Source organism: Apteryx mantelli, chromosome 10 (assembly GCF_036417845.1).
Source record: "Apteryx mantelli isolate bAptMan1 chromosome 10, bAptMan1.hap1, whole genome shotgun sequence".
NCBI lineage: Eukaryota > Metazoa > Chordata > Aves > Apterygiformes > Apterygidae > Apteryx > Apteryx mantelli.
The window spans coordinates 22,166,747-22,290,000 of NC_089987.1; the positions used below are offsets into that span (position 1 = coordinate 22,166,747).

At 46.6% G+C, this 123,254-nt stretch overlaps 3 protein-coding genes across 4 annotated transcripts; all 3 read left to right on the forward strand.

The window, feature by feature from the left end:
- The first annotated feature begins 619 nt into the window (after window positions 1-619).
- LOC136992889 (metallothionein-like) lies at window positions 620-1,496 on the forward strand. Its single transcript, XM_067302914.1, has 3 exons — window positions 620-707; window positions 998-1,063; window positions 1,262-1,496. The coding sequence occupies exons 1-3, from the start codon at window positions 677-679 to the stop codon at window positions 1,354-1,356; spliced, it is 192 nt and encodes a 63-aa protein (XP_067159015.1). The 5' UTR covers window positions 620-676; the 3' UTR covers window positions 1,357-1,496.
- Window positions 1,497-5,521: 4,025 nt separating this feature from the next.
- On the forward strand, window positions 5,522-93,886 carry NUP93 (nucleoporin 93). Of its 2 annotated transcripts, XM_067302675.1 has the most exons (22): window positions 5,522-5,542; window positions 13,192-13,405; window positions 14,027-14,144; window positions 58,957-59,019; window positions 61,354-61,482; window positions 68,569-68,643; window positions 70,786-70,875; window positions 72,228-72,367; window positions 74,137-74,269; window positions 76,331-76,488; window positions 78,323-78,488; window positions 79,250-79,343; window positions 80,421-80,612; window positions 80,855-80,981; window positions 81,096-81,168; window positions 81,525-81,569; window positions 83,272-83,388; window positions 83,963-84,081; window positions 86,164-86,281; window positions 86,663-86,746; window positions 88,480-88,608; window positions 93,653-93,886. In XM_067302675.1, exons 2-22 carry the CDS (start codon window positions 13,227-13,229, stop codon window positions 93,761-93,763), a joined length of 2,460 nt encoding a protein of 819 aa, XP_067158776.1. In that variant the 5' UTR covers window positions 5,522-5,542; window positions 13,192-13,226; the 3' UTR covers window positions 93,764-93,886. The 2 variants fall into 2 exon arrangements, with proteins under 2 accessions (XP_067158776.1, XP_013804862.1); XM_013949408.2 differs by lacking the exons at window positions 5,522-5,542; window positions 13,192-13,405; window positions 14,027-14,144 and adding an exon at window positions 45,035-45,053.
- An 8,279-nt stretch (window positions 93,887-102,165) lies between these two features.
- On the forward strand, window positions 102,166-121,184 carry SLC12A3 (solute carrier family 12 member 3). The gene is made up of 26 exons (XM_067302916.1): window positions 102,166-102,465; window positions 103,735-103,881; window positions 104,283-104,358; window positions 104,640-104,735; window positions 105,511-105,650; window positions 106,477-106,587; window positions 107,109-107,220; window positions 107,967-108,097; window positions 108,634-108,718; window positions 109,460-109,614; window positions 110,157-110,264; window positions 111,157-111,280; window positions 111,422-111,523; window positions 111,653-111,808; window positions 112,127-112,226; window positions 112,576-112,687; window positions 114,474-114,614; window positions 115,033-115,139; window positions 115,777-115,859; window positions 116,742-116,819; window positions 117,914-118,015; window positions 118,541-118,652; window positions 119,050-119,136; window positions 119,774-119,909; window positions 120,240-120,307; window positions 121,043-121,184. Exons 1-26 carry the CDS (start codon window positions 102,166-102,168, stop codon window positions 121,182-121,184), a joined length of 3,111 nt encoding a protein of 1,036 aa, XP_067159017.1.
- The last annotated feature ends 2,070 nt before the right edge of the window (window positions 121,185-123,254 follow it).

Below are 123,254 nucleotides of genomic sequence, written 5' to 3' on the forward strand. Positions count from 1 at the left end.
AACGCTGGCGGAGCGCCCCCGGGGAGGTTTGCACGCGGCGTGCTGCTCTGCTCCGCCACTCCTCGCTGCGCGCCCGCCCGGGGGGGTTGCGCACCGTACCCTGCTCCGGCAGTGCCGCCAGGCCAGCGCAAGGCACCCGCAGCAGTTCAAGCAAAACACCCCGCTCCGTGCTGTCCGGCCACGTGCGAGCTTCAGCCCCGTGTACTGCAGCAGGAACGGCTTGCACGCAGCGCTCTGCTCCTTGCTGCCAGAGCAGGGTAGTGCACCCAAAGTTTGCACGCAGCACCCTGCTCCGTGCCGGTAACTCGGTGTCACGCTCCCAGGGCGGTTTGCACGCAGCGCCCTGGCCCCATGCAAATGCGCCCGGGTGTTTGCTCCCAGCACCCTGCTCCGAGCCGCTCGGCCCAGCCCCGGGCGCCCGCGGTGCTTTGCACACATCGCCGCGGCCGGGGGCGATGCGCTCCGGGCAGCTTGCACCCGGCGCGCTCCCGGCCGATGCGCCCAGCCCTGCTTTGCGCCGGGCTCGCCCCTCGCCCGAACATCGGCGACCGTGTGCAGGGCGTTTGCACCCGCTCCCTGCCCCCGCCGCAGCGTACATAGGAGGCAGAGGCCACTCGGTGGCAAACCCGCTGCCTGACGGCTGAGGAGCTCCATGCCGCGGCGCCGTCCGTGAGCCATGGACCCCCCGGACTGCGTCTGCGAGGCCGGTGAGCGAGCCCTGCTCCGAGCGGCCCGGGCCGAGCACCCGGCACGAGCCCGGGCGCGTCCGCCAAGGATGCCAGACCCGGGCTGGGGATGGGATGTCCCCTCTTTCACCGGATGAGAGCCGCCCGCTTGGGGGAATATCCCGTGCGCTAGTTCGGCAACGTGGCCTGTGTCCGCAGGCTGGCCCTCCGCAGCCTCTCCGGACGGGAGCTGGGGTGGGAAAAGGCAGAAGACGTGGGGCGGCTGCAGGTGCCCGCGGGAGCCGGGGCTGAGCCGCTCTCTCCGTCCCCAGGTGACTCCTGCGCCTGCGCGCCCAGCTGCGCGTGCAAGGCCTGCAAGTGCGCGCCGTGCCGGAGAAGTGAGTGCGCGCCGCTCGCGGGGGCCCCTGCGAGGGGGTTATTTATAAAGCACAAGCGGGCAACGCTTTAACGTGGCAGCTGCGAGCTGGCCGTGCTCCCCGGCAGCTCATCGAGGGGACGCCGGCACGGCACGGCGCAGCGCGGGGACGGTGCACCCCAGCTCTCCCCAGCAGCCTCCTCTCCCGCTTTCGTTCCAGGCTGCTGCTCCTGCTGCCCGGCCGGCTGCAAGGAGTGTGTCGCGGGCTGCATCTGCAAAGAACCGGCGTCTCCAAAATGTAGCTGCTGCCAGTGACGTGCCTGGGGGCTTTCTGGTCCCTCGGGAATATTTTCTACGTGAAAACTCTATTTTTTGTAATTTTTTTAGCGCTGCGGTAGCTGCTCTCGGTCTCGGTGCACCTGTGCGTGGCGGGAAGGCGATGGCAATAAAGGCTTGAGGCAAGAAGGGGGCTGTGGGCCTTATTCAGCATCCCAAAGAAAAGCACCCTGCAGCTTGCAGCTTCCCGAGTGGATGGAGCAGACGCCGGGCACCGGGGGCCCCGCAGCAGGGTGCAGCACCCCGTGGTGCAGCGATCAGCACGGCCTTGCGCCGCGTTAGCCCTGCGCGGCTGCGCCTTCCCTGCAGCGCGGGAGCCGGCTGCCTTCGGCCTCGGCAGTGCCGATGCACGCCTAGTGCGGGGGGGGACGTGCACCCCAGGACGCACACCCCATACGGGCGGGATGCACACCTAGTGCGGGGGGGGACGCGCACCCCAGGACGCACACCCCATACGGGCGGGATGCACGCCTAGTGCGGGGGGGGACGTGCACCCCAGGACGCACACCCCATACGGGAGGGATGCACACCCGGCATGGGGGGGACGCGCACCCCAGGACACACACCCCGTACGGGCGGGATGCACACCCGGCGCGGGGGGGACGCGCACCCCAGGACGCACACCCCGTACGGGCGGGATGCACAGCCGGCGCGGGGGGGACGCGCACCCCAGGACGCACACCCCGTATGGACGGGATGCACACCCGGCACGGGGGGATGCACACCCCAGGACACACACCCCATACGGGCGGGATGCACACCCGGCGCGGGGGGGACGCGCACCCCAGGACGCACACCCCGTATGGATGGGATGCACACCCGGCGCAGGGGGGGATGCGCACCCCAGGACGCACACCCCGTATGGATGGGATGCACACCCGGCACGGGGGGGACACGCACCCCAGGACGCACACCCCGTATGGGCAGGACACACACCCGGCACGGGGGGGACGCGCACCCCGCATGGGCAGGACACACACCCGGCGCGGGGGGGACGCGCACCCCAGGACGCACACCCTGCATGGGCGGGATGCACACCCGGCACGGGGGGGACACGCACCCCGCATGGGCAGGACACACACCCGGCGCGGGGGGGACGCGCACCCCCGCGGGTAGCACCTACCCCCGTGTAGCGGGCCGCCCCCCCGCCCCCCCGCGCCCCCGCACCCGGCGGGGAGCGGAACGAGCCGCTCGGACGCCCACTTCCACGAGCATTTGCTGCCCCCTGGCTGCTTCGGCCTCCAGCTCCGCCACGGGCGCGGGGGCCTCTCGCTGCCCCCCCTGCGGCTCCTGTCCCGCTCGCCCCGGGGGCGCTTGGCAAAGCGGGAAGGCAAAGGAGCCGTTCCCGCGGCGCGGGGCGCATGGGGCTCGGCGGCACGGCCGGGCGCGGGGAAAATCCCGCGGGACCGGGCTGGTCCTGGCGCTCAGCGCCCCCCTGCCCGTCCGTGGCAGCTCCCCGGAGGATGCCCTGAGCGCACAGACCCCCGGGTAGCTTTAGGACCCGTCTGCAAAAATCCCAAGGATTCCCGTGTTGCTCGGAAAACTGGACCTTCGGTTCCCGAGTTTTCGAGGCCCTTGGGAAAATTTCGCTTGGGAGAATCGGAGGCCGTTGCTCCAGCAGCCCGGCCGGTGCGGTGGCGTGCAGTGGAGCTGCGCGCCCGCCAGGCAGCGGTTCGATGCAGATCAGCAAGGCTGTCTGGAAAGCAGGGGATATTTAAGAAGCCACCGAGCGCTGTGCTGCTGCAGCTACCGCTTACCAAGCCAGCTGCGTTTTAGAGCTGCCTTGGGTATTTTTAAATGCCCTAAGCGAGGCTTGCGACAGGGAAGAAATAAAGCGGCAGGAGGTGATGTACGATGGTTGGAAAGACTTGTATGCAGGGAGCCCAAAAAAAAGAAAAAAGGAAAGCAAGCCCACAGGGGACATGGAGAAAAGCCATGTTTTGGTCTCCCTGACGTTTATTGTCCTGAGTGTGGGAGACATCCTTGGGAAAGCTGGGATTTCACCGGTGTGCGGAGGCGCGGGCAGCCTGACGCTTGGGGTTTGCAGCACCACAGGGCACCTGCTAAGGGAGGTGCTCAAGGACACGCACGGAGTCGGTGGCGGAGCAGGGGACCTGAGCGGTTTCCCAAACCCTTGGGGCTGCCCAAACCTCCCTTAGGTGCCTGACAGCCCACTGCGCCTCCCTACGAGCTATTCTTGCAGCCGCCTACCGTAGGCAAGTTTAAATACCTGCTCCAGAGTTTCCTTCCCGCTCTAGCAGAATTTCCCCAGTTGGGAAAACTCCTTCCGACCCTTTCCTCCGGGGGAAGCCCGGGACCCGGTCTGCCCAAGCGCGTCGCAGCGAAGCAGCCGATTTCCGCGCGGAGGCAGCGGGCAGGGCCGGTGAGCGCGCGGGGACGCCCCGAGCCGCCTGCCCGCGCTCGGAGCGTTACCGGGCTCCGCACCCGCCGTGCCGCCGGGCTCAGCGAGCCGCCTCGCGCGTGGCCACGGCAGGCCGGCGCGAGGAGCCTCCGTAAATAGGTGCTGCACTAACGGGGCCGTTCGTTCAGCTCTGCAGGACGCCGGGATATCCCCGTGCCACATGAGTTTCCCTTGCTGGCCGTCGCCGGGTGGGATGAGACTGGGCACCGTGGCGGAAGTGCGGCACTGTCGAGGCCCTTGCCAGGAATAATGGTCCGAGGGGAAGATGGCACGGTACGGAGGGATTGGGGCGAACGGGAGGAGGCGGAGGTTCCTGCAGCCGCTCCGAAGGAGGCAGACGTCACGGTTGCGGTCGTGCCTTCAGTAAGGCAGCCAGAAAGCCGCCGTAAGCCCAGCTCCTCGGGGCCGGCGATTTGCTTGGGAGCCCTTTCTCCGATTTGCTCCTTGCTGAAAACTGATGACGGCTTCTGGGGACCTGCCCCACCTAGGGGCATCGCAAGCTAACCCCCACGGCTTGGAAATCGCTGTAAAACACGTGATTTGGAAAGTATGCCTGGTGGCCTAGGCGTCACCTCCTCCGTCCGCTCTTCTCCAGGCTCTCGCGTGGCCACCAAGCGTCCTTGCCTCGTGTTGGCGCTGCTGGGAGGAAGGACAGCTTTTCTGCCCGCCCAGCCCGGCAGCGCCCCGCTTTATGCCTAAGGAAGGACTCATAAAAATAAGCCGAGCAGCTGTATGTGTTTGGATGAATAGGGGCTGCCGGCAGTGCGCGCGGTGGGCGCAGAGGCACGCGGCACAGCGCGTCCTCGCAGGCCAGCGTGGGGCCGGCGGTGCGGCGGGCAGCCGGTCGCGCTGTGCCGTGCCGTGCCATGCCGTGCCGCGGCAGGACAGGCAGCGCGACGCCAGACCAGAGGGCGAGGTGGGACCCGGGAGCAGGGGGAGCTGCTCGCCGGCTGCCTTCTCGGCCTGACTGCCGGCCTTCCCACAAAACCGTTTAAAAGCCTTCGAGGGAGCAGCATCTTTGCCGCCCCGGCTGCCGGCCCTGGCCAAAAGCGCTAGGACGGGGCTGGAAGAGGCAGCTTGGGGCCCGGTTTGTCACACGAGCCAGCAGGAAACACATCGAATATAAAGGGGGGAGGACAGCGAGGCAAAGAAAAAAATGCACTTTATTCCTGTACTCCATGTCTAGTTTGAGCAAGCATCAGGAATCTGTGCTATTAAATCAGGCTAATTAACAACCCTGCACACCATCAATCTTTTCCTCTTGATATTTTCAGACGTCTGAGGCCTTGCCCGTCTCCCTGCTCTTGGTGACTTCCCTGCAGCGACGCGGGCTCCTGGGGTCCCGTGCGGGCGCGCTCGGGGGTGCGCAGCGCCGTGCACACGGCGGCAGCACCGGGGGAGGCGGAGGGCAGCCTCGAACTCGCGGTCCCAGGACTCCCTGCCCCGCCCCGCCCCGCCCCGCCCCGCCCCGCCCCGCTCCGCCCCGCTGTCCGTGTCCGCCCTCGGAGAGCCCGCATAAAGTTGTTCCCGCGAGGGGGCGGGAGCCGGAGCGCGGCGCGAGAGGGAAGTGGGCCGGTTCGGCCAATGGGCGCACGCGGCGCGCGGGGAAGTGGGCGGCTCGGCCAATGGGCGCGCGCGGCGCGCGGGGAAGTGGGCCGGCTCGGCCAATGGGCGCGCGCGGCGCGGCGCAGGGGCGGCCGGAGCGGCGGCGGCGGCGGCGGCGGCGGCCGGAGCGGCGGGCAGGTGAGAGCGCGCGGGGCCGCGCCGGGTGCTGGGGGCGGCGGCTGCGGGGCCGGGCCGGGCCTCGCCTCGCCTCGCCTCGCCTCGCCTCGCGGTGCTGCCGGCGTCCCCGGGGGCTCCCGGCGCCCCCTCCTCGCACCGCGCGGGCTCGGCGGCGCCGCCCGCGGAGCGCCGCTCCGGGCCGCGGCGCCTGGGGCGGGGCGGGGCTGCCCCGGGCTCCGGGGCTCGCGGCGGCCCCTGCCGCGGGGGGCAGCGGGCGGCGGGGCCGGCGGCTGCTGCGGGGGCGGCGGGTGCCCGCCGCGCCGTGTCGGGGCCCCGTCCGGCGGCGTGGCCGTGGCCTGCCCGCGGGCGGGCGGCTGTCGCCGCGGGGCGGCCCCGGCCCGCCGGGGCTCCGGCTGGGGAGCACGTGCCGCTGGCGGCGGGAGGCAGGAGAGGCTCCGCTCCGCTCCGCTCCTGCGCTGCCGCTGCCCCCGCTTGCCTTGGCAGCGGGTTTTGGCGAGGTCGCGTGGCCTCCTCGTTGCCAAGCGGCGCTTTCAAATAAGCCGGGCGGGATACAGGGCGCTTCTGAACGGTGAAGGTGACCGAGTGCGGTGCCCGGGACTGCTGCGTTCTTCAGGTCGGTAATCTTGATGCGGGGTGGAGAGCTGCCTTTGAATGCCTCGCGTGGCCCCTTCAGCGTATACAGGAATGAGAGTGACCGGCCCTGTCCCCTACCCCAACTTACAAGTCTTCTGTGCCAGCAGCAGGGCTGGCTTTATGTGCAAAACAGGTGAACCAGGCAATAAGGAGTTTTTACGGAGCATCTTGGATGTGAGAGTCTCTTTCTAACCCAAAAGAACACTATTTACTAGTCTCCCCTAGGTAAGGTTTGCTCCGTGTCACGGATTTGATCTTCGCAGAGCTGTCATATAGCGTATACAGTAACTTGCTAGCTGTTTGGTTCCAACTCTAGGCAACAGCCGAACTTCTGTAGCGTGATGTTGAATTGCACCTGTGTTAAAGCTTGACCCTTGGGCACACCGAGGGTCGGTATATACTTGGCCACTGTTGTGGAGTGCTGGGTGCTGCCTGTGTGCAACGTTATCCTAAACCAGTGTGTTAACAGTGGGTAGAAGGAGTTGAACTCTTGAAGTCTAAGTGCAAGTAAGGGCTATTTCCCTCCTCCATGGTTTCAGTTGTGCTGTCATATGGGACAGCGGTTAAGTCAGGGAGAGCTAAGTCTACTGAGGGTGATAAATAAGAGCCAGTTCACATGTGCCTTATTGGAGTCCATTTCTGTTACATCTCTAAAGGGGTTTGCACTTCCTTTGGAAGACTTTTAGGAGCTTACAAATAGGAAAACTTTAAAAATGACTTGGAGGATATATGTGATTATGTGATCTAATTCCTAATGTTCCCATAGGGCTAATATCACAAGAAATTCAGAGGGGAGGGGAGGATCTGGGTTTTCGTCTAAGGAGTTTCAGAAATAAAATTAAATGTTTGGCAAATTGGCCACCCATTAAATCATACTGCAGGAGTTAGTGGCTTACTGAGTTGGGTGGTCAGCCAAGTGCCTAAAGTAAGTGCCAAGTGCTCAGAAAAGACAGTGAATGATGAGATGGCAAAACTGCCAGCTGAGTCAATTATTAAGGATAGTGGAGACTTGAGACCTCTGGGAGGAACTTCAAAGTCAGATGGCAGCTGAAAGTCAGTGTTGACAAATGCATGGTAGTATATATTGGAAGAAATCATTTAAAGTGCTTACTGTTTGCTTCCACATTAAATAATGAACAGGATAGAGAAGAGCGGCAAGCCCTTGTTTGCCCTCTCAGAGAGTGCAAGAACAAACGACTGTGAATGTCAGTGCCTTTAAAACTTTGAAAAAAACATCTTTGTGCTGTACTTATTTTACACATGTACTGTGCTGTCACAAGAGATCTTTGAGACCAGGCACTTAATAGCAATCATTTAAAAAAAACCCAAAAAACAAAACAGAAAAAAACCCACATTCACTTACATGAATACATGTGAGCCTACAGATAAGATTAAGAGCAAAACACACAGGATTGAATCTTGCAGGGGGCAGGGAGGATTAATTGGTGGGTGCTAGAAGAAACAATATGTTTAGAAGATTGTTACCTTGTGGCCTATTGAGGATTTTCCTGCATCTGCCTTTTGTTGCTAGGGGGAACAGGGTGTTGTACCAGATGGAGTACCAAGTCTAGCTTGGAGCAGTTAGGATAGGACAGAGTAAAAACATACCTAATTTCTTTGCTAGATATACATTATACATTTGTTTCACAGTGGAGGGTACGATTTGTTGAAAATTTGTAGCAGACATTCAGAAATAAGGCTGGAAGAGACCTCAAGATTTGAACTAGAAGACCAATCTCTGCTCCTGGTAAGGGGTCAGTCACTAGTCTGCGCTGTTTCTGACAGACTCTTGTCCTGCTCTTACAAAGCTCCAGTGACACAGGGGCTGTGGTCTGCATCCTTACAAGCAACTTGATTGTTTAGCTTGTATCCTGTAAATGTTCTTGTGCTTTGCTTTAAAAATTTTTTGACATGCTCTTTGGTTTCAGACTCTGCAGTTCTTGATCCATTTTCCTGTCTATAAAATGGGGGATATGATGCTAACTTCCTCCGTGAAATGTTCTGATGTCTACTTATGCAAAGTGCTGCACAAGAGCTAGGTATTATTACTGCTATTCGTACAAGACTCTTGAGGCCTGCAGAACGGGCCTTTTATTTATTCATGTTTAGCTTCTCTTCCAGCTTCAGAATAAATTGTAGGCTCTGGGGAAAAAGTTCTCAAAGTTAAAACAAAAGGAAACATTTAAGAAAAAAAAATAGTTTATACAGAAATCCTTGGTTTAACAGAATGTGCAAAGCATAAAAACAGACCAACAGACCGAAACACCAAAAATCTATGTTCATAACATCGATAGGAATGACTTGCAGTATTCGGGTTATAGTCGTCTGTTGTCCTAGAAAAGTAATGACAGCTTTTTTGGTAGAAGTTGAAGTACTTGCTGCTGATCTGGACTGGCAGAAAGTTCATGTAAGAGAGGAGAGGGGGGAGGCACTAGAGGAAGATGGGGAAAGCTCAGCTTCTTCTCATCTGCTTAGCAGACAGAAGTTGTAAGGCCCATTTTCAGATCCTGCTGAAAAAGCACATCCTTGCTCTCACCTCAGATTTTGGCTGCAGTGAGGAAGGGAGAGTTATCTGCTTTCTCTCACCGATGTGCTTTTGTGTCTTTACTTCCAAAAGATGAAGGCAGTCCCTATTTCTGGTGCTGGTACTGTGCTGGGCAAGCAGGATAGTGAAGCGCGCCTGAACCTGGTTCATGGTTGGTTGGGGCTTCTCAGGGGGTTCAGGGTGGGAGAGACAAGACTGGGCCCAGCTCGTCAGGTTGGCTCTCCCAAGTGCCTCCTCTGCGAGAGGAACGCTGGACTCCTCCATCTTTGTTTCCCATTTGAAAGAACCTCTTCGTAACCTGTGGAATTGTGTTGGTTTATCGGCTATTCTGAACGTCGTGGGTGCGGCTTTCCTTCTCTCCAATGAAATCTTCCTTCTTTTTTGTAAGAGCTCGAAAAACTTTAGTTTGTTTCTTAGTTAATTAGATGGCATAAAGGCTGTCAGTATGTGAAGTACAACAGGCGCTTACTCACACATTGGAATATTTCAGCTTTAAGTCTTTCTGAAGCTAGTACAGTAAAGTGTTCAACAGGGCCATATTTGGAGTATAATAATTACAACATTCTTCATTAGACAGCATTGTAATCCTCTTGAGGAATTTTTAGGTATTTTTCAGGTAATAAATCATCATTTAAAATCAGCCTGAATAGAATTAAGAAACCTGTCATCATTGTTTGCCATTCCTTTTTGGCTTAAATTCAGTCAATTTGTACGATATATAGCATTTCTTCATGGTTTTGAATGTTGGAGAAACATTAAACTGGTGTTTTAGTGGACATGGAATAGCAGTTTAATGCAGCAGCTTCTATTGATAAGTCATCAAAGTTGTTTTACAGAAGAGCCTTTCTAGTCCTGGCTTTTAGCCCAGGGTCGATCTGGTTTCAGAAGTTAGTTTAATTTCTTCTGTATTTTTTTTTTCCCTTAGGTGTCAGTTGTTGCTCTTTCCCCAGCCACACATGGAAATCTGGCATCGTTCTGCTCGTTACTGTGGTAGCAGTTTCCATCTTGAACAGCAGCATTAAGAGTCAGACTGCAGTCTCTTGAATGCAGTAAATTCTGTCAGTATATAGACTAAGTCGTTCGTGCTGTTGCTCAATCTAAATATTTGAATTCTGTCATTTAGAAAAAGCCATTTAGTGTTTGCTCTCTAGATCAGTGTTGAGCTGTCACTCCCAGTGCTTGGGTATAATCACAGGTTGTTTAACTTGGTCAAAAATAACTAGTTTATGCTATATTTGCCAAATTCAATCTGTTTTCCAGAGTTATTGCAGCTGTCCTACATCAGCAAATTTATGGGACAGACCTTATATGGTATTGACTCTGTGGCTAAAAAGTGCACGTTTGGGAGCTGTTTTATAGTGCACTGATTCTTCATGCTTTTGGTTTCAGTGCTCGCTGAGAAGATGGTGCCTTCTAATGCTCCCGATTTTTTTAATCTTGTTCTTAATGAAAAGAGGAAGTGGACCGGATCGAATCAGATCGAACTGAAGTCTGTGCTCTTCTTGCAGTCACTGCTCCATACATAGCTCCCCGAGGATCCAGTAGTTGCAGTCATAACTGTAGGGAAGCGTGGCTGTTCTGGTCAGCGTCTGCCAACAGAGGCTGCTTCTGGCAGTGGTGCACCTGAGTTATCGCAAGTAAGCACTGGAGCGATGTTGTACTGCATTGCAGGGCATGAAACTGCTTATTTCTACCCTGCTCCCCAGTCTCCTCCAGCTCCCTGGCATTGTAATTGCTGCAAACAAATCCGGTCTCACCTATCTCACCTGATTAACAAGTCAGTGTAAATATGATTATTGCCTCCCCCAAAAGCTCCTGGTTTTCCCAAAGCAGGTGGGGGATGCTTGTGAAATTCTCCACGTCTGGACGCAGGCTGTTCAGGTTTGTCTTGGCACCCCGGCAGAGCAGTCATGTGCGGTGCTCATGGGTTGGTTTCTCTGTCTAATTGCGTGTCTGAATGAAGCATGACACACTGCTTTTCAATCGGCGCTTACCCAGATAAGCTAAGAGTGCCCTTGCCACTGGTAGCTGTGCTTAGGAGTGGTGGTGGAGCATGAGGAATATAAAATGGTTCCATTAAATTGCTTCAGTATGGTTGAGGGGTACCAAGAAATACTTAAATTGCAGGGTATTTTTAGTTTACAGAAATGTCCTGTTTTCTTCTTGGTGTGCTCTCTTGCTTTGTTCAAATAACCAGACAGTTTCTATTGATTGCATTTTTGAATAAATGATAAAGGGCTAGAGTTAATGCCCAAGATCTGAGTTGTCTTATTTAATCCCAGGCCCTTAGGATAGGGTGAAATGGATGTATGTGAGCGAGGTTTTACCAGAGACTCCCATGTCTGTAGCACTGTGCAGTGAGACTGGCTTTCCATGATCTTCTCTTTCCAGGCCTGGAGAAGGCAGCTTTCATAAGAGCTCATTTTTTAAGAAACCAGTAACTTCTGATTAATGAAACTTAAGAAGAAGCCGGCTTTCTTTTTGACATCAAAAGACAATACCCAGGCTTTGAGAACTGTATGGCTACCAAAGAGTAGATGTTCATGCTGCTGCAATGTTTTTTTTAATCCTCTCACCACCACCTGGGGGTGGGGGGGAACGACACAGAAATTTTGGTTACTTATGGCATTAATTTCTCTGCCATGCGCCGAATGCTCCAAAATAATTTTCAAGTATGGGCATGGCGCTTGGATGCCTTTGAGAAGGGACTAAATGAAATGAATCACTATCATTATTCACGTTGTTCTGAAAGCATGCCTGAAGTGTTTTGATTGCTCCAATTTTTCTGGGTAGTGGGGCTGTTTTAAAAACAAGATAGAAGATAATTGATGAGTTCCCACAATGGTGTTTTGATGCTGAAGCTCCGTTTGTGGGACAGTTTTGTGTGTGCGTGCTACCTAGGCTGAGGTACATATAGAAAGGACACCCACAACCTAAGAAGTGGTTTTTTTTAACTAGCTGGTGTCACTTGAGTCAGTTTTGTTCATGGTATGTTTCTGTTAGATTCGTATGGGTGCCCTGTGCCTTGGGAACAGGGCTGAAGAACTTGAAAACAGTTATAACTTGTCCTTCCTCTTCTGGCAGGGCAGCCTCACGAGCTTCATCTCCTGTTCTCTGCTAGGAGAAAGTCAATTAATTATTCTTACAAGATTATGTTGTTGTTTTTATTGGTTTCATGGGAAAGTTAAGGTGATACGGTCCTCTGCCATGTGAATCCTGTTGTGTTAGAAGGGAAACAAGCCCCATTTTGGCTGCCAGCTGCAGAGCTAAATTATGTTAAACCTTAACTGTGCTTCCCCCAATCCTTTCCTTGAAAGTAGCTGTTTTGACCTTTTATTCTTGTCAGGCACTGGGATTCAGAAACCTACAGCAGCTGCAGTGGTTAGTAGTCTGAAAACTTTGTAATAACCTTTCTTTTCCATTTGATCTTGGATATGCATTGATACTTCTGTGAAGAAGAGAAAGCTTCAGACTTGTGGCTTGCTTTCCACTAACCTGAGCCAACTTTTTCCAGTCCTAGCAAGAGTAGAGGTCAGTGCTTTCAAGTTTGAATATTTTAAGTTACGCAGACTGTGAGACTTGGCTTTACAGAGGTGCCAGGTGCTTGTAGTACTTCACTGATTTGGCAGCAAATCTGATGGGTTTGGTGCCCTGGTGCCTCAGGTTGAGCTTTTGGTTCTCATTTTCCATTAACATGGACACCATGGCAACTACATGACCCCCGATGTGTCCATTTTTGTCCCTCTCTAAAAATGACAGGATCTGTTACAGCCTTTACCTTCTGCTGTGTAGTTTCTTTGAGTTATGAATTCTCTCATTTGATATATGCAAGCAGTTCTTGCCAGCACTAGTAAGGCTTCCTGTGTACATTGAGGGGAGCCATACATCTTTTTCATTGGAATAGTATGTACGTATTTCTTTTGAACTTTGGAGTTAGTGACAAAACCCAAAAATGGATTTAAACATTTTCCTAGATGGTTAGTTATGTCTATGTATATATATATATGCTCATCTCTTTGCTGTTAATTTAGCCTCATGTTCAAGCTACATGTGTTTCAGCCTTTATATAAATATATATGTAGCCTCCATATATATGTATAATATATATTAAAAAAGTATTTAAACACAAGTAGTTTATGAATTAACACCAAATCCTTCACATGGATTTCTCGGCTTTCTGTTCATTCCCCTTTGTATCAGGGCAATATATGAACTGTCACATGGCATCTCTGTCTCCCTTCTAACATGACCATAGGTCTGCCTTGAGAACTTAGTCCTGCAAGGCAAATCTCTCTCTGCAACCACTTGAAAGTGTTTGCTTGATGTGTAGTGCTTGTGGAGGATGGGGGAGGAGAATAGGATCCTGTTCTAGATGAGCAGCTATTGCTGGTCTCTTTGTTAGCCTGTAGGTACAGAAACTGCTTATTTATAGCTGACAAGAATTTTCTCAAGGTTTTCTTTTTCTCTCAAGGTTTCTGTGCATCTTGTGTAAAACCTGCAACAGAAATGGACACTGAGGGCTTTGGAGAGCTTCTCCAGCAGGCAGAACAGCTTGCAGCTGAGACAGAAGGTATCTCTGAGCTCCCTCATGTAGAACGCAACCTCCAGGAGATTCAGCAGGCTGGGGAGCGCCTGCGTTCCCGCACTCTGACCCGCACATCCCAGGAGACTGCAGATGTTAAGGCGTAAGTACTAGTGAAGCTGAGCGCCTGCACTGGAAACTGTGAACACAGGGGTAGAAGTTGTTTGCAGATTTGGGTTTTAATGTCTGGGGACGTTAGAAACGAAACCTCCGTGCTGGGAGGAAATGCGCAGGAGAAAGAGAATGACTGCAGAGCTGTTTTTCCCCTACCTTTCTGTTACCTCCCCCCTCCCCCCCCCCCCAAAAAAAAACAAAAAAAACAAAAAACCCCCCAAACACCAAAAACATAACTGACAGGTTCATCTGAGGAGCTACTGTTCCTGATCTCAGGTAATAAAGCCAAAAAGTACAGTACCTTGTTCTGGACACTGCTGAAGACATTTAGCAACATGCTGTCAAATTTTTCTGTCTGGAAGGACTTGGCAGGTGTGTAGTACTGCAGTGGAACAGCAGAAAGAGTTCAGCAGGGCTGAGGCTGTTAGATGTACACATACAGCCGTTCAAGTTTGCTTTTTATGCAGTTCCTGTAACATAGCTGGAAATATCGTCTGTACATGGCTAGCTGCTGACCTAAATATAGGCAATGAATTTGGGTTCAGAGTTCTTAACAGCAGCCTTGTCTGTTCAGTACTGATTTCATAGCTGTACCATTTCTTCCTTATAGGTCTGTTCTTCTTGGGTCCAGAGGGCTTGACATATCCCATATCTCTCAGCGACTAGAGAGTCTTAGTGCAGCCACTACATTTGAGCCTCTTGAACCCGTGAAGGATACTGACATCCAGGTAGGGGTGATCTGGACATATGAATTAATTACACTGTCTTAGTAGCTACCATTCCTGTGTTGTGGTTTAAGCTCTGTTAAGGCCATTGTGGAAGTAATCTTGCTCTGTGCTTAATTCCCTGGCTAGAGGAAACACAGAGGAAGGATGTTTCATTCAACGATGACAGACATTTGAGTTAGTCGTTAGAGGCAACAGTAAGGTACAAGGTCCTCAGAAGTATTTAAGTTCCTAACTCATGCTGGCGTCATGAGGAACTAGGTACTTACCATTTATATGGAGCTCTCTGTCTGCTTTGCAAGACTAAATTTCGCTGGGATGCCTCTTCCCATAGTTTTGAGGCCTCTTTTATGTCTGGTTGGAAGAACACGTAATGAACTACATGGGAATTTTGAGTTGTTGGAGTAGGGAGCATTTAAATCAATGTGCATGATGCAGAATAAAGGAGGTGGGTAGAGCTGCTTTCACTCTGTATCGCAGATGTCATAACCTTGTCGTGTTGGTAGACTTACTTGCCATGTTTGCTGTATTATGCCAGTGTGACTTAATTTCATAAATTTTCCTGCAGATCTCTTCTTGAACATCCCGTCTTAGACGTTAACATGACCCATCTATTTTCACTTTACAAAAGTTGCCTATCTTTGTAGACTATCTCTCGGCATACTGCTCTTTTCTATCAAGAAGAAATCTGCTGTATTCGTTGCTCAGTTAAGAGCTAGCTATGGGATTGATGTTGTGGGTTGCTTTGAAGAAGACAGTCTTAATTATTGGTTAATCAGTTTGAGGCTTCTGTTCTCTCTCCTTACTGATAGATGGCTAAATTAGGATGCTCAAAAGGGTTTTAAGTTCTTATTTTTCACAGCCTAAGTATGCCCTAAACTACTTACCTTCAGAAGGAAATTCCCTTGAGGGGGAGGGAGGAGTGGGAAGAGTTATCTCCTTTTGCCTACTATATGTTTCATCTGAGCAACTTGTGCTGCCCATTTTGAGTAGACAGGCCCTTAGTCTAGTCTTCTAGTGTTAGGAGTCCTGTTCTTCTGTCTTCAGGTAGATTGATTCAACTCTCTATACCCTACGGACTACAGCCATTCCAGGAGTGCGAGTGTGCACTCTGGGTCTCGTGGCAGGGAGATGTTGCCTTGCTGTACAAGCAAGATACTCTTGATGATACTACTTGAAGATACTCTTCAGTATCTTCAGTCCCGTTTTCTTCAGAAAGCAGGGGGTGAGTGTGTGTGTGTATATAGGAGAACTGAATAACTTGGAGGATTTCACGTGTTTGTTGAAGATGGGATTTCTTGTTGTGACTTTGCTCCTCTTCACCTTCTGGCAATTCCTAGTGTTGTTTTGGTTGCCTTGTCTCACCATTCCCAGATGACTTTACACACTTTTTCAGCAAAAATTAATATACTCTGTAGACTTTCTGTTGTGTGATTGTAGGGTGAGAGCTTTAAAACTGCTGGCATTATTTGCTTTGTCTTTTCTCATTTTAATCCTTTGTTCCAGTTTCTGATATTGTTGTATCTCTTATTAGTGATGTTAAACTTAGTACATATCTTCCTTGACCCCATTCTGTCTAAATTTTTTTCAGGAAGTCTTCTTTTCTTTTTTAGGTTTACTACTGCTATTAATTCTTCTTTGATTTCTGGTGCTTTTTCTTTGTCCTTTAGGAGAAATTTTATAGTAGATGCTCAAGCCCAGAAGTGGTGGAGCTTTTGACTCTTTGGTTTGAGTTGTGTAGACATATGGGCAAAAAGCAGTGCTTCTTGATAGGACTGTGTAATATTCATATCTTTCTTGATTTTTCTGGTTACTTGACCAAAATGTGAGGCTTCCTTTCTATTTGTACCAGATCTTGAGGCCTGATCATTGTATGGGCATTTGATACTATTGATCAAATTTTTCTTCTCATCATCTTCATTAGAATATTGACATCAGTCAGAAATATAATGTTTTTCAGTAAAATGCATTTATTTCTTTAAAAGCGAAACCTTAAGTTTGGAATTGTGACAGTTTGTATTATGGATTAAGCTTGCTATAATCTATTAAAATGATTTAAATGAAAACAAGCATTTTTGTCTTGGTGAAGCCTTCTCGAATTTTAATGAGTTAAATGCTGCTTTAAAAAAAAGGTGTAGGGGATCAAAGTAATTTTACCTTTGAGATCAGCATAAGCTTTATAAATGTCAGTGTTACATGTTGTATGAAATTACCATGAGTATTTATTTCATCCTTTTCAATGTAAAGAATGCTATTTACATTTTTCTAAATGTCAGGCAATTCATTTTCTGTGTCACTTCAATTCATTTTTGTTTCAGTTTAGGTAGCAGATGCAGAGACAGTTTTCTTGATGTTACCTTGTTCAACTCATGTTAAGAAACTGGCATTAAAATACATTTTTACTGCTTTCATCTTATAATTTCTGAATTAAAAAATAAAGACAGGTGTTGAGCTTTCTTAATTATAAAAGCTAGAAGGATATGGGACCAGATCTTTCAAAGTATTTTGCCACCTGAAACTGATAATCCCTCAAGAGATTTTTCAGCCATGCTTAAACATTTTGGGTACCTGAATCCCATTGATTTCAACTCCAGGTGGTTTGTGTGGGAGCTGGGTACCTAACTGCACTGGCACTCTTGAAAATTCCTTTAGAGTTGGCCCACTTGCATCCGCGGGTGCCAAAATGCCTCTGTTTTTAGCTGTCACTTTCAATCTGTCTGTTCACTACTAAAGTTAGTTATTTCTTTTGGGGATAAGACAGTTTGAAATGCAAACATTTTGAAATACAAGCTGGATACTTTTTTCTTTATAGAAAGCAGTTAAATTGATTAAACATTTTAAAATGGTCTAATTTAATTTTTATTTTCCATCCTAGTGGAGTTTGACACAGAGCACGTGTGTATGTGTGTAAATGTAATCTAGTAAACTTCTCATTCATCGTTTTCTAACTTAAAAATGATTCAGGTTGTGTGTGTGTGTATAATATATATAGTGCTTGTTAAATGAGTTAAATAGTGTGACTGTAGATACAGTTGCATCCTGCTTAAAAAAGTGAGTTTCAGGATTAGCGTAGCATTAATTGCAAATTAACCTGTTTAAATGGCCTTATCAGCCAATGAGAGCCAGCCCTTCCTTTAGGAAAACAGCTAAAAAGTACAAATGAGAAACAGGATTAAAATCAATAATTTAAATCAAAGTTCCCTGTTTGCTGTTTTGAATCATGATTTAACATTGGTGATTTAATCAGTGATCACTTTGATTTAAATCAAACTACTCATGTCTGAGGCCTAATATACGTGTGCTTTGAATCTTAATTTTTTTTTGCAAGATGTGCAGCAAGTGTTCACAGTAAATTAGCTAAAACTGATCTGCAGTGGGAAGCATGACACTCCATTTTAGGTGATTTTCCAGGCTTACGAGTAACATGCAGGAGTTCTAAATGTTTTGTCCCTGTTTAGCTGGTGGTTAACAGGTGCCAGTATTTTTGTGCTGTTTTGCAGAACATCATCCTCTGCTTTGTCTGAGGACATTTGCAGTCAAATCTCAAGCTGTCTGGCTGATGTCGGCAACGGTCTGTTGTCTGAAAATCCTTGCTTTAGAATATGGACGACTCTGCATTCATCTATAGGTTTTGATACACAAGCGGCAACAACAGGATCTTGTCCTTTAAAAGGAATTTTTATTAAGGTTTTGGCGGTGGCTGCGTAAGAGCACCTTTGTGTTATACAATACTGATTGTCCTTCAGTTAGATCTGTTAACTGAGTAGGTCTGAATTTATGTAATGCTTTAGAGGAAAAATGCACTACAAAAGCTTCCTATGTTATTTTTTCTCATGCCTTTTCTGATGATGATTATGTTGGGACTTGTTTTCTTTTGCCCTAGTGAATTGGTTTCCTAAAGCTCCTTTAGTTTCATGGTTTATTTTGGTCAGATTTAGCTATCCCTTCACGCTGTGTCCTGGAGGGCAATGTGCAGAGTGATATAAGGAAGGAATCTGGCTCATCATTTTGCAGGGTTCTACTGTTCCTCTGCTATTACTCAATATTTACACAATCATAGTAGTTACTCTTAACACTGGTAGGCTTTAATTTTGTGGATGGAGAAGAGCTATTCTGTTCTGCATCAGGCCTGCAGCCAGCGCTTTCTGATGTTACCGTTACTCTCTCTTTTTTTTTTTAACCAACAAAAACTTTTTCCCAAATAATTAATTGGACTTGGGTCACAATTTATTGTCAGTCTTGTAGACTCAGCAGTCCTTTCCCAGTCCTGTTTTACTTTGTTTTTTTCTGATGCTCAACTTTTGTATTCAGAAGCCTCTATGGTTTGCAACACATCTGTTTAGCCTTAAATCCTGTCTGAACTTTGTTCATATTACTTGTAGTAGCACTTTCGTTGTTCCTGCAGGTGTGGTGTTCCTCAAGCTTCAGTCCGTCCGGTTAGTGTTATCAGCTCGTAAATATTTTAGGGCGTTATTTTATTAAGAAGCTGAAGCACTTTTCAGGCAAGCACCTGAATCTGCATGTCTGCATGCTCTTCCTCCTGGAGAAGCTGCGGTGGGACACTGCACTGGTACAGCCTGTGCATGGCCATGTTGCAGGAGTAGGTGGTGTCTCCAGAGGGCACTTGCACGAGCGGTGCAAAGCTGATGCTTAGGCTTTGCTGACTGTTGCGCTTCTATGAGGATCACAAATACAGTTAAATGTTCATTGTATAAATTCTAGGTTTCTGCTGAATTTTAAAAGCTATCAAAGCTTGTCGAACATGGAAATGCTCCTTGGACTTCCTGCCGTGTGTTCCCGCATTACTCCTTTGCATCCATGACTATTGCCAAAAAAGAAGAAATCAGCTGTGATTTCCCTGACAGTTTGCTTGAGCTTCTCCAGCTCTGTTGCCTAAATTATTTACTTATTGTCTTCATCCCTTCTTATGTTGCAGTCTATTCTAGCAGCCTGTATGTGGGCAGCATAGAGAGATTTGCTAGGATCTAATCTCTCAAACAAGGGCAGTCGGCACTGCAGAGGGAGAATTCCGAGAAATGTCCTCTATCTTGTAGATAGAGTAAAACGCAACAAGAAAAGTCAAAGAAGGGAGCATCCTAGGGCATGAGGCCCCAGGACACCCGTGTGAGACGTTCAGACGGTGTAAGAGAATCCAGGAATTCACCTTAGTAGAAGCCTCACCTTGTGTTAACAAGTGAGAGGGACTTTCTGTACAGAAGCTCTTTTAAACTATACTCCATAGTGCTGACTAAAAAGTGCACCAGATTGCAGCTCAATTAATTATCTGAATTATTTATCAGTTGTAGATTGCTTGTACATAAAAGGGGTGAGTCCAGGAACTATCTCCCATTAGAGCAGTAGACTGGGAAGATTATGAAGATGATTTTAGGCTTACCACTAAATTACAGGAATTTGTATTTTTCCCTTCTCATTTCAGAGTTTGCGTTCTTAAATTGTACGCAGCACAACAAGCATTTCTTAGAACAAATCCAGTTCACAGCAATTTCAATGTAAAGAATGAGGTTTTTAAATTGTCAATGAGCCCTATTTTGGCAAAATCTTATCAAAGTTGAATATGGTGTATGATGCTGTATTTAGCACATAAATGCATATTTTTCCATTTTTCATGTCTTCATAGCTTTTAAAAATGTTGATCATGCAGAACAATCTCTGCAAAGTTGGGAGGGGTGTGTGTGTGTAAACATACACTGAGGTTGTGTTCAGAAATAGGATTTTCTCACTATTCCAAAGAGGCAAACTGTGACATCCTCTTATAACGAGCACTTGTTGTAGCAGACCTCTCTCAGGTCACAATAATGGCAGCAAAAGGATATTACAAATATCGGAAAAGGTTGCGCAATTGCGATATGTAAGCTAGGACCTGGATGTTGCCCTCATGCTGTTTTGTGTGTGGGTTTTATAGAGAGGGTCAGTGCTGCTGCGGTAAACCTGTTTGGAGTACCTGCTAGGAGCTGGCTGCAGGATCAAGGATCAGCCTAATTGATACCCATTAAGAGATTCTGATTCTAGTATGCATCAAGCTCTGTGTGCTTTGTTTTAACTTGTAGTGATAGTTTGATACTAGATCTAGCCCTTGTGTGCTTGTTTTAAAACGTCTCAAGGTCAAAGTGATAATTTCAAGCAATGGTGGTGGTCAAACTTTTAAGTCTTGGTCCAACTCTGCAGATCTTTTCAAGACTCCTAGAAATGGATGCAAGCTCTCCTTCCCTGCGTTGTTTTATCTACTTAGAAAATCTGAGGTCAAGTCCTGCTTCCAATACACTGAATGAGAATTTTATTTGCCTTCAGTGGGATTAAAATTTCCTCATTTCTATGACAATTTCATCTTGCACTTCTGGTCTAGGCAAAGCTGAAATTAAAGGTTGCAGACTGGAGTTTATTTTGTTTTCCATTTCTGGGCATGGATGTTCAGAGTATTGACTGAATAGCTCTTTAAAGATCCAGATACAGAAATAAGAGCTTTTATCTAAATGAGGGCAGAAGGTTAGACTCAAATCTGTCTAAGTGGCAACTGAGGCAGACTGAAATGAAATATCTGGGATATTTGCAGGTTTTTCAGAATACCATAAGCAGGCTTTGTATCAAAGGCAGCTTTGACTTTCATTTCAATGTTACAGTTTTTAGGTGGAATTGCCTCCCGAGACGCCTGTCCCCGCGCTGTATGTTTTCTGTGTGTTTGTGCAACTCACAATTTAAAAATGTTTCTCCTGACTTTAGGTACTGAAAGGGTGCATCATTCAACCAGTGTGAGCTTTTATTGTTATTTTGTATTATTATTTGTGATATTCTTTGTGGTATATACTGGAATAATAACAAAGCCTGTGGTAATGTACTAGAGTGTAACTAAAATCAGAGTTTATAAATGGAAATGCTGACACAACCTTAAAGGGGCAACCTCAAGTGCTGTTCACCATCCATTGTTTGCATTAGCTTAGCCTGAAAATGCATTTTTCCTTTTGCAGATTTTGTCCTTTCCCATTTGCCAAACATTGATTTCTCCCCCCCCAAGTCCTTCAATTCTAATGGAGCTTGAAATTAAGGTGGCTTTATTTTTCTGTCGCTTCCTTGTTCACCCTAATCGATGATGCCAGCACAGCTGTGGGGACCTTTTAACCGTTGCAGAGCCAGCACAGTGAAGGCAAATGGGTAACCTTCTACTTGGTTTTCTTAGGGTTGGTTTGTTAGCTGTTTTCTTTGCATTGCTGCAGTCCTAAGAAGAAATTATTTGCAGTCGTAGTTGTGGAATTTTACAAAAGCTGTAGAAATCTTGTGCTCTAAAAATACCTCTCACTATGAAGGTTCTCAGAAGTGATTTCTTTTTTTTTTTCTTTTTTTTTTTCCCCCTCCCATTAGAATTGCAGGCTACAATCGAGTGCTGCTCTCTCCTTTGCTTAGGTTGTCTCTTGGCTTTGTTCAGGATTTGACCCCTAATGTATATATTCATGCATGTAAATCAAGAAGAATATAGATATCCTGGCAACTAAACGTAGCCAGAGGCAGCTTTAACACAATTAAATAAAAAGTGGAGATGTGGAATGAACCTGGTTTTTTTGGCATGCAGCAAGTGGAGTACCTGGTTAAGGGGTGTGAGCCTTAGAAATATAAATCACCTAAAAGAAGGGAGAAGGATGAGCCCATCGGAGATAAGATGAGGAAGTTCTTGTAATGTGTAGCGAGTTTATGCAAACCTCTGCAGGATGTGAGGCTTCCGCCGCGCGGCGTTGGCGAGGCAGCAGGGGTTACTAGCCCCTCTGCCCCCTTCCTCACCATCGCTCTCGCGGCTCCTCTCTGCACGAACAGGTTGGCCCCGATCCGCTGAGGGCCCGTGTGGATCCAGGGTGGCACTGGGAAATACTAGCGCGTGCGTAGGCTGCAGTGTGAGTGAAGAGCGGGGCTTTTAACAGTGCAGGGTTTTCTATTTCAAAGCTGGCATGTAAAATAAATAAAAAAAATACAATAAATCATAATTATCATAATAGGCAGCTCTTCTGGCATTGGTAGGTGAGTCAGTATCATTGTATAAAAGAATAACATCGGGAATGTGTTGGGCTGGGTTTTTTTGCTTGGTCATTTGCTGCCTCACCCCCTTAAAGTTTACGCGTAAGCAGCAGTTTCCTCTATTTGTCATCAGTGATTTAATTGCATGAATCGGTAGTCCAGTTTTAAATTACCCTGGCCTTATTACCTCAAAAAAAGACCGTGGTATACTTAATGTAGAATATTCTATAATGTTTCATCAGTAGTTCACATTACACTCATCTCTGAAATGTGTGATATCAAATTATTTTTAATTTTCTTGTTTGCATGGTCATAAGCTAACTTGAGTAATTGTCTAGTGATCTTCCAGTTCATCATGGTTCTGGATTGTGGGTTCCTAAATGTCAGGGGTTAGAAACGGGGAGAAGAGGGACATGGTCTGCCTCCCCTTCTTTCTTTATCAGGAGAGTGAGAGCCTGGAAGGGATGTCTCAAAACCTTATGCTAATGCAAGGTCATGAGATGGAAAAATCAAGAACTGTTGTTCTAGTGGATATGTTTATTGATCTATCTGAATTCTGCACTGTCTGGGACATTTTGTATTGCCTGTCTGCTTGATCCAGATCTGTTCTTCGCATCTCAAATAGGTATGACTGTAGGCTGCTTAAACAACTTGGAAACATCTGTACTGCATAAACATCTTAAAACTAAGACCAGATTTTGAGTCAGAACACTTGGCTTTACCCCCATCCACCACCACCACTTTTTTTTTCCTCCTTACGCTGAACTTGCTGCACTGCTTTGCTCTTCCCTATGAAAATTGCTTCCATGTCATGCTTCCACGGAGGGAGAAAGATCCCTTTTGGTACAAAATGCAGTTTGGGGATCACATCTCCTACCTTTGAGATGCAGCCTCTCCTGTAGTAAGGTGAAGACCTCTCTACTCCTCACTAGCTCTGCAGGACGTTTTAAAATGCCACAGGTAGCTGGAACTCGAGAGCAAACCTAGGCCGGTGAAGTGTGAGTATTGGAGTTAATTTTGCCGAGACCCTACATGGAGAAATGTTACTATTGCAAAAAGTACTGTGGGATCATTAATGATTTTCAGGATCCCTGTTGCATCTTATCAGGAGGGCAACACAGTACCTCTTAAAGTCATGCCATCTCAATATTTAGTGTTCACCGAGGTCTTGTATTGACTATGGACTTAGATAGCTTGTGCTCGGCGTGTGCAAATGAACTATTGGAATTAGTGTTTACATGGTGCTGCAGAAATTCAGTAGAGCTGTTTAATCTCTGTGATTATGCAACTTGAATACTGGCGAGAAGAAACAATGCTGAGATACAAATTCTTGCAACCTGGCAATTTGCCGCCTCCATGTATCATGTGATAGAGCAATTACTTGGGCTAAAGAGATGGCTTTATTTATTTATTTGAGGCTCAAATGTAGCTTTTGCAGAGCACCACTCCATTTTGCTTTGTAAAATATTGATATTCCCATCAATTCTGAAACCATTACAGAGAAAGCTTTACGGGAGAAGATTTGGGGATTTCCAGTACCTTGATTATAGCTCTGAAATAACAGATCTGCAGGGCTGTGCTGGAATTTGACAGTGGAACTGATTATGAACAGAAGTGAACCCAATTCCTCTCCATTGCATTTAAGGGAAAAAAAAAGGGGGGGGGAATTAACATGTGAGTAAATTAGGTTTCTAAAATATTAACAGCATGTTGGATAGTAGCAACACAAAGATCAGTTTGGAGTGGGGTTTTTTTGTGTGTTTTTTCTTTCTCTTTCTGAGGCAGTCAGTCCTGTTCTTTCCTGAATGCTCCCTGGTTTGGCATTCCTGTACCTCTGTGGAAAACAGAGACCGAGACTTTGGGCTTGTTCATAGCCATGCGTAGGTTTTGGCATGGGGACTTCTCAAGGGTGGCAGAAGCTTTCAGCCCCAGTATTGCACTTGGGACAGCTGAAATGCAGTAGTGGGTTAATGGATTTAAGCTATAGTTTCAGAGGTTTGGGACTGAAAACTGAACATTTACCTACTTAAGTCAGGTACAGTTCTTCAGCTCTTCCGAAAAGGACACTTGAAGAAAGTTTCCAAACCACTATGGAAAAGAAAAGAATTCTGACCACCTGCAAACTTCTCTGAAGTGGGACCCAGTGCCTTGGAGCTGACCTGTAAGAGGACCGGTGGGTTTGGTCACCTTTCTCCTGAACTGTGTGGCTTTTTAGTTAGTATCTTTGTTTCCTCAGCATTGTCTTAAGCTTCTTTCTCGCTAATGCCTCATGGTGCTACAAGCTGTACAAAACAAATCAGTCTTTCACGGGGAAAGCCTGTAATGTAGCAGGCCAGACCACCTCGCTGAACTCCTGTGGTCACAAACAGTATTAAAACTCTGGACACTGTTTCCAACAAGTCTGTTCATCAGATCTGCTAGAAAAAAACAGGGGCTGCAGCAGCTTCCCCCCTGCTTTAGCCTCCCTAATTTACTCGGCCTCTCAGAAGCATTACTCCACTGATGAAGTCCACTGCGCTTTATCACTGAACCATTTGTGTAATTTAGCAGCCTGGGAAAGGCTGCAGGTACGTTGTTGTGCATGCTGCCCTCTTCTCCACTGGGTAGTAATTAATCGGTTTGAATCCACATCCAAAATCTTAATCCTAGGCATTACCAACCCTTGATTTGAAAAGCTCTTTAACTCAAAAATGTGTAAACTGCTTACCAGTGCCTGGATTTCAAACTGGTGATGTATTCAAGCTTCCCCCCCTGCAAAACAGCAGCCTGAAAATATGGCAACTTGCAGTTGAAATGTTTGGCTTGTGTGCATGGATGTTTTCTAACTTTTCTTTTTGAAGTCAGAATGAGTTCTTGTTCTTGCCAAGATATGCTTCTGAAGGAAAGTTGCAGCCTTTTGAGGTGGAACTAAGGACACGTGCGTTTAGTTCGCTCATTCAGATTTTTGGCACCAGTTCTGTTCTCACTGCCTCCTTTCTGTTTTTTCCTGTCTTTTATTTCTTATCTGCTTCCATTCTTTCTTTTTTCTTCCTACTCCAACTGTAGCTATTCCTTTTGCTTTCCTTCTCTGGATTCATTTCTTTCCTGCAGTCCATTCTTTATTCTTTCTTTCTTTTTTGGGGGGGGGGGGGACAAATTTTGGTTGCAAGAGGGTTATTTGCTTATATTGAGCTAAATCATTAAAATCCTGCTTAAACAAAGTTTCCCTCAGGTGTTGTGAAATGTCTCTTGTGTTGGCTTTCCATGCACATGGAAATGGCCTAAAGAAATATAGGGAGACAAGTTGGAAATTATCTATGCCGTTTCATTCTTTGCATCTCGGGAAGCATGCACGTTGTACTTGAACCAAAAAGGATCTGCTTATGCGGCATTTTGAGCCACAGCTAATGTTTCTTTTTAACTTAATTGGAACAACATATTTAATTGTTGCTCAGTAAAAATGGCTTAGGAAGCTTGGAGAGACTTAAGGTTTTAAAATAACTTTATGGAGAATAAATTAGCGTGTTGTCAGCTTTTGTGACTTCAGTGCAAGTCTGTAGTGTCCTTTTAAAGCAGTGACTTTTGGGAACGAGTCGTTATGTGAGATATTCAGTGTTCGTTGCAGTGTGGAGGTGGGAAGGGGAGAGAGGATTTCTAACCCGGGTTGTTTTGAGGGAGCAAGGGGAAAGCTTGACAGTGTGAGCCGAGTGCCATTTAAAGGCTTGTGAATGAGGAGAGACTGAAGTGTGGTAAACAAATGTGTTTAATTTCACAGTTTTTTAGTAGCTCTATTGAAGATTTGTGAATGGTTCAGTTGGCTATGCTAGACTTGGAGCAGAGACGTGGGATTAGCTGAATCTGCATTTGCAGATCAGACTTGGATCTAGGCACCTATTCTGTTGCCTTTGTGCTTGTGATGACCAGCGCCAGATAATTCGCAGGAGAAACACTGACAAAGATGTTTGTGGGAGTATCTGCTTGCTTTATTAGGCTTCACCCTGTTCTCTAGTGGTTCGAGACTGGCTGAAGCCTGAAGCGTGAGGTGTAATACTCATTCCACAATTTCACCGTTAAACACAGCTCTATATATTGTCAAAATCCATATACATATTGAGTCAGTTTTTTAATCCCATTACATTTTTGGCCTTGCCATCTTCCTGTGGTAGTAAGTTCCACAATTCAATTACAGATTGTGTTAAAGTTTATTTCCTTTTATTAGTTTGGAGCTTGGTATTGCGTAAATTTAAACAGACATCCTCTCCTTTTTGTTCAGAGCTGTATGAACTCAATGTCTGGATTTGCCCTTTCTAGATCACTTATTTCAGACTTTTAATGCATCTGCTCTTATTTGGTTCCTTTCTAATGCTATCCATCCCCAGACTGGTCGAGTCTCATGTCATATAAGGGGGTACACATACTTTTGCTAATTCCCCGAATCTGTATATGTTCTGCAGCTTTTTCTTTTAAGATTGACTGTCCAGCTTACACGGTATTCTCGATAAGGCTTCATCACTGTTTGGTTTCTGTGATAATAAAGTTCAGTGTAGCCAAACTTGGTATGAAAGGTAGAAGCAGCAAACTGTGAAGGATTTGATTCTAATCTTAGATAAGAGGGAGTGTACAGGTGGGAATATCATACAGTATCATGACAAATCCTCATCTCTAAATGTGTTTGCAACCCAGTAGGATTCTCCAGGACAGATTCTAATATATGGGAAAAGAATCAGAAGAGAAATTTCTGAAGAGAAGTGGGGGAGGGAATGGAGGAAAAGAACATTGCAAATAGATGAGTGGGAACCTACATGTTATCTCCAGATCCTCTCAGCAGTAATTGATTTTGCCTGCTATGGTTACCATATAGTAACTACGATGAAACATTCATTATTTCTTTCCTCTTCTGCCTCAAGGCTGGTAACAGAAAATGGCATGTTTGAATCCTCTTACTCTGCCTGTTAAGTAGGTGCAAAAAGCTAAAGACTCTAATGAATCTGAAATCAGCACTAATTCAGCAGTAGAAAGACCCACCGTTCCCTTGACTTACAACAAGCATCACCATCCTGAGGTGCTAGTGGAAGCTGGTTGCAAAGAGGACCTCACAGGAATTACACACCTGGACATCATGCTCTTGTTTTGCATAGAGCTAGCCCTGCTATATTTCTCCTTAGAGTCCCTGTCTAGCTTGATTTTTAATTTGTCCAAAGTTAAAGATGGCATGTCCATAAAACTTGCAGTGCATTTCTAATGGTAAAAAGCTTGACAGCTCAACAGATACTGTGAATCAATATCACTTCTCATTTTTGTTTTGCTGTTTGACTTGAGGTTAATGTTCAGCTTCATATTTGCTGGTAGGATGAAGTACATGATAGTACTGTATAAAATTAGTAAATGTGCTATGCTAAATGTCTTGTTGTTTCTCTGTGGTTTTGTACCCTTGAAAGACACCTCATTCTCTGTCTTTTCTAATGCCCTCTTCTCTCCCCCCCCTTTTCTGGGGAATAATGTTGTGTCTTCTCAATGCTTTTAGTTTTTAATAACCTTGTGTTTTAGTGAAATATGGAAATAAGCACTCAAAATGGATGCTTCTTCTTGCTTGCTGTTGCTGGACCTGGGGAGAGCTGATGTAGGAAGGGGTTACCATCAATTACCATGGCTAAGGATTGATTCTGTAACTTTTCTGCTCAGCTGTGTTCCTCTAAAGGGAAGTCACAATAGCAGAATCACAATCTCCTTTCCCTCTTTCCTCTAGGTTACTGTGTTTGCTTGTTTCTCCTTGTGTTATCTGAGCCTTACACATTTCATTTCAGAAGCTTCGGAGGAATATGTCCAGCATAGGAGGGGTTTTATGCTGTGTCATTTGAAAGCTGTCAGGAGAAGGCTAGGAACTTCTAGATCTTCTCTTGCCCCTTTCCGTAGGGTAGATCCACCAAGTCAGTGGGCTAGTGCTGGGCGAAAAAAGAATCAGGGACTTTCTTTCAAGGTTGGATAGCTCTTGCTTCCAGGTAGGGGCTCAGGGTTTGGCAAGAAAATATAGGCAGGTCCATCCATCCCCACAAACAGCAGAAACGGCATCAGCAGGAGAAACCTGAATCTTATTTTTCAGTCAGAAGTTATCGCTGCAATAAATACCGGAAGCTAAGGTTTGTGGAGAAGAGTGTCCTTTTGCAGCAGAATAGCAGAACAGATCTCTTTCCAGCAGTAAAACCAGCTTCAGTCTGTCTTAAAGGGCAGGATTTAGTTCTTTGTCTCAATAGATCAGTCTTCCCTTGGATATAGGTCTGCTCTGTTTATCTCACAGGACTTTTTCCTCAAACTCTTCTGCTTTGCCTCTTAAGACGAGTCCATAACACTTTCTGTTCCTGAGGCATGGTATCAGTTCCCAGCCAATATATTATGCATTAGCTATACATCCTGGCAGCAAAAAGTCCCTTGAAACCACATATTCTAAGGGGAAGGTGGGAAGCAAAATTCAAAGACTCATGTTGTTGTAGAGACACAGGTCAACAGACCATGTTGCACATTGAAATGTCTCTTTGGATCTGTGGGTCTAGAGAAGGTTCATCTTGCCACCCCAAAGGAGTTTCTAAATCCATTGATTTTATGCAGACCTCTGAGGTGGGTGCTTTTGGTCTTAGCACCTCTTACCATTGCCTATCCAGAGGAAATAGTATTCCTTGCTACTGTGATGTGTCAGTCCAGTGTTTCGTCTTGTTTCAGGTATTCTAGCTGGTATTTGCCATCTCATGACAAAGAAGGTGGTGTAAACTGCTTTTTCCTGTTTCTCCAAAGCCAGTGTCCTTTGCTTTCATATACTGTGCAGAAGAAGTTCTCTGCCTGCTCCTGGGACATGTGTATCTCCATTTGTAGGAACAAGTGCTTAAGGGGTTTCTTGAAACAGAATTTTTCTCTGATACTTTATATGAATCTTACCTTTGAAACTTTGAAATTAGAGTCATATGCTGAAGCAGAAGAACAGGCACCATTTATAAGGGAAATGTTTTTTGCTGAGGCTATTTTCTGTGCTGATTAACTGACTTTTAGCAAGTTACATTACAAAAATGATCCTTTGCCTGTATCTGGTGCAAAAGTTATAATCTAGTTGTACATGGCACTGAAGAGTGTAGGTAGCCGGGTAGCTGTGCCTTCCTATTAGTGAGGCCTCTTTCACTGGTGTCAAAGGCAATTGCTTGCTTGATTTCATCCTTTTCTGACTAAAGTTCCAAAATGATAAATTGAAAACTATCATGGCCAGTATCCTGTACCTATCTCCCTTATATAAAATGCATGCAGTAGACAGTGAAATTGAATCAGTCACGTGTGACTAAAGAAAAGGGCTTTTTGTTTTTTTCACTATTTATTTTTCAGCAAGTATTGCTGCTTATTTTTGTGAGCTGAATATGAGTTAATGCACTTCCTTGAGGCTGAGGAGCTTTATTAAAGGCACGTTCTTGAAGCCATTTGTTCCTGGGCAGGAGGGGTAGGACCTCAGAGTTGCAATACAACTCACAGGCTTATTGATCTATTTTAATCCATCTTGTCTTAAAATAACCATTTGCCACAGTTGCAGCACCAGATCTTTGGCCTTGCTTTGTAGCATCAACTAATTAGCTTAAATGAGCTTACAACTTTCAGAGCAAGTCAGGTGTGACACTGTATTACCATCAATAGTGGTAATCTCTTCCTCTGATTGAGAGGCTGCCATGTGTCAGATCTTCCTTTCATATTAGTAGCTAAGATTTTATTACTTGTTACTTTTATAGCCCAGCAAAATTAAAACAGTTAAGGAAGAGCTGGTTTCTGTTCCCTGTTTCTTTTTGTTTTTCTTTTCTTTTTTACCATTAGTCTCTTGGAAGATTTATTTAGATGCTACTGGAGGCATCCGCTGAACACAATCTATTGTTACTGGTAGGACAAGCAAAACTGCAGATGTCAGATGCTATATCAAGCTTCTGGGGTCAGTAATTAAATGGGATTATTACAATAAATTTAGAGTGATCCTTATAATATAAATTTTCACTGAATTATCTTTTCATGTAGATTTCGACTTTCTTATAAGAGAACTTCAGCCGTATTGGTATGATGGCAGTGATGAGCCTAGGATGTAGAAACTCAGGAAGATGAAGCCTGAAATAGGAGCAGGTTCTGCGAGTCAGTATTGAATGTAACTGTGTGGAGATTGCAGGACTGGAATATCCAGCAGAGCTGCAATTCAATAGATTGAATTGTTAGAGTGTGGAGACAGATGGGTATTGGCAGTGGAAGAGATCTGCATGGCTTCTATCTCCATTTAGAGCAACTTTTGTTTCATTAAATGTTGCATAGTTTAAAGGGGAGGCACAGGTAACTGCTAAAAATAGGAAAATGTCGTCCTGAAAGCTTTTATTAAATGACTGGTACTATATCCCCCCCTCTCCCCCACCCAAGCTAAAGTAATTAAGAGATTCAATTGCATGTGGAAAATCAAAATGTATTGCTGTTTTGACTCCTTGAGATTTATATTTAGATCTAACCAAGTATTTTGTGTTCTCCATACTTTGGAAAGGACTAACAAGTAGTTTATTTTATAGCACATAGTGTGTTGTGAGAACAGCTAAAATGGAGCCCAAGCATTTAGCTTCTGAAACCAGAGATTGTAAATTAGCCATAGAAATGAAAGTGTGCTGGAGGTACTTTTTTGTGGGAGGGAGTTTAGAGCAAGGCCATCATGCAGAGCCAAGGATATAGGATTTCAGCACTTTAGATTTATCCATTTGTATGTGCTGACTGAAAGCAGCGTGTTCAAAACAAACAAGCAAATGGTTGTCAGATGTGCCCTGGACAAGCAGGAAGTGGTGGGCTCTCTGGGCTCTTTCAGAGGCTCCACAGGGTAGAAGAAAGAAGGGAATATCAGTTATAAACTTTGTAAGCAAGCAGCTGAAATATGTTCCAAGAGTATTTTGGAGCAGAAATGCCAGTTTAAATATTTGTGCAGTGTTTTATTGCACCGATTCAAATATTGAATAGCGCCTGACCCTTGAATAGTTGGATCCTTGCCTGACTGGCACCCCATGATGGGTATATTTACTTAGAAAACAGCCTTCTGTGGCAGCTGTTTTTCAGCACAGGAAATCAGGAAAGCTGGATTTTGATCCAATTTTTGTCAGAATTTTCATGCTTGACTTTGAGTTCAAGCAATGTCTTCCCATGCATCAATGTCTTCCCATGCATCAGTGTCTTGACCTGAGGAACAAAGGCTATATTTACTGTTGGCTCTCACAAGATTGTAAGAGTCCGTAACGGAAGTTCATACTGATGTTGTCTTTTTACTGTTTCCTCAGACCTATTTATTGTTCACACACCTGATCAGTATTCAACAGCATTTAACTGGCCCCCACCTTCCCTCCCTCAGATAGCAGACCTTGTGAAAATGAGGCTGTTCATCAGTAGTGTGCTGGTCTGGCAGGGTGGAGAGGCTTGGCTCTTGGCTGCCCGTGTATCATGCTGACAGTTAGGAGCGGGAGTTTCTTTCCCCACCTGAAACAAGAAATTGAAACCGGGCTGCAGCCACCCATCCACTAGCTGCTCTGCTGAAACCATCATTTTATTGTGAAGACATCTGCAGTGGCTATCAACCAATTTGAACTGGAGATCTGCAGCTTCTCTGAGCTGAACTTGTGCTGTCCCAGGCTGCTACTTCAGTGCTGCCCTGAGCTGAAATTGTGGCTGTGCAGAAACCCTTCACTTAAATTGGTGGCTGATTGGAATCATAGGCTAGAGCTTGAGTCAATACAGCTACTGCCCACTACCCAATACAATCATTTTATGCAGCAGCATTTTGTAGCATGATGACCCTCACTTGAGATGGATTATTTTGGATGTACCTGACCGTAGAGACGGAGGTGAAGCAGAAAAACCTAATGATTGGAGCTGTGGATTAGCTTATGGCTGGACACTTACCCAGCTGCTGAGCTTGGATCACGTACCCCTGAACTGCTGTGGGCTATGAAGACTTGCGTATTGCTGTTCTTCAGCTGCTAGGCTTGCTGTGTTCAGTACTTTTTCAGAAGTAAACCTCAAGGTCCAAGTGCCCAGACTTCAAAGCATCAGCAGAAAGTCTTTCCAAATGTCTAGCCTTGCTACGTTCTTGTTTATAGCTGAAACCCCAGGGGCACAGGATGGTTTAAGCAAATAAACTTATGGGATGTGTGGAAGGATTTCCGAAACAATCATTCTTTGTTTCCCTCTGTGTATTTGCAGACTCGGGGAAGAGAATGGAGAATTCAGCTGGCTTGTTTACCCAAGCTATTACGCTGGCTTAACCGTTCCATGATGAAGTTCCATTTCAGCACGGAGCTTACTAGGCTGTGGAGATAAAAAATGATCAATTTGATTGTTTATGTCCTCCTGCCTTTTCATTCAGGTTTCACAGCATTGGATCAACAGCTGTCACCATTTCTTCTAGGAAAAACAGGCATACGCTGGACACAGGCAGCTGCTCCAAGCTTCCATAAACTGTGGGGTTTTTCCACTGTGTGGAAATATAGCAATGGCTCAGCATTGTGACTGTGGCTCAGAACAGGAGGCCAGAGTTAACTAGATTTAAAGCATTTGTTCTGTTGCAAAGCAACACTGCCTGATACTCTCACTTTCCAGAGGATGTCCAAGTCTTTTGCTCTGAAGAGCTTGCCTTTGGCTTCATTTGATCAAACTGATAGAATATGTTGAGAGGGGACATACAGGAATGAGGCTGTGCAGGCAATTAAAATATATGAATTGGATTAAATCCTGAATGTTAGTATGCTTTGATGCAATTTTTTTGCTCCTCTTTTGAGATGTTTTTGGAGATACAGTTAGAACCAGGCTCCTAATCTGCAATTGCTTGGGCCTTGGTTGTTTGAGGTTTCTTTGTTTTGCTCCTCTTACCTGTCGACATGCCTGATTCATTTTGTGTCTGAATTTGTCCTTTTTGTTCCTCTGACTTTTCTGCCCTATTGGTACACAAAAAAAAAAAATGCAATCCAGAGTAACATTTTGGTCTGGAATTTAAGAAAAATGCTTGGCTGTAAAAATAATTTGTACATCAGTTGTTGTTTCAAGACGCTCTTATTTTTATTTAGAGCAGAGTTTGACAAGGATGAAGCCAGAAGCAGTTATAAAGGGTGCATTGTGTTTTTACTGTAATACTGAAGTATTGATTGTTGACTTATTGGTAGGCTTAATGCACAATCATTTCCTTAGTTAGTGTTTGAATGTCCATTAAAATGTTGGCTTGGTGCCAGGATGTTGAAATCCTGCATTTTGTAATATAATTTGGCTATCCAAAAGTACTAATGTGGTTTGGATTTTTTTTTTTAAAAAAAGTCTTGATTTTTCCTGGTTTTGGTGTGTGTTAACATTTACCTACTAAAATGAATCTCTGAAGTAGGAGACAGTGAAAATTGGATATTACAGGGAGGGAGGCAAGAATCCTGATGTTTTAAGGTTTGTGCCTCTGAAATATTTTGTCTTGTTATCTTTGAGCTGCCCAGTACTTGCAGAGCTGTTGCTGGACAGTCAGGGATGCAGAGTAATACTGCTGCCTCTTTAATTTATTAGTTTAAAACTAGTCATTGTTTTTTATGGAAGAAAGTTTTGTTTGTATTGGTTCATAAGTGTGCTGCAAGTGAGTAGTATTGCCTACAGAAACATGTGTGGCATCTTCTTGTAATTCTTCTCAGCTGTGAGATAGGGCCCTCCCTATCTCTCTTCCCTGCAGAACTATCTTTGCTTGCTTCCCTGTGTTGTTTAATGGTATGTGCTCCACATGGTCACCTCTGCTCAAGTCCCAGGGCCATACTACTAACCAGACAGACGTTCTAGCTTGTAGAAGAGACTGAATCAGGTTTTAAAGAGTGGTGTTATCTAAGGCCCAGTGCTACTGCTCTTGTACATGAACAGTCTTTGTGCAACACAACTCTCCTGATTGCAGTGGTATTTTTTTTATACTGGTAAGGTAGACGGGGATTGGTATTTCAATTATGTTATTACCTCTTTGACCCAAGTGGTCTGGGGATTCAGTTAGTTTTCAGAAACCCACTTGCCACTGCAGTCAGCCAGCAGTTGCCCCAAACCCTTCATTTCTACTTACTCTCTGGAGCGGATTCCCAGGGCTCATTCAGGTTCTGTGTCAAGTTTTCTTTCTGCCATCTGTCCTGGCTTTGCAGAAACGCAGACCTTCATGAAACAAAAGAGCCTAAACTCCCTTCACCCATGCATGCTTTGCGCGTGTCTTTGGTATCGGGGTGGTGATGTGAACGTGCTTTTGGGGAAGGAAGCCATTTTTTTAGCTGTGCAGTTCCATAAAGTGATATTGCTGTTTGCTACAACCCTCCTAGATAAAGAACAGTAACTACACCAAACCTTAATGCTGTGTATTACAGTTTAAAAACAAGTACTGGAAATTAAGGGAGACTAAGACACGGCTTTGTACTGTACCAAATGTGAAGGAAAACTGTGCAGGATACTCTTAACAAAAGATCGGGAGCCAAGTATTTGCCTTCTGGCTACTGTCCTGAGCGTTATTGAATCTTTCTCGCTCAGACTTGTAGCCGAGACTTATTGCAGTCCACTTCCTGTCATTTCAGCTTTCCATTAAATTATAAGATTTTATAAGGTAGGGTTATTACCTGTTAGATGTTACCTTTTTAAAGGAAATGAGCATGGTACTCTTGCCAAAAAGTGTACGGTTTTCTCTCACCGGGAGCTAGTGGTGGTTGCTCTGTCTCTGAAGCAAATGCTGATGGGAGCTGGTGCTGCTGCAAGAAACTTGTGCTGGCATCTGTCTTGAAGCTGACTTTCTTTTTTTTTTCTTTTTCTTTTTTTTTTTTTTTTTAATGCTATGGAAGATTTTGGGCTTAGTGTTGCCTTCATCTGACTGTCTCCATCTCCCTGTTTTAGTAGTCTGCCAAATCTGATGGTTCTGTGCAAAGGCAGCCTTTGTCTTTCCAAAAGATGCAAAGATACTTAGAGAAAATCCTTTGGGATTTTCTTTTCTAGAGCAGTTCATATCCTTTTAATTACTGTGGTTGGGCTGGATTTTTATGATGACTTTTTAATATTTTGAGTTGGGGTGAAACAGTTTGGTAATGATGAGTGTCCTCTCATTTTTCTACTGAGTGAGAAAGAACCTAAAAAAATACTCTTTATTTTCAGCCCATCTTTGTGTGGAGTTCAACATAGTTTTTAAGCACTCTTATTCTCTTTCCATTGACTCTTGTATGGCACAGTCCCTGCATACCTGACTTAATCACAGTTTAGCTTTAGAAGGTAGAAAAGAGAGGACATTACTGTATAGCAATTTAACTTACACAGGGGCAACAACTATTTATAGACTTTAAATAATTGCAATGCCGATTTAAGTTGCCCTGTTCCACTTTTTTAGATACTAGCAATTGCAAGAGATGATAAACTCTCCCTCTCTCTATAGGAGGATGAATTAATAGGTGTCCCAGTAGGCCTGGAAGGGGCAGGATTTGATTGCATTCCTTGAACACTTAACACCTCAGGCTCTCAAATTAGATAGTAAAGAGAATCTGTGAAAGAACACATGCACTTGCAAGAAAGGCCCTTGCTGATAATGAAGGACTCCAGGGAAAATGCATTTTGGGGGGTGTTAAAGTTCTTCAGTAGCTGGAGGATCTTGTTTGGAGCAAATATTAATAAAGTTTTTTAAAAAGGAAATCAAGTGTTCTTCTTCTCTGCCTCTCAGCATGTTCTTACTTCCAGTAAATATACACAGCAGTTAGTACTACTAGCAAGAACCTGGTTCAGTGATGGTACATGGATACCATGTTACATTGTAATTGACTAGCTACTAATATTTTTATCTAAAAATATGTCCTGATGTGCTTTATCACAATGTAGCTGAATCTGCCAGTCCACAAGGATGTTTGCTTTGTGAATAGTATATGGAGAGTGGTTTGATCCAAACTCCAAGTAACTGTATCAACAGGCTTGTATTATCGAGTCCAGTAGTATCGAGACGGAAATAGCTTCATTGGACATCTCTAAATTATACAGCATAGTGCAGTAGTAGAGCTACCAATTTCCTGTGAAGACAGATAGGAGACACCTAAGTGCTGCTTGATGACCGGAGTTAAAGCAGCTGCACTACTGCATGTACCTCCTGAGTGTTAAAAGGTTGAATGTTTACTACCTTTCATTAGTGAAATATATACCTCTTGGAATCCTGTCTGCCCTCTTCGGACTTCTTCTGGAAGGATCTTTTGCAGTAAAGTATCTCATGATGTGCATGTCTGAGCCTGCAATGTAGGAAGACCTCTAATGATAATCAGAGCCTCTTCTGATCAGTGTTGGGGAAAAGGATAAGGTGATGTTTAGTGGGTCTGTTTTTCTTGAATTTTTCAGTTATATAAAGCTAATGAATTAGCAAGATTTTTTTATGAAGATGCATTAACAAAGTAATCCACCCAAAACCCACAATGTGATCTTGATGCTTTTTTTATTGATCCTAAGTGAATGTCTTTGTGTACAGTAGTTTGGTACTTGCACATATTCAGCAATAAACAGGTGAGCACACAGAGGTAGAGAGTCACAACTGAAAGAAATAATCAATTTATGCACTTCAAGAAAATGGCTATATACGTTGCATTAAATGAAAGCTGTGTGTATTCCCTTCATTCATTTTGAATGAGTCCTTCTCCTCTTCTACTCTGACAGTTTGTAGCTCAGTTTTCAGCAGACTTTTCTTACCTTCAGTTTGGGAGGGTTGGGATGGACAAACGGGGAGATGGTGGTATGGGTGCAACAATGAAGGTTCCCTCCCTCCACCAGTTGTTTCCAAGTCTCTATGCCAAGTTTATGTTCATGAGATTGACACCTTTCTCCATATATTTGCTGCTACTAGAAGTGCCTGGCTAATGACAAGTTGTCCTTAAGACGCATAGCTCTGTAGAGCTCTGTCAAGAGGATGAAAGATTTGATCCCTCCCAAGTTTCTTCCTTTGAGCTCTTCCCATTTTCTAGCCATCCCCCATACTTGACCAAATCCTTGCAAAAAACCACTGGGTGATAACTAGGAAGCAATGATATGTAAGTACTTTTCAACATTAGAAGGGAAGAGATGAACAAATGGAGGAGCATTGGGAAACGGGGAGGCTCATGAGTGCAAAAGAAATAATATTGCTAATTATGATCTTCTAGTTTTGAAACTCCAGATAAACCCGCTTCCTCTTTAAGATGAAGTATCCTTGTTGTTTTGGAAAGGATTCAAGAGCAAGATAAACCATTCATCCCTTTGTCTTCCTTTTTGGTCAGACTGGAGAGATGAACACTACTTTCTTCTGTTGGAGGTCGTATCCTCAAAGTTCTCTGATTTAAGGTGACAAGGTAAGGAGAACCAGGCAAGGCAACAAAGGTTTCTTCCAAATGGTAAAGCCTCCAAATAACTTGATTTGATCTACAAAGGACAAATTTTGGGGGTCTTCCAATTCTGTCAGTCCTGTGTAGAAACGTGACTAGGAAGAGAACTGGTGCTAAACTATTTTTAATACGTGCAACTTCTTAGTTACTGTGGTGATAATAATCTTAAAACATTAGCCAGGCAGGCATGGCCGTAATGCGTTCTGTGTGAGGCGGCTTAGCCAGAACTGAAGGAAAATGCCTTCTCGGTGGTTACTTTTACTCCATGATCCCCGTGAACACTGTGTTTCGATTCCCCCAGGAAAGGAAGAAGAGAACAAACAACATGTGACAGGTGTTAGTCATTCACTTAATGCAGAACTGGAAGGCACTTAGATATTAATGTAATAAGCATGGTATAAGGACCCGAATGGAGTAGACCTGACTTCTAATTAAGCTCTCAGATGCCGGTACTGATTTCAGTTATACTTCCACTATGAAAAATATAAGAATGGTTTGATGAATCAGGCATGCAACTGCTATAGTTGACTTTAGCATCATGCTTGTAGGTGTTTCATTTCTCATGCAGGCCAGTAGTTCTAGTGCTACTTTTTTTAGAGCTGACAACCGTAATTAAAGGATAAGTACAGATTTCACTTCCTTGCTAAGGAAAAACTAAACTCTCTCACCCTACTTCTCACTTGTTAATTCTGAAACTGCGTGGTGGGTTGTCTTCCCTATCCTAAACACGAACATCTGTGCACATCCTGGAACAGTGAAGACCTGCTGAATCCTATCGCTGCTTTTTGTTGCCTCTTGGTGCCTTTTGCTTTAATACTAGGAACTGCTTTTGGATGAACCTTTGGCAAAAACGGAGGGAGTTGTTCGTATATCGTGATATTGCTGGAGGCCCACAGGTTAAATCCAGCTTGCAGGGTGCCCCCCGTGTGTCTATCCCAGCCGTTCTTTCAGAGGGAGGTTGGGGACACCCTTTTGGGCAGCACGTGTTGTCTTTAGAGCTGATTGCTTCTTTCTTCATCTGTCTGCTGGTTGTGAAGGGGACTGCGGGGGGCACGTGTTCTTAAATGTAGGTGCCTGGCCAGCTTCAGGGCTGGAAACAGCTTCTGCTATACAGTGTAACCTGGGAAAGGATGGCTCTAAAACTGCTGTCAGGTTTCTGTGGTTGCATGCGTTGAATTGCTGTGGAAATGAAGAATCTGGGCTTCATTCTGCATGTGTCACTTTTTTTTTTTCAGTGCTGTAAGTCCAAAGTATAATTGCTATAATGAATGGGGGAAGTAGAGCTTTCTTTTCTCAAACCGTTCACAACTGACAATACAGTTTCTGAGGAAACAATGGTAAAAGCACAGATTTGTTTCTGTTCTCATACATGTAAGTGTGTGTGTCTGTGGTGCCTTCTGGGCTTTGCGTGATGGAAGAATTCAGAGGCATTTTGTGAGAAGCAGGAGCATTAATAATTGCATTCTGGTTAATCATCATAGAAGGATCGTGACTGCTAGGAGCTGATGCTTTGCGGCTTCCGCTGGAGTTAATAATTCATTGCCGGACTGTGTCAAAAGGTGCTCTTAAATCAGGTCCCTTCGTGGATTCAGGACCTCCATGAGCCATCAGCAGGAATCACAAGAAATGAAAGATGGACTTGCTGTTTGACAGTCATTAACTTGATTCGGGCTTCTGGAAGATACTAGGTTAACTTGCTTGTCCCTGCACTTACCTGTGCATTATAATGTAAGGAGCTTCTTGGGAAATTGTGTTAACAAATTCAGTGGCTAAAGAAAATGCACTGAAATGAAGGTGTGAATGTCGGTGACGATACAATTCTGGTTTCATAGATTGCAGAGTTGAGAGGACTTTGCCTGCCATGGTGCTGAGGCGGCAGTTTTATAAAAGAGCTCTTTTACTACGGGGTTCAGTTGATTTCCAAAGTGCAGTGCCTAACCTCCCAGGGAGAGTGCGCTTTCATGAGCGATTTGAATTTGGTCATGTCAGTGCTTGCAGTCATCCGCAAGAGGGATTGACATTCAGGGCTTGTATATAAAAAGGGGTTAGCATTCTGAATTAAAAATTAACACGTTCTCTGCATAATTACAGACTTAAAACATGTGCTAATGCTGTACAAAAGAGGGCTTTCCAGGCAGAGTTTAATGGCCCAAAAGCCGGAGCCATCGCTTCTTTTCCCCCCTCCTTTTAAATTAGCATTGGCATGTTTAAAACACTCCTTGAATTCTGCAGCAAAATAGCTGTTTGGCTTACAGTTTTTTTGTTTTTTTTTTTAAGGTGATTATTCTTTTTAATGCTAAAGATGGAAAGTGGTTTGAATATTCATGGCACATTATAATTTTGAAAATAATCTCCTGGTAGGTATTTAACAATGGCTTTGGGTAAATGGACACTTGTTGCGCTTTGTTTAAACGATTACATCTCAATTATCGCTTGATGGTGAGAGCATGGGTAATACCCTCGGCCCTTTGTTAAAAGGGCTCTAATTAAAACTGGTTCCTGCTCTCGCCTCTTGGATAAATATGGACGTGAGGCAGTTCAGTGACATTCTGTCAAATTGCCGAATTGAGTGCAAGTTCCCCATTCAGCCTGACAAATGATACCGTTAATTGGGGTGTGGGGTGTGCGCGGCAGGAACGGCGCTGCCAGCGTTGGTGCTTAATCCTCGCCGTTTGGCCAGGAGGGGAGGCTTCCCCCTCCTCTCCGCTGCTTGGGGCTGTCAGGCTTCTAACTTTGCAGGGTTTACGTTCCTCCTCTCCCCCCATCTGCTTGGTCATGCAAAGCAGGGCGCCTCGGTTGGCGCTGTTAGGGGTCTCTCCCACTGCTCCCTGCGTTTCCATCCTGCCTCTCGTTTAGTGCAAGTCGAGCCCTGGAAAGCTGTTTTGAAACTTGGGCTGCCGTTGAGCTCTGCAATAAGCTAGTGACTCCCAGTCCGATGGAGTTTGGGGGCTCTTCCTCAGAGAGCAGGGGGCATTTTGTGATGGCACCCAGCATTAATCACCAAGCGTCACACTGTAACACTGAGTGTTATGGGGAGCCGGTCACATCCCAATTCTAGTTTTTGCTTTAACTTTGGATAGATCTCTTGCGTTCTCTTCGTCCATGAAGCTTAGCCCTTTTCCACTAAGCCCAGATTTCCTGCTGGATAGGCCAGGAGCATAATATGTTCAGCCCAGCTGACTTCTTGCTCTGCACCATTTCCGCACGAGTATAACTGTATTGTTGTGAAAGGAAGCGTTAGCTTGGATTTTCTTTCTCTCCTCTTCACCCCTAATCCGCTTGAGGCGGTTTCCTGAACCCTCTGCCTCCTCTTCCTGGATGCCTCCAAATGGAGAGGATGAGTGTGCAGAGCTGAGGACGCAGGCAGTGAGCCGGCTATGACGGCCCTCATTCGGAAGAGACCTAGCGTGTCATTAATACCGGATAATCAGGCGGCCGGCCTTGCGGGAAGAGGAAGGAGGGCGATGCTTTAAGGCGAGCTCTCCAGACCCGGTATGACAGTGCAGTATTTGGCGCTGCTGCTGCTGCTGCTGCTACAGCGCTGGGTTTGCAGAGGAGGAGGATTTTCAGGAAAGAGCTACCTCTTGCTGTTTTAGCTCGCTGCCAGCAATGTCTTTTATTTTTGCTGGCTAATGCTTGTCGATGATAGCAGGCGTAGCGGCTGTAAAACTTCAAAAAGGAGCCAACGCAAGACCAGGTCTAGGGCTGCTTTTCATATTCCTCCCCACTGCTGCCCCATGCAAGATTCTCCAAAATGGAAGAGAGGGACAAGAGATCACAGGGATTGCATGTTAGGGTGTTTTAAGGGATTTCCTTGAATTTTTAGATAGGAGGTGATAGCATCTTTGATTTTGTATTCATAGTGAAGGAAAACCTCCTTCACCCCGGAGATGCAACGGGGCACCTGAGAGGGACAGAGGTCTTTGTGGGGAATGTGGAGAGAAAAGGGATACCCAGAAATGGAGCTGGGGAGCGACTCTGACGCAAAGCAGAAAGGCTGCGTATGCTGCCAGGAACTGAAAAGTCTGCTTGACTTCTGTGAGATCTCTAGCCTCGGGTTAAGATGGCTTTGTGTAAGAATGAAAAAAAATCCTAAACCCAACATCTTCCATGACTGAATAACTAAAGCTAACTGTTACCTGTTGTCAGTTTAAAAAGCCTAGCTAGAGATGTAGATTATCCAAACTACTCTGGCGCATGTATCGCAATTAAAAAGCAATCGTAAAAAAACAAATCCCAAGGGTTCTGTGCTCTGCTTCATCTTTCTCTTAGGCGTATAATGCATTCTACTAAGAAGTAAAATTTTTATAGTTTTCATTCCCCAGTAACCCTGAACGGTAGTTTTCTCCCTTCTCCCAAAGCCACGTTTGAACGCAGAAGTAATTGATTAGTGCACTGACTGCACACTTTACTAAACTGATTGCCAATGCAGTAGATAATTCTGAGATTTTTAGCTTGGTCCCCATTCAGTGCCGTTAATGTTAACAGCTATTTGGGGTGAATAGTTTCTGGCCGTATCCCTCAAAGCTTTTGCTTTAAGATATCCACAGACAAGGGACGGCGATGCTGTACTGAGCCACATGACGAAAGCTTTCCCTGCAATGTTGTGAGCAGGAAATGAAATACTCAAAAACAAAAAAATATATAAACTGTGCTGATCTGTAGCACTTGGCTCTGCAGTTGGGAGTAGCGTCTGCAATCGATTACCTGGCCAGGAAGGAACAGAGAACGAATCGCTGTCTGTAAACATGGCATCTCTAAAGGTTGCGGCCGGCAGCTCCAGAGAGCTCCACTATAGCAGCTGCCCCCGAAATCCCGATGAAGGCTGTAGCCTGTCCCAAAGACCTTCCTATCCAGATAATGCCCTTTATCTGGTTTTAAGTTCGGTTAGAAAGCAAAGCTCTATGTAGCCCCTGTACTCCTGGCTCCATACCATTAATGATGGGTGATGCACGGTAGAGGTATGTAGGTGGGGAAACTGTCCAAAACCACAAAATGAGAGCGCTTTGCGCGAGGCGAGAGTGGCAGGGCTTTACGCTGCGATCCTTCTCCTGACATCCGAGGTGAGGAAGGGTGAGTTACGGAGGTGAGCGCAGCTGCACGGACACCACTGGGCACTGGCCCTCAAACGTAGGAGGGATGCCTGAGTTGGATTATTCCTGCAAATATATACCCTTCCCCTCCTAAAATGGACTTCACTTGCGTTCTTGGGTGTAGCTGGTGGCAATCAGTGTTTTTCCCTGAAATGCAGCCGGCTGAGATGTTTTCCTTTAATGCCGGTGTTTTGGGACCTGTTTTCACTTTTGAGACTCCTGGTACAGGAGTCAGGATTCAGGTTCTCAGTATGATGTTCGGTTGATCAGAAATGCCGAACGGTTGCTCCTTGCAGTGGCTGAAGAAAATCTCCCCTAGGCTCATTCCTAGTCCCAGTAGTCTGAGGCAATGCTCAAGTTTGCTGCTTTCAAAGCCCAAAAGACCCCTCTGCCTTGTGAAACAAACTGTAAAAGGTGCCCAATGTCACCTTTGAAATAGATAAGCCCAGGTCATAAAATACATCCTACAAATGTAACCCTGGTAAAAGGAATCGCTCCCAAACCAGAAAGTACAACGTTAATTCAGACACCCAAGTTTTTTTCTCTATGTAAAATATTCTGCACTGTTTTACTGGTCCTTCATGTCCAACTGATGCTCCTGCAGTGTTTTAATTAAAACAAAAAAGGAAATAATGAATTGCGTGGGTATCGGTGGTGATGCTGCAGATACGTCAGTGTTAATACACAGTAAAATGCTGTTTGGGTGGCTTTTTGTGGTGCCGTGAAAAAAGCCCGGGCACCCCAAACCTGGCCCTTTTCTGTATGTGTGTGTGCAAATACAGACCCTCCATTCAGGAAGCAGAATTTCTGAATCGGGAAACGCGGTGCTGTTACAGCAGGGCTCTCGTTCCCAGTTTGAGAAAGAACCAGTTCTACATTTGGGAGTGTCACCAGCAGTTTGAGAATGGAGGGAGCTGGGCTGGCACGGTGGGTTAAACGTGCCGTTTGCACCGGTGGAAGTAACCATCTGATAACGTTACGCTCGCATTTTGTGAAACACTGCTGCGTGGCTGTGTGTTTTGCGTATTAGCAAATGCATTGCTTATTTCTTTGCTTCTAATTTTTTTTTTCTTTAAGATGGGGGTGGTCCGTTTCTCGATTTTTCTCTAGCTTTCTGCACTGTAATGATGGCACCATCACCTGACTGCTGGAATATACTGGCCTGACTTTAATCATCGGGTGACTGGCTCTTAGCATGGTTTCATCTCGGCTGTTTTACATCCCTTCCTGTAATTGCACGACTGCTTGCAGCATTGTTTTTCTATTGGTGACAATGGAAGGCACATGTTAGTATTTTATGTAACCTTATACTTTTCGTTTGCTGTTTAAAGTGTATGTGAAAAGGTGATACTTTACAAATAAGACCCTCTCTATCTTGAAGCAGCAGATTTTTATCCCTCATGTGCAACCATTTGTAATGAGTCTGTTTTTATATATAATGTTGTTTAAGTGTCATGTGGAGCAAGGGGTAGTTGGGCTACTAAGCATATATTAATAAAAGGTCTGCATTTCTGTAGTGCTGACAGTTTCATTGAGCTATATATGCCTACAATTAAATAACCTGTTCAAAGCTACAAAAAAGACCAATGCTTAATGTAAATAGTATCTGAATCTTTTAACCACTAAATAACCAAACCCAATGAAGCAATAATCAAACCTCCTTTTAAAGAACATTGACACCAATTGCTCTGCAGGAGAATTATGTGACTGTACAAGTTGTTGCAACAGCTCTGCAGGTCTAAAATGGCAGAAGCTTTCTGTTGATGTATAAAATCAAACTACCATTTATTTCAGCCTCATGGTATGTGCAAATTCATGCAGCTCGGTTCAGGGAATAGCTTCACAACCGGTGCTACAGTCGGTGGCTACAGTGCTGCATCACAATGCAGCACCTGCATTTCCCACATTAACCAAACATGACAGCTGAAGCGATTATTAACCATGCAATATGTCGGAAGTCATCAAAAATTCACATCAGAGTAATTGCAGTGGCTTGGGGAGAGAGAAAAAAAATAGTAGTATCTTTCCTCTCGCCGGCACGCCGCCCTCTCCCCCTCCTAAGCCTTACATGGTACAGTCCGTTAACAATAAAATATCCTTCTGTAACCTATAAACTGTTACTCCCATCAGTTACTGGTTTCAGACTGATGCTTTCCCTAGAATTTGAATAAAGCACCACTGGAAAAAAAAACAGAGATGCTTTAGAGGCAGTGGTGTTCAGCCGTGGAAAGCAGCTGCTTTCTTATTGTCTTGCTGGACTCTTCACTGTCTCAGCCATTTCAGGACTTGCAGGGTTGTTTTTTTTTTTTTTTTCTTGTTTTTGTTTTTTAAGATGAAAAAACTTGAGCGTTAACGCAGAAAGACACAGCTGTGTAAGCCTGAATGCCAGGCAATTGAAGGGTGGCAGTTACAGCCAGCATTAACAGGTTTGTAACTCCTCAATACTGTGATCTACAGGTAGGAATGTCTATATTTAAAAATGTCTAAAATGAAGGTAAAAAGCTTGCTTTGGACGGGAGTGAGTTTTCCGTCAGGTGTCTCTTATCTTGGTTTTTCTTTGTGCTGTCGCCGCAGGTTGCTTAAATCGGTGGGCGAGCAATTAAGGAGCGCAGGTGGGCAGGTTTGGAGAAATGTTCCTTTGCTGGCGGAGCAAGTAAAGGCAGGGACGGGAGCCGGAGGTGGCTCCGCCGCTGCTCCGGAGCGGCTGCTGGGTGGGGCGGTCGGCGCCCGCTCCCCGGCTGCGCGGCTCTCCGCGCTGAAGCCCCTCGGTGGCACTGCCGGCTCTGCTTTTAATTGCGGCAGCGATATGGGAGCCGAACTTTCTGAATGCGTCTATCCCGGTGTTTCTTCCCTGGGCTGCGAAACGTCTGTGCAAGTATGTTAAATAAAAAATAAGGATGCTGCTTTATAATATGATTTTCATGCTTTTTTTTTCTTTGTGGTGTGTGTAAAGATAAGGGTCCGCTCAGTGCTTCCTCTGTTCCTGCAGATGCACTTGTGATTTATTTAGAAGACACCTTAAACTTTCTTTCATTTTATTTGGAAGTAAGGATTTCAAATGTGGGATTAAAAATGAAAATAAGACAGTAGTTGCTAATAGAAAATATTTCCACTTTCCCAAATTAAACTAAGAGACTTAGAAAAATTGCTTTTTTTTCTTTGATTAGTTTCTTAAGATGAAGTATATTTGCTTAGTCAACTTGACTTTCCAGCCTGCCCCCCACCTCTCTTTCAAGTGAATCGGATATGTTATGAAAGGGGCTAAGCCAGTAAAATCATAGTAATGGGAAGCAGTCGGGGAATTGCTATTTATATGAATTCAGTGGCCTTGACTAGCTGGGTGGGTGGCAGCTGGTTTAATGGTCTCGGATCTACGGCCTCGGAGGCTGCGTGCCGTCCGGGAGCTCTGCCTGCCTTTGGTGCGGGGATACGAGCGTGGCGTGGGTTGCTTTTTCCATCCTTTCCTTCCGACTGTCTCGCTCCGTAGGAAGAAAAGCGGGTTAATGAAACGTGCCGTGCTGGGGATTGCTGGTCTCCTCGGGGGCTGCCTCGCCTGAGATGAAGGTGCACATATGCCATCTTCTGCGCCCTTGCTATTGTTAACCGAGAAATGTCTCACCCCTTCGGAAAGGGAATACGGGAACGGTGGCAGCGCCTGGCCAAAAAAGTTCCCCGTTTTGAGCGAGATCACCTGCGCTGGAGGGGGGCTCGCCCCGAAAGCGGCGCGGGGAGAAATCACTTGGGAAAATAAGACAATGAAATGTGCTTTGCATGTGTGAAAAGATGGAGAAAGCCGCCAGCGCTGACCCTGCATGGGAGATGGCTCAATTATCCTCGCCGTCGGTACCGTGTTGCAAATTATTTTCCTTTGTCTGAAGTGGGTGGGAGCCAGAGTTCAAGCAAGCACCATAAATTAATGTATGGAAAATGTCTGAGGCACCGTTTTTAATAATTAGCTGGAGGTCTCTTGTAGCAGGGCTTTCTCTGCTATCTGTTGGCAGCATCTGGAGTTGGCATTTCATTTGCATTAAAGTCCGAACGCTTGCGTGCCTTGTGAATGAAACGCCCAAGTAAGACATGTATTACTAGAGAGTTCCTTAGCAAGGGTGGAGTACAGTCAGAGGAGAAAAATGGAAACCTTTTGTCTCCGGTGTATCCTTAGCACACTAGAGTAATGCTCCAAAAAAGTTTAAACCATAGCTTTGTAACACAATAAGGAAAGTAAGCTGAAAAGGGGTAAGGTGTTTATTATAATGTGGCATTTGGTGCAGCAGAGAATTTTAATAATGCTTTTCTCTCCAAGCTTGATAACAGCTAACCATTTTCAATATAAACTATATAATTGTAGCAGACATATTCCAGACTTCTACTTTTTTATTTTAATGATCAGTAATTAGTAATTCATATGCAATTTAATTTTAAATTAACTCTGTGAAACATATCAGTAATGTAGTAAGAAAACACCATTGTAAAGATCACGGCATGTTTAAATTGAGGATTTAAAGGTATCATGACATATATGAACTTCTCTGAATTGCTTGCTTTCACTGTCAATAAAATATAAATATTTTTTCCAAGAGACATGCTGCCATGTTGAAAATACTTATTAGATGAACAAAGTAGCTGTGATTTACTTAAAAAAAATATATATATTTAGGAAGAATGGGCTAACTGATCTGGGCTTATATTTCTAACTTGTGTGGATGATTTTGTCAGTTCATCTCATGTTATTTAAGAGAGCAGAACTTTAAAGTTGCTAATTTTCTTGAAATACCAGGGTGTATAGAAAAAAAAATAATAATAATGCTTGTAGTTCTCCACCTTGCAACGTATTTAATCTTGCCTCTTCCTTCGTAGCGTTAGCCCGCAGCTCAATGCGACAGCAAAATGAAGCAGCTTTTACTTTTGCAAGGTTTTCTTCCTTTGGGGGGGGTTTTCTGAGAGACTTCAAATTGCCGTAAAATGTTACGGGAAACCCCACGGTGGAAGCGCTGCGCTAACGCAAGCCGCCGACGCTCCGCTTCAGCGCTTGCATCCCGGTTTAACGCGGTTATCGTGTTTGCAGCGCTGGCAGGATCTTGATGCCTCTGAAGCAGGCGTTGTCCCTTGGAGGCGGTGAGCGTTTGCCGCGCGCGTCGCTCGGCGTTTGAAGCGCGGATGGAGGGTGGAAGGTCTCTGCGGAAGCAGAAGGAGAACGAGCGCTCCCGAGGAAGGCGCAGGGAAGCGGGGCGCAGGCATTCCTTGCTGTGGGATGGGAGCGCGACGGCTGAAATCCTTCAGCTCAGGTCTGCCTTGAAAATAAGGGTGAGTGGCAGGCTCGCAGCGTTAATCCACTTGCATCCGAAAGGGGAAAGTGGTAAAGAGAGAACAGATTTTTTCATTACTCTTTTTTAACCTAATTTTTAGGCTAACTCGAAGGTATTGAACTTTTTTTTTTATATACATCTGAAATTGTGTTAGAGGAGAGATGCAAATACCAATCAATATTGTGTTTGGTTTCCAAAGCAGCGTGAAAATCCCCGTTTGCCGGAGAAACGGCGAGGTTGCGCGTGCCCAACGAGGCAGGCAGACCCTCGCGGGAGCAGCGAGCGCCGCCGGGCCGCCAAGGGGCACTGAAGGACTGCGCCAAAATTTGGGGAAGGGGCTAGGGGGAGGCTGGGTGAGAGGTAACTTTTGGAAGGTTTGTTTAATTTTTCCTTCTCGATGGCGTTCCCTGAGAAACGTGCCCCGATTTAAGGCTGGGAAATACTTTCTCGACGGAGAGGGGAAGGCAGTTTGGCTTTCAAATGTCAACTGTGTGCACAGAGAAATGAATTTCCTACCGCCGGGTTAAGCGGGTTGCTGCATCTGCCTGTACCCTGACGACACTGTTGCACAGTTAGTCCAAGGACGGACGCTGCAAGCCGGTCAGTACGTCTCCTTTATGCCTGCTCCTCTTTTCAGTCCGCTCCCTTATTAGCGAAGGGTTTTACGGCGCTCGGAGAGGAGCCTGCCCCCCTCCAGCAGGGCCGCATGCTCCTCGCCTCGGCGTCGCCGGCTCGCCGGGCGGCTGCTGCCGGTTCCCAGCGATGGGCTGCTCGGCTTGCCCGTCTCGGGAGCCTCCGCAGCGGCCCCGGGCGCAGGGCCCTGCCGCGGGGCGGCCGCCGGGGCCCCCGGGCTCCCTGCCCCGCCGAGGAGGCGCCGCCGGCAGGAATCCAGCCTGCAGGCTCTATTTTGTCGCTCGGTTATGCGAGCAGGGTCTCCCTCGTAGAGGGGAAAGGAGGCACAGCTGCTTCCCGAGGAAACGTAGAGTAACGGCGACACTAAAATGGCAGCGAAAGAAATGAGAAAATGGCGTCATCGGTGACATGAGTTTTGATGGCTTGATTTGAGGGGTTCCTCCGCTTGGCGGGCGGAAGAGATGTTTTCAGGGAGAGGTATTCTGTTACGGGCTTAGTTCTGACTACGCGAGGAAGCTTTTAAATGATATGAATCTGCATTTATTTTCTCAGTACTCCCTTCGAAAGCATGATATCGGAGAGGCGGAAATAAGAGTTTCCTTCAGCAGATGATGTGAAATTGTCTTTCTCTTTCCATACTGTAAATACCCTTTTTAATCTAAGGTTGCCCTGTGGATGCAGTCCCTTTGGAATTACTTGTAATCCAATTTATTTCAAATAAAATTCAAAGAGCAGCTGAAGTCCTGAGTGTTGTTTTGATTGCAAATCCCATGGTGCATTTATGGCTTTTGTAGAGTTGCAGAAAAGCATCATTATTTCTGTTTGTATTTTTTTAATCAGGATGCTAATATGAGTATATTTATAGCACCAAGGAGAGACCGTGGCTGCTCCCCATGGGATCTTCCCTGAGCAAAGCCCCAGACCAAGGTCACTCTCTGCATTCAAAATTTTTGCGAAAAACAGGCATTTGCGTATTTGGAAACTTGAAGGAGCTCGGACTCCAGACTGACAGCAGGAGCCAGCCCCACGCGTTGGGGTGCGCGCGGGCCCCTCGGTCGGGGCGTGAGCTGCATCGCCTGGTGCCGAACCCCGGGAGCTTCCTGCAGCGCTGCCGCTGCGGCAGAGGCAGGGCTGGCCCAGCTGATCCGGGCAGAGATCTCCGCTCGCTCAACAAGTCCTGTGGCAAGCGTGGGCGATGTTGCGTTTAATTGCTACTGTAACATTTTGGTTTCTTTGCTTTTATTAAGACAAATGGGAACATAGGTGCCAGCGGCGTTAGCCAGCAGCGCAGACTCCTTCCGGCGGCTCTTGCGTAGCGTTTCCAACTGCTGCAGTCGGTGAGCAAGAGTCCGTCCACCTTATTTCTCCTGTTCAGATATTTTCTTTTACACTGTTTTTTCTCACTTCTGTTCTTTGCACGGCATCCGAGCAGATTAGAGCCATTCAAGACTTTCTCTTTTATTATTATTGTTCAGTATTTTGGGGGTTTGCTTGGTAGGACTCGGTATTCTTGCTGAACAGCTCCTGGTTGTGTTGCAGGGGGGCAGAAAACGAACGACTGCCTGGGGAGGGAGAGAGCATCGCCAGAGCAAGGGACTCGGTTGCTTACGCTAGGTTTGAGCGTTGCATTAGCAATTGCTGCAGAAGATGGCCCGTGCAGTGGGGGTCAGTAATTTTACGTGGAAGGGAACTTCATTCTGAGCAACTTTGTTGTAAAATTTCATGTTTAAAAAAAATATGTATATATAAAAATATATATGCCATTAAGGACTTGCGACTTTGAAAAATTCCTGTCAAAGTCATTTCTAACAAAGCATTTCCATGTGCTAAGTGCAGTTCAAACACAGATATGACAAAGATGAAATGAATTACTAATATGTGTGACTGAAATTATTTTACTTGCTATTTTTCACTGTGATGAAGGCTAAAAAGACAAATAATTACTAAAATTGTAATAATTAAATACACTTTATAAGTAATATACCAAGCAGTGTGGTGATGGACATATTCTGGTGTTTTTTAGAACTGAGTGTCCCTCTTAAAAGCAACCCACATATTTATCATTACACTTGGGCTTATTAAATCTAGCAAATTTCTCTGACATGTTTTGTAAAATCTTTTTAAAAAAAAAAATGTATAGGAACACTGCAGTGAATTTCCCTGTTATGTTAGGAGTTAAACCATTTGTAAGTACAATTTTAAGTAACATATTGAGATTCTGTAGAGCATGAAAGCCTGAACTTGCTTAACATAATATGTTGAATTAGAAAAAACAAAAAATCAAGCAGACTCTCGCATTTAGTGCCAGCAGCGATGATCTCTGCTTATAGCAGAGTGAGAGTTTTATTTTGTGGCTGCTGTATAAGTGCCTGGCGCAGTATACCGGCAGGGAATATGGACAGGAGCATTTCCCAAACGTTTCCTGCGAGGTAGAGCTGTGCTCCCCATGCATTTCATGATAAATCTTGTTTATATTCACTGTACACCTTGCGTTCTCCTTGATGGCTACGCGCTGCAAAGGCGCTTCGGAAAACTGAGGTTGGGTGTGTGATCTGATGGTGCCACTTGATGCTGGGGGAAGGTTTGATAGTAACTGATGGTTCAACATTAGCTCTTCTGTGCTTAACGGATGATTTTGTGGCTGAAGCAGCAGTCGGGGATGTAGGTGTTAGCGGTTCTTGTCCCCTCTCTGCCTTCTTGAGAAGGGTCGCACCAAGATGTGTGTGACTCTGAGACCCTTCTGCAGCTGAGAGGTGCTCAAGAAGTGTGAAGAGACTATTCTCAGTACCGGTGGGGCCAGGAAGGACATTTTTCTGATCTCCACCGGTCCCATCAAGGTAATGTGAACTTGTATTTTGTCCCTTGAAGACTGTATGCCTATCTAAGGAGCACATTTCCAGTCTACGTTTGCCAGATTCAAATGATCTCAGCAAGAGCCGAAGAGCGTGCACCATCTGCCCCTGCTTCGGTTACAAGCTGATCTGTGATTTCATGAGGAACGGTTCTTTCAGCACTTTGAGAGCTTTTCCTGTCATGGCTAGAAGGAATAATGATATTTATCCAACACAACAAAATCCAGTGTTCCTGGATACAGTGTGAAGATTGCTGTGAAAACTGCATGAGTGTCACGGCTCAAACAGTCTAAAACAGTAAAGGAATACAGAAAAAGAGTGCTAGGTTTTGCATTGCTAGCACTAATCTGTGGCAGAGCAATTTGCTTGTAAATATTTGCCTAAGGCTTGCTGTGCCACACAGATTAAAGGCTCCATTTAAAACTGAGCATTGCATCAGTGACAGGCTGATGGCAGGGCAAGGAGGTCCTGTCGCTGCCTGACGACTTGTCTCAAGGCAAAGGTCTGCTGCTTTGCAGCTTCCACCCTACGCGCAAGGTGCCAAAGACACCTTGCAGGCAGCTCAGGGCTGCCCCCGGTTTCATTTGCAAGGCGCGCTGCCGCCGGCCAAGGCCGCGCAGGGCGTTCTGCGCGTGGCTGCCAAGGACGGAGTCGCCGGCTGCGCTGGAGCTATAGCGCCGCATGCATCGACTTTATCGCTGTCGCAGGAATGAGGCCCAGGTTGCTCCTCCTCAGTTGCAGAAGAATACAGATTATTGTAGCTTTGCAAAATTTGATTTTTCCAGAACAATCAGCTGCTTTAAAAAGAAAGAAGAAGAAGAAGAAGGAAAAAAAAAAAAAGTTACATGATCTTTAGATTCACTGCTACAGTTGCATAATGGAGCAGAGCTTGGGCCAGGGTTGCTTTCTTTTCCCGACTTCCTACCGTTGCAATGCTGCCTGCTTGCAGGGTGGGGAAGAGCTCTCCTACCTTTGCTGTCAAATGAATTGAACGTGAGCGCTGGCTGCGACCGTGGAGTGCAGTCGCTGTGTGCGGGGAGATGTGGTTCGTGACCTCTCTGAAGGCAGGTAGCAGAGCAGCAGATCTCTCCTAAGTGGAGTATTTGGCTGTATTAGCACAGTATTTTGTGTTGCAAGTATTAGTTGTGGTGTTTTACCATGTTAAACTTCAACATGGCTGCCCCTTTGAAGGTCTCTGATGCAATAACTGACTCTTGAGCCTTAGCAAAGTGTAACGCCTTCCATTTTTCTACCTTTTTTGTCTTTAAGTGAATAGTGATTTATTGTATTTATTTATTTTTAACTGATTTATTTATTTAGAAAAATGTTGCAGGATTTCTCATTCTGAACATGGTGGTAAGGAACTTGAGGAATATATTCATTATAGTGTGACAAGCTCAGCTATTTTAGGCCAGGAAAACTTTTCATACTGCTAAATCCTTGAACTGCACCCTCAGTGGGAGGCCAGAGATGGTGTTTTACCATTTGCCCTCCCTACATTAGATAGGGAAAAGGGCACATCTCCCCACTGCTTTCTGTTGAAAACTTGCTGTTTTGTTCCTTACCTTAATTTGTTCCTTAACTTTTGTACAGCTTTGAACTGATGCGGACTAGGAAATCACCCTTCCTTGGGTTCTTTTTGTGACTGAGGACCTCTGCGCTTGGGCTCTGTCTGCTTTGGCCCCATAGCGGTTTTGCCACCTGAAGTCCTCTAAGGAGAAAGCCACTTACATAAATGCTGTTGGATCATTTTATGGAGTAGCTCATCTTTGGGCAGCTGCTTTGCTACTCTGAAGGAGGTTGTATAATCCTAATACAGGCCAAGATATGTAGCAAAGCTGCTTATCCACAGTTTTTTTTTTTGGCTCGCCTCCGTGAGCAGGCTCACGTGTGTACATTTGAGGTAGGATTGTATTTAACAATCATTTCTATTAGCATTTTTTTAATCTTAAAATAAATCAGGTGCTTCATTTGGAGCTTCTGTTCCAAGCCATTACTGAACGATTTTTTTGTTAATCATATAATCATGATCCCTGCTGGTTCTTTGAAGGATTCACTGGATCTGCTGGAAATCCAACACTTGGAGATATTTTAATCAAAGAGCAATTGACTTGAAATAGCCCCAGAATGTTCATTTCATTTTCTCCTTTCTTCTCCTGCCAATGAAAAAGTAAGCATTGCTGTCAACATCCAGGGCCTCCGTACGCTGTTTGGCAACATTTGCCTTCTCTTGACAGCTTGAATACTAAGATCAAGTATTAAAAGTATGGCCTGGCTGATGGAAGTAATTAAGAGACTTCTACCAGCCAGGAGAGAGTTTACTAACCTCATTTACTGCAGTAAATGGAAGTGACTTTCAATCTCCTGTCAAAAAGAGACCATCAGTGCACGCATGCCCTTTCGTACGGATAATGAATTAGTTACTGGAACACTTCCGTGCTGGAATCCAAACTGGAGCAAGGCAAGTGCCGATTTCTGTCACATCAGCCTTTGTCAGATGGTGAATGCCGGAGATGAGAGATGACAGTTGAGCAAGGAGCACTGTGAACGGTGAAATGGCACAGCCTCCCAGGTGTCCTTCCCCTTTCAGTCGGGGGGCGCTTCTAAAAAGCATCCTCTTAGGTAAAATTCTTGACACTTATGGCCTTTATGCTAAGAAAAACATTGCCTTTCTGGTGGTTCTCCCACTAGGGTGGGGAGAACTTATCTGACCGAGCAACATGGTCATTGCGCCTTACCCAAATCTGCTCCACTGCTCAAGTTACCTTTCAAATTAGGTTTTAAGGTAAGAAATTCTTGCAGATGAAAATCTGAAAATGCCATCGCCCCGTGCGGTTGGTCCTGTAGCTCCTTTTGTAGTAAACAGTGCCTGCTAATACCCTGTGAAGGCTTGCCATGTTGCCGTGTTTACCTCGTGGCTGCAGCATAGGGTTGCTGTGGGTTGGCCAGGAACCAAAGTCGGTTGTCTGAAGGCTTTCTCCTCTGCTTGCCACATTTGTAGCCTCTCCAGTCCCAGGTTACCTCACTTACCTGGTGAAGCTCGTCAGTAGGTAGTCATCTTTTCTGAATGTAGAAAGGGTACGAAGCCAGAGCTGAAAGTGGGAGGAAGTAGACTGGAGAAAGGACTGGGGGGAGAAGGGGTTAGGCCTGGGAATTAAGCTCCCTGGATGACTGGGACTGGCTGGGCAAGGGAGGTAGGACAGTGTCGCAGAAGAGGGGGACTTTGATCTGACACTTAGCAAGGCAGAGTGGCTGGATTTCAATAGGGAAGGAGAATGGGAGAAGATGATATCTGGCTAAAATCCAGGGGAGAAGAGAGAGGTCAGAGAGAAGAACTGGAACTTGTCAGGGAAAAATGCTGAGGGCCTGCAGATGTGGAGGAAAAAGTTGGGACTAGCTGGGCCGGGAAATGGGAACCTGAGGGTGGAAGTGTGGGTGTGCTTATATGCCTGTGTCCCTATTTTGCAAAAATCTTATCGGATACTGTGCAAATCATGTCTGGGAAACACCCAGATCCTGCAGTAAATGTTGCCAAGAAACCATGGGAAAAAATGTACCTGTTCCCCTCCGAACAAGGTGTGATAAGAAAGTATGGGAGTCGCACATTAACAGAGAGAAAAGTCAAATGCCGAGTAGTCACTTGCTGAAGCAGGATAGTGTGATGTGACATGAGGAGGTCTTTCAGCTTTTTGCAAAAATCTGACTGTTGCAGGGAAATGAGATAGAAGTCCATCCCTTGAAGGGACCCTCAGGCACATCCTGGCTATGCCCAAATCCCTCTAATGGCAGAACTTGAGCACGGATTTCACCTCATTTTTTTTTGTGGTGCTCCCATCTTTACCATCTGCCATGGCTAAATAGCCCTTTGTCTTCTAACGATATCTCTGTTCTCCTTCCGCTTCTCTTTGGCTAGCGAATGTGAGGCAACGTGTCGTTGCTCATTGTACAGTCAGTGTCTCTGCGAGAGGGCGGTTCGTGCGATGGGGGTCACGCGCTCCCTCGGACCCGTATGCCTTGCACGCCGGACCTCCGCATCCTTGTTGCAGTGCGCAAGCCTCGTGGCAAGGTCAAATCTTGCCTCTGGGATTGGAGAAAGCTTTTAGGACAGGAGCACAACCCAGTGCGGCTCAAGACCCGCACTGAGTGGATATTGCAAACCCTTAAAGCTGTGATGTGGCCTGGGATTTTTTTGGCCCAAATTCTCTAGTTTCAAGTGCAAGTCTTCCATCCTTCTACGCTGCTTGTTTCAGAGAGCTCTGCTTTTCCTTAAAGCAGATGGATATATGTGTGCGTTTATATCCATGAGTGAAATCTAAATGTTCAGTGACCAAAACATAGTGCACCACTAGGTGGCAATGCAACAAACCCAAGGAAAAATACTGTTGCAGTAGCTGGTCATTCTTTACTTTAGGGTCTGAAATTTTGCCTCCCAAACTTAGAATGACAACTGTGGGAGCTGCCGTTTGACCAAGCAAAGCAGAAGCAGTCTTGTGAACTGAGGAGCGGGAACCGCAGCATCAGTTACTGAAACTCCCTCTTCTGAGATTTAATAATTAGCCTGTAATTAACTGAAGCAGCAATTGTCATGCCGCAGTCATAATGTTTAGCATGAGGCACAGGGCAACCTTTTTAAAATGCACCTTTTTGTCAGTGAAGCATTACAGATATTACTTGGGATGTGTGAGGCTTTTCATTTGCTAAAGGAATAGTTTCTGAGATTGCAAAAAAAGATAATCGTCCCCTAATTGACATGCTGTGTAGTATAATACCTTGAATAGACCTTGTGAACTCTCCAGGAGCTAGGATGTTTCATTAAGGAAGATGCTTAGCCTGGATTTACTGACTTCAAGTGCATTTCAAGCACATCTTAAATTACTTTGTTGATCACCAGCATTGCTGTGTACCTTGCTTTTAGGCAGGTACCCAAGCTGTCTCCGCTTCTTCCTAGTCACCTTTCCCAGGGTATTACCCAAAGCAAATAGCAATGTTTCACCCAGTTTACAGCAAGATTACCATGTGGGGTTTGTTGTGAAATTGTTGACTTCTCCTTTCTGCTGTCCTAGGGAGTTTTCCCTTGAGTTAGAGACTCTCAGGAGGCCCTCGTCAGCGCAGGGCTCGCCCAGCTCCGAGGAGAGAGGAGCCCAAGGTGAGCAGGGGGCTGCATCTCCAGGCTTTCTGGAGTCCAGGCTCAGGAGCAAGCAAGTGGCCAGGCCACCAAGCACACTTGCAGGCTGCAGTGACTGCCACCATATGCTTAGCACCTTCCATCCTATCCAGCCATGTGCAGGCCTGGATCTTGGAGAACGTGCTTTTTTGCATGTAAAATCAACAGTGTTATTGCAGGATACAGCAAACACGTAATGCTGTTTTCTGCAGCATCGGAGTCCTGCTGTCAGATGTGTGACTGTATCTTCTGCTCATACATTGATGTGTGTGCTTTGAAGGCCTGTTAGAAATAGGTATAAATGCTCTGGATATCTTTCCTTCAGCCAAAAATTTTGTTGCCTTCCCAAGCAAAAACTCTCCACCTATGCAGCCATGGCCAGACCTTGCAAAGCCATGTCTCCATCCCCATCTTTCCCGTAGGGAGCCAAGATCCATCTTGGCTCTGTCTTTAGGTGACTGCCACAGCCCTTGCCTTTGACACCTGCTCTAGTATTCGGTCCCCAGACATGTGCAAGGATCTTCATTTAGCTTCCCTTTTTGAGACTGCGACTGCACTTTCTCTGTGGGCATTGCCTAAAAAGAAAGTGGGACGTGGCAGACGATGAAATGAAGACGAGGCTGTGTGGCAGAAGTCGCCCCTCTTTCCTGCACGTAATTCTAGGGCTATTTCTGGGGGGACCGCATCACGTGCCAGTCTCGAAGGATGGCAAGTCTTTCTGTATCTGGTATACAGAAAGGGGTCATGTTACTATTTCCAGCTGAGGGGAGTCAGACAATGTCCTATACCGAAATATTGCTTGTTCTACATACTCCAGAAGGAAAGGGTGCAATGGCCTTTATTTAACACAAAGATCTGGTGCTAGCTAACAGGAAGGCAAACGGCTCGCCTACGTGGCAGAGTTTAATGCCAGGTTTCTTCAATTCAGAGGAATTTCAATCCCTCCTCACCTCTCAGAGCTGAGTAAGTATCAGTCTATGATAGCTGATGTTGCATGTAATACAGCTGCATATTGTTTTTAAGACTTAGCATAAATACGCTTTCCCAAAGGTCCAAATCCCTGTGATGGTGGAGTGTTCTCCTGCTCCAGATTCAGTGCTCCTCCAGAAATCGCTAGCTCTATCTAGGGTATAAGGATCAATACTGATATTGTCAGATCTTTGGGGCAGGAACCATTTATTTGGGGGAAGGAGTTGGGTATGAAGGGCATGAAAGGCTGCTGGTTCATGATTGGGTTCAGTGGGCACTACTAGTGCTGCGTATCCTCATTGGAAAGGTATGGGGTACCTTGAATTCCCACTCCACCGGATTTGCCAGTGGCCCCTTAATTTTAGAGCTATGTTTAATGAGCATACAGACTTTTAAAATATGAGCGCTTATTACAGTTGATAATGCTATAGTTCATCGCTTCAGAGGGAAACAAAGGCTTTTTGCTTTTTCTTTATAGTTTGATTAATGATTAAATTGAAGTCTGGGACTACAGATCAGCCTGGTGTGTCTAATTGGCATTTTCACTGTGTTATATTACCAAACAAAGATATTCAAGCTAGTGTTAACAAAAGCCTTGTGTGTGTTGTCTGCGTGTGTTGGTGCAGTTTACCCCACAACTATTTGCTTTAAATCCAAAATAGCCTGTGTGTTTGCCTGTACAGGTCACTTGAAGTAATGCTTGGGTTAAGGAGTTAACAGCTCATCTAAGTCACTCTGTTCGCATACAGCTGGCTTGTTTGAGGTTTAGGGATATACTAAAAACTGAAAGTTTTAAATTCAATTCTAATTATTCAGAATTTATTCTAATTTACTCTAAATCATGTTTTTTTTTAACCACTTCTTGTTGTATTCAGGGAAAGAGAGGCGGTGCAGTAAACTCTTCCTGTATGCTTTCCAACTGTTCAGTTATTTCATCCTTTTTCAACTGATTTTTAAAGATTTTTTTTCCACAGTTCCTAGCTGGCCTCTGAGAGCTCCACTCTTTCCTGAAGCTGCCAAGTAAAAACCTTTTTACTTACGTCCAACAATCTTATCTTGGCTTATCGCTCTTACCAGCTTTCATCCCAACTCCTTCAAATGGAGAGCAAGAGGAAGCAGTCGCTGGGACACAGAGATAAAAGAGAATAGAAGCAGGACATTTCACTAGGCTTTAATGCATATTAAAACAGGGGATTAATGTATTTTCATTTTCACGTTGTGCTTTATGGGCATCTTACTGTACCTCTGGTGAAGTAAAGTGACCTTTAAACCTCTCCGAAGTGGATTGAGGAGAGAGCTGCTAGCACTTCTCCAACTTGAAAGAGCTGAGTAGTACAATATGTATCTGATGCAAGTGCAAGGCTGATTTTTTTTTGACTGAAGCTCTGTTTCTCCTTTTCCACAGGGATTCCTGAAGAATGAGAAAGATAATGCATTGCTGTCAGCCATTGAAGAGTCCAGGAAGAGGGTAAGTTGGAAGCAAGCACCTGGAAAAAAAAGGGGAGGGGGAGAAGTGTGGGGGAGAGAAAAATCCCAAGGAATGGTTTTATAAATCAGATGTTTAACAAACTGGTGGAATTTAAAAGGACTGTATCTTTCACAGAATATAGCCTAATTAGAAGTTATGAAATACACGCTTAGATTTTGCAGAAGAAATAATTTTGTCAGTTATATTTCAGCAGCAGTATTCAGTAGGGTCAGGAAGTTCGTAGAGTTAAACCTGAGTTTGTACAAGCAGCTGTTGTATGTTAGGCACAGCACACTTGCTCCGACCCCCTCTGCACGAGAGCCTTTTTTTTTCTAGAGATGATAATGCCAGGATACTGGGTTCATTCCCTTTCTAACGCCGAGAACTGCCTTGTGCAATGACTTTGCATTCGGGGATGATGCTCGGTGAATTGTAGCTGTCTCTTCAGGTTACAGAGTTGAAGTGTGTCGCTTCCTGCATATGACAATATTCAGGTCTATGCAGCAGCAGTGCTGTAAGATTTAACTCTGTCTGTAGAAGAGCCGGAAAAATCATACGGCATCATGCTGTCCAAAGCAAGTCTCTTGTACAGGCAAACCAGTCCTCAAAGCGATGCGAAAGAAATTCTTACAGTAAGAATGTAAGAGTTCTCGCTTCGGGTCAGTAAAAGGGTTCGCTGAGCTCAGGTTTCTGTCCTCAAGGGGACCGATTCCTTGAGAGTCGGTAAGAAAAAAGGCCAGGTACAAAGTGAGCCTTCCCTAGCTAAACTCTTGTCTCTTCACCCCCAGCAAGCAGTTGTTTTGAGGATTTCCTGAGCTAGAGGTTGTCTGACATGAAATTTTTCTGGTCCTGTTCCTGAATCTGTTTATGCTTTTGGTATCTGTCATGTTCTGGGGTGATGAGTCCCACAATCGAATTATGCAGAATCCTTCCTGCTGTTTGTCTTGAACCTGCTGCCTGCAAATGTCATTGCGTGTTTCCTACTGCTTATGTTATGATTATGTTTCCCTACGTGTACACTTGGGACATCACATCAGGGTTAAAACTGATCCTGGGCTTCTTTCAAATGATGAAAAATAGTACTTAAGCATTATTAAATTATTTTAATTATATACAATTTACTGCAATTATTGATGAATACTTAAACCCTTGTTGAAATGATTATAGTGAAGGTAAGAAGACGACCACCTGTATTCTATATGAAAGTATAAAATGATTTGTTTCTTGTTTTCTTAATATATAAAATTTTACGCGCTCATTGCATGCGTGCACCAGAACTAAATGTTTGCCAAATGTCAGCATCTCTTATCAACTCAGTTATACTGCTGAACATTTTGCCCCTTAATTGATACTATCCTAACAGTGGGCCATAGTGAGATGAAAAATTTATTCAGCCGGCCAAAGCATGTAGGTATGTACGCTGTGGCAAACCATTGTGCGAAAGAGGGAGAGGAGGAGTTGGGAAAGGGAAAAGTGGAAGATCCAGTATAGCTTATTCTGGTGGCAATAGAAGAATATCTCCTGTCCCTGTATACTTGAGGCTGTCAGTTAGCATTGCACTAATGATAAAAGGAGCAGCTGTGAAGCATCATCTCTGTCCCAGTGCTATTGCCAAAATAAGGAGTATTAAGCAAACTTCTTTCCTTCCATAAGTTCTCCAGTCAGATCTGAAGATATTGTAGCACATCAGCCATTTTAAAGGTAAAAGTATGTTTGTTCTCAGGATAGGATTACCCTGTTTACTTTCCTGACTTTGAGGCTGAGAAAGACTTTCTGGTTCTTTGGCATTGACTGATTTTTTTTCCTTAATAATTTCGTTTTTAGTTTAAGATTCTTTTGGAAGCTTCATTCCTAACCTATTTCCCTTTTAAAAGAAAAACTTACTAGTAAAAACCTCAAAATAAAATATGGGAAATAAACATGCATCTCTCTTGAATGTAATAACAGTGAAACCTCTGTAGTCTCCAGGGAGGTTAAAAGCTAGCTGTTGGTAGAGAAATTAGCCTCAGCAAGCTGAGTGGATCAGTGATGACCTGGAAATTGTGCATGCGCTCTTTGGTGGTCGACAGCTAAATTAAAGGACAGTTGTCGGTTGAGAGGTGGGCAGAAGGCAAAGGCGGCACCTGCTTTCTGAATCCCCCTATACTTGAACAGGAGGCCTGTTAAAATAATATGCAGCATGTCCATGAGCTCTTGAGGGCTGACCAAGTTGACTGAACTAGTTAATATTTTCTGTTTTATATTTAAGATGGTCTATTAATAGCAGAGCTAGTTAGTGACTGCACATTGTATGGTGTTTCTGTATATTCCTTAACTCTTGTTGTTCGCGAACAGACCTTCGCTATGGCTGAGGAGTATCACCGAGAATCAATGCTGGTTGAATGGGAACAGGTGAAACAACGGATTCTTCATACCCTGCTTGCATCAGGGGAAGACGCTCTTGATTTTACCCAGGAAAATGAGGTAACTCTCGATCTTTCCAAGCACTATGCGTAGTCAGGCACAGCACTCACACAGCTAGCGTTCCAGCACTGCTGATACCACATTTGGATTATTGTGTAGATGCAACTGTGTGAAAAGAGCAATATCAAATCTCTAGTTAATTCTGAAATGGCTGTGACGGGCAGAATGCTTTGCCTGGCAAAATTTCAAACCTTTACCCTTGCGTTTCAAACTGCTGACCCTGCTTGAGCAGAGGGGTTGGACCAGATGATCGCCGGAGGTGCCTTCCAACCCCAACTATTCTGTGATTCTGTGAAATGATTATTTTTATTGACTGATTGGTACAGGCAATGGAGTCCTATTGCTGAAACTATGTATTATGCCACATATGTGCAATTTGGAACCTTAGTCACTAGATCAATACTCCCACGGGACAGAAAACACACTGGGGTAAATATTATCTTTGGGAAACTTTTGCAAGTCTAATGAGATCAGATAGCTTCTCAGCTCTTCTATAGGCCTTACAGTATCCCTTTCCAATATCCCTCTCTACTTGCCAGAATTTATGGCTTTTCTTAGGAGGGAGCTGAAGTTTCTCAGGTTTCTTGGCAAACTCAAATGAATATTAAAGTAAGGAGTATGTTTTTGTTACCTTGATTTCTCACAGAAGATGCCATTTCATGCAGGTTAAAGTTTTGTGCCTCTAAGACCTCTAGTGTTGAGCAATTCAAGGTTAAAATAACCAGTAGTGACCAAAGATGGTGAAAAGGTCTTGACTAGCAACTTGTAACATAGCATGAGGAATGTTTTAACTTAAAAGCTGCAGCTTACTCCCTTAAAAGAAAACGTTTCAGTTTTCTGAGTGGAATAAGGCATAGTCACATGCAGAGTTGTGGGAACTGCACCCCTCTGAGCTAGAGGCATTGGACATCAGCTGCGATCCCCAGAGCACAAAGTTGCATCACAGCCTATCATGCAATGTGCCAGACAAAACCGTAACCTTCAGAGGATGGGGTAGGAGGTGGGGAAAGCACGCTGCTGCGTTTTAAGGCCAGAAAACAGACCCATTCTTTTATAGCCTTGTTATTCCCCCCTTTTATTTATATATTTATATATTTAACATGCATATATATAAATATATGCTTATATATTTATTTAAATATATAAATGTGTGTTAAATATATATTTTTATATGTGTGTGTGTGTGTTAAATATATATATATAAAGCTGCTGTTCATTGGAGCGACTTATGGAGCTGCAAACTGCATTAAAGAAAAGCCCTTGGTGTTAATGGGCTATGACCTGTATAGGGATTTGGAAATAATTAAAGTTGTTAATGAAATGTCCCTTTCTGATTGCTGTTCTTTTAAATATAGGTTAATCCCAGTTAGCACACGTCTTTTTATAGAAGCTATCTTCTTGAGAAAGTATTTTACTGATACTTTACTGTGACTTTTCAGCAGGCTGTCCAGCTTTCCAATATTAGAAATGCTAAATAATGCAGGGTGAATTCATTTAAAACTAAAAGCAGCTACCCCATTATCTTGAGAGATGAGTCTGAAGACTTGACAGCTATACTGATAGCTTCTAACATCTTCGATTTGTGAGTTATTGGTTTGGGGTTTTCCTTTTGAAGCATAGATATTGGCTGCTAGGAGAAGCAATGTAATCTACTCTGAAATGGCAAAACGTCTTTTCCGATGTTGCAATATCAAAACAGGCACTAGCTCCAGTCCAAGGCACTTGAGATGCCAAGCATCAAATTGGTGGGAGGAAAAAAATCCATTGAATAGTTTTCATGAATTAGTTTAAAGACTGGATATATGCTATCACTCGGTAATAGTCCACTCTCCCTTTCAAAGCGCTCGTCGTATCAGTGTGTCATTTCAAGAGCATTTAAAATCCTTGATATATTCCAGTCTTAGCTTCAAGAAGTCAAAGGTCTGAGAGGTTTGAAGTGCATCTACTGTGTTAAAAGCCTGTTATCTAACCTCCCCACAGCAGGTTGTTCTTCTAAAGCCTTGTTCCAGTCAAATAAGTTTTTTTTGTGCATGTGACACAAACAGACACAGCCTGTAGAATATAGTAGAGGTTTAATTGATATCCTCTGGAGATGGAGAATCAACTGAAAAGGCACAGATCCAAACGCAACAGGGGGCCAGTCTGCCTGCGAGCCAATTCTCAAGCTTTGGGCAAGCTAATTTGGGCAGAATGAAATACCAACACATTATTCGTGGAAATAAGACCAATTAACAGGCAAACCTCGTGTTTCAAGGAAGCTAGCACAGGACTTGCCGCTCAGGTTTTCTGTTCCCCCTTGGCCGCCAGCCTGGCCCTTCTCCCTCAAGAAAAAAGAGAACTAATAAAAGGATGCTTCTTGGGGAAAGGGAGGAAAGCCTGGATTTATCTTCAAGATACCAAACGCCTGTGTTCTCAAGATGTTTGTTCTGTGTCTTGTTCCACTAGGTTCTGAGGCATGTCGCATGTCCTTTTCTTCCAGGTTTTTCTCTCCCCCCACCCCAGCTTTTCCACTCCTGCTGTCAGGCAACCCGCTCCCAGAGTGACTGAGACAGTCGCTCGCGGTTTTTACCCTGCCCGCTGTATTGTGCCTCTGTATCCCCTAAAATCCCAAGCGTTGCAAGATGCTTTTCCGCTCTCCCGCCGCACCAGCACGTATTTCGATAGCGTCTCTCCAGCCCAGTCTCCTGCGAAGTTTTACTGCATCTGCTGGCCAAGCCATTTGGAGCGCTGACAAAATGTCTGCCCAGGCTTCTGCTAAGGAATGTGCCTGTGCATATGCATGCGCGGGCGATGAATAATGCATCTTTATGCGCGTGCGGTTCGGTGCATGAGTGACGCTGCATGCTTGGCTGAGTACAAATAAAGGAGGACTCCTTTGAAAAGCGGCATCGCTAGGCAAAATGAATTTAAAGATACAAATGGTTTTCAGGAACAGATAGTATCCAAAATAAATATTACAGCTCTGAAGAGTCTTTTGGAATAGACCTAAATTCAGGATGGGGAGAAGCAAGTGTGGTTCATAAAAACAGCACAAGCCATTTAAGCAACAGCAGACTGCATACAGAGAAGGACGTGTGTGTGCACGTAAACTTCTTCGGTGCTTCGTGCACTACCCGCTTTTCCTTTTTTGCTTTTGCTGCTTCAGTTGTGCTTAAAAATGTGACCTAATACATGATTTGTCTAAGATGTGCCTAGCTGCTGTTCTCATCACATCTTTCATAATAACCTTTTCCCTGCTTGGTAAGCTCTGACCTGCTGCCAAAGGATGTCCCCAATCTCCTCCTTAACAGCAAAGATGCTGCTTTAAAATTGGTTCCTAGCTATGAAAGGACTGACTCCACAAATAGCCCTTTTGCAATTCCAGGTGGAGGGTGGAAACGGCCTTCCCCGTGCTGACTCACTGATTTAGTTTTCCTTTTGAAATTTGCTTTTAGCTCAGCCATGAGACGCTTCAATGAGTTCAGGTTTTTAAGTTTAATAACTCAAAAGCCAGAAGGCAAGTATAAGATGGAAAAAATAGGAAATAAAGTTGCTCCCATGGCTCTTGAAGTAGGAAATTAAAGCACAGGAAAAGCAAGAAAAATATTTCTGGAGTTTCTGGTGGTGTGTTCCCCTCCCCCCCCCCCCCCAAAGGACCACAGTGGTAGTCGGCACTGGAAGAATTTGCTTTCAGTATGGCAGTTTTCAGCTGTGCCAGCTTGTTAATAAAAGTGATCCTTGAAGTGTACTGGTTAGGGTAAAATTAAAACTGGAGAAGGGAGAGGGGGAAAAAAAACAGCAGAACCCTGGAACAGTTGTTTGTTAGTTTTAGGCATGTACTTTTGAGTTCGGATCCTACTCTGTGGGTTTTAACCTGTCAGTCATGCTCCATCCTCCGGAACGACAGCCACATGGATGCTCTTCGGCGCTGCAAAACAGCAGAAGAAAAAGGAACGAGACTCGCAAAATAAAGCCGCGGTCCTTATGTTTCTGGTGTTTGGGCACTGATTGAAAAGTGACACCGAGTCACAATGTACCCTTCTGCTCTTGCGTTAGACGATGAAACCTCATCAGTAATTAATGACACTGTCCATGATTTAGCGTTGCTTTAAATAACTCTTCAATTTCTCTAGCACAGCGTAGGGGAAGGCTGCAAAGTGCTATTTCTGCCACCCCGTCTGTTTCCCGGGAAACCTGCTTTAACGGCGTCTTTGTTCTTTAGAACAAAGAATTTGTCGGGTTTTTAGGTGGGTTTAAAGGAATTTGTGTCAGATGATTTGGCACTGAAAGAAAAATGCAAATAGTTTCAAATATCGGTGTCCATTAGGATTGACTGTGAGGAATGTGTTTAGTGTAAGTTTAGCTGCAGAAAGAATGGGACTTCTCTGGGTTTTTTTGGTAAGGTATTTTGTTTATACTACCTAAGATCTAAATGTATCTGTCTAATTTTATGATGAGGTTGGCATAATTTGAATTGCACTGTTACTGAGAAATTAATGCAGGGATAAATTCCAGAAACTTCCTTGATAGTTTAGATTAAAAAGATATGGTCCAAGTTCATCTTTGGTACCTTCATTCATTTATATCTCATTATATCAGGGACAAACAAAACTGGGTGGTATTCTTTTCTGTAGTCAGCTGTTGTATGCTATGCAAAAAGCGTAAATCACAAATATCACAAATTTCTCATATTTTCTGAATAAATATCAATGCCCTTAGCCTCACCTGTCAAGTTCTAGCAAACTCAAAACAGCTTCTTTCCCATTGCAATCCTGTGATTGTGTATGTCTTTAAATTTTAAATTGCTTAAAATTTTCCTATTCAAAGCTCCCGGACTTGGACAAATACAGCCATCGTCTTAGCAAGAGCGTATACTCAGGGGTGCAATGGAGCTACTACACAGTAGAAGATAAACTAGGTTAAACTGGTATCAAATTAAAATTAAAACAGTCTCTCAGGCCTTCCCAAATGCTTGAGGGCATAGACTGATCGGCACCATGCCTGCAAGTTCATCGATGTAGTATTTTAATTCCAAGTTGGGAGGGATACAGCTCTCCAATGGGAGATGCTTGTGAAAACCCACCAGCATTTCTTCCTCCTGTGAAAGGAGGAACTGCTACAGTGTCGCTCCCGGGAGAAAACAGGTCCATTTCTCAGATCTTCCCCCGAAATCTGTGCAAGCCAGCTCATTTAGGAACATGGGTCCTGCCCTACTGCAGCATGGCGGGTGTCTGCAAAACTGAATTTTTAAGTAGGTTAAACAAAAGTGGAAATAGCAATTTTCCGTTGCGTTTGAGCTTTGTTTAGGTTGTTTGCTTGCAAAGGCAGCAAGTCAGTCGCGTTTAATTGAGCTCTTCCAGGAAAGGCTATAACGTGCCCTTAAGCAATACTTGAAGGTGATCCTGTCTGCACATTAAAGTGCTAAAACTCTGGATAAATGGCGCAAGGGAAAGTAAAGCTATTTGACAGTATCTATAAGGTGCAGGATAATAGCTAACGAGGATGTGCAGCTAGCCGTAACCAACTTTAGCGGTTAAAAAGCTTTGTTTTAAAACTCTGCAAATGTACCTGCTCCTTCTCAGAATAAGTTATCGATTCCAATTTAAGGGAATATAGATGAACCTGAGTTATATGGTAATAAACCATGGCCGTTCCCAGTGCTTGCTTACAGCTACTTCCAGTATTTAGCTTATGTGCTTTGCATCCTCTCTCCTGGGGGAAGTAAACAGCCAGCTTAGATCCTCCTAATTGCACCTGAGCTAGACACCTAAAGTAAGTTAAGCGAGGTTTGTGGGGAGAGGTGTCATCTCTTACCAGGCCAACTACGCCTGAGACAGTCAAATGAGCTTTTGGGCTTGAAGTCTGAAAATCAAAGGCTGTTGCTTCGGTTTCAGCCTTGAAAACATGCTTGCTTTGCTAGAAGCCTGTCTGCTCCTCCTCCCCTGTCCCAGCTCTGTCAGAGGGCTTAATAACAGGTATTATGCTTCCATACTAAGCTTGTCTTGCTTTTATCTTCAGACCATCGTGGCTATAGCACTGCTGTTGGAGCAGGCGATATTAAAGGACTGCTTACCTCAAAGGGATCTGTCTTTAAAATTATAGTACTTTTTTTTTTAATTTTCAAACACAAGACTTGTAATGCTGATGCTGAAACAAAGAATTACATTTTTAGGAAGCTGGAAAAACTGGAGAGTATTGCCTACTTAGTTGAGATTGTTTTTTCCACTGGGGTGGTGGATATCTGTGTTTAGGGGAGGTTACACCAAAGACATACCTATGATTGTGGCTTTATACAGTATAAGAAAATTATGGTGGTATTTTATTTCAGTTTTCCGCAGAGAGCACAAACTTTGCACGCTATGACTCTGTGAGCTGTGCCCCACTATACAGTGAGAACGCCTCAAGCCTGGCATAGGCTCTGTGGGTGGGAAGATGATTCATTCAGGCCAGAGTATTGCTAGCTTCCTTCCTCCCCTGCAGCAGACCAGCCAAGGGGCACTTCTGGGGAGATAATCGAATATTGCAGGCCCATTTTGAGTGTCTGAATACACGGCACTGGAGCAGAATTGGAACGTCAGACTTGCTAGACTGGATCCATTGAGCTGGTCAGTCAAGTTCGGCGTCCTTGCTGTGATGGAGGCGCAGACCAGATGCTTTGTGGGGAGGTACTGAACTTTATAATAGGCACCTTTCAGGAAACAAAAGCAAATTGCTATTAAAAGATACTATTTAGAGCAGCTGATGTCCTAAATCTAGAGAGCTGGTGGTTGGTTTGTGTGCTGAGTAGGGAGAATTTCTTTCACTTTATACATAAACTTGGTGTTGTGTTTAAGCTATATTAGGAGGCTAATAGGATATCGCATTGAAACTGTGCATTTTACTCTGTGAAGAGTTCAAGAACTTGGTAAGCTCTGTCAAGCATGCAGTTTTGCATTTGTACTTTGGGAATAGATACACTGGCAAAATGCATTGCAGTGGTTTTATACCTTCTGTATAGTGAACTGTCAGAAGACTAAAACTGAATACGAAGACTGAAGAGTTTGACTGTATTTGGGGAGAAGAAACATACCCAAACCTTTAATAACTGTTGTGCTTCTCTTTAAACAGCCTAGCTACGTCGGTGAGTTGGGCCCTCCAGGTCGCAGCTCTTTGGACAATGTGGAGATGGCGTATGCTCGGCAGGTGAGTGTATTGGAAAGGAATGCAAAAGCACAGTTAATAACATTTTCTGCAGAGATAGATACGTGCATAGAAAAATATGGCATGTTAAGCACAAAAGCATCTGTCTGGGTTTAAAATGCAGTTGGAAAATATAAGAAATTTAGCCTGACTTTTCTTGGAAATGTACTTGTCTATCTGCTGCATAATTTGCATCGAAAGGAGATCCTGAACGCCATGTGTGTTTATAGAAATAATTTGTGTTTATATAGTAAACTGAAATTCTTTTATGCTTTAAAAAAATTTTTTTAGAACTCTTGTCAAAGTATAAAACTATGTAAATGAAGACTTTAAATTCCCTTCATTCTTACAAAAAAAGATGCTGAAGTCTTAATCCTGATGTTTGCCAAACTATATGCTCTTTTAATGGGATCACTTATGTGGAGCTCTAGCACACCAGCTATGCATTAATATGTCTGGCAGCATTAGAATGCCTCTGAAATTTTGCAGAGAAAACTGATAAATCTTTACATAACCAATTTGTTACTTTTGTTATTTGAGAAGTTCTGTTTACCAGCACTGTTAGAAGCAAAATGAAAGATAAGGACTTGATTTCTCAAAATGGAATATGTAAAACTACATAGACAAAGCGTTGCCTAATTCGCACACAATTACGCTTATTGTGTGCGTTGGCTCAGTCTTTGCTCAGCCAGATAGCAGCTTGTACATCTGTTTTGCCATGTCTGCATTCAGTTATGGTAACCGTGTGCGGAAGTGAATCACAAAATAGGGTGCATGGTTGTGCTGACAGTGTATATTTGATTTAGTGAGTGTTATTAGTACATTATTCTGTCTTATCTCCACTGTAATATTCCTGCATTAAGGGCCTTCCTCGTGGTATGATTGCATCCAGCTACCATCATCGTTCCCCAGTATTTTGTGAACACAGAAAGCTCAACTTTTCTAGCAATGCTAGTGACAGGGAAAGCCTCTGAGTCACAGTTTCTTCCCGCGACGGGAGCAGGTGGACTTCCGTCAGATTTACGGCCTGCGTGCAGACTGGTTGTGCCGTGCCTTGGAAGCATGGCATTCGCCTACCGGCTTCTGCTACCGGAGCAGTTCATGCAGCCGTCGTGTGCTGCTGGCAAGCCCACAGCGAAACCTGCCGCAGCTCAGCTCTTCTTAACCGTACCCTGCTTGAGCGCGAAAGAGCCTGCGTTTTAAGGCTGCTATCATATAAGGCTCCTATGGATTTCAGTGGGTAGTTAGGGCAGCCCTGAAGATCAGGCAGTCCGTGCTGTTCCCGTTCATCATTGGCTACAAAATGTGTTTTAATTATTCTAAAATAATTGTTCTTCATGCATTGTTCAGACTCTTTCACAGAAACACAGTGAAGTCCACAAACGTGATTGCACTCATGCTAGGTTCTGGCTGGGATCCCAAACTCAGCATCTTGTTTGTGCTGGGATGTTGGTGAAGCAGTGTATGTGAGAAGGGAGGATTTAGGGTAATCCAGCACCTCCTTTGCAGCACTGCAAATGATTATTTTTGGAGGGAGCTGGAAGGTGGAAGGTGTTTGGGCTGGGAGTAGAATAAACAATAATAGAAGTAGTAGTAGTAGTAGTAGTAAAGTAAGACCAAGATTTAAAACAAAACCAAAGTGGGGGCATACATTTAAGAGGAGGTTTTGGAGGGCCAGGTTCCCATGTTCTTTTCTCCTGTGTCAGGGTTCCTGAATGCTTCTGCCATAAAACAGCAAAATTCTGTTTCACCCATGTCAGCAGGTAGGAGGCTGCCACGCAAGGGAATATCACTGCCGTTCAGTTGTCGGGTCTCTTCTGGATCTTTTTCCTCCAACAGTTAGGTGCAATTAGCCTAACGTGGCATTTGGTGCAATGCTTTGCCCTGCAGAACCCCTGAGCAGCTGCATTTCTGTCCTCCTCCAGGCAGGCCTGGGGCTTTGGGTACTGTGGACATGCAGTTCATGCTGTTATCCATTCCTCTCTTGTGTCCAGATTAGGAGCAACTAATGTGGGAGGGAAGGAGAAGGGATTTGTTGGGGATACTCCATTCTTGAAGCCTGGTTCAGGTTTTGCTGCCATGGCTGGGGAGGGAGAAGGGGAGAAATATATATCGTTAAACTTGCTTACTTTTGATATGTTTCAGATTTATATTTATAATGAGAAGATAGTGAATGGACATCTGCAGCCTAACCTGGTGGACCTTTGCGCTGCTGTTGCAGAACTGGATGATAAGGTGCTGCCAATAAGTTAACCTAAGGAGATGTATTTAATCTGTTTTCAGCTGTGATTAACAGCTTGCTGACATTGGTGGAAAAATACTGATATTGCCAAAAAAGAATTGCAGGGCTCCACAGAAAACACAGAGCCAATACTGGAATCTTCTTGAATACAGTGGGGCTCACCTGTGATAAACCTGGTAATGATGAAAATCTCTTAGCAAAATGAGAAAGAAAAGAACCTGGTTTCACAGCAATGTCCCATCATGAACAGTGAGCTGTTAGGAGAAAAAGTTGCTTTTCATTTGAAATGACTTTTGTTGTGTTTTGTTTTCAAAATTGACCTCCCAATATCCTTGTATACCATATTCTTTGAGCAGCATTAGCAGTAGATGAAAGGTGTGCTATAAGGCCAGGCAAAACCCCTAGGAGTGACTTTAAACCAATGTTCTGTCTGCTTTTCCTTTTTTCCACTCCTTCAGTTGTGTTGTTTTGATCCACCCCCAAAAAACAAATACATAAACTTGATGACCTTTGAGAAATGCACAGAGAAAATATTGCAGGAGGTCAAGTCATCAGAAATCTCTGCAAATGGGGAGAGCAAAAAGCTGTTTGGAAGCTGAGGCAAATGCCTTGGTCAGATCTGAGTTACAGATGTGCATCTTTGCTTTTTGAACAACTCTTCATTTTGTTTAGGGATGGTGTGGTGAGTTTCAATATTCTTGCTGCTTTGAAGCACTTGAGATCAAACACCTGCCCTTGCTGAAGCTAACGGTGCTGTTACTTCTCCTCAGTATTTTGCCCTTTCAGCAAAGATGCTCTGGTCCTGTAGACACTGCTATAGCTTCTTCTTTGTGAATGTGCAGACCTGGATGGTTTTCAGACTTTTTTCCTAACTGAGTCTTTGTCCAAGTGATCATTGTGATATAAATGTTTCTCATCATGGCTGTGATCGTACAGCTTTCCAAGGGCAACCAGAGCAATTGCTTAGTTGGAAAGCTGATGTAGTGACAGTATTTACTGAGTGGGATGTATGAGCTGGAAATGGAGAAGGATGCTTAGCATCAAATACCCAGCCTAGTTTTGGAAACCATTGTCAATCCTGCATGACAGTTGCAGGTAAAATCTTTATAGCCATCTTCTCCTTATACAAGAAGAATGCAGAGAATCCTGTAGACTCTGAATTCTGCTGGGCAGAAGTGGCTTACCTTCATGGTTGCTTTCAGTGTCTCCATTACAAATCTAACCTGACTGAAATTGTTCCCATGCTTCTGTGCTTTTTTTCCAGCATAAAAATACTGTATAGCTCAAAACGGTTCCTTGCTCATCTCTGTGCTAATCATTGTTGTGTGCAACGGCTCGTTTATAGAACATCTCTGAGATGTGGGCCATGGTGAAACAAATGACCGACGTTACCCTGGTTCCTGCTAGCGATGCCTTGAAAGTCCGGACCAACATGGAGGTGCGTATGGAGTTCGTGAGGCAGGCTCTGCACTACCTGGAACAAAGGTAAGGAGAATACTATGGATGGTTTGATGGTTCCTTAACAACAAGCCAGAATGACTTTGTAATACGGACAAGCACATCACTAAGTCAACTACATAGTGCTGCTTTCAGGAATGTCTGCCTGTCTTTTTTGTTCTGTGGGACTTAGAGGAGTCCCTTGGAGGATAGAACTGTTCTAGTTAAAAAGGCCTTGAGTCCACTGGGAAGTCCTTTAGAAGACACAAAGACCTTTTATTCTTCCTTCCATGTTGCTCTTAAAGATTTTGTATCTGTCATAGTGATAAGATTTTTCACTTGTAGAAAGAGATTTATATCCCCTCCACAAAAATATTCTCCTTTTTCAGTGCTTCCTTTCTCCTGCCGATCACCTGGAGCTAGTGCAGGGTGGAAGTGAGGATAGCACTGTGGAGAAATCTGCTGCAATGAGTCAGTCTGATCATGCAATTTCTACACTGAAAGGTGTATGTAAAATTTCAAGGGACTGGAATTGAAACATCTACAAATCATTTCCAGACTGTGGAAAAGTGGCCTGCTTTCTGTCTCAGCAAATATCACAGGGGCCTAAGCTCCTTGACAGAGAAGATATTTGCACAGTTGCAGGCCATGGAGCTGACAGAATGGCTGTAGAGAGGAAGCCCAAAGCTGAATCCTCTGGATGGCAGTGTTACCTATTCACTGCACACGTGCTCACAGACCTCGATATCGCAGTGTCTCTTATCTAATAGCTGCCGACACCATGCTAGCAGGATAGTTCAACAGTGGAAAGCAAACAAGAGACACAGCATAGCGAGTAGGTGTTTGTCGCAGATACTGGTCTGTCATCTGAGCACTGGAGGTGCTGCACTTTGGTACAGTACCCTGGGAGGAGATGTTTTCATCTCCTGGCACAGCTTCCTCTTTGCCCCTAATGGTTGTTGAAATCTAGCACTGCCCACAGCTGTTCTTGCAGCAGTTGCTTTGGAGCAGGTGTTAGTGATTTTAAGCCCCGAGGAGCATGTGCTTAACTCGTCTGTAAAGTCAGAGTTGTTATCAAGATACACTGATGCTTGCCAAGGTTTGGCATAGCTTTTCACGGTCTTGTAGCCTGGTGGTCTGTAGCTAGGAAGGAAAGTAGGAAGTAGTATATATGCGCTAGTCCATGGTGTGCTGCAGAGAAAAACAGGACCTCAGCTAATCTATTCCTGCTGCTATAGAAGTATTGCTACGGTGTACTAACTTTTGAGACTGCTGCCTCTAAACATGAATAGTTGTTATATTGACCTGCCATGATAAACGGCTTTCACAGGTTCTTTTAGAAGGTGTTCTCAAAGCTGCCTTTACCAGTTTGTTTTTCTCTAAATTCTCTTTATGTCTGCAATTTCCCTGTGATAAGTCCATGGCTCTAAGGTTTACGTTTGTCTGTAGTGGAGGGGAGAGGAGAGGCAAATGCATGTGTAGTATTTAAATGTTCTTTTGTAACAGCACTGAGAGTTAATGCAGTAGGATGGAAAGGATTTGTGGCAGTTGCATAGTTGAGCTGAACGTAATACTAAGAGCCCAATGAGAAGAACCTGCACTAGTGCACCACAGACTTCAAAGTGTGGTTTCTCACAAGGTTTCCAAATATCAGTATCTTCCTAAAGCAACATAACTCTTTGGCTAATTTTGTTGCCATGATAATGTTTCAACATCTGAGTAATTTGCTTAAAGATTGCTGATTCCACTGAATCTGGAAGGCAATGGATGTTTTTTGCAGCAAGTATATTTTAGCCTGTTCACGTGGTTTCTTTCAGTTACAAGAATTACACCTTTGTGACGGTGTTTGGAAACTTGCACCAGGCTCAGCTGGGTGGAGTTCCTGGGACCTACCAACTAGTCCGCAGTTTCTTGAACATCAAACTCCCTGCACCCGTCCCTGGTCTCCAGGTATGTCCATCTCCTTCAGTGACCGAGCTAAAATAATAACAAATCTGTTTGCTCCAGTACAGCCAGGAAAATAGAAAAGCTTCCAGTGGCTTTGTGTTGTTTAAATTGTTTTAGGCAGTGGGTTCTTATTTCTTCTCCAGAATTTTTTTTTAGTAAAATGGAAGGTAGTAGACAAAATCCCTTTGACTGAATTCAGAGCTAGTCCCAGAAGTATGGTGGTGGTCAGTAGTTCTAGAAATTATAGTCTCTTCTGATCATTTTTAAAGAGGTATTAAAGTGTTAAAATATGTTAAGATAGTTCAAAACAGCAAAAACATATTGAGATTTAATAGTCCATGTTATCACTTTTTTCTTTTTTTCTTTTTTCTTTTTTTCTTTTTTCTTTTTTTTCTTTTTTCTTTTTTTTCTTTTTTCTTTTTTTTCTTTTTTCTTTTTTCTCTCTTTTCTCTTTTCTCTTTTCTCTTTTCTCTTTTCTCTTTTCTCTTTTCTCTTTTCTCTTTTCTCTTTTCTCTTTTCTCTTTTCTCTTTTCTCTTTTCTCTTTTTTTCTTTTTTTCTTTTTTTCTTTTTTCTTTTTTTCTTTTTTTTCTTTTTTTTTAGCACCCATTGTAAGATGCTGACACCAGTTGTTAATGGTTAAATATCTAATGAATTAATCTGAATTGTAGCCAAAACCTTTCTATTTAGGAGTCTGAATAAAATCCTGTTCATCTGTCCATAGTAGCAGGTCCTAGCTGTGCACCTGCAAAATTACCAGGGCTTACAGGCAATTTGGGTTGAAAAAATCAAAAATTAAATGAAACAATAGTAAATATGTAATATTGGAAACCAAATAGCTGAGTTTTGTTGCCTTGCTTACCTGCTGAGGTCTGTGATTAGTTTGGTGTCTTTCTGTTTCAGTACAGACATTTTTAATACCTCAGCGGTCACAGCCAAAGCCCGTTGAAGCCTGTTAAATCTCCCAGCTCAGCTGTTGCAAATAGAATTTTCTCTTGTAGCTGGAAAGCTCTGAGTTTGCCTTTTAAATGGCACCTTGAATGTCTGGCAGTAACTGGAAAGCATTCTTCTTATACAAAGTTACCTTCTTTTGATGTAGTAAGCCTGAGACATTTCCCTCTTGGTTGCCGCAAATAGGCAAAAGGAGGCCTGCAGCCTTGTTTCATCTCCCAAATGCAGCAGTCTAAAATACCTCAGCAGAGTCGTCCCCGTAAGACTTATCAGTAGCCTGGTACTGCAGTGGGTTTGTTTGCACCATCCGCAAAAAGCGGAGGGATGAGTCAAGACAGTAACTCCATTTTGGAGGGGAATATCTGAAAGGTTTGGCTTTGTTCATACAAACCAAGCGTGGCCGGTATATCTGCTTTTGCGTGCTGTCGACACTGGGATTTGTTTGGGGGCTTTTGTTTGGTCTTTTTCTGTGTTTGGACTTACCTCCTGTCAGCCTTTTCCCCTCCCAAAGAGGAGAGTGCCCGTCTGCACTCGGAATGGGTCAGTAGGAGACTGCAGTCAGCTGGGAGGTTAGCCGCTTCCCCGGGAGGGTGCGTGGAGCCTCGTACAGGCTGCGGACGGCACGAAGTCAAGCAGCTGAGCTCAACGCTTGGCACTCAAATAAATAATAAAACCTGTGTAAAGTGGATGGATAAATGTTGTAAGTGTTCCTTCCTTTTGAAGCGGACAGTGAAAACTCCTGGGAGGGGAGGATATATATATGCTAGTTCTGGTTTTGCCAAATCTCTCCCAGAACTGAAATCAAAAGGGAGTCGCATCCTTTGCTGCAAGGATGTGCACAGCTTTCACAGGACTTAAACCTCCTGACTTCTGCCCCTGGTCTCCAGGTGTGTCCATCTCCTTCAGTGACTGAGCTAAAATAATAACCCAAATCTGTTTGCTCCAGTACTGCCAGGACTCTGACTTCTGTAATGCAAGCAGAATTTTCACCAAAATCAGTGTATAGGTGTAAGGACAGAAATAATGAACTAGGCAGTTGATATGTATAAAGAAAAATAAGTCAAATATGCTGCTTAAAAATATATGTATTTTTTTTCTTTGTGTTCATCTTTCAGGATGGTGAGGTGGAAGGCCACCCTGTTTGGGCACTGATTTACTACTGCATGCGCTGCGGAGATTTGACTGCAGCCATGCATGTGGTGAAGCGAGCACAGCACCAGCTGGGAGAGTTTAAAACCTGGTTCCAGGAATACATGCACAGTAAAGATAAAAGGTAATTGGGAATGAGGGAAGATCTTTGAAGGACAGAAACTGCTGTGAAGTAGTGAAACAGGCAGTGGCTTGGTATAAATATAAAGGGCTCAAGTTCCTTCTGGTGGTAACGGCTGCCTGGTGTTTGTATTACTTAAATTACATGTAAGAAGTTTGCATATTTTAATTTATGGCTTTGAAGTCTAGAAATCTTGACAGAGTAGTTTGAAAATATGCACAATTTCACATTTCAAAAATAATACAATGGTGTAGCTTTGCTTTTTTACCATTGGAGCTGCTTTATGTGTAATGATACGATACTGCATATGACAGATGAGATTTAGTATGCTGTCATAAATCCTATGTCTTTTTATTTCCCACTTGTTTTTTATTTTAGTAGATTGTCCTTTGAGGAACACTTTACCATGCCTGTTTTCATAAGAATGCCACCCAATAGAAGCAAGTAGTGTTTGTTACAGGCCTTTAGAGGCATTTCATCTCAGATCTTTCTTGTGCTTATTCTCATGCTCCAGCATTTGCTGTCCATCGCTTGACAGAGGATTATGTGCACTGCTTATGTGCTTGCAAGCAATTGAGTTAGTGCATCCTAAGGCATGCTCTGAACTCTGCTGTGGCATTTTAAGCTGTCTTGTTTAGCTTTGCATTTGCAAAGAACTTCAATAAACACACCCTCAGCCATTGCATTTTAGGTGAGGAATGATAATGCCCTAAAGATGTGCAAATTCAGACATTTGCAACATGTCAGCATGCCTGAAAGGCCTGTAGCTGTGCTCCATTCACAAGAATGACACTGTTCTAAGATGCTGCCTGAAATGGGAGGAAATCAGAGGACCTGGATAAGTGCCGGGACGTAAACCTGTAATATCCCAATTCAGCCTATGGTAATATCCCAGTTCAGCCTTATTCATATGAGGGAAGTCCTTAGTCCTGCAGTACGCTGAGTGCAGTGGGGCTGCTCAGGTGTGAAAACGTGAGCAAGAACAGGTATGTTTGCAGGCCTCAAAAAATAACAGTGAAAATTTCAAAAAAAAAGTACCAAGTGGTGCAGACCATGTCGTCATTCTAAAAATTAACCTGGCTTGTAGAGAACACCTAGCAATGCTCATTATATTATGATTGTTCCAGAAACCTTAGTGAAGGCACTGTCATTGTTTCCATTACAAACACTTTAATGCTATACAGTCTAATTGATTTATTTTGTTTTTATTACAGCTATAAAAATGTACTCTGGCTACAGAGTTGACAAACAACATCTTAGTCTAGGAGAACACTTTATTGATTCGATTCTGTAAAATTCTCTCCAAGCGAATAGAAGAAATAGAATGCTAAAGAGCATAATGACAGTATTTAATGATAAAGATGAAACAGTGTTTCTCATAAAGGACTTCGTGGTACAATGACCTGCTCACTTGAGTAGTATTTACTAGCCCAAATTGTTCCAAAGACTTTATGAGCTGTATTTTTCTGAAATGATGAAATTGCACAGAATCCAACACAAATAGCTCATCTACTGCAATATTAATGCACTCTTAAAATGACTGTCTTCTGATTTTTCCTGCAATGGTGCCATTTGAAGACGTTCCCCCATAATTATAACCATATTTATATTAACATGTGCAAAACCAAATACACATGAAATGTGTCTTTTCAGGTAGTATGAATGTTTTTAGTTTTGCAAGTGGAAGAAATATCTTCCAGTATTTACTTTCATGATGCTTTTGCTGTGAATATGCACCTATTTGCATTGGTTTGTATCCAGGTTTCCTCATACAGGGAGAGTTTGGGTTCACATTTTTTCCATGAATTACTTATCACTTTGATTTTTTTTTCCTTAGATTATCCCCTGCCACAGAAAATAAACTACGTCTCCATTATAGACGAGCTTTGAGGAATAATACTGACCCATACAAAAGGGCTGTTTATTGTATTATCGGCCGTTGTGACATTACAGATAACCAGAGTGAAGTTGCTGATAAAACAGAAGATTATCTTTGGCTAAAAGTAAGTGCTTTTATTATTTTTTTTTAAATAGGACTAAGTGGTAATCTCTGCACTGCTCTGCTAACCTCCCTAATCCAAGGTGTTTTCCATCAATATAATGTGTGTGATCTGAGGCCTTTCAGATAGTGGAGAGCTTGAGAACCTGAGTCCTAGGACTAGCCTGTCACCCTTGGTACTATCAGGTGTTAATTTGGGGATAGTGTGGTCTTCTCTTTTGTGGAAAAGTGTCAAGTTCCTCATTAAACATCAGTCTTTGCCAGCTGTTCTGCCAGCTGTTCTAACACAGCTTACTAAAGTGAGAATCCTGTGTCAATTTTCAATTCTGGGTGGATTATGATTGAAATGTTGATGTGAAAGTTGACAGAGAAAGACAGTGTCAGTGTCACCAGCACATAAAGTTCTCACAGTTTTGGTGGGGCATAAGAATAGATACTGGTGATTATCCATAGATTTGTTAAAACTGCAAAAAACCTTAATTTTGATTATTGTGTAGTGGGTATTCTGAGTCCCAACAGTGGAGTTTGGTGTGCACAGTTGCAAAAGGACTCTTGGGTTGTATCTGCATGGATTTCTGGTGTTACCATGTTAGAGATCTTTGCTGCCCAGCAATAGGTGGACCTGATGTTGCAACTAGTAGTAGTGTGTAGTCAGTTGGTCAAATCCTAGCAAGGGCTTCACATGGAATGCATATCTTCTGAATGCATCCCTCATGCAAGATGAAGTTGAAATATCTGTGCTTCTTTTTTTGGACGTGATCCTAGCTGAACCAAGTGTGCTTTGAGGACAATGGCACGAGTTCTCCGCAGGACCGATTAACGTTATCTCAGTTCCAGAAGCAGCTGCTGGAGGACTATGGTAAGAAACCACAAAGAGATATGTTACTGGGGTTCTGTTTTTCTACTTAGGGCATTTTCCGATTGTTATTACACAAACGCTGGACTCCACATAAACCCTAAAGCTCTTCTTTAGTGACAGGCATCTTTAGAGTGTTAGTGACCAGCCTGCTTCCCTAGAGTAATGGCAGACTTTAGTAAGGTATGGTGAGCAAATCCTGTCTGTGCGCTCAGCAGTCCGGAGAACGAACATCTGTCTGTGAAGAACACTGCTATTATTTGTACTCTATCCATTCTAAATTATGGATTGTTTTCTCTCACCATATATAGGCTAAGCTCTTTTAGCAAAACTTCACACAGTTGGAGTACAGCACAGAAAAGCAATCATTCCCTAATGTAGGCATGGCTTTCCAAGGTTTTTCTCCATGTGCATCGGTTTTCGTTGTTTCTCATAAATTTCCATTTCAAGTAATTTGCTGGGGACCCAAACTGGCCTTTTTCACATAAATCATAGTCCCTTCCACTTTGGAAAGCTGTAGGAACATCTATGCCTAAGAGAGTACCTTTTCCCATCTTCATCTTCTGATCAGTCAAAATTGATTAGGTCACTCGGACTATCCAAGACATACAGACTCTGCAGCCTTCTAGCATGCAGCATCACTCACAGGCAGATAAAAATTGAGTGAAAGAGGGATATAATAAGCTACCATTGGTGTCACTGTGTTAGGAAGTCCGGGTTTATGAAGTTTTTTGGATGACTTGGTAAGTGTAAATGAAGACAAAAAGTTGTGGTCTTCAGAGAATCTGTTGCAGTCTCTCAGAGTTGGTGGTTCATTGTCTGGAAAGAAGGAACTCCTTCGAGTAACTGTTTATTCACTGACGCTTCCTGAATGCATCTTTATCCTGTGGCCTTTCATGATATATTTGCGATGAAACAATTACAGATCAGCCACTGCTGTGTGATTAGGTATTCAGTTTTGTCGAGTGTGTTTATTTCTGTCGACACTGAATAAATGATAATGATGCATTGTGACAAGAATTGTCCACTGTCTCTGATTGCAAAACCATCCTCACTTGCTCTGTGTATGTGTTTTTTCAGGTGAATCCCATTTTGCAGTGAATCAGCAGCCTTTCCTCTACTTCCAAGTACTGTTCTTGACAGCACAATTTGAAGCTGCAATCGCTTTTCTCTTTCGGATAGAGCACTTGCGTTGTCATGCTGTTCATGTTGCTTTGGTCATGTTTGAGTTAAAATTGCTCCTGAAATCTTCTGGGCAGAGTGCACAGCTATGTAAGTCCTGCACATTTACTTTACAATAAGGGAATGTCTTCTGAGGCCTTTTAATACCCTGTAGACACTGCAGGCCTATGTAACTGATCAAACAAGCAATGTTTATCAGTATAGTCTGCTAAAGGTTAATTGTTTTAGTTGCATTAGAGCTCTGGATCATTGCTGTGATTAATCTGAGATGAAGATCAGAGCAACATTTCCTGGCATTAGGTACTTTGATGGTGTTGTTTCTGACATTGCAGTAAGCCATGAGGCTGGTGACCCTCCTGGCATCAGGCGTCTTAATTTTGCACGGCTTTTGATGCTTTACACCCGTAAATTTGAGTCAACGGATCCAAGGGAAGCTCTGCAGTATTTTTACTTTCTCAGGTAGGAGCCAAGATGTGTCTAAATTTCCTCCCAGTTATATTGCTTAATTATCCTTCAGTTTGGGAAGTCTTCAGTTTGAGAAACGGTACCTTCCTCCTCCCTTTTCTTTTGTAGGAATGAGAAGGACAGCCAGGGAGAAAATATGTTCTTGCGTTGTGTTAGTGAACTAGTAATTGAAAGCAGAGAGGTATGTATGGCCATTTTCTGCCTTCCTTACCTAAATTGAAATTTCTCTCTCCATCGAAATCTTCCTTAGGCCAGACAGCCTTAAGCATTTCTTTGCTCTCATTCTTCATCGTGCTTCAATCACATACCTAGATGAAGGAAGATTCCAGTTCTCACATTGGCCATGTACTTAGGATATTTAATTGGGTCTTTTGGGGGCATTATTTATATGCAGTAATAATTTTGACATAGATCCCTGTTTGTAATACACCCATGGCTGCATCTTCATAGTTACTAAGTATGTTATGAAATACATAAAATTCATCTCTCTCTTTTTTTCCCCCCTTTTTTTCCTGCTTTACGTCTGTGTGTATATAGTTTGATATGATTCTTGGAAAGCTGGAAAACGATGGCAGTAGAAAGGTGAGTTGATAATTTGTATATATTTCATATAGAAAGTACAAACCACACTTGATTTCCGAAGTAGTCTTGAGGTTATCTAGCTTTTCCTCATTTTTCATTAGCCAAATTATTACCTTTTTTGAATACATATTGGTTCTTCAAGCATCAGATTTTACAGAATAATCTATGACTTGTCCTATAAGAAAGCAGGTCAGGAAGTGCAGAGCAAACTGTGTCCCTGTAGAAAGAGGATATAACTAAAGAAAGAAAGGGCAGCAGGTAATTTTAGTGAGGTCAGAATTTCATCTCTAGAGTAGGAAACTGAATATAGTAAAAATTAGTAAGAATGCCTTGCCTATAAATGTGTGTGAGATTGTTCTGGTGTTAACTTTTTTTATATATTTGTGTGTGTGTATGAAAATTATCTATATGACATATATCCTCATGCACTTCAGAGGAGAAATGTATTGCAGCCCATTAAAAATCCTTGTAGTTAAGGGAGCAAGGGCTAACAGACTGAACGCACAGCCACACGTGAGGTGTCCTCTCCATACAAATGAGGATTAGTATTGGATCAAAGATCAGCCGTTTTTATTTTAGTGATGAATTTTGTGTCTGCTGTAAAAGTGATATTCTAAAACTAAAATGTAAGCTGACATAGTCAGAAGATAGGGGAAGCCTTAAAATTTCACCTAGGAAGAGGAGAGGGCATGTAGATGTATAAAATTTTGCATAACTGGTGAAGTTTTTTTGTTCACTGAGACAACTTTTGCTTTATGCATAAAGCAAACTCCAGAATCGTTCAGGTCTTAATTTTAAGATTATGCCTCATGCTGTAATCATTGCCACTGTCATAAAAAACATTGTGATTTCTGGCAGGATTTCCTTTTGGATGTTTTTCTTTTGTCAGTTTAAAAGCAATGAGATTGCACACATGAAAACAGGGTACCTCAGTAATCTTTACCAATTATTTTTCATTTTGCAGTTTTGTAAGATGTATTTAAAGAGATGGCTTTTAAGTTATGCCATTAGAGATGAATCCTGTTTTCCTGACTTACTCAATTTCTTCTAAATGCAGTTGTGCTCTTGTGCTTCTCTGGTATGAAACCAGAATTCAGCAATTGCTGTCTTTATTTGGGGGAAAAAAAAAAAAAAAAAAAAAAAGGTTGTTCTAGGTGATACTATCTTTTACATCCTCAACTACAGTAAGATCCTTTCCAGATTTCCTTGACTTTTTTCTGCCTTTTATTTTGTACTTACGTTTGTTTTAAAATTCTTGTAGCACTTTCTTTTGTCAGCATAAGATTTCATTTGCAACGTGTCAAGCCAATATACACAAACAGCATCCCTGGAGGCCCTGGCATGTTATCTGCTGAAATCTTTTGTGTTTTCTTCTTCTCCACTGTAATGTGTCATCAGCAAATTAAAATAATTTAGAATTTGACCTGTTATCTGGGTCATTTTGAATGAATTAGAAACAGCAGATGTCTCAGTGCTGACTCCCATTTGGAGATAGTGTCTCTCACAAGAGCTCTTTCTATTTTTAACATGGCCCTTTTGCGTGTTCCCATGGAAATGTATGGGCCATTCTAATCATAATCCAACATGTAAAATATTCATTGCCTTGACAAGAATATTCAGGAATTTTTAAGCATTCTGATCTCTCTTTTTTTTTTTTTTTTTTCCCCTTCTCTCTCCTTTCATATTTGTCTCATCTCTTTAGCCTGGAGTGATAGACAAGTTTACTAGTGACACAAAACCTATTATTAACAAAGTGGCTTCTGCAGCAGAAAATAAAGGATTGTTTGAAGAAGCTGCAAAACTCTATGACCTTGCAAAGGTAAGTATCTTTTATGTACTGCCATAAATATACCCCTGACTCACCGTCGTACTTTCAAACATACTGTCTGTGATAAGGAAGTGAAATTTAATCTCAGAGATTGAATTGCCTTTATTCCAGTAGGTTATTTTGCAGTTCTTGGAGCAGAGCCGTTGGCTGCGTGTGGAAGGGTTTCAGTGATGAAGTCGGGAAGGGTGGCTGTCCAGTCCATTCTGATTTAAGACAGCCTGGACTGTTGATCAGTATGATCTTTTGAAGCAACTGCCCCATGTTATCCTGGCCAGTGAAATTATTTACGCAAAGTGTGCTGGTTGAAATAAAAGGGGATAAGCCAGTAACCAGTGTTTTAGGGGAAAACTGAAAGCTATATGATTTTTTTTTTTCCACATGAGCCAGCAGCATTATGTCACTTACTCTAGCTATCATGCTCAGTCTTGACTGTCTGTGGAAGGGAAGCATCTCTCAGGTTGCACTGGGCACCACTGGATAAGGCCTTTTTTTGCTTTGCCAATGAGTTTAAAATGCCAGGTCCCGTCATTTTCCTTTTATTTGTCTGCAACCTTAATATCAACAGAACCCAGACAAAGTTTTGGAACTGATGAACAAACTCCTCAGTCCCGTCGTTCCCCAGATTGGCACTCCCCAGTCCAACAAGGAGCGGCTGAAGAACATGGCCCATTCCATTGCTGAGAGGTAAGGCATGGGCTGGTTAGCGTGGACCTCGCCTGAACCAGTTAAAGGCTCTGTACTTTGAACTGTCAGTTCGTGGGTATCAGTACTTGATTTTGTTTCTGCTGGCTGGAGCATGGCATCTGTAGTGATGTGTTCAGGAGGACAGAAAACGGGTCAGAATTTATTCTGTCCTGCTTGCAGTGGCTTGCAGTACTCAAAACAGAAAGGAGATCTTCAGCTGCCGGTTGGGTGAATTTGGCAGAAGCAAGAAGCTTTGTCTGTAGGCGAATCAGGGAAACACAACTGCAGAATTGCGAAGTGGGAGACAGTCTCTTAAGGAGCAATAAATATAATGTATTGTATGTTTTAGATAATTTTTAAAGCAAAATTCTGCAAACAAAGGGTGTGGATTCATTGCACACAATCTTCTGGATAGAAGTAGTATTAGGAGAGAGCTACAAAACCAATAATTCTGAGGTGTAATGGCAGAGTTGGGAGTTTAGCTGCCTGAAAACTTTGTTTCACTGCTACTTTAATGAAATACCGAAGGGCCTAAAAGGGAGCGTTTAAGCTGAGGGGTGATAAATGGTGAGTGTAAATGGAGATCCTAATTTCCACAACCTATTGCTTTAGGAAAGAGCATTGTGGTGTTTCAAAAAGAGATAGAAATGGAAGTGACCAAAAGGTATATCATTTGCAGTGTCCGTGTATTAATGGGTATGTGTGTTTGGGAGACGTCACTGCTCAAGATTCATTAGCAGCTTGAGTCTGAGAATAAGCTTCTTCTGAAAGGCTGTTATTGCAAAAGAGCTTTTACCTTTTTTTTTTTTTTTAACCATCTTCATTTGATACATCTTGTCATAGTGCTTGCTGTGGGCAATTTCTGTATTTTATTAGAACGAAATCTGGGTACCTGTGAGAAATGTCTTACCACTTTTCCTCTAACGCTCTGGTGGGGAGTGTATAAAAGAGAAAAACAAGCAAGCTTGGAGGCACTTCAGGACTGGGAAGACAAATACAAGAATGTATTGATTTCAGTCAGAGGCCCTTGCCTTTCTTCTTTTGACAAGCGGCCTTTGCCAGTCGCTCCTTCAGTCAGCCTTTCCTTCATTTAGTGAAGGTTGAAACGGAGTGAAAATTAGTGCCACATCGACTTAGAGTCATTCAGTAGCAGACATCAAGGAGAATTAAACCTGTGGCTTGAATTTAAGTTTCAGCAGAGCCTGTAATGGGCATTGTTTTGGCCTTGCTTTGATCTTTGAGAGACAGCGCTAAATGTTACTGTTCAGTAATGCCCCTTTGTAGCTACAAGCCTTAAAGAATCCAAAGCCAGAGCAGGTCTGATGGGTCGTTTTCTCTCCAGTTAAACACAATATAGGGCTGTGCTTCATTTGCTGTCCTGCAGACAGTATCGTAGCGATGCAGTGAGCAGCTCTGGGCAGCGAGCTTTCCTTCTGTGTGCGGTCTTGTGATATTTGGTAGGAACAGAGGGACTACCCCCCAGAAAAGGCCAAAAGGCTATCTGGCTTGCTCCTCTGCAGTGGCTACGGCAAGGCTAGTGTGTGCAGCGTGCTTGACCACTCTCACTATACTGTTACTTTGAGGAAGGAGCTTCTTCTTGACCCAGTTGTCAAATCTGCTCGTGCTACGACGAGCAAGAGCCTGCTGCTCTCCAACTCATCTCCTAGCAAGTGTAACTGGAGTACGCAGAAGCATCTAATCCATTTCTAAGTCTTAATGTTTTGCCCGAAGCAGGCAGTTGCGCTGGTGGATTGTGTGCTGCAGAACAGCATGTTAAACATGCTCGTGCGGCGCTTGCCTTGCAGGCCTCTAGTTTCCATCACTGTTTTCCCCATGAATATGGAAACTGTAAACATTTAAAAAGAAACAAACCCTGGATTTGATGGAAAATTAAAAGTGAATAAAAAGATTTAAAAAAAAAAGTGAAAACTCTGCCTTTTGGTTAAGAAAAATGAAAGCTGTCCTTCATTAGATGCTTTCTGTCCTTGTGCTTGATGTCTCCGCTTTCAGGAATTGCAAGTGCATGTTTATAAGTGGTTGTCATTTGGCACAATAACATTGTTTAAAAAAAATGTCTTTCAGGTACAAAGCTCAGGGGATAAGTGCAAAGAAATCCATTGACTCCACGTTCTACCTTCTGCTAGACTTAATCACCTTTTTTGATGAATATCATGCCGGTCACATTGACAGGGCCTTTGATGTAAGTTGCAAGACTTCTGTTTGAAGTGCAGGCTTCCTAATGCCCTTGAAAACCCAAAGTGTTTCATGTAGCATCACTTAAAACAAAAAGTTATATTTAATGAGCTAGAAGGTGCTGCAGTGCTATAGGAATTTTAAAAAGCATTTCTTTCCTGTTGCTTGATAATCAAGAAAATCTTTCTGGAGATACTTTTTAGCCCTTAAACAAAATGTTCTGGCTACTCAACCAAGTGAGAAGATAAACCAATAAATAGCAACGAAAGGTTTTCTCATGAATGGAATCAGGAGCATTTCAGTAACACTTCAAAAATATGCTTTATTAGTATACAGTATATAGAATGTTGATTATAATCTACCCTGATTCCTGCTTTCTTTTTTGAAGATTATTGAACGCCTAAAGCTTGTACCTCTTAGCCAAGACTGTGTGGAGGAAAGAGTTGCTGCCTTCAGGAACTTCAGCGATGAAGTAAGTAATGCCTATTTTTAGCTTCTTAAATACTTTTGCCTTGTTAAAAGGGTCTTAACCTTGTAATCTCATCATTTCGAGTCATTAATGGGAAATATGATGGAATTATTTTGCATTTATGCAGATAGATTCTTGGCTTGCAAATTTTTATCTCCTTAGCACTTGTTCTTTGGCGCATCAGAATCTCTGTCCAGAAGTCTTAGTTTCTATGTTGCAGAAGAAAACAGCAGTTTGAATCTTTCTGAACTTCTTGAGTTAGATTCAAGAATTTGGAACATTGAAAACTTTCAACTTTTATACTGAATTAGTTCTTCCATGCTCTTAAGGGTCACCAAGATTTGTTAGGTCTTGAGTTTCTTTCCCTCCAAATTAGAGGTACTCATGCATTTGGCCATTAGCGTATGAAGGGAAATGCCCTCTGAAACTGATAGTATCTCGGGGATTTATTTTTGCACCTGACATAAGTACCTTTCAAAGAGGATTTTTAAATACATGGTCGGTTTTTATTTCAAAGTGAACTAGTGGATAAAAGGTTGTGAATGAATGACATTTTCCTTTGAGTTTTGGAGTTTATTGATTCTTCCAAGTTGGACATTTTGCAGCTTGTTGTCTGGCACTGACCTAAGAGTTTGACACTGTGGATCTTGTCTCTTTGCTGGTAAATTTTGTGGCTTTTAGTATTGATAAAGGTCGTCCAAAAATTCCTGCCTTATTCCCTGTGATGATAACTAGTGAAAGGATGGTTAGCGAGCAACCTTTACTTTGCAAAAATACTTGATACACATGAAGCTTTTCTTAGCTGTGGAGTTTTAGAGGAAAAAAACCTCTCATTGGGTCATTGTGGATGTTGGTAGCATCAGTGTGAATTTTTGAATGTTGGTGGAGTATATGACTAAACACAATGACGAGATCAGGGTAAAAAGGCTCTTTGGAAGTCACCTCTCTGGTACTGTGCCTGGGCTTAACACTAACGATTGCTTTTGCTGGTCTTCCACATCCAGGTTATTGTGCATCACACTAGGTTGAAAGAAACTATCCTACCAGTTACTGTCGTCTTAGAAATGAACTGCAGAGTGGCGGGCCAATGCCTAGCAGCCTAAAGAGAGCAACTGTGCAGAGAGTTGCTGTGACTCTCTTGATCTGCTTGTGTGGAGCAATGTGCACCAGTGACTGCAAGCAGAAGTTATTTTCTGGGATGCTATGCAATCCCTAGACCGTAAATTGAATTTGTGACATGCTTCTGGAAAATTTGGAACATTATCCTCTTTAGAAACAATTCTGCTGATGGCATCTTTTTTTTTTCTTTCTTTCTTTCCTCAACATTACATTTCCTTGGTTATTTGCCAGAAAACAAAACCTTTCACCTGTTCTGTTTTCTGACTGCTCATTTGCCACCAAAGAGACAGTGTATTACTGCTTTTGCAATGTTTTAACTGGAAGGTGGCATTTCTCTTGTAGACAGTGTTTGTGTGTATAATGGCTTTGGGTTTTATCTGAGCTGTTGCTATCAAAAATGGAGATGCAGCCGCTACACACATCTGCCCGAAAACTCTGGATGACATTTTTTGTCAGATGGTACAGTCATGGCAGAGGTAACCTTTGATTGTATGACCATTATATGTGCAAACATCAACCATAGTTGTCAGTGCTTGATTTTCTGATATCGTATAGTAATGGTTCTGTCAACATGCTCTTCATTGCAATATCTTTTCTTTTTGATTTCCTTTGTGTAGATCAGGCACAATTTATCTGAGGTCCTGCTTGCAACCATGAATATTTTATTCACCCAGTATAAGAGGATGAAAGGCACAAGCCCAGCCACTCCTGCCAGACCCCAGCGGGTAATGGAAGACAGAGATTCGGTAAGGTTATGGCCTTCACTGTCTGACAAGGTTTGCTAGGTTGTTTCTCCTCTAGTTTCAAGGTATTGGGCTTCAAATAACTGTGTATCTCTAACAGCCTTTGGTTCTGACTTACTAGCTTCTTCAGTTACGTAGAGTACTGAGACTAGTCTCTTGAAACTTTACCTTTTTAGTGTAAAGAATATCGTTCTAAATAGCATTCAGGAATTTAAAAATATATATTACAATAAATAACCTCATAGTAAGAGAAAACAGGTGTTCAGCTTACTGCTCGGTGAGATTTTAAATAATTAGCAGATATGGACAGCGCAGTGTCTCTGGGATGGTTGATGATGTTGCCTTGACAATTGACCTGTCTTTTCTCAAGAGCCTGATTTCTACCTCTTTCATTGGAGTTAGTGCCCTGTTCAAGCAAAACTGATTTCTGGGGGGAAGGTCTTCCTTCCCTTCTCTCTGTGACTTGCTTCCGTAGTGACATGGGCAGACATTTTCAAAGTGTCCTTGGGCAGCACACTAAGGCATTCAGGTACATTCAGTTGGTGAGCGGGTGCAGCAATTTGTCAGCATCCTCCTGTTGTCTCCGCAGCAGAGTGGGCAGCTCTCCGGTGCTCCGATGCTTGATCTGACTGCCTGGTTTCAGTGGCCAACGAAGGTGGATTTGACTTAAGTGCTAGCCCTGGTGATGAAGCATTTCCCTGTGCCACTCATGGGGACCCACACCTTCAGCAGAGCCGCAGAATGGGGGATTTCTCAATAGCACCACTTGAATTGCACTGTGGGATTTATGGGCACTCACCTATCAATGCGCTGTGTTGAGCGGAAGAGTTCTCAGCTTCACTGTCTTCCAGTTCGGTTTTGTTGTTCTTATTAAGGTAAAGCTGCCACAGGCACTCTAGAATCAAGGCCATAGCATTCATTCTGTCTTACAGATTAGGAAATAAATATCAACTTCTTTTGAGAATGAAAAACAACTTGGGCTACAGCCAGCTTAATTCCAGGCTTGAGTCATGTGTTACAGCGTCTTTGATAAGTAAATTTTAATATTGGCAAAAACCTCAGTAGAATTTCTAAATTACATTAAGAGAAGAATGATAAAAGTAATGATACAGTCTGCTAAAGTAATGATACAGATGCTAAAGTAATGATACAGTCTTTGGCGTACGGTCTGCGTGTAAGCTATAGACCTCTGCCTTGCAGCGGTACTTGCACTCTAGACTGGCAAAGCTGGAGAAGGGCGCGCACTGCTGAGGCTTCTCCCCACCTTAGACTCTGTTGCACGGGGAAGAAGCCGCAGGATAATGCAGTCTGTTACCTGCTCTGTATGTTCACGAGGAGAGCACGGAGCGAACAGCCTCAGCTCCGTGCTTTTCAAGGGAGCTTTTTCTCTCTGCTGTGTTATTTGCGTGCCGTGCCTTACGTAGCAGCTTTTCCCGTCTCCGTAAGGGTGTAATCCTGTCAGGCGTCATCACAGTGTGAACAGCATGAGCGTGGCCTAGCGAAGATTGCTGGGCTGATCGGTGATAGGGTCGGCAGCCTTGCTGGCAGGGTTGTGTGTAGAAGGAAACCACCGTAGCATTGCACAGTATCAACCGTGTGCCTGTTACCAGCGTGCTCGCTTTAGTGACTGTGCTCTGCGTTCCTGTGCCGTTGCTGTTGGAGAAGCAGCTGATGGTCTGCTTTGCTAAACACCCTATAAAGTTCTCTTTTTCAGGCCAGAGGTTCTGCTAATCGAGTTTCTGGTCTTGGTGGTGGGATCTCATAGTAATAGGGTTTGTCAGTGGCGTTGAAAGTCACTGGGTTTCTGAGTCATGGCTGTGCAATAAAAGCTGTGCATCCCCAGCAGAGAGGACACGTGCCTGTTGTCCCTGTAGTCAGGAGCGTGATGAGAGAAGAGTCGTGTGATTATAATGTCAGAAGGCAGCACAAGTCTTCTGGTGTAGGATTAGCTAAAGAGAAAAAAGCTATAGGCCTGCAGCTCCCTTTAAGATCTGTGTGCGCAGGAAGGTGTCAGGCCTGGAAGCATGGAAGATCGAGTAAGAAGAACTTTATGACATGTTCCCCTTTTTTCTTCCCCTACAGTATCTCCCCGAACAATGTGAGCAGGGAATCTAGATTGCTCCAGTTTCCCAGTTCGGGAAACGCTTTGGGGTTGTTTTAGATGTGAGGAGAAAATCAGGGCATTTCGAATGAGAAGAGAGGGACATTCCTTCAGCAAAATCTTCCTCATTCACCTGAACAGAAACAGCAGATACAAGCTTCTGCAGGCTGCATTTGGCAATAATTTTTCCTCTGAACTTTTTTTGGGCGAAAAATGCACCACAGGGAAGGAAATTTTGGGAAAATCACTAATAGTGTGGATTTTCCAGAAGCTGTAACAGTCTGAGCGCGTTGGCCAGCAGTCAGTGCACGCACAAAATGGCCTTTCCTTGAACAGGTCTCTGAAATCTCTGGGTTTCCTCTAGCTCCTCTGAGCAGATAGATTCAAACCTGTCTGTTCATCAGAAGGATTCAAAAGCAGGACCCTGCGGTAGGAGCATGTTCAACAGGCTGAGGTTGGTTCTGCCAAGCAGGGAGCAGAGTCCCCAGAGAAGGAACATATATGGCCTTTGAATTTGCCCTTTGGTGCCAAGCGCTGGTTGCTCTCTGCCTTAAGCGGTTTCCTATTGTAATGGGTAGGGAGTAGAGGGCATTTCACAGGAGCAGCACGGACCCAATAGCAAGGGGAGGATGGAGAAGAAATGCTTCAAGAACCCCATGGACCCAATACTGTTCTCTTAATCTTCCCACTTCTGCTAAAATGTTTCCTATTCCACTCCAGAGATGAAAGGTGCTTTATTTAGAAATGATCAGGCTGGGAGTCTGAGCTTTTCTTTTTTTTTTTTTTAATGTATTTTGTTTATTTCAAAATGAAATTACCTAAGCTTTGGGTCTTTTTTTTTTTTTTAATATCTATACATTAATTGGCTTTGGGGGTGAGGGACCAAAATCCTGTCCCACTTGGCCTGATCCATTTTGTCAGATTTCAGGCAGAGATTCCAGCGAGCCGGGCTGCAATTCCTGAAAACCTGGCTCCAGTGGCAGCCGTGACCCAGATGTCACGACAGCATGACAGCAGCATCGTATGCTGCCCACCCGGATCCGGGGTGGCCACCTCTGTGGAGCAGCCCCAGGGCGTCATCTTGGCAGCAAAAATAGGTCATGAAAGGAATGGGATTCCTTCTTTTTTTTTTATTATTTGTGGTCTTATTTTAAATCACAAGTGAAAGTTTTCTGTTCTGGATGTTCATGAGGTAATTGCAGGCAATAGACCTCCCGGCTGCTCTTAGCCTCGGCGAGCCTCTCTTCTTTCTCCTTGAAGGGTTGCTGCTTGCAATCATGTTGTGTTGTTTTGTTTTGTAAAAATGGCCCGGCTCCAGTATCATCGCTAGTGAAGACGTAAAGGGAACAGTAACTCGCACTCCTCCTACACCTGTTTTAGTCACAGTAATAGGGTTTTTGCCTCTTGATGGTTTCATCCCATAGGATCAAACCACTTTACAGGCTTGACTCATCTGCCACCGATTCCGACCCCCAGTGAAACACAGCAGGCTAAACATAATTAGGCGACTTCTCTGCGTAACAGAGTCGGGAGCAGGGTAAAAGAGAAGTGTTGACTGTGACGGGAACTGAAAGAGTCGTTTTTAGGCCACCTTGCCTGGTAGCCCGTACCGCGGTGTTCACTAGGTGGTAACTTCCCGCTGTGTAGATTGTGCTGGGAGCGTTTAACACCTGGGTCGGTCTCAGTTTTGCCTCTTACTTAAGAGAGCGCCCGGTGTGCCGCGTTGCCTCCTGAAACGCCGCGGCCGCCCTCTCGCAGGCGGGAACGCCTCCGCGGCAGGCGCTGCTCGCAGCTTCGGCTCCTCCTGGCAGCGTCTTCCCCAGGCACATCCCTCCCTCCGCAGCCGCTCCGGAGCACAAGCGCGAGGCGGGAGCTCACCTCTGCACACAGGCGTAGCTTTCCTTTGGCCAAGAGAGTGGAAACGTGAAAGTAAATGGCTGTGATCGCCGCATTACGTAAAACTTATTTCCCAGCCCCGGCGTGAAGTGGAAGGCTTTTTGCCCAGGTGGAGCAGTAGCGCCTGAGCTGGTGTTTGGTGCTGTTCCCAGCCAGGTGAGGGGCTTCGGTCGCTTGTAAATCCCTGCTGCCGCATTCACCATCCGTATGCCCGCGATAAAGCTGCTTCGGCTTTCCCTGCAGTCACCGGATTAAAGCATGATCCAAATAGCAGGATCTTCCAGCATAGTAATTTAGAGATGCTTTGTGTTTAGGAAGAAAACACTGTAAGCAAACAAAAGCCTTGGTCCACAGTGTCTGCCATACAGATCCGGGCTTTCCTGAACTCCACCAGTTATCAGACTGGTTTTTAATTTACTAGATGTTTTAACAAATGAAAAAGGGTTTTCCTGAATTCCTTCAGACGTAAACAGCTTTCTTGGTGGATAAACGGGATTTTTGATTACTTTAGTCAAAGGTCTCTTAATGTACCTGGTACGCTCACCTTCCTTGCGTTACGGAGTCGAGAGCGTTTAAAGACGCCGGTATGTTAAGGTGCTGGAGACCGTAAGGTGCATGTGGCACCCTGGGTTGTATTTTTAGTGCTTGTGCTTTAAGTGTCTTAGCGCAGCATTTCGGCAGGGTCACTTTTATATTTTGTGAGATGGGAAAGAATCTTGCTGCCCTGGAAAAGCCCATTTCACGCAGGAATTGCCAGGTGGCTCTTACAGTACAGCAATGCTCTAGTCTGTTGAAAGTGTTTTTTCCAGGGTAATTTTAGATAAATGGGAGTTTTTTAAGCAAATGGATGACTTAGCTTTAAACAGTTGTAAAAGGAAATAATTGGATTTCCTTCCAAATGTAGAGATATGTTATTATCCAGAGCAGCTTTGAGAAACAAATATTATGTTTGCTTGTTTGAAAACGGAGGTGTTTAACACCTGCCTAACCCACTTTAATTGAGTTTTTGAGATACTAAAGTAACAGTATTTTATTTTTATGTTTTTTTAGCAACTTCGATCTCAAGCTCGGGCACTGATAACATTTGCTGGAATGATCCCTTACAGAACATCCGGAGACACGAACGCAAGACTGGTGCAAATGGAGGTCCTTATGAATTAGCAGAGAGGCTTTTGCTTAGGGTTGCAGCAACCCGTGCCTGTCTTTAGTACATCAAGAGGGTGGGACCAGTATCATTTTGTATTCTGTATTTTTGTTGATGGAAATAAATTTCTTTGATTTCTATTTGTTTTTTGACATTTTTATTTTCACTGTTTTTTGGGGGGTTTATGTTTTAATTCATTTTATTTTAAATTGGTTATAGTTAGAAAATCATTCTTAACAAGTTAATGGGCCATGCAGAGAAAGATGAGGGAGGTAAACACAATTTTATAACAGAAGAGGAAATGCAAAGGAAGAATTTTGATTTAGTGCTTGCTCGCTATACTGCTTGGAAATTTTTTGTTGTTGTTATTTTTGAAGGCGCATTGAATGTTGAAAATCTGTCTGTGATGCATCACGCGTGTGACACGCTGGTGCCAGTCTATAATGTTGTCTTGTGCAGAGGAATGTGTTTATGTGGCGCAGATGAACTGCGTGCTACAGAGGAGTCTCATTTACACTTAGAGTTTTAAAATGTCAGGCTGGTGTCTCAGATTTACAGTTCTGTGCAAATCCAGAAGCTCCACTGAGGCTTTTGCAGAAGCGGCGGAGACTGGGAACAGTTATATATCAGTAGGAGAGATTTGGTAATCAACACATGGGGTTTTAGCCAGACAAATTCCAAATAGTCCCATATGGAGCTCCCTAGGAGAAGCGGGGAAGCTGACCAAAGAGCTGAAGTGTGGATTCCTTGGGCAGAGATGGATATTACTGTTGGTTTGGTGGGAAACCCTTAAAAAGTGGTTCCTACGCATAGCTTTAAATGTTTTGGGCTCCAGTTGAATCAACAGGAAAGCCCAGGGAGCATGTGATGCCAGAAGCTTTCCCTGCATTCCTGTACTGGTATGTAGCAGCTGATCTTTGAACTGAAATGGGAAGAACGTTACTTCCCTTATTGCTCCAGGCACGCACACGCAGCCTTCTGCCCGGCTGCTGCCTTGCACTTGCCCCATTTGTATTGCTGGGATATGAGAATATTTGTGGTTCGGGATACAGAGTAGCCAGCAAAAATGTGGGGGCTGATTTCAACTTTTGTATGTTAATAGCTATTGGGGGAGAGAATTGCTCTCCATTTTGTAGTGTGTGTGTAACTGTAACCAGCGCTGAGGGATATTTAATACCCCACTAACAGCCATGTTAAGCTATTTGACTTGATCACATTTTTCTAATTACTTTTTCTACCCAAAAATGTTATAGCACAGACTTTCTCAGCTTTTCTTTGCTGGACAGGAACCCAAGGGATGGCTTGCCAAGCTACCCCAAAAACATGTCCTATGGTGTTAGCAAACCGGCTGCTGGGGTTCTTAGCAACACAGCTAAGAATCGTGTTCATCCCACGAAATCCATGGGCACATCTGGAGCATTGCAGTGGCAAGTGGTCCTATGACATGTTCAAGATTGTTCCAGCTGGAGGCGGGCACCTCTCGGGGAGCGCTGTCAGCCTGGTAGGCTCGGGAGCATGTCCTGCAGTGTGTCCTTTCTCCTGATAGCAGAAGGGAAGACGAGAGAAGACCTAAACAACGCCCCACCAGTAAGGGGGATTTGGTGAGTCACCCAAGAGTTGCTGGGAGGGACGGTGGGTTGGGTTGCCTGACAAAGTCAGCTGGTTCGTGTGGAAAGCTTTATTGCTGTCATTAACATTTCTGGCATATTTGTGTGCGAATGTTTCTTGGTATGTTATTTCGGTTCCCAAATTCATCTGCTCCACTAGAGACCAGGTGAGTGGAAAGCAAGTGGCAGAGCAGGGCCTCGCTTTTTTCTGAAGCTTGCAGAAAATCCTCACTGGACCAGCCTGTCCCACGTACAGTCCTGCAGGGTAAAGCCGGCTGCTCTTCTTTTCTTGCTGGCACTCAGCACATGCCCCTAATTAATCTTAGCATCAAACCAGCCCACCTACAGAGAGACCAGCGAGTCTGCGCCTGCCCTGAGACAACCTCTGACCTGAGCAACAGGGTTTATTCCGCAAGGGTGAAGGCCACTTTCCCCTTGGTGCTGCCCTCTCCCTGCTCCACCTTGGCAGTGGGACAGGAGGCCTTTGGGGCTGGGCTCTGACTGCTGCCATCTGTGGGACCTTGTTTGCCTGTTCGTCACCTATCCCTGCTCAGTTGAGCTATGGGGTTGCCTCGCTGGTGTGTTTCTAATTTCAGATTTTGGACTTAGGGAGGTTTTAAAAACAGCACGTTATCCTTTCCTGCCTGCCTTTTGAGGATGGCTGTAGCAGAAACTTTCGGGTGCTTTTCAGTCATCACAAGTGTTACCGAAAGAGACAACTGACAGACGTATGCAGTTTGCTCCCTTTGCACTCCGTGATTGACTCCAGCCTTTGGGTCCCTTCTGAGCTAACCAGAAATGGAGCTGTGTCATACTTCGTTCTGAAAGCCAAGAAGATCCAACTGCATTGCATTGACAGAAGAAGTAAATATCAGGCATCCAAGGCCCTGGAACTAACTTTGGAAAGTTAAGGCCCAACCCTGTTTCAGACAGGATGTGTGAGAGGTTGTGGGTATGCCAGAAGGCTGCCATGGAGAGCTGGAATTATTTCCTGTTGATGCCTCTCTGATTTCTTCTTACATCTGTGCAGGTGATGAATATTAACAGCACATCAGTCCTCCTGTATTTTCAAGAGTGGCAGGCTCCAGCTCTGCGTCTAAACCTGGATTCAGCAAACCTGGCTCTTCCCTGCACAGCTTTAAGGGCTTTGCTGCACTGAGGTAGATGCTGATGCACATACCGGTGCTTCACTGAGTAAGGCAACCCAGTGGTTTTCCAGAGGTCACTGTTTTCTCCCATTCCAAGCTTCCAGTGTTTTATATGTTTATTCTTTTGGAAAGAACAACCTGGTCCTGCTCCCTCGGTTTTCCGACTGGTAGACGTTCTGCTGTTGGAGTGAAGTACGTAACCCTTGATACCTTGGTGCTCTGGCATTCCTAATGTGCAGGCTCCCTCTTGGTTTTCTGAGTGGGACCTTCTGGAAAGGTGGTTTGGGATGTCATTAAATGCATAAGCTATGTGTTTGGAGTAGCCTGGTCAGAGGTACTGATGCTAGAGACTCCCTTATGAAAGGGAGTAGTGCTCCCTTCCATGGTGTAGTGCTTTCAAGAGCATTACCTCAGTTTTCACGTACAGTTATTTACAGCAGCATTTTCTCACTTTCTTTTCTAAGCTAGTGTAATCTGTGTCACAGAGGAGCAGGAGACTGCACTGCTGAGCGTGGATTTTACCACAGTGCTGGGCACAGTCCTCTCTCAACCCTGCTGACTCCACTCAGGGGTATAAAGGCTGTTTGAGCTGCTGCTTATCCGTCTCATGATTCTTGCAAAGGAGCAATTTTGGTGGTAGTTAATTACCAGCCATTGCTTAGGTATCCTGATGAGGACATAGTTGTGCACCCTTTGTGTAAACATCAAGGCCCAAGATGTTGGGAACACTCCTTGCGCACAAAGGACTTTGGTTTCCTTTCACAAGCCTGTATAGGTCAAATAAAAAATCTTGATCCTGCACAGCAAGATCTGAGCAGATTGAACATTTATACTTTGCCAGGCACAGTTCACAGTAGAACCGTGGGCGGTCGTCTGAGAACTGAATTTATTCCTAGTATAAACTGACAAAATTCCCCTGAACTCAGGAGTTCTGCCCCTTTATACAACAAAAAAGTACAGATTGAGACTGCAGATAAAGGATTTTCTAGGATCAGAAAATTCAGCTGTGCTCTTTCCTACTCCAGGACTCATCCTCGGCAATGAAGATTCGCAGGCTAGAAAGTGAGGTGGCAGCTTAGGGGTGGCTCACACGTTTGAGAGAAATGCAGCTCACGCTTCCGTTGCTAGAGAAGACCTGAAGAAAGAGTAAGAAGGTGCTTTTCTTTGAAAGCGTGTGACGTTCAGCGAGTTTACAAATGCAGCAGACATGTTGAGTATCCAGGTCTGTTTTCTGTGGTTTGCATAGCTCATCTGTAGTGAAAAATCCATGAGTACCTTGGTATTGGTATCAAGAATCTTCAAGTTTGGCAGTCTGGAAGTTCTTTGACAAGTGACTTCTCTGTTGATGTGTTCTGGATTTACAGGGGAATTGCAGCATTCAGCTCTGTTTGTGTGGGGTGGCCAATGAAGGATCTTTTACCAGTAAGTATAAAATTACTCATGGCGAATTTCTGGCCCATGCTACCTGGCCAGTAGGAAAAAGGTTTAATCTTTGCCAAGAGGTTAACCTTGGGCTACTAGTAAAAGCCATGAGTTTCTTTGTCGTCCCCCCCCCCCCCCCCCCAATAACAATGCTGACGTTAAAACCGTGCTGGGCATTTAAGTGTTTTCTCAGTGGAGCCTGCAGTGTTACCCCTGGTGCGTGCTTGGCTTAGCTGGTAGCCCTGGTTGGGTTCCCATCTGCAACCTGCAAGATATGTTTCTAGTTCTGTGGCTTTTCTTGGATTTCCCCATGTACTACAGATTCTGCATGGTGATCCTGATTTTTTTTTTTTTTTTCCAGAGCCTTCAGCTGGAATGGGTCTGTTAAATGAGTCTCCATTCTCCACTGTGGTCTCCCACAACTGCTGCATTTGTCTAAGACAGCGACCGCAGCATTTGGATCTTGATCCTTGCAGGAGCCAAGGGGATTTCATCAGAAAGAAATCATTTCCTGAACTTAGTTCTTCTTGTTACCCTCTCTACCCTTCTGTGTTTCCCCAACCTTTCTAAACCCCAGCCTCTCCTTGAATCATGCTATATTTCTTCCAGCCTAGAGGAAAGAAGGTGATATTCTTAATTCCCGTTCTGTATTCCTGGGGTGGGGACAGTGCTCAAATATTGCTGCCGTTCATGTCCTTACACCAGTATCCTCATCCTGTTTCTGTATGGATCTGAAGTAAGAAGGGAAGGGATGGAAAAGCCGTCTGGAAGAGCATAGGAGTTGATCCCTTTGGTGCCATCAGGTAAGGTTGCCAGCAGTTGCCTGAATAACCATGTATTTTCTCTCTCCAGGCTTCCCTGCAGCGTCCTGCTCTGCACTGTGCGTTTGCATGCTGAGCCCCTGCATCGTGCATGTGGCCCATGTAATCCGGGGCATCGCCGTGCCAGGGCGGTAGGTTCCTTCTCAAATGGAGATGGAAACATGTCTATTAAAACTTCATTAAAGGCTTGTAGGAATATAGTGCTTTGGCAAACTTTGAAAGAAGCCTTATGTAAAGCACTGAAACATTCTCTGCTTAACTAGATTAAGGTTCATTTGACCCATTTAATACTCATAATGGGCCGAGGGACCAGCGGGAAGTGAGCGAAAGCCCCGCAGAAGGGGGTTTATTGGCACCTCTTAGCTGTGTGAATAGAGGCTTTTTCTGCCGGACACGGTGCTTAAATGGAATGGGTGCCACATTTATCCCCCGATTAGAGTCATTGAGCTGCGCTGCCTGACGGCTCCCTGGCAGCTCGCCCAGCGAAGCGGGTGGGCGAGACCCCCGCTGAACTGGCGAGGGAGCGCTGCCGGGCTCCGGCGGCAGCTGGCCCGCCGTCGGCATGCTGCTGCGCGAGCGGGAGCCGGCGCTCGGGGCGTTCGGCCTCGTGGCCGTGCCAGCGGGAGCAACGCGCTTTGCCCCCGTGGAGGGGTCAGGTCCCGCTGCAGCACGGCAGAGCCCTCGTCGCCTCGAGCCGCTTCGCTCTTGCAGACGGCGTGAGCAGCCAGAGGTATGGAGCCGAGAGAAAGGGAGCGGTACTGCTGAACCGCGACCGAGCGCGGCTGGGTGGACGTGCTCGTGGCTCCCACGGAGGCGCTCGCAGCGCTGGACGGCCCCCGGTATTGTTGCTGCAGCTGGTGTTGTGAATCAGGCCGACGACAAGCGCATCCTACTATCCGGCTATTTCACTACACCAGGGTTGCATCATACCACTTGCTTCGCTCTTCGCCCAGCGTCTGGAGTCTTCACATCTCTCCTGGAGCAGCTTTGACTGTGCCCTGTTTAACGGAGAGCCCCTATGATCTGTGCTGCCTTGGGAAAGTTAATTTTTTTTGATTAAATAATGAGGTTATAAAATAAAGCTGTTCCTGCTGGGTATGAGTCTACTGCTGTTTCTGTTGTTTTGGATGGAAGTTGCTGTCCACCTTGCAGGAGGAGTGAATTCCTGCCAGATAACAAAATATTGCATGAGGTGCTGGCCTGAAGCTTTGTCCTCGTCCCGTCCCGCCGCAGTGCTGTTCTCTGCGTTAGCGCTGTGAATCGGAGGCGACGAGACGTGGTCTGTGCACCGGTTCCCGTTTTTGCTGCGGATCCCGGGCCTCCTGTTTTCCCCATGCAACTGCTGGGACCGTGTGTCCGCCTGCCGCCCTGCTCCCCGCGTGCTGCAGGTCCCATCCTGGCTGCGCAGGTGTGCAGGGCCCGCGGCGAGGGGGGGCTGCGCCCTGCTGCCAGACAAGCACGTGCTTACGTGCTTTGCTGGGTTGGGACCGGAGAGCGCAGCGTGTGGCAGAGTTTAGGCCTTAAATTGGTTAGTTGCAAGTTTCTCAATAGCAGAAAAAGTGACTTTTGCTGGAAACAAGGTGATCTTGGCTGAGTCTTGATTGCTTCTGCCTTTATTGCCATGTGCTGGGGGAGGCTGCGGGTTCCTGGGTTGGCTCTGGCTGGAGAAGTGCGGGTCCCGGGTTGGCGTCTGCCAGGCCGGGTGTGCGAGGGCTCCCGTCCGCTCTGCCGAGGGCGAGCTCTAGGAAACCTCGGGGCACCCTGCAAACGCCTGCGCCGGCACCGTTTGGGCTGCGCTCCGAGGATTCACGAGGCGGACAGTCGGAGTCGGCTGGCGCTGGCGGGCGCGCGGCGGGAAGCCTGTCCTCAGGTTCCCGGGTAAGCGGGTGCGCGCCGACCTGGCGAGGGCTGCATAACCGCGGGCTGGAAGCGGGGAAATGCTTGTGTGAATGCGAAAGGCGGCCAGAGGCAGCGGAGCAAGCAAACCGAATTTTCCATTAACCGGCAAAGCAAACGGGGCTGAAGTTCAAATGGGCTCTGGCGTCGCCCGCACATTTTATTGCCTGCCTCCTTATTTGCTGTCTTCAGCGATCTTATCGGTAACTGCTTTTAAATGCACATGTGACACCGATGCTCAGCCGTGCCTGTGCTCCGGACGTGTAAAAAACCACCCCACCTCCTGCCCGAAACCCCGGCCTCGCTCCGCTCGCCTCCGGGGTTTCCGGAGATGGCAGCGAGCCTCCATCGCCTCTGCCCGGGGCACACGCCGGCCTTCGAAGAAGCCTCTGGTCCCTGCTGAGCTGGCGGGAAACGGAGAGCATGTCTCGTGCTGAGGCCCGAGTAGGAAAAGGCTTAAGCGGGACGTGATTTGGGGGAGTTGTTGGCTGAAGCCCGGGTGCAAGCCCTGCTCTGCTCTCCGCGTGCCCCGGGAGCCTGGGCCAGCCGTTGCGTTCCTCCATGCCGCAGGCTCGCTCGTGCCGGAGAGGAGAACGGGGACGGGGGAGACGGCAGCCCTGCGCGGGGAGGCAGCAGTTCCCCGTCTCTGGAGCAGGATGGGAGCAGGGCAGGACGAGCCCCAGTCCCCGGCTCTCAGCACCCTGTTTCTCCCAGGGATGAAGGCCATGGGCGCCCTCACCTTGTCACCCATCCATCGCCCTGGGTGTGCTGGCGAAGGGGCTTGCATCTGCCGCTGTCCCCTTTTTTGTCACCTGAGCTGCACCACCTCCTAGGAGCTGCCATCGCTCCTCGTCTGCTTGCCCATTGCTCCCCCTTTTCAGACGCTCTTCGTCAGAGCCCATGCAGGGACATCTCTCATCCCTCAGCTGTTTCTTGTTCCCTCGTTTCCCTGGCTTTTTGCTGGAAGGAAGGGGATCGATCCTCCGCGCGTGCCCTGTGGCCCAGCCGGCGCAGCACCGCCGGCTCCGAGGCTGCCGGGGAGATGCCGAGATGCTTTACGAGATCCGTAGAGTTTGGGGCAATATCTCAGGGAAGGGCATGTGCGCGTGGGAGCGTTGTTGTTGTTTTCCATAATAAATCCCATTGGGAACAGCATGTTCCCTCGTTAGGGCCGGAGGCAAGCTAAATGCCATATTTCTCTGCTGATCTGTCCTTGGGACTTAATCTCAAATCCGTTATCACTGCCCCGATCAAGCACTGGAAGCCAGCGATGCTGGTTACAGCGCTTTTGATGTCCCTTCGAGCTATTTTTCCCCCCTGACCAGCTCGGGGTGGTTCAGGCCAATTACTTTCCCCCGTTAGCAATGCTTGTGAGTTGGGGGGGGGGGGGGTGGCTGGTGCCGGTTTCGCGGGGTATAAAACCCGCGCGCCCTTTCGCGCGCCGCCTGCACCGTCGCACCTCTCCGTGCCCCGCCGGTGCCGCGGCGGCAGCGGGACCTGGGCAGGCGGCGTGGGCAGCGGCGAGATGGCCGAGCTGACGGCCGCCGAGCTGCCCGCCGACCCGGCTTGCTGCAGCGGCAGGTTCACCATCAGCACCCTGATCGGCGCGGAGGAGGGCGGCAAAGCTCCCTACGGGGCCGCCGAGGCCGCCGGCTACGACAGCGCCCATCCCACGCACCTCTCGGGCAGCACCCTCTACATGAGGACTTTTGGCTACAACACCATCGACGTCGTGCCCGCCTACGAGCACTACGCCAACAGCAAGGTGGTGGGCGACGCCGGGAAGGGGAGGCCCTCGCTGGCGGACCTGCACTCCATCCTGAAGGTAAGAGGGGGCTCCGCTCCGCCACACGCGGTGGGGACGTCTCGCAGCGTCTCTTCTGCGCCCCTTCCCTGTGCCGCGTCCGTAGCATCCTCCTCTCTACCACCGACTTCCCGGCTCTGCGTCGTGGGGGGGCTGAGACCAGCTCCTGCACCCAGAAAGGTTCATTAGTTGTCCTTGAATGTCAACTGAAAGCCCAGCCATCGTGTTCTGTTTTGGGGCTGTTTGTATCCAAAGTGAAACACGGTGGATAAAATCCCTGCAAAGAGCTCACTGGGTTCTGCTCCCGACCGATCCCAACCCTGCGTGAGGGCGCCAGGAGGGGACCCAGCTGGCTGAAACCTTCCCAGCTGCCAGACCTGGCTCTGCTGTGTCCCGGAGGGGAAGGTCTTGGCCAAAATGGCCCAAACAGAGCAAAAGGGGGTTCTGCCGGGAGCGACAAATCCCAGGGATCCCCCCATGCGCGTGCAGGGGCAGCGCAGGTTTGCCCTCCTCCGTGACGGCGGTCCAGCAGCCAGGCTCTTCCCAGTGCCTGGCAAAAGGCAGCTTTTTTTTTCCCCTAAAGGAAGAGCTCAGATTTTTCCGGGTGGAAATCCTGCTCTTTGGAAGGGCGGTGCAGGTCTGCGCTGCCAGGACACGTGCAAAGGTCCCTGCGCAGACGCTGCTGAGGGCACGGGCACGTCACTCTGCTGAAGCTTGTTATTCCGAAGCAAACTTAGCACGGAGGAGAGAGCTGGGGGATTCGGAGCCAAGCGTTTATCCAGAAAGTGGGGCCGGTGGGTGCGAGCCTCAGCGCCGCTGCTCACCTGGGAGCTTCACCCATCCCATCTCCCGTGCGAGGGTGACCACTGTGCCCAGCCACGGTGCCCAGCCCGGCCACCACGGCCCTCCTGAGGTCTCGGCAGACCTGCAGTTACTCCGTTTCTGCCTTCAAGCCGTGCAGAAACAACGTGCCCCTACGGAGGGGAGCGGAAAAGGCCCTAGCGCGGGAGTCTCCTGCCGGGAGCTGCTCATTTGGTCTCAGGGCCGGTCTCGCCGTGTCCCGGGCTCGCTGCAGCCCGTGTGGCTCTTGGCTGGAGACGGACCGCTTTCTCCCCAGGGGCAGAGCCCAGGGAGCCCATCCCCTCTGGAAACTGCAGTCCCGACCGTTCGCTGCCTTTGGGCCTGCTGGGCTCAAAGCTCGAACCTTTGCAGTGCATCAGGGCAGCAAGGTGAGAGGAGGCCCCCCGAGAGCCCTCCCCGCCGTGACCTGCCTTCCCGTTGCCTCTGCAGCCTGACACGAGCCACCTCCGCAAGGCCGTGTACGAGCCCCAGCGGAGCAACGGCCTGCCCGACGGCATGCCGGAGGAGGAGATGGGTGAGGACCACAAGGCCCCCCCGGAAGAGCCCATCCGGTTCGGATGGGTCAAGGGCGTGATGGTAAGTGCGGCCCCGTCCAGGCTGGAGGAGGCTGAAGAGTGTGGCTCGCCCCACGGTGCCACCCCAGGGTCTGTCTTCTGCCCCTTTCCTGCTGTCCCACTCGGGGAACCAAACCCAACCCTCCAGGCAGGGCATGGCATGAACTTGGCCAGAAAGTTTTGAATTTTTTCCTATATATATATATATATATATATAATTTTGCAAGCATCTATATTCTTTGAATAATTTGACTGTCTCCTCGATGGGTCGTTTTTAACTCCAAGCCACTGATCTGGAACCACCTCTCCTGGAGGACCAGGAGATCTAACGTGGCTTTCAAAGTTCCCAGGTGCCTGTTCCCTGCCGTACAGTCTGCAGCGCCTGCGCTCACGGGAGATCACCCCTCTCTGTCGCCCCTCCAGATTCGCTGCATGCTGAACATCTGGGGAGTGATTCTCTACTTGCGCTTGCCCTGGATCACAGCCCAGGCAGGAATTGGTGGGTGCTTCTCCGCTCTCGCAGTACTGCTTAGTGCAGGTTCAGTCTTTGGTCTTTCCATGGCCTAACATACATGGGATATAAGGCGGGGGGAGTGGAAATGTTGGTGGCATTGAGCACAGGTCAGGAGTGGGGACAAAAGAGAGCCAGGGTCCTCAGAGGTGCCCTGGGAGGAGTGGGTTGAGGAGGTGGGCTGCGAAGGGACTGTGGGGCCGTGCGAGTTTGGGGCAGGCTGGAGGTGCCAATGAAGTAGCGAGCTGAGCCGGACTCTCCCGCTGCAGCGCTGACGTGGCTGATCATCCTGATGTCCGTGACGGTGACCACCATCACTGGCTTGTCCATCTCTGCCATATCCACCAACGGCAAAGTGAAATCAGGTAGCGTCCCCCCATCACACTCCTGCCTGCTTGGCCTGCTGCCTGCTGCATGTTCAGGGAGCTTTGGGCACTGCCCCTGGCTACAAGCCTCCGACCACACCACGGGGAGAGGTTCCTCTCACCCCGCTGCCCAGTGTAGCGTGCTTTCAGCCTCAGGCTGCCCCACAACCATGAACTTCCTCACACATGGTGTGACCTAAGGGCAGGGATCACATATAACGGGCAGGTTGGGACCACAAGAGACCACGCTTCTGCTCCACAGAGGTTGAGCCCCGCCAAAACCATCCTCAAGAGCTGTTTTTTTACAGCTTCTGTTGATGCACACTCCTTCCAGCCCTTGCCAGGTTGATGGCTAGAGAGCCTCGCCTGACGAGCTCTGCTTGTCTCCTCCTCGAGACATCCTCATGATGAAATACTGAGTGGAAAGGAGATTTTATCTCAGCAGGCACCTTTGGCAGCAGCTCTGTCATACTCTGCTTAGTTTGGGTCTCTGTACTTTGGAATGGATATTGAAATATCATAGAGGCTTCAGAAAGACTCAACAGACGTGAGAAGTAGCCTAAAAATTGAAGTCCAAGCAAGCACCTCAGGTGGTAGAAATGCAGCTCCATCACCTGGAAATGCCTCTTATTTGTTGGTAAAAATTCCTTGGTTCTTAAAACCATCACGAAGAAGAGTTGGATGCTTTTAGTGAGAGGTGGGGGGACGAGGAAACACGCATGGGAAGAGGAGGAGAGAAAGCAGCTGATTTCACAAGGTGTTTCTGCTGTGTTAGGGGGCACCTATTTCCTCATCTCAAGAAGCCTCGGGCCGGAGCTGGGCGGTTCTATAGGTCTGATTTTTGCCTTTGCAAACGCGGTGGCTGTGGCCATGCACACAGTGGGCTTTGCAGAAACTGTCCGTGATCTGCTCCAGGTAAGAGATCAGAGCCGTGCCTTGGAGATCCCACCCACAGCCTCTCTCTGTCCCTGAGTCCTTCCTAACCAGCTCTTGCTGTGCTGCCTACCGCAAACCTGCTTTTTCATCTCGTTTCCACTACGTCTCTCTCCCTGTTTGTCTGCTCACGGTGAAGCGCAAGGTCGCTAGGGCAGGCTGGATGCTTGCGCCACACGGAGCCAACACGAGGGAGTAGTTAAATTAGTTATCAATATTTGTGTTAATGTTGGGACGTTGATAATCAGCCATCAGCAGTTAAAGCTGGTGGAAATCATTGGTGGTTAGGTAAGGCAAAGATTTATTTACCCCTCTGTTCCAAACTGCTCTTAGTTCAAGACTAATCTCTATAATATGTCCTTTCCTTTAGAAATCAGAATTGATATTTTTATTCTTTACATTTCTTTTCACTAGTATTTTTGGACATGATTCCTGCAAGAGTTGTACTCCTGGGTGCGCATTCACCACTTGCCAAACCATGATCTGGCTAGTGCTCAGATTAGCTTGGTGCCCCTCTGCGCAGCCGAGAAGAGCTGCAAGGTGCCTTCCTGGCTAAAACATGAGCATAATTAAAGGCCATGGTGTTGCACTGTAAAACAGAAATCTGGAGAAGTGCTGCACAAAGCGGATTTAAAGTGGTTCCCTGTGGAAATCTGATAGCTTACTGCATGCTAGAGCAAAAGAAAGATGGCTTTCTGCTCCTGCTTTAACATATTTTCTGTATGTGCTAATTAAAAAATCTGGAGAAGGCTCATGGGGGGGGGGGCTCCCAGGGTGGCAGGACACTGACGTGCGCTTCCCTTCTCAGGAATATAACTCTCTCATCGTAGACCCCACAAACGACATCCGCATCATCGGGGTCATCACGGTGACAGTGCTGCTTGGCATTTCTTTGGCGGGAATGGAGTGGGAGGCCAAGGTAATAGTCATTTCTTAGGCTGAACCAGCCCAGTCTGATTCCCAAAGGCCACAGAGTGTATTTTGGCCCGTACGTAGGCTACTCTTTAACAGAGCTTCGATAATTGGCGTAGCCGTGGCTGCCTCCCATGAAGGACCTTGTGGAGAGCTGCTCGAGAGGCTCCCCCGCTCGGGGAATTGCTCCCAATTCCTGCATTTCCCAAGGCTCCCAGTGGAGACGCTGCTCTAGGATTGCCAAGGGGCAAGAAGGGGGATTGGGGAAGCCCCAAAGCCTGTCCCCCCCGGGCTAGGGGGAAGGATGGGACCTTAACGCCAGATCGCTGAAGGTGGCAGAGCGCTGCTACAGCTTGGAAGAGCAGTCCAGGCAGTCAGAAGACTAGATGGTGGCATGTTCATAGCTCCCACCAGATGGCTGGGCATGGACTAGGATTCCTCCTAACACGATTTTCACTCCAGCTAGCATTTGCAGTGGGCTCGTACCCAAAAAGCTGATCCCTCCTCTGAGTCTTTCTGATCTCTCAGGCACAGGTATTGTTCTTCCTGGTCATCCTGGTTTCCTTCATAAATTACCTGGTGGGGACGGTGATCCCAGCCACAGCAGAGAAGCAAGCAAAAGGTTTCTTCAGCTACAGAGGTGAGTCTGCTGTGTGTTGTGATTACACTAGATGCATTAGAAGATCAAAGCAAATAGCTGGAGCCTGGCTGTTTGTTGCCATTTCAGGAGAAAATTACTGTGGAAAAGTGTTTGTCAGCTGTGAGAGCTGATGGATCTCTGGTTGTGATTGTTTAGGCAGTAATGAAATGTTCCTCTTCAAATTGAATCACTTTGCCTATTGTTTTTGAAATAATCCTAAATCAGACTGCTTCCCTGGATCAAAACCTGCAGGCAGGCATTATGTCTTATATCAGTACCCATCTCTCGTTTTACGTGCCCCTGCCGCCAGGCAAAGGATGAAGATAGCAAACCAAAGCCCACTTAATATCCTCTCCCGCTTCTCATTTTTGTTTCCTGCTCAGTCCCAAATCCCTCCGGCAGGTCAGGCCAGGTGTGAGCCCTCCCTTTTGAGAGGGACGCTGTTCCTCAGACACTTAGGTCCCCCAGGCCTCATGACACGGAGTGGAGCAACTCCTTGAAACCGTGACCCCCATGTCTTTCCCTTCAAGTAGCACAGTGCAAGGCAGGAGTTGGAGTCAGCCCTGCCTGGAGTGGCTCGGAGTCATTAAGGGCATGGTGTATAACCAACTTTGGTCACATTACAATGGCAGTTTGCCTCTGTAAGTGCTGTTCCAGCTAGGATGCTTAAATCAAGAGAAAGGCAAATAGGAAGACCCTGATCTGAAGAATTAAATGAAAATGCTTCTTCTCTGCTTCTTCCCCAGCTGACATTTTTGCCCAGAACTTTGTGCCCAACTGGCGCGGACCTGAGGGCACCTTCTTCGGTTTGTTTTCTATTTTCTTTCCATCAGCAACTGGCATCTTGGCTGGAGCCAACATTTCAGGTGATTTGAAGGTACGTTTTGACCATTCCTACCTGAGCAGACATTTCTAGGGGAAGGGAAACTGGCAGGGGCAAGACAGAGCTCTGGAGCTGGATGGGACAAGGCATGGCCTAACCTCGCTGGTCCCTAGCCCCACAACAGAATTGGTTTAGATTCAAGTCCCATTTTCCCTGGGGAACTGGTTACAGTTTTGGTCCAGCTTTTAGAGATGGTCATTTGTCTAAATTTTTTCTTCTGAAAACTTTTGAAAAGGCAATTTGCAAAACTGATACATACATAAATCAAAACGGCGTATGTTCAGAGGAGCAGTGTAAGGGTTACAGCACGCTGGCCCAGCCAGTGCATCCATCCTCTTGCCTTCTCGTGTGGCTGTCAGCACGGCCAGCTCTTCATGTTTGGAAATCTGCACCCTGCTAGGCCCAGAGCTGCTCTGCAGCTTTTTGTTGCAATGAATTACAACTCCTCCCATAAAGCAGCTAAAATTAAATGTGACTTAGTGGTGCTCCGGGAAAGCTGCTTTATAATTCTTTGCGATTCCCTTGGACAGGATCCTGCTGTGGCAATTCCCAAAGGCACCCTGATGGCTATATTCTGGACCACGGTGTCCTACCTGGTGATTTCTGCTACGATTGGTAAGCAGCGTGCCGTAGGGCGAGCTGGGTGGGGAGCCTGAGGACATGCACAGGTGTGGGAAGCCTGGCGGGATGCAGGTGACAGATGTGGTCCGCAGGAGCTGGGAGTGAGCCGTACAAATGAGGATTAATACTCTGATCCAAGTGCTTGCAGATGTTTGTGCTGATTCCTGCTCATTCCTGCTAGGTTACAAGGGGCAAAATCCTCTGAGTGGCAAAACAGAGCGTTTTGGCAACGACTTGTGACTTTGTTCGGGCTCTTCAGTCCAGTCTCATGAGGAGGGGCAGCCCCACCGTGGGAATTTAGGGGACTTAGGAAGCGAAAGGTCTGCAGGGACCTGGGCCTGGGTTGCACGAACCTGCAGCCAGCAGTGCCAGACCAAAAAGGTGAAGGCGCGAAAAAGCCGGCCACGGTCTGACCCTGCACACGGCATGTGCGACCCCCAGGACAGGAGCCCGGGAGCAACAGGTGTTTCGGTGGCTGAACGCGGTGCTGCTTCGGTATTGGGGGGGCATGAGCCCTGCGGTTTCGTCGCGGCTGCCTTGCTTCCGGGCTCGGAGCGGGTCTGGCACTGTGCTGGACTGTAGGGCCAAACTGCTCTGCAGGCTCGTTCCAGCTCCTACCCAGAATTTGGGACTCTGATCCCAAAGCGCACTCTGGGCAATAAGAGACGTGGCCCGAGGGGTTTTGCGGAGGGGGGGAGGGAGAGAGGGGAAGCGAAAGGGGCTCTGCTCTCGCAGGCGCCTGCGTGGTCCGCGATGCCTCCGGGAGCCTCAACGACACCATCGGGGCCGGCTCGCTGGGCTGCGAGGGTTTGGCGTGCGGCTACGGCTGGAACTTCACCGAGTGCGCGCAGAAGCAGAGCTGCCGCTACGGGCTCAGCAACTACTACCAGGTAGCGCCTCGCTGCCCCGGACGGTGGGATACCAGCGAGGCCAGGCCTGGGGGAGCTCCGGCAACGTCTCCGGCCGATGGCACAGCCGCTCTGTCACCCGTTCGTGCTTGCAGACTCGGTCTCTCTTCATCCTGCCACAAGTAGAAACCCTAGCCCATACCTCAGTGCTGCTGGGGACTATTTATGGCTGGTTTCTCTCCTGTAAGGGACAGATTTCCCGCACCAGGAATGAGGCAGCAGCCTCCTATATCCCGCTTCGACCTCTGCCCAGAGCGTCCAGGGAGGAACGTGTCACGGCGGGCCGGGAGGGGATTTTGCGCTCATGCGATTAAAGGCTGACATGCAATGGGGACACACGAGGGGGGATTCGTTCTGCGTGGGCAGAGCTCGCTTTTGGACGCAGCTGGACTTCACTCCTGGGTGGCATCAGTGGAAACGGAGGGTTGCGGGCGGTGCGGAGGGGAGCAGGCTGGGGGTCAGAAAGCTTTGGGGGCTGATGTGCTGGGGTGCCGCAGGGATCTGACCGCCTGGTTTTCCGGTAGAGCATGAGCATGGTGTCCGGATTCGGCCCCCTCATCACAGCTGGGATCTTCGGCGCTACCCTGTCCTCGGCACTGGCCTGCCTTGTCTCAGCCCCGAAAGTCTTTCAGGTGAGGTGCGGTCCGAAGGAGCGGTGGAGCAGGACGGTGCAGGGGGAGGCAGAGGGCTGGGAAAGAGCTGCCGGTGCCTCCTGACATCTCGGGTTTAAAAGCAATGTCTGGGAGTTCAGAGATATAATTACGGAGCAGAGCGCACCACGGACCGGGCAGATTTACAAGCAGAGCAGAAAGGGCTGTCGCCTTCCCGTTAGCACCGCACGCTCCAGCGTGTCCTTCACGATAGAAGGGTGAAGGGTCGCTGGTGCCACCCAGCCAGGTCCCGGTCTCTGCCCAGCCAGCTCCACGCTTTGTCCTGCCGCCAGCAGCTGCAAATAACTGGCTGCACGGCCAGGTCTGTGCTTGTGGGCAGTGTCCTGCGCTCCCAATCCTGTCTCGAAGTTCAGCGTGGGAGAGAGGCAGCACCCCTCGCTCTCGGCTCCATGCTGTCCTCCCAGCCTCATTCCCCGGGCACCGTGGTTATGTTCTGCAGAGTTCAGAGCTTGGGCAGGTTTGCAAGTTGTATTAATTGTGGTAATTAATATAGTGCAGACTATATTAAGGAGGTGCAGGAAATGTGTGTCTGGGGGGAGAGCTATCCTCCAGGGAGGGAACGCAGTCAGTGTCTTTAGGGCTTTAGGGGTATGAGGAGGCCCCGGGCAAAGATGCTGCAGTTTGTGAAGGCGTGAGGCAAATTCTGCTCTTGCATCAGGGACATGTGCAACTGCCCTGAGATGCTGCTTTACAGGCTCGCCGCGAGCCTCGTCTCGGAGGGGAGCTGGGGTCGTGGTTTCCACCAGCATCCCGACCCTCAGCTCAGCCTCTCCCCCCGAGCGCATCTCAGCCGTAAGCAGCGTTTGCAGAGGACGCAGGGCTCCCGGCGCCTCTCAGATGTTTCTTCCCGCAGTGTCTCTGCAAGGACCAGCTCTACCCTCTCATCGGCTTCTTTGGGAAGGGCTATGGGAAGAACAGCGAGCCCATCCGCGGGTACATGCTGACCTACGTCATTGCTGTGGGTTTCATCCTGATCGGTAGGTGCTTCCCCCGCACTCGCGCACCTCTTGCCCCCAGCAAGCTGCGTCATAGTTTCCTTGGCCACCTGCGTAACTCGGCCTCGGTCCGCTTCCCAGTGGCTCTGGGGTGAAGGGTCTCTCTCTGTTTCCTCCCCGCAGCTGAACTCAACTCCATCGCCCCCATCATCTCCAACTTCTTCCTGTGCTCCTATGCGCTCATCAACTTCAGCTGCTTCCACGCCTCCATCACCAACTCGCCAGGTGGGCTGTGCGGCGCCGAGGAGGTGCCTGGGTCCCAGGCGTGCCAGTTCCTCCGCCGCCGCCACGGGGCTCCCCGTCTCTCGGGACTACGGGAGCGGGGCAGCAGCTGCTGTCTGTTTTTGCGTGCAGGCTGGAGACCGTCATTTAGGTATTACAGCAAGTGGGCCGCTCTGTTCGGCGCGGCCGTGTCCGTGGTGATCATGTTCCTGCTGACGTGGTGGGCCGCCCTGATAGCCTTTGGCATTGTCATCTTCCTCCTGGGATACGTGCTCTACAAAAAGCCGGGTGCGTAGCAGGGGCGCCTGGCGCGGCGGCCATCGGGCAGCGCCGGCGCGAGGGACGGTGGAGGGCTCCCCAGGCTGGAAGCGGCTCGCCCCGCGCTGTGCACTCTCCTGTCCTCTTGCCTGCCTGGAAAGGAGAGGCTGTCACAGGGCGGCGAGGGCCCCCGTTTCGTGTCACCCTGGCAAGCAATGAAGCACCTATATGTGGGTCCTGGCTCTGGGGTAGCCCTTCCATGGCAGCTCCCTGCGGGAGGCGTTCACTTGTGCGCTAACCCAGCACCTCTCGCCTTTCTGTTGCACGTGAACATCGCTGCCGCCGCAGACGTCAACTGGGGCTCGTCCGTGCAAGCGAGTTCATACAACCTGGCCCTGAACTACTCCGTGGGGCTCAGCGAAGTGGACGAGCACGTCAAGAACTACAGGCGAGTGCTGCTTTCGTTCGACACTCAAAACCTGGTGGAGGCAAGGCTGCCTCCTCCCCCTGCAAACCCAGGGTGGATCCCCCTCTATGGCCACGTCCTTGTGGGACGCGGGAAGGACTGTTCTCATTACCTTTCCCAGCCCAACTAGACACAGAGGCGTTGTTCTCTTATCCAAAAGGATTGAAGAGTAAGGATGGACCCTCAGCCATACGCTTTCGTCTCATCCTAAAGATGCTTGCTATGGTTGCTGTTAGCCACACATGGGAAAAGAGATATGATTCCTTCCAGAAAGGCTTAGTGACTTCTTACTGTAAAATAACAGCATGCCTCCTGCTTTCTTTCTCTTTAGACCTCAATGCCTGGTCTTAACTGGACCCCCCAATTTCCGTCCAGCCCTGGTGGATTTCGTGGGCACTTTCACCAAGAATCTCAGCTTGATGATCTGTGGGAACGTGTTGATAGTGAGTACTCGCAGAGCACTGCTCTTTGCCCCCTCAGTTAAAGGGACAACAGCCCTGAGACAGGATGTAAGGTCTAGTCAGACCCCAGTATTTGGACATCTGTTCCAAGGCTGATGGCGGGGAAGCTTTTCACGTTGCATGTGGTAATATTAAAACCAGGAGGGTCTTTAATACTCACGTACCTAGCACAAAGCGTGGGTCTTTATTTCTCTCTACTCCTTGGGAGGGAGTCAACTTAACTTGGTGAGAAGAGGGCTACAGCCAAAGATTTCCGTTCACATTGTAGCAGCAGATGCTTTTACTTCTGGGTTTCATAGTTTTTTGGCCTCATTCAAGGCCGAGGAGTTGCGTTTCTGGATCCAGATGCACTGAATTTTGGCAGCAAGGGCACTGTGTGTTGGAGCCCTGATACTCTGCCATGGCTGTTGAGCAATGCAGCCGTGGTGTCACAGCTGGTGACAGAGCAGCTTGCAAAGTCTTAGCGGGATAAGAGAAAGAAAGAAAGGATTTTAAGCCCCCTGTTTCAGGATGTGGGTCCTAAGGTATCAGAGTAATCCACATTCTGATCCTGGTGAGAGCAAGTGAGAAATCCCCCATCCTTTAACAAAATATTTCCATTTAATGGTTTTCATTCAACTAGAGAAAGGAGAAAATCAGGCCACATAAAAAATACATTTGGCTCCTGGTCTTGGGGGAAACTAGCAACCTGTGGGAGGTGGTCTAGAAAATGCATTAGAAAAATCCGGATTGTGTCTTGACTGGATCCCTGGGCCAGTGATTTAAATATGCATGCTTATGTGCCACCTAATGATGAATTAAAAGCAAGACTATTCCTGCTGGCAGTCTCTCCGGCTCATTAAGCAATATTGATGACGTGCTACAACATTGTTGTGGGCTAATAGCTTCCTGTCACAGATGAATTGACAAAACAAAGATCAGACATTGCTCTTGTAGGAAAAGGACATTGATCAGAGGATGAGGTTGTGCTCTAGTGAGTTCAGACCTTCAAGATCAAACGGTGACAAGAGCTTTTTGTGTTTGCCTGAGGTATAGCAGGAACATGACTGCTCACACTGAGCCAGATTGGCAAGAACGTGATCATGCTAAGGCAGGCCTGCAGCAAAGCCAGCAGGCTGGAGCCAGTGTCTGGCTCAGGGTGGCCTGGAGCAAGTCCTTTAGGCTGGTGTTTCCAAGCCTGTGGTTCAGGTATTCTGGATGCGCAAAAGTTCAGAGGCACACTGTCTGTAGTGAAGTCTTCCAGCCCCGCTGAGTCACTTGTCAGAGGAAATGTTGATATCCAGGAGATACTGGGTTAGGACTCTCTCCATCCAGCATTATCGTCAGTGGACATTTTGCCACTGAGTCACCACTAGAGTCAAGGACTTCAGGACTTAGTCCAACATGATGCACTTTGGCTCCCAAGTAATTGTGACATTTTTGTCTTATACCTCTAATAGATATTTTGAGACCTCAGGAGCTGATATTCACATCAGCTGTGCAGAGGACATGAAGTATAACAAATTCCAGCTGTTTTGCAAGAGGGGATTAATTATGTGACTGTTGGCATGGTATGTGTCAGCTGTTGTCTATCAAAGTTCATTGGCATTTTGATACAACAGCAGCTTTCCATGCATGCAGTGGTTAAGTCCAGGTCTTATCAGTGATTCAGGAAGCGAGGAAATGGAGCTCCTTGGTGATAAAATCACCAGTTAAAAGGGGATCGCCTGTTATGTATGCCCAAAATGCTAATACTGCTGTTGTACCCTTTCCTCCTGCTTCCCAACAGGGACCACGGAAACAGAAGATGCCAGAATCCAGGCTGATGTCTGATGGCCATGCAAAGTGGCTTAGCAAGAGGAAGATCAAGGCTTTCTATACAGATGTGGTAGCTGAGAATTTGAGAAGTGGAGTCCAAATACTTATACAGGTAGAGCTGCAAACCAGCTCAGCCCCAGCCTTGTTGGTAACGTGGGTTAAGATTGTTTTAATGCTTCTGCTGATGAGTCTTCAGCCATTTCAGGAAGGACAGGTCAGGCTTGCTGATGCCACTGTGTTTGCTCAGGGGTGATTGGAAGCAACAGCCAACCTCAGACTCTGATTCTTCCTGTCCCTCCTCTTCCATCTTCTGACCATTCTCCTGAACTACCTGACCCCTCTTTGCAGCCTTTCCACCACTACTCCTTTTTGCAAAACATGCCTGCAGCCCTGTCCCTTCTCTGATGTTGTTGTGCTTTGCTAGATTGCACCCAGTGCTCTCGCATGTGCAGAATGACAACACCTGTGTCTGTCCATCCCCACAGAGGGATCTCAAAGAACATGCAGTAAATATCCCTCCTTTTTCCTAGGCTTCTGGTCTTGGGAAGATGAAACCCAACATCCTAGCACTGGGGTACAAGAGGAACTGGCAGACAGCCCACCCACAGACCATGGAGGATTACGTAGGAATCCTGCAGTACGCTGGGAAGCAGATGGGTTGACTGCTCATGTAACTTGCTTGGCTGATGGGAGGACTGTGTGAACAAGGCAAATGGTGATGGTGGTGTCCGGTCGGTCTCTTGCTGGCAGACAGCAAGCTGGATCTGTAGATCCATCAGATGGCTCAATGCCAGTATCTGCCTTCGGGTGCATCGCTGACTTGGAGGCATGGGGCAGGGCTGCTGTAGCCCCTGGCAGAAGGGTGTGTGCTGATGGGTGGCGGGTGGCATGTGTGAGGTGAGTGCAGCCAGCCCCTGAAGGGACACTTCTGCTGCCTGGGGGAACTCACGGGCTTGGTGTCTCCAGGCTGGTGCCTTCCCTTTGCTGGCTGATGATGGTAGAGTGAGGGCAAGGATTTTCATGCAAGCTCAGGACAGAAACTGCAGGTACAGAGTAGTTTGCTATTGCTCTTGGCTGGAATAGATGGATTGCCTTTCTCTCAGATTTCTGTGGGAATCGTCATTAAAGACCATGGGCCCCAGAATGACCAGACTCACATGTTTCATAGAAAGGTTTCAGTCACTGCGCAGCATGAACAGGATACTGCCTGCTCCTGTTGTGCTGTCAGATACAAGTCAGTCAATGTTAACTGCCTTCTCTCACTCTCCTTCCAGCGATGCCTTTGATTTCAAGTATGGTGTGTGCTTAATGAGGATGAAAGAAGGGCTGGATGTCTCTAGAGTGATGCAGGCTCACGGTAAGTGTCTGCTGGCACTTATCTGGAAGGGAGGCGTTGCTCTTGTCTGGGGCTAGCCCTGCATGTGGCATTTTTCCCCCATCTTCTTTTCTTTAGAGGAAAAAGGGAGACAGTTTTTGGGTGGCCAGTGCAGCTCAGAGCTGGGGGCTCAGTTGCAGAGCCTGGGGTGCCGGCACATGAGCTGAGTGCGCGGTGCTGTGGGTCACGTCAGACAGCACTGCATCCCCAGGCAAAGGCCATGGACCCAGCATCTCTGGGGGCATAACTCCTGGGGCTGGTACCAAGGCATTCAGGATGGGTACGCATGCCCCTCACACTGCTCTGTAAATCTCACCTGCAGTGAGGAGCAGGTCGAGGGCATCTGTGTGCCTGCGGGAACAAGGGGCTCCTCTGAAGAGATGTTGGCACACACAATGAGGTGTGTGGGACTCAAGGACATGAGACTGTTTGGGACCATCCTAGTTATGGTCACCAATTGCCTGAAAATGCAGTAGGATGCTAAAATTGGGAGGGTCCCTGGGGTCGACTCTGCTCCCTGGTATTCATATGTCCTGTTGACAGAAGCAGGTTTGTCTCTCCGTCCATCAACCATGCTTCAAAAGATTCAGCACATTTTGGCTGAAGAAATTCATCCACTTGCAAAGGGCTGATACAAACATTGGGGTTATTTTAGTCCCCTTGGAACCCTCCAAGGAGCATAGCTGGGGTCTGTTCCTTGTGCTGACCTGGACCAGAGTGAACGCTACCTAAAGCAGCCTCCACCTTCAGTGCAAACTTGGCCCTGAGTGCTTGCATGGAGGTTACCCGGGCTGCAGCACTGGTTTGTCCTTCCCGACCACTCTGTTCTCACTGTCTTTGTTCTTCTCATTTCCTCCCTCCCAGTTAACCCGATGTTTGAGCCAGCAGAAGACCCCAAAGAGAGTGGCACCGGTGGCACAGCAGCCCCCGTCACAGGCACATGTCAGTTCTAATTAGGTTCTTTACAAAGTGCTTGTTCTGGACATGCAATGTAACTGAGCGGTGGTCTATCAGGTGAACAGAGACCTGGTGCCAGCTCCAGCCCGGAGTGTCCCGCAGTCTGAGGACATCCATTTGGAGGGCTGGGTTTATAAGCAAGGGCATCAGCCGATGCTGAGTCAGGTTTTGCATTTTCCCAAGATTTGGGGATATGCAGATCAGCACTAGCCTTGACTCTGGACTGATATTGAAGCATTGGCAGGATAAGGCTCGGAGGTCTTTGCAGTGTAGGCAGCAGGCACGTTTAATGCTCTGAATAGGAACTATCTCGAAAGAGCGGACAAGTCTGGAAGCAACAACCTTGAAGCAAAGGGCATGGTCTTGCGGTACGCCTTATCCACATATCGGAGACATGCTGCTGAAAGGAGCGTGTCCCTTCTCCCCTGCTGAGGAGGTCTTCTGCTCCCCTTGCTGCAGATCTAGCACTTGTGTGATGGGGAGGTGGGCGGGAGCAGGAACCGAGCTTTCCCTCGGCTCGGTGAGCTGCTCCGACTTAGCCTGCAGCTGCGCTAGTGCAGCACGCGGGGCGGGAGGCAACACGTGGGACTGCCCCTGTCCCCAAAAGCAGCAAGGGAGAAGGGCTGGGTATGTGCCCTACAGATGCTGCCCTTTTTGCAGCTGGGATTTTTAGTATCCCTCAGAGCTATGAATTTCTCCTCTCGGACTCATCTTTGAAGGTATTTTGCCAGTCTTCTTGAGCAATGCAGGTGGCAAAGGTGTGATCTCACCACGCATTTCCAGTTGTCACTATGTGCTTGCGCTCTTCTCTACATGAAGTTATCCCAGGACAGCAGGTTTCACTCGCATAGTTTCCCCCAGGACCTTTTGATGAGACAACCCTACTAATCAGCCTAATGAAAGCTATTTCCTCTCCTTGCCAACCTGGCCGGGCTGGCAGCTGTTTTCCTTCGTGACAACCGCTGCTGTTCGTGCCGACCCTTGTACCACTGGCTGTGGGACACTTCTGCTGCGAGCACAGAGCTGGCGGGGTTGCGGGTCTCTCTTGCTCATGCCGGGACTCTTTCTTGCCTTTCCAGGGGACCCCGACGCCTTGGCAGCTGGACAGCAGGCAAGCACCGTCTTCCAAACTGAGCAGGGCAAAAAGACCATTGACATTTACTGGCTTTTTGATGATGGAGGTAACCTTTGCCTTTAATTAACACAGTCCCTGTATGAGACAGTCTGGCCATCTAACGCAAACCCGTCCTCTCCCTTCCGTGCGGTCCCGGCGAAGCTCAGTCCTCGCTGCTGTGCTCACAGCAGGGCGAGGGAGCAAACTGCTGAGCTCTGTTGCCCCCTCGTTGCAAAGAGGCAGGTCGTCAGCACCGAGGCCTCTCCAGCGCTCCTGCCCCCGTGCTCCCCGTGGCTCCGTACCGCTGGAAGGTCAAGGCTCGGGGCTGGGGGCTTTGCCAACATACCGCCGGGAGCCTGTGGCACAGCAGGGAACTGCGAGCAGGCTTCTTGTGCTGCAAGATCGGGCAATATAATGAGCTTCTAAAAAGAGAGGCGGAGAGCAGGGTAAAAACGTGCCATGAGCATCTCGTGTTGGCAAAGCGCTACCAAGCCCTCGGGGCCTTCTCCGTCTCTCGGTCTGGAGTTCACGCAGGCGTTTGGCCGCCGCGCGCGAGTGAGCGGGCTGAGCGCCTCGCTGTGCTCTCCGGCAGGTCTCACGCTCCTGATTCCCTACCTCCTCGGGCGCAAGAAGCGGTGGGGAAAGTGCAAAATCCGGGTGTTCGTCGGCGGGCAGATCAACAGGATGGATGAAGAGAGGAAGGCGTAAGTGAGGGCCCAGCAGCAGCCGCTTTCTCCCAGGAAACTCCTGCCTGTCTCCAAGGGCCCCAGGGTCCTAACAGGAGCCGGGAGGATCCCGGTCCGACTTGCTTTCGAAGCAACATTAGCCTCATGCCTTGGAAAATAAATACAAAGACATGAAATGTGAAAGTAGGGTGGGAAAATGCAAATGAAAATGCAAACTGAGGAACATGGCAGGATTTTTCCTATGGGGATGAGGCCAGGAGCAGGTTGCGCATGAGCAACCCTGGCAGCAGTGCCTGGCGATGTGGCGGGGTGAACGTTTTCAGTTCACTGAGACGGGTGGGAAAATGCTTAGTAAAATTTCTTGCTATTTAGAGGCCTCATTTTTTTTGAAACTCCCTCCTTTTCTGTCCGGCAGGATCGTGTCGCTGCTGAGCAAGTTCCGCCTCGGCTTTCACGAGGTCCACATCCTTCCAGACATCAACCAGAAGCCCCGGCCTGAGCAGTAACTCATTTCCACAGCTTTCTCCTAACCCGTTTCAGGCCGGTGACGGTGTGGGTGTGCGAGTGCGTGCACCCGTGCGTGCCTAAGAGCCCGGGGGTCCCTCCTGCCCCCGAGCCACCTTGCTCACGACCAACCGCGTTTTGCATAGGTCCCCTCCGATTTCAGCACGGAGGGGTCGTTTAAAACCGCAAAGATGAGGAGGAGATGACGCTTAGCGACTGCCCTTCTTTGCATTCGCTTTTGGCTGGGGAAAGGCATCTGGCGGGCAGCACAGGGGGCTGCAGCTCTGTCGTCACCCCAAGGAGCAAGCTCGTGAGGGTGGCTGGTAAAAACGGAAAATCTAAAGGATTTGCAAAATTCATTATTTTTAAAAACGCAATTTAAAAAAAATTTTTTTCCGATACACTTGCTGAACAGACAAAACCAGAGAAGAATTCATTTCAGACTGATCTGTGATGTAGTTTTCTCAGCAAAACGGAAAAAAGAAAAGAGGTCTAGCAGCAGAAGAGCCCAGTTTCTGGGGCTGCTGATCCAAGCTGTCCCCTCGGCAGCGAGACCCCAGCGTCTGGCCACGTTTCCCCGGGACGACAAAAGCCACTCGGGCCCCGCTCCCTGACGCCGTGCGCTTCTTTTGCAGCATCAAGAGATTTGACGACCTGATCGCTCCCTTCAGGCTGAATGACGGATTTAAAGATGAGGCTGCAGTGAACGAAATGCGGCACGATTGTCCCTGGAAGATTTCGGACGAGGAGGTCAATAAAAACAGAGCCAAGGTAGGACCCCTTCCAGCCCCGGCGCGGGGGGGAGGCTCAACGGCTGTGGGTGCTGCCGCAAAGGGCCTCCTGATTTTAAGTCAAAGCCCAGTCTTCTAGGAAAGTCTCCCCCAGCACCCGGGGGAAAGGAGGCGAGGAGCTCGGGGGCGCCCGCTGGCTATTCGCTCGCGCGCGTCCCCCTCTCCAAGCGGCAGCAAGGGGAGCGCGGCAGCCTGGGGCGAGCAGGAAGCTCCTTTGCTTCCAGCATGGGGTTCCTGGGCCGGGGCCGCCGCCGCCGCCGCCGCGGTTGTTTTGTGGTGGTGAACGCTCTGCTCTCTCTTTGCTCCTCAGTCGCTTCGGCAGGTGAGGCTGAACGAGATTTTGCTGGATTACTCGCGGGACGCGGCGCTCGTAGCAATGTAGGTGCTAACGGCCCTGAGCGCGAGCGGGTTCCCGGCCGCGCGGCTCCCCTTCTCCGCGCTGCCCTTTCGGGAAAACGGGCGTGCTTTGCGGTTCGTTTTTGTGCTCGGACGGTGGAAATGGTCCCTTTGGGCTTCTCCCTCCGCGCTCGTAGAGCCCGGACGGACGCTCGTGCCCTGAGCTTTACCCGGCCCTCGTGAGGGGTGCGGAGCCGGTGCGTCCCCGCACGGCTGCAGCCACGCCGGAAAGCGCCGCACGGCGCCCGCCCGCCCGCGGCCTCGGCGGGGACGCGGGTGTCCCTGTCCCCAGCTGGCCAGCTGTGCCGCTGGCCCCTGCCGTCCTCGGTGCCACCCGCCCCGGCACCGCCTGCACCCAAGTGCCGCCGAGGGATCACCCGGGCAGGCCCCCGGCAGGAAGAGCGTGGGTGCGTGTGCGCTGTGCACCTCTATTCGTATGAGGGAGATGATAATGTTATCTAGCAGCCAAGCTAACCCGTGCACCCAGTCATTCAGGGATGTTCTTTTGGGGATGTTCTTTTTTTTTTAGGAAACGTATCATTTCTATAACCCGCAAATTGGCACGTGCATTTCAAAGAGGGGCTAGTCGCTGAGAGCGGCGCGGCGCGGCTGCTCGCCCGGGCCCGCCGAGTCTCCGGGGGGTGAGACGCTCCGCGGGGCTGGCCGAGGGTTTCTGCCGCCTCCTCTTACCTCGCTCCCGTTCTCCCCCCTTCGCAGCACGCTGCCCATCGGCCGCAAGGGTCGCTGCCCCAGCTCCCTCTACATGGCCTGGCTGGAGACCCTCTCGCAAGACCTGCGACCCCCTGTCATCCTGACCAGAGGAAACCAAGAAAACGTTTTGACCTTTTACTGCCAATAAAACGTCCTGGATCCCCGCTGACTTGGGATGTGCATTTTTCAGGCCGGCTTTGATCTCAGGGCGGACTTTCCCGGGGTTTTGGGCAATAACTAACTCACGTGGTTGCTGGCAACAGGTTGCTCTCAGAAAGGTCTAGCGTATACCAGCCGCGTCTCTCTTAGGAAAACACATTTTGCTGCTCTCAGTCGTTGCCCCTTCCAATGTCGATTCACTGTCCCCGCTCTGCCTTGGGTGCCGGGACAATAGCAGGAGAAAAACGGTTTACCTGGGAGATTCGCAGAGGTATTCAGCGACTCGAGCATCCGAGGCCCCTCGGGTGTCACCCCGCCGCCTGCCCATTTCTCTGCTTGCAGCCGTGCAGTTTGTACGCCCACGTCAGCGATGCAAGGCTCGTAACGCCCCTGGGGTCTGCATCGCCGCGTCCGAGGGGCGGCTCGCCGGCGAGAGGCAGGGCCCCGGGCTGAGCTCTGCCCTCTCCTCTTGGCTCTGCGGGCCCCCCTGCCCCTTTGCCCTTGCAGCCGCGGCGGCTCTAGAGCTTTCTCGCTGGGGAGGATCTCGGCAGAAAAACTTGCAGTAGACATTGGCATATAGCACGGGTATTTTTAAGAGAACAATATTATGCAAAACAAAAATGGTACTGGTTATTCGCCGTCAAGGAAATGCTAACAAGGCAAGAATATCTAGCTGTTGCACAGTGGGAAGACAGAAAAACTAGCCCTAGCCTTGTAAAGGACTCTGCAGCTCTCTGCTGCGTGACCCGCTCCACGCTCAGTCCCCGTTGCCGCAGTCCCACCGTGGGAGCGTGGGAACGGCGGCAGAATCCCCACCAAGGGCGGCAGTCCAAGAGCACGGACGTAGGAGAGCTCCGTAATGCGAGTAAGTGTTGAAAAGAAAAAACAGCCAATGGAAACGTGTTGTTATGAGTTATTCGGTGCTAAGTGTCTCCCTCCAGGAAGGCCGGCGGTGGGACCCTGGCCTCGGTGTAGGCACTGTGCAGGGACTCGGCCCCGGGCTCCTGTGTGAAGCAGGGCCCCAGACAAACCTGGGGAAGGATTGCGGAGACATTTGCCCCCCACCAAGCCCCTCCGGCCACCTGGGTTTCTCCAGCCGGGAAAGGGCAGTGGGGAGCAGGGGGGACCTGGGGAGCTGAGCTCTGCTGGTGGTGGGAAGGCAGCGGGGGCCTCAGGGCCAGAACTCAGGGTGAGTGGAGATTTCTTATGGCTCCTCTTCATGCCCTGGTTTCTCCTGGGTTTCTGCCCGGGCAGGGGAGGGCGAGGGAGACCCCTCCGCAAAGCCCTTCCTCCCAGGACCCCACGCAGGGCAGAGCCCGACGCACTGATCCGGCGTCACCAAGCTTGGCCGAAGGGTGACGCTGACCCCTGTGCTCGCTCCTGGGGCCGCCCCATCCCCTCCTTCCGCCCGGGGGTCCCTGCCTGCCCCGGGGCTGCGCAAGGATGGTCTCGCTCCACCTCCCTCCCTGCGCTTTGAATTGCAGCGGTTTTGCTTTGGGCTCGACCTGCTCCGTTTTCCGGACCCCAGGAGCAGAAGATGCCCAGAGGCTGGAAGCTGCCAGGGGGTGCAGGGGCAGCAGGGGCATTGCTGGGGGGGGGGGGATGCGGCTGGGGCTGGGGAGCAGCAGCCGCTGGGGCTCCCTGCGCAGCTGCAGCCGGTGCCCTGATTGCCCCTGGCAGGAGCCAGCTGGGGGGGCTCCCCGTGGGCGCAGCTGGGCCCGAGAGGCAGGAGCTGGGGGCTGCGCTGCCTTCTTGCTGCCAAGCAGGGCTGAGCTGGGGCAGCAGGGCGAGCAGAGGGCCTGGGTGCTCGGGAGCCTGCTCTGCCTCCTTCTGCGTTTGGGCCCTTCTTTTGTGCTGGACGGGGAGCACCCGCTGCCGGGAGTGACCTGCTCATCTCTGCGGTGAGTTTGCTCAGCCTAGTGCAGGGCCAGGTTTGGGAGCGCTGGGAGGAGACCGAGTAACTGGCAGTGCTGGAGGAAGGAGTCTGCTGGCGGAGCAGGCGAGGGCTGGGCAGGCGCGCGGTGCCCGTTTCTGCGTCTCGCTTGGGTTCGTCCCCCCC

What these genes read in the sequence shown, in the direction of transcription:
- LOC136992889 (XM_067302914.1), top strand. Translation starts at nt 677, where the DNA reads ATGGACCCCCCGGACTGCGTCTGCGAGGCCG. An exon ending in GGACTGCGTCTGCGAGGCCG is followed by an intron (nt 708 to 997) that starts GTGAGCGAGCCC and finishes CTCCGTCCCCAG; the next exon opens with GTGACTCCTGCGCCTGCGCG. An exon ending in GTGCGCGCCGTGCCGGAGAA is followed by an intron (nt 1,064 to 1,261) that starts GTGAGTGCGCGC and finishes CTTTCGTTCCAG; the next exon opens with GCTGCTGCTCCTGCTGCCCG.
- NUP93 (XM_067302675.1), top strand. Translation starts at nt 13,227, where the DNA reads ATGGACACTGAGGGCTTTGGAGAGCTTCTCCAGCAGGCAGAACAGCTT. An exon ending in AAGATTATCTTTGGCTAAAA is followed by an intron (nt 78,489 to 79,249) that starts GTAAGTGCTTTT and finishes ACGTGATCCTAG; the next exon opens with CTGAACCAAGTGTGCTTTGA. An exon ending in TGGGCAGAGTGCACAGCTAT is followed by an intron (nt 80,613 to 80,854) that starts GTAAGTCCTGCA and finishes CTGACATTGCAG; the next exon opens with TAAGCCATGAGGCTGGTGAC.
- SLC12A3 (XM_067302916.1), top strand. Translation starts at nt 102,166, where the DNA reads ATGGCCGAGCTGACGGCCGCCGAGCTGCCCGCCGACCCGGCTTGCTGC. An exon ending in CTGTCCGTGATCTGCTCCAG is followed by an intron (nt 105,651 to 106,476) that starts GTAAGAGATCAG and finishes TTCCCTTCTCAG; the next exon opens with GAATATAACTCTCTCATCGT. An exon ending in AGGTTTCTTCAGCTACAGAG is followed by an intron (nt 107,221 to 107,966) that starts GTGAGTCTGCTG and finishes CTTCTTCCCCAG; the next exon opens with CTGACATTTTTGCCCAGAAC.